Source organism: Medicago sativa, chromosome 5, assembly GCF_051527215.1.
Source record: "Medicago sativa cultivar Bolivia chromosome 5, Bolivia_mono, whole genome shotgun sequence".
NCBI classification, from domain to species: Eukaryota; Viridiplantae; Streptophyta; class Magnoliopsida; order Fabales; family Fabaceae; genus Medicago; species Medicago sativa.
In genome coordinates this window covers 17787182-17928450 of record NC_140753.1, presented here as the reverse complement: position 1 = coordinate 17928450, position 141269 = coordinate 17787182, and the positions used below count along the sequence as shown (strand labels likewise).

At 35.1% G+C, this 141269-nt stretch overlaps 8 protein-coding genes, 2 long non-coding RNA genes and 2 pseudogenes across 18 annotated transcripts; 6 read left to right on the top strand and 6 right to left on the bottom strand.

The window, feature by feature from the left end:
• Positions 1-39147: 39147 nt before the first annotated feature.
• LOC146920683 (uncharacterized) lies at positions 39148-45156 on the top strand. The gene is made up of 8 exons (XM_085714118.1): positions 39148-39440; positions 40580-40795; positions 41051-41533; positions 41648-41842; positions 42103-42282; positions 42379-42441; positions 42518-42951; positions 44401-45156. Exons 1-8 carry the CDS (start codon positions 39206-39208, stop codon positions 45001-45003), a joined length of 2409 nt encoding a protein of 802 aa, XP_085570244.1. The 5' UTR covers positions 39148-39205; the 3' UTR covers positions 45004-45156.
• Positions 45157-48192: 3036 nt separating this feature from the next.
• Positions 48193-56133, bottom strand: LOC146920682 (uncharacterized). The gene is made up of 3 exons (XM_085711194.1): positions 55585-56133; positions 52038-52239; positions 48193-48542 (listed from the first exon to the last, which is right to left on the bottom strand). The coding sequence occupies exons 1-3, from the start codon at positions 56131-56133 to the stop codon at positions 48193-48195; spliced, it is 1101 nt and encodes a 366-aa protein (XP_085567320.1).
• Positions 56134-59826: 3693 nt separating this feature from the next.
• Positions 59827-60939, top strand: LOC146920681 (small ribosomal subunit protein uS3x-like). The gene is made up of 4 exons (XM_085714115.1): positions 59827-59978; positions 60067-60214; positions 60294-60652; positions 60745-60939. The coding sequence occupies exons 1-4, from the start codon at positions 59949-59951 to the stop codon at positions 60925-60927; spliced, it is 720 nt and encodes a 239-aa protein (XP_085570241.1). The 5' UTR covers positions 59827-59948; the 3' UTR covers positions 60928-60939.
• A 1794-nt stretch (positions 60940-62733) lies between these two features.
• Positions 62734-63329, top strand: LOC146920680 (uncharacterized). Its single transcript, XR_015010730.1, has 2 exons — positions 62734-62868; positions 63106-63329. It is a non-coding gene; the product is annotated as an uncharacterized LOC146920680 (long non-coding RNA).
• A 2742-nt stretch (positions 63330-66071) lies between these two features.
• LOC146920679 (uncharacterized) lies at positions 66072-66854 on the bottom strand (annotated as a pseudogene).
• Positions 66855-73356: 6502 nt separating this feature from the next.
• On the top strand, positions 73357-80178 carry LOC146920678 (uncharacterized). The gene is made up of 7 exons (XM_085711192.1): positions 73357-73540; positions 75995-76210; positions 76470-76952; positions 77322-77516; positions 77610-77954; positions 78108-78541; positions 79579-80178. The coding sequence occupies exons 1-7, from the start codon at positions 73357-73359 to the stop codon at positions 80176-80178; spliced, it is 2457 nt and encodes an 818-aa protein (XP_085567318.1).
• A 2263-nt stretch (positions 80179-82441) lies between these two features.
• On the bottom strand, positions 82442-102139 carry LOC146920677 (uncharacterized). Its single transcript, XM_085714116.1, has 8 exons — positions 101757-102139; positions 91171-91383; positions 90575-91057; positions 89457-89642; positions 88380-88556; positions 88186-88248; positions 83434-83867; positions 82442-83302 (listed from the first exon to the last, which is right to left on the bottom strand). Exons 1-8 carry the CDS (start codon positions 101977-101979, stop codon positions 82700-82702), a joined length of 2382 nt encoding a protein of 793 aa, XP_085570242.1. The 5' UTR covers positions 101980-102139; the 3' UTR covers positions 82442-82699.
• Positions 102140-108354: 6215 nt separating this feature from the next.
• Positions 108355-109256, bottom strand: LOC146920676 (uncharacterized). Its single transcript, XM_085711191.1, has 2 exons — positions 108902-109256; positions 108355-108806 (listed from the first exon to the last, which is right to left on the bottom strand). The coding sequence occupies exons 1-2, from the start codon at positions 109254-109256 to the stop codon at positions 108355-108357; spliced, it is 807 nt and encodes a 268-aa protein (XP_085567317.1).
• A 2-nt stretch (positions 109257-109258) lies between these two features.
• LOC146920675 (uncharacterized) lies at positions 109259-122010 on the top strand (annotated as a pseudogene). Its single transcript, XR_015011102.1, has 7 exons — positions 109259-109270; positions 110593-110708; positions 118266-118477; positions 118777-119243; positions 119497-119655; positions 121598-121783; positions 121943-122010. The product of XR_015011102.1 is annotated as an uncharacterized LOC146920675 (transcript).
• A 2751-nt stretch (positions 122011-124761) lies between these two features.
• On the bottom strand, positions 124762-125499 carry LOC146920674 (F-box/kelch-repeat protein At3g23880-like). The gene has a single exon (XM_085711190.1). The coding sequence runs from the start codon at positions 125497-125499 to the stop codon at positions 124762-124764; it is 738 nt and encodes a 245-aa protein (XP_085567316.1).
• A 1744-nt stretch (positions 125500-127243) lies between these two features.
• On the top strand, positions 127244-128132 carry LOC146920673 (uncharacterized). The gene is made up of 2 exons (XM_085711189.1): positions 127244-127671; positions 128111-128132. Exons 1-2 carry the CDS (start codon positions 127244-127246, stop codon positions 128130-128132), a joined length of 450 nt encoding a protein of 149 aa, XP_085567315.1.
• A 3460-nt stretch (positions 128133-131592) lies between these two features.
• Positions 131593-137908, bottom strand: LOC146920672 (uncharacterized). Of its 8 annotated transcripts, none has more exons than XR_015011872.1 (8): positions 136660-137908; positions 135670-135737; positions 134656-135556; positions 133954-134464; positions 133746-133860; positions 133452-133631; positions 132312-132872; positions 131593-132122 (listed from the first exon to the last, which is right to left on the bottom strand). It is a non-coding gene; the product is annotated as an uncharacterized LOC146920672 (long non-coding RNA). The 8 variants fall into 8 exon arrangements; XR_015011876.1 differs by lacking the exon at positions 131593-132122 and having other exon boundaries at positions 132265-132710; positions 132802-132872; XR_015011877.1 differs by lacking the exon at positions 131593-132122 and having other exon boundaries at positions 132265-132872; positions 133954-134089; positions 134186-134464.
• Positions 137909-141269: the final 3361 nt, after the last annotated feature.

The window sequence follows — 141269 nt, the reverse complement described above, 5'->3', positions numbered from 1 at the left end:
TGTTGTCTTGTGTAAGATCCCATGTATCTGACTTGCTCCTCGAGGTCCAAATTTCAGCCTGTGAAAGTCTTTATGGACACGTCCAGACGTATGAACTTACCTTCCACGTCTTCCAACCCTTTCTTGGTAAGCTCAAGATTTTTATCCTTAAAGGGAAAAACATCCTCCAACTTCGCAACATCCAGCTCCAAAGTAGCCACTATAGCAACAACAGGACCCTCGTCAACCTGGTCCACTGAGAACACATATCCACTAAGAGCCCCAAGGCTAGCATTCTCCCCGACACCAGAATCATTGACCACGATCTCTATGGGAGGCAAAGTTCGAGCAAAGAAAGCACCAAGTTGGCAAGGTGGAGCGAGACCTTCCCTCAATTTGAGTCTCACCTCCCCGTGTAAACTCTCATTCTCTTTGACTAAGGTCTATAGGAACTTGTTTTATCTTGGTTTTCGGGTGTCAAACATTGATCACGTTTGAACCTTTTAAACCGGTGATATCTTATTTTTTCTTGGGAAGGGAAAAAGTAAGCAAAACCCTTGAGAATCGAGATCCGGGAGTTGTTTTCGCTACGGGAAGGTGTTAGGCACCCATAACGACTATAGTATCCTATAGGAACCGTCTTTAATTTCTACGCGCGCGCTTTATTTTTAAATGCTATTTTAAAAATGTTTATTAAACCTAAGAATATTCTAAGTGAAGAATTGAAGGGAGAAGAATGTTTTTGGATTTTTATTTTAGTTGAATTGAAGGAATTTTGTTCCTTGCCTACGTACCCGATTAAGGGATCAAATCCACCGTAGTTCTCTTCCAAAAAGGGTTTTTGTTTTGGTTGGTTGATTTTAAGTTTGAAGATGAATTTTGAAGAATGGAGATTGAGAGGCCTCAAGGCATGAGAATTAAGAAAAAGTGGGGTTTGATTAGTTATTTTGAGAAAGGAAGTCAAAGTTTGATTAAAGTTCATTGAAATTTTGATTAAGAAAACAAAAGGGAAAATTACAATGGGATTTTGATCCCAAGGTTTATTATGAAAAGGAGGTTGAGTGATGTTGTTCACATTTTTTTTGAAAGTTGATTTTTCTAAGTATAGAGCCTAAACATTCATCTAAACATACAATCCTAAACATACATCTAAACATGCATATTCTAGCTATATACCTAAAGTGGTGTGTGTGCATGTGTCGGTGCTTGTGTCGGTGTACATTATTAGAGTCCATTGTCCTTATTACATCACACCCTAGATACATTCTATGGTCTTGCAAGAATTAAAAATTGCATGAAGTAAAAATACTACAAAATTCCTAAGTGTTTACATTCTAAGCTTTGGTACAAATTCAAAGTGCAAGAAATTAAAGTGAAGAAGGAGATGAAGTATGCTTATGGGATGTATGAAACATGAAACAAAATGGGTTAGTGGCATAAGGAATAATAAGGATTGAAATAGATGCAAGTAAAATGATATAGGAAAGTAATGAAACTTGACAAAAAAAGCAAAAATCCTAGCACACAAAAGTGGTAAAATATGCCTAAACTTTGTCATAAAATTCCCACAAACATAAGGCCTATAATTTTCATGCCATGACAATCTTCAAAGAGTTTTATTTCAGCTATGACATAAAAATTATAAGACAATATTAAATCAAGAATTATGACACATTTCAAGCATATTTCACACTTTATTTCCACAAACAATTATTTACATGACTTGTAAAACAAGAAACTAACAAATCAAACTCCAAAACAGTAAAGAATAGCACCAAATTAGAGGCATACACATTGTAAATCCTCATATCAAGGGTCAATATACCATATCAAGATTTTGGGATCAAGAACATGCAAGAATTTCACAAGAAATTAACAAAAAGTAACATAAAATCACAAGAAAACTCCACATATATTTTTATCAATTTTAACATGCAACAATTATCACAAAAATACCACAAAACTATCAAGGAATGTGTATGAAAATTTTTGGAGTTTTTTAGAGAATTTTTAACCACAAAAAAGCATGTAAAATTTCACAAGATTTAACAAATATAATGAATAATTAACTAAAAAAATGCCACTTATTTTTTAATCCAAGTTCAACACATAACAGCATCACAAGAAAGTCAAGAATCTAATTAAGAACACATGAAAAAAATTAATTGGATTTTTTAACAAAGTTTTTGAGCATGAAGGTGCGCAAATAGCAAGAATAGTGACAAAAATAGCAAAAACAGGGGGAATTCACAGGAAAACCAAACCCAAACCCAAGCCCAAGGAGGAAATGGATCCTGGATCCTTCAGGAATCACAGAAGGCCGTTGGATTGATCCAACTGGATCAACCCCTAGATCTGATGGCCAGGACGTAAAGCCAGCGAACCAAGACTGAACCAGACCGGTTCAGTCACCTATACAAAGGCTGGTGGACCGGTCCAATTCATTATCACCATTCGTTTCTCTCTCTTCTCTCAGGTTTCTCTCGTCCTCTCTCATGTTTCCGTCGTCTTCTCCGGCGGGTTTCACCGCCGCCGGAGACCTAACCGTCACCCAAACTCACCAAAATCCTATGATCTAAAGCTTTTCACCGTTTATTCTTTGTTCTAAACATGAATCAATCAACAGAAATCACAAAAAAGACCTAGATCTATGTAGATCGGAACTATATCTTTACGGTTTTGCAAACTTTTTATGTTTTCTGAAACTTTTGAAAGGAACTTCATGAAAGTTTCCGATCTACATGGATTTAGACACAAAAGATGCTAGTAAACGGCAGAACACAGGACTTTGAAAGGAGAAGAAGGATCTGAGGGTTTACCTGCTGGAAATCGGAGATTTGAGCGACGGAACGGTTAGAAAACGTCCTGATGCTTTCTTCTTGTCTCTGGTAATCTTCTTGATTCGAACTTTGAAGATAAGTCGAAGTTTCTTCGTCTTCTCACCCTTCGTCTCTGTGATTTTGTCGAACTGGTTCTTTTTACTTCGGTTCCTCTTCTTCTCGCCTCTTCGTCTCTGTGATCACACTGATTCGTCCTTTGGATGATTCAGTGTTAGAATTGCAGAGGCTTTCGTTCGATGATGAAGATTCTCTTCGAATCTCTGAGAACTTCGAACTAAATTTTTTTTAATTCGAACAAATTTTGTTACGTAATTGTTGGATTGAATCTTGCGTGATGAAATTGATGAGAATCTGTGGTGAATTGGCGTGGATTTGTGTTCTGGAAATTCAGTTAGGGTTTGAATGGGGATGAACATTCATGGTGTTCATATGATTTTCTGGAATTTTCTGGTGTTTGATCTTTGATGATCAGAGAGAGAAATTGGGGATTGTTTTTGGTGATTTGGCGCGTGATCAATGGTTATGTGATGATTGGGCCTTTTATAGGCTGACACATATGTTAGTTGGACCAATGCCTTGCTGCCACGTGGGTTTGGACTTGTAACAAACTGTTGGGCCATTCTGCAATTTCCAGGACTTAAAGGACTGACCTGCAAAAATGTTAAGGACTAATCTGCAATTTATTGAAATTAGAGGACTGGACTGCAATTAACCCAAAGGACTTAAAAAAAAAAACTTAAAAGGACTAAAAGCTAAAAATAAAAACCTTAAAAGAAATAAAAATGACAAAACAGGACCAGAATGCAATTTCTAACAATTTAGGGGCTAAAATGAAAAATAATAACAAAATTGAATTAAAAAAATGTAATTTGGAATAAACGTAAAGTGAAACGACTAAAATTGACAAAACGGACTAAAATGAACCAATGGCCTAAATGAGGTACTTTAAAGTAACCTCTCTCTGCCGAAATTTCGTGTGAAATGACCAAAATGCCCCTGGGGCTAGAACGACTGAAAATGACTCAGATGCAAATAAAAAATGGATTTTTTAACAGGGAATTGAAACAAAAGTTTATTTAAACCAATTTGAAAGACTCAGAGACAATTTTTAAAATTTGAACAGAGTTTTGACACTTGAAAAGACTAAAATGCCCCTAGGGGCAAAACTGACTCAAAATGACTTCAAATGCAACTTTTGAGATAGATTTTGACATAGAATGAAACAGAGACTTATTCTAACCAAATGAAAAGACTCAAACAAGTTTTTTAAAAGACTGAAAGGAATTTTGACATAGGAAATGACTAAAATACCCTTATATGTGAATTTTGCAAACAATATTGAAATAAAATACAGAGAAAGATGCAATTGATCAGAGGCAGTTCAAATGGCTTGTAATGCAAGAAAAGAAGAATTGATCAAGTATTTTTAGGTCCAAAATTAGGGTATAACAGCTGCCCCTATTTAAGTTTCTTTGTCCGGAGAGTCAAGAGACGAAGTCTTAGAGTTTGACGGGACGAAGATACTTAAATATTAACATTTGCACTGCTTTTGGACATAAAAATACGTTTTCAGATTTTCAAAAATATGCATGTCATGCAATACTTTGATTATGAATGCAAGACAATCGACTGGAGTCTATGGAACATGTCATGTCACTGGGGATTCAGGTGAACATTGACAGGGTAGACAAACCAGGGAGTAGAAAAATAGGTACAAGTTGTTCTTTGGATCGAACTAGCCACTTGACCAGGGAATACAAAACAAGAGATAGGTGCAAGCTGCTCTTGGGATCGAACTTGGCACTTGACCGGAAACATAGACATATAGGCAGATACAAGCTGTTCTTTGGATCGAACTTGACACTTGATTGAAAACACAAACAGATAGGCAGACACAAACTGTTTTTTGAATTGAACTGGCCGTTTGGCTGGAGACATAGACAAGAGGGTAGATACAAACTGTTCTTTGGATCGAACTTGCTTGTTGGATTATCACCACGTCGTGTGGAAAGGTGCAAACTGTTCTTTTAGATCGAACTTACCGTTTGATCGATAACAAAGCATAAGCTGGGTACAAACTGTTCTTCGGATTGAACTTGTCGTTTGTCCGGAAGTATAGGTGTATAAGCAGGTACAAGTGGTTCTTTTTGGATCGAACCTGGCACTTGACCAGTAACAAGATTGAAGGTCTGGTTTAACAAGATACCGATTGAGGGTAAATTGTAATTGACTTGATTTGAAAGTAGACATGACCATTTTTGTTGGCCCAAGAGTAAATTGAGAGTAGATTGACATTGATTTGAATTGAAAGTTGACATTGAAAGAGAGATTGAGAATTGAGATTGAGCAGAGACATAGACATTGAATTGAGAGTTGAAATTGAAAGAGACATTGGAAATTGAAATTGGATTGAGACATAGACATTGACATTGAATTGGAGAGTTGCAATTGACATTGAGATTGGATTGAAAATTGAGATTGAATTGAATTTGAAATTGAGATTGCTTCGAATTTGAATTGAATTGAAATTGAAATTGGAAATTGCTTCGAATTGACATTGAATTGGAATTGAGATTGCTTCGAATTTGACCTTGAATTGAAAGTTGAAATTGGATTGAATTTGACAATTGAAATTGGAATTGAGGTTGCTTCGAATTGAGATTGAATTGAAATTGGAATTTGAGAGTTGAGATTGCATCGAATTGGACAGTTGAAATGATTTGAAATTGAAATTGGAGATTGCATTGAATTTGACAGTTGAATTTGAATTTGACAGTTGGAATTGAAATTGAAATTGAAGTTGAATTTGACAGTTGCAATTTGGATTGGAATTGATTTGAAATTGGAATTGGAAGTGGAAACTGATTTAGATTGGAAATTGAAATTGGAAATGCAGCATGTATGTATGGCATAACAAGATTATTGAATGTATGAGCACAGAAAATGCATGTATGAATGCTTGAAATGCATGATTGGCTTGTAACTTGACAAGGAAGTTTCACAAAGGCAGACAAGACATTGGAAGATTGGGCACGTAGTGGCTCGTGTTGCAACATATTCACAGGGGAAAACCTCTTTGGAGAGACCGTCGTTGAGACGTATCGAAACCATGGCTAAGGGCAATAAAACTTGTAAAGGAGGGACCCTTGGAAAGTTCTTGGATACAGGTCGCCGTTGCTAGACGTGTCAGTGCTGGGTAAACATTGGACGTTCGCATCTGTGGTCAATGCTTTTATATTCTTTTCATTTTTCATTTTTCAATCCCATTTTTGCCTGAACCGCCCTTTCGGGTTTTCGATTCACCGGGGAGTAAGATTCTTTTCAATGCCCCATTTTTGCCTGAATTGCCTTCATAGGTTGTCAATCAGCGGGGTGCTCTTTTTTGCCTAAGCCGCCCTTTCGGGTTTTCGACTTGTTTTATCTTGGTTTTCGGATGTCAAACATTGATTACGTTTGAACCTTTTAAACCGGTGATATCTTATTTTTTCTTGGGAAGGGAAAAAGTAAGCAAAACCCTTGAGAATCGAGGTCCGGGAGTTGTTTTCGCTACGGGAAGGTGTTAGGCACCCATAACGACTATAGTAACCTATAGGAACCGTCTTTAATTTCTACGCGCGCGCTCTATTTTTAAATGCTATTTGAAAAGTGTTTATTAAACCTAAAGGTATTCTAAATGAAGAATTGGAGGGAGAAGAATGTGTTTGAATTTTTATTTTTATTTGAATTGAAGGAATTTTGTTCCTTGCCTACGTACCCGATTAAGGGATCAAATCCACCGTAGTTCTCTTCCAAAAATATTTTTGTTTTTGTTGGTTGATTTTAAGTTTGAAAATGGGATTTTGAAGAATAGAAAGAGGCCTCAAGGGCATGAGATTGTAAAAAGTGGGGTTGAATTAGTCATTTGCAAAAGAAGTCAAATATGATTATTTTCATTGAATTTTTGATTAAGAAAATAAAAGGGAAAATTACAATGGGATTTTGATCCCAAGGTTTATTTAGAAAATGGTTTGAATGATGTTTGTTCACATTTTTTGGGAAATTGATTTTTCTAAGTATAAGGCCTAACCATTCATCTAAACATACAATCCTAAACATACATCTAAACATGAATATTCTAGCTATAGTGATGTGTGTGCATGTGTCGGTGCTTGTGTCGGTGTACATTATTAGAGTCCATTGTCCTTTACATCATTGGCCTAGATACATTCTATGGCCTCTTTGCCAAGAAATTAAAATCGCATAAAAGTAAAAGAATTACAAAGTCCTAACTTTACATTCTATTTGCTTACAAGTGAAATATAGAAAGAAAAAAAGGGAAATATGCAAGGTGAATATGCAAGATGCTATGGAATATGAGACATGAAACAAAAGGAGTTAGTAGCACAAATGAAATAGAAACAACACACTAAAGGCATAGTAAAGTAAAAGTAACTTGAAAATGAAGTAACAAGAGAAGTTAACTAAAAGTGATGAAAGATACTTGACATTCTTTTAAAAACATTCTAAGGTATAATTAAAGCCCAAATCCTCATGACATTAGAGAAGTTTTAAGTGATTTGGTTCAAGAAAAAAACATGAGAACTAAGATCATTAAATATACCAAAGAATACAAAAATTGCAAGTTTTTCTTTATCCCCTTCAATTCACAAGTATGCTTCACATTATTTAACAAACACAAAATTCACAATGGCTAACTCAAAGACAGCAAGTATACACCATATCTAAGAGTCAAATTCACTCCAAACATCTCATACTCAAGGCCTCATGTATGCATCAAAGTTTAAGAATAAAACCACATCACAATTTTTACAAAATATAACAAAGAATGCACAAATTAACAAAACATGAACACATATTTTTTTGAAGCAAGTTTCCATATGTAAAAACAAATATTTAATGCCAATAATTGATCACAACAACTTCACAAAAAAACTTTTAGAAATTTTACCAAGATTTGAAAAACAATTGACACAAAGTATCAATCAAGAACCAAATATTTTTTCACGTGTTGTGATCAAGATTTGGCACGTAAAATACATCAAAATTATCAAAAAAGCATCAAAGAAACTACTGGAATTTTTGTGGAATTTTCCAAGAATTTTTAGGCGTGGCAGGGGTGCAAAAGGCAACGCTGGGTGGTGCAAACAGCAACAGAAAAAACATAAGACAAGCAAATTGGGCTAGAAAACAAGGGTTTGAAGACTGGGCTTCAATCAGGACCACAAACACAAGATCAGAAGGTTAAAGAGTGAAGGCGCATGGTAAGAAACATGGTCTAGCGCGCGCGGGATAAAAATGAAATGAAAATATCAAAAGAAAGAAAACACGTGAGTAAAAGAAAACGCAGGTCCTTCTTCTTCTTTCTTGCGACACTTCTTCTTCTTCTTACAGTTCCGGTGAGCTTGTTCCTCCGGCGTGGTGGCCGGAAACGTCACCACTACGTCGGAGTTCAAGATCTCTACAGTTTTCAAAGCCTTTCACGTTTTAGAAATCAATTTCCACGAAAATCACCGATCCGGATCCGATTCGAAGAAGAAAGAATTAGGAAAGATGATTCTAATGTTCGAGAGTTTGAAAGAAGCACAGATAACGATGGACACGAAATTACCTCTCTTTCGACGGTGCCGCTCAATTTCCGCTTCGTCTTTCTTCTTGATTCTGGTTCGGCTCACCTTATTCTCCTTCTTGTTTGATTCTTTTGATTTCGGTTTGGTTCCTTGTTTGATCCTGTTATGATTCTGCAATTCGGAACTGGTGTTGTTATAGCTCCGATTTACTCCGTCGATTTGATACGTTGCTGCTCGTTTTGATACGGTTTCAAACCTTCGATTTTCACCTTCGATTTGATCGGAGTGGTGCTGGATTTTCATCTCTACTCGTGGAACAAACAGCCACGCCGTGAAACCTTCATCTCCGGCGAACTCAACCGCTCCGGCGTTGCTACCTTCTTGAGGTCCGATTTGATTGCTTTGATTTTGAAAATAGCACTTGAGATTGAAATGGTTTAAGCTTGCGGTTGAATCAATTTGTGGTATTCGAATGAATTGAATCCGTGTTTGATTCGAACGGATCCGTCGGAATTGTTTGAAAGTTGAATAGAGGGGAGGATTGTTGAAGAAAAAAGAAGAAGAAAAGTTGAATTAAGGATGAAGAAAGTGGTGGTTATGGAGGTTTTTTTTGTAGTGATTGAAGGTTGTTATGATGATTGAAGATGAAGATTGATGAAGATGGTGGTGGTTTGTGGTGGTGGAAATTAGTTAGAAGAAGTGGTTAGAGTTTGTTAGGGTGGTGATGGAGGTGGTTAGAGTGGTGGAGAAAGTTTGTTATGGTGGTGATGGAGGAGGTTAGTTAGAAGAGAGAAAGTGGGAGGGAAAATGATTTTATGAATTTTGTGGATTTGTGAGAAAATAATTAGTTGTGTAAAAAAAAATGATTGAATGATTAATTGTGTTGAAAATTGACCACAAGTTTGACTTATATAGGTGATGAAAGGGATGCTTGGACCAATGAGGAAATGCCACATGGACTTGACTTGTAACAAACTTAAAAAGGGATTAAAATGCAAATAACGAAAGTGCGCGGACTAAAACGAAAATTAACACTAAAATTGAATCGAAAAAGTAAATTGAAAATTAACGTAAAATGAGACGATTAAAAACAACAAAGCAGATTAAAATGAATCAGCAATTTTATGTGAAATGACCAAAATGCCCCTGGAGGCTTAAAACGACTAAAAATGACTCAGATGAAATTTTAAAATGGATTTTTAACAGGAAATTAAAGCAAGAACTTATACAAGACTCAGAGACAATTTTTTTAGAATTTAAACAGGGCTTTAACACATGAAAAGACTAAAATGCCCCTAGGGGCAAAACTGACTCAAAATGACTTCAAATGCAATTTTTGAAATGGATTTTGACATAGAATTGAAATGAAGACTTATTCACACTATTTGAAAAGACTCAAACAAATTTTTAAAGGACTGAGAGAAATTTTGACATAGGAAATGACTAAAATGCCCCTAGGGGCTAAACTGACTAAAAAATGACTCAACTGATTTTTTTGAAATGAATTTTGACATGAGATTGAAACAAAGACTTATACAAACCAATTTAAAAGACTCAAACAAATTTCAAGGATTAAAATGAGTTAAATGCAGGAAATGACTAAAATACCCTTTTTCATGAATTTTGCAAACAATATTGAAATAAAATGCAGAGAAAGATGCAATTGATCAGAGACATATCAAATGACTTGAAATGCAAGAAAAGAAGAATTGAGTTGGTATTTTTAGGTCCAAAATTAGGGTATAACAGCTGCCCCTATTTAAGTTTCTTTGTCCGGAGAGTCAAGAGACGAAGTCTTAGAATTGACGGGACGAAGATACTTAAATATTAACATTTGCACTGCTTTTGGACATAAAAATACGCTTTCAGATTTTCAAAAATGTGAATGCCATGCAATACTTTGATTATGAATGCAAAACAAACAAACTGGAGTCTATGGAACTTGTCATGTCACTGGGGATTCCGGTGGACATTGACAGGGTAGACAAACCAGGGAGTAAAAAATAAGGTACAAGTTGTTCTTTGGGTCGAACTAGCCACTTGACCAAGGAATACAAAACAAAGGATAGGTGCAAGCTGTTCTTGGGATCGAACTTGGCGCCTGACCGGAAACATAGACGTATAGGCAGATACAAGCTGTTCTTTGGATCGAACTTGACACTTGATTGAAAATACAAACAGATAGGCAGACACAAACTATTCTTGGGATTGAACTGGCCGTTTGGCTGGAGACATAGACAAAAGGGTTGATACAAGCTGTTCTTTGGATCGAACTTGCTTGTCAGATTATCACCACGTCATGTGGGAGGGTGCAAACTGTTCTTTTAGATCGAACTTGCCGTTTGACCGATAACAAAGCATGAGCTGGGTACAAACTGTTCTTTTTAGATCGAACTTGTCGTTTGACCGATAACAAAGCATAAGCTGGATACAAACTGTTCTTCAAATCGAACTTGCCGTTTGTCCGGAAGCATAGGTATATAAGCAGGTACAAGTGGTTCTTTTTTGGATCGAACCTGGCACTTGACCGTTACAAGATACAAATTGAAAGTCTGGTTTAACAAAATACCGATCGAGGGTAAATTGTCATTGACTTGATTTGAAAGTAGACATGACCATTTTTGTTGGCCCAAAAGCAAGTTGAGAGTAAGTTGACATTGATTTGAATTGAAAGTTGACATTGAAAGAGGGGTTGAGAATTGAGATTGAGCATAGACATAGACATAGACATTGGATTGAGAGTTGAAATTGGAAAGGACATTGGAAATTGGAATTGGATTGAGATATAGACATTGACATTGGATTGGAGAGTTGCAATTGACATTGAAATTGGATTGAAATTGAATTGAAAATTGACATTGACATTGACATTGGGTATTGACATTGAAATTGACATTGACATTGACATTGGATATTGACATTGGAGATTGGTAATTGCTTCGAATTGACATTGAATTGGAATTGGAATTGAGATTGCTTCGAATTTGACAGTTGAAATTGAATTGAATTTGACAGTTGGAATTGAAATAGAGATTGAAATTGAGCTTGACAGTTGCAATTTGGATTGAATTGAAATTGGGTTTTGAGTTGGATTGAAATTTGAAGTTGGAAATGCAGCATGTATGTATGGTATAGCAAGATTATTGGGTGTATGAGCACATAAAATGCATGATTATGCATGTATGAATGCTTGAAATGCATGATTGATTGGCAGTTGGACAGAGAAGTTTCACAAAGGCAGATGAGACATTGGAAGATTGGGGCACGTAGTGGCTTGCGCTGCAACATATTCACAGGGGAAAACCTCTTTGGAGAGACCGTCGTTGAGAGACGTATCGAAACCATGGCTGAGGGCAATAAAACTTGTAAAGGAGGACCCTTGGAAGGTTCTTGGACACAGTTCGCCGTTGCTAGGCGTGTCAGTGCTGGGTAAACATTGGATGTTCGCATCTGTGGTCAATGCTTTTTCAATATTTCATTCTTTCATTTTTCATTTTCAAACCCCATTTTTGCCTGAACCGCCCTTTCGGGTTTTCGATTCACCGGGGAGTAAATATTCTTTTCATTGCCCCATTTTTGCCTGAATTGCCTTCATAGGTTGTCAATCAGCGGGGAGCTCATTTTTGCCTAAGCCGCCCTTTCGGGTTTTCAACTTAGCGAGCTTTTCATTTGTATTTTTCATTTTTCCACTTTCATTTTCAATCTGTTTTTTCATTCTGTTTTTTCATTCTTGCCATTGACCACAGATCATCCTGGGGAGTAACCTGCTTGTAACATGTATTGAAATAGACATTGACATTCATTTATTCATGCATGTTTCATTGAAATGTACCCTGTTGCTCAGGTTTGCTTTCAAAATAGACAGAAAAAGATTTTTCGATTTTCAAAAAATGTTTGTTTCAGACATTGACATTATCAAATAGAGAGAGAATATTTTGTATATAAAGTATTGAAAGTAGAAAGGAAATGGAATTTCAAACAATAGAAAGGCTCAAATTGGTGTAGAAGAGTGAAAGTCAGCCAAAGGCATGACTTCACGAATTTGCAAAGCTTGGAAAATGGTAACTTTATTGGTTGGTGATACATTGAACACGATGACCGCTACATTTCATAGAAATTTTGAATTCACAAATACAGAAGTCTCTGATGAAGACGACCATTGACAGTTGCAGATGCCCCAAGGGGTGATGGTGATTTGCCAGATATAGTTACTTGTCTTTTGTCAACCTCATTTTTGCATGAACCGCCCTTTCGGGTTTTCGGCTCATCGAGGCGCTCATTCTTGCCTGAGTTGCGTACAATCTCAGCGAGCTTTTTCATATTCATTTTTTTTGTCCCTAACTTTTGCCTGGATCGCCCTTTCGGGTTTTCGATCCACCGGGAAGCGCATTTTTGCCTAGGCCGCCCTTTCGGGTTTTCGACCTACCACGCTGTTCTTTTCTTTTTAGACAAAGTATTTCTTGACTATATCGGCATTAACAGGATTTGGGAGTTCAACACCATCCATGTGTGTAAGAATCAAAGCACCACCAGAGAAAGCCTTCTTGACAACATAAGGGCCTTCATAGTTAGGCGTCCACTTGCCCCTTGGGTCGGGTTGCTGATTTATCCTTCTTTTCAATACAAGTTCACCTTCCTTGAATTCTCGAGGTCGGAATTTCTTGTCAAAAGCATTCTTCATTCGCACTTGATACAACTGTCCATGAGCCATAGCATCCATACGCTTCTCTTCAATCAAGTTCAATTGATCATACCGACTTTGACACCATTCAGCCTCAGTTAACTTTGCTTCCATGATTACTCGAAGAGATGGAATCTCCACTTCCAGAGGGAGAACTGCTTCCATACCATATACAAGAGAGAAGGGAGTTGCCCCGGTTGAACTGCGCACTGTAGTACGGTAACCATGCAAGGCAAATGGTAGCATCTCATGCCAGTCTTTGTAAGTAGTGACCATCTTCTGAACAATCTTCTTGATGTTCTTGTTAGCGGCCTCAACTGCACCGTTCATCTGAGGTCTATAAGGAGAAGAGTTGTGATGTTCAATCTTGAATTCTTCACATAAAGCTTGCATCATACTATTGTTCAGATTGGACCCATTGTCAGTGATGATCTTGTTGGGAACACCATATCGACAGATGATGTTATTCTTGATAAACTTGACAACCACTTGCTTGGTCACATTTGCATAGGAGGCAGCTTCGACCCACTTGGTGAAATAGTCAATTGCCACTAGAATGAAACGATGTCCATTGGATGCTTTTGGCTCAATTCTTCCGATCATGTCAATGCCCCACATAGAGAAAGGCCATGGGGAAGATATAACATTGAGAGCATGTGGAGGCACATGAATCTTGTCAGCATAAACTTGACATTTGTGGCATCTTTTGGCATGTTTGTGGCAATCACGCTCCATAGTTATCCAGTAATAGCCGGCTCTTAACAGTTTTCTTGACATAGTGTGACCCGAAGCATGGGTTCCGAAAGTACCATCATGTACATCATGCATCAATTTCTCAGCTTCATGTTTATCAACACATCTCAACAAGACCATGTCATAGTTCCTCTTGTATAGGATTTCTCCGTCCAGAAGGAATCTGCTAGCCCATCGTCTCAAGGTCTTTTTGTCTCTGTTGGAAGCACCAGGTGGATATTCACGATTCTGCAAGAATTGCTTGATATTATAATACCATGGCTTTTTATCATTCCCATCTTCATCAGCTTGTCCTGGCATATTTTCAATGGTAAACACATGAGCGGGTCTATCAAGACGCTGCACTTTGATTACGGGCACATCATTCCAGTGATTGACACGAAACATGGAAGACAGAGTTGCAAGAGCATCAGCCATCTGATTTTCATCCCGAGGGATATGGTGCAGCTCAACCTTGGTAAAATATGTCAACAGACGTCTTGCATAGTCACGGTAAGGGATCAGCTTCTCATGATGAGTCTCCCATTCACCTTTTATCTGATTGATGACAAGTGCAGAATCCCCATAGATGTCAAGGTGTTTGATTCTCAGGTCAAGGGCTTCTTCAATGCCCAAGATGCATGCTTCATACTCAGCTATGTTGTTTGTGCATTCAAAAGTTATTCGAGCGGTGAAAGGAATGTGGTGCCCCTGTGGAGTTACAATGATGGCTCCAATTCCTTTACCATAAGCATTAACAGCACTATCAAACACCAATCCCCACTTGCTATTGGGATCTGGCCCTTCATTGATCAGTGGCTCTTCACAATCTTTCGCTTTCAGATACATGATCTCTTCATCAGGGAAATCAAACTTAATTGGCTGGTAATCATCAAGAGGTTGACAAGCAAGATGCTCAGCAAGGACACTTCCTTTGATTGCTTTCTGAGCTTTGTACACAATATCATATTCAGACAACAGCATTTGCCAACGTGCAATCTTTCCAGTAACAGCAGGCTTTTCAAAGATGTACTTGATTGGATCCATTCGGGATATCAACCAAGTTGTATGATTCACCATATAATGACGCAGTCGTTTGGCAGCCCAAGCTAAAGCACAACAAGTCTTTTCAAGCATTGTATAGCGAGTCTCACAGTCGGTGAACTTCTTGCTCAGATAGTAGATAGCATGCTCTTTCTTACCAGTCTCATCTTGTTGACCGAGAACACATCCCACTGAATCATCTAACACTGACAGATACATAATCAAAGGCCTTCCTTCCACTGGTGTGACAAGGATAGGTGGTTCCAACAGGTATTCTTTAATGCTATCAAAAGCTTCCTGACATTCATCATTCCAAACAACAGGCTGATTCTTTCTAAGCAACTTGAAAATTAGGCCACAAGTAGTAGTCATGTGAGATATGAATCTTGAAATATAATTCAAACGTCCGAGGAAACCTCTGACTTGCTTTTCAGTTTGAGGGGCCGGCATCTCTCTGATGGCTCGGACTTTGTCAGGATCAACCTCAATGCCTCTTTGGCTGACAATGAAGCCTAGCAACTTTCCTGATCTTACACCAAATGTGCACTTGTTAGGATTCAACCGCAGCTTGTACTTTCTCAATCTTTCGAACATCTTTTTCAAGTACACCACATGCTGCTCTTCATCACTTGACTTCACAATCATGTCATCAACATATACTTCAATCTCTTTGTGAATCATATCATGAAACAGAGTGGTCATACCCCTTTGATAGGTAGCACCAGCTTTTATCAAGCCAAACGGCATCACTTTATAACAGAACGTTCCCCATGGAGTGATGAAGGACGTCTTTTCTCTATCTTCAGATGACATTCGTATCTGATTATAACCAGAGAAACCATCCATGAAAGAGAACACTTTGGATTGAGCCGTACTGTCAACAAGCACATCAATATGAGGCAATGGGAAATTGTCTTTTGGACTGGCTTTGTTCAGGTCTCTGTAATCAACACACATTCGAACTTTCCCATCTTTCTTTGGTACTGGTACAATGTTGGCAATCCACTCAGGATATTCAGCTGTCATAAGGAAACCCGCATCAATTTGCTTTTGCACCTCAGCCTTGATCTTAAGAGCCATGTCTGGACGAGACCTTCTCAATTTCTGTTTGACAGGAGGACATTCGGGCCTTGTCGGTATCCGATGTTCCACGATCTTGGGATCTAGACCCGGCATATCTTCATAGGACCATGCAAAGACATCTGGATAATCATGGAGGAGCTGAATAATCTTCTTTTTCACCTCTGGCTCAAGTTCAGCACCGATCTTGATCTCTCGCTTGTTTTCTTCAGTACCCAGGTTGATAAGCTCAATCTCTTCCTGGTGAGGCTGAATGGCTCTTCTTTCTTGCTCAAGCAGTCGAGTGATCTCATACGGTATCTCTTCATAATCATCATCCTCATCTTCAGCTTCATATACAGGGAATTCAAAATTTGGAGGAACCATAGGGTCACTGTGTTCAACGGGTTTATTGTGGTTCAATCTGCATAATATGATTGGGATGATTTTTTAGAAAAAGTTTTTCATGCAGATTTTTGAAATTAATAAGAAAATAACAAATGTTTTGGTTTTTTCTGGCATTACCATTATTTCCAAGAAAAAGGCACTAAAAAGTAAAAAAACAAAGAGTCGTGAGAAAGACGACAACCTTTATTGATAACGGCAATGCCGAAACAAACATGCCCTTACAATGATATCACTTTCGCCTTGGGCAGAGCGAAAGGATTTTTATTTTGAAAACAAAGAGAAACATGAGCAACAAGACACATTACATGGAAGCATGCATGACTAAAGGAACATCAATGGCCTCCCAATTTCTCACAGTGCCTCCTGGTACCATAAATGTAGGCACGTAACTACTTTCAGCAGCATCTTCAGCAATAGCATTGATAAACCCAGCACTGTAGAAAGTTCCTGTTGAAACACCTGAGGTCGGGGAGAATCCAAGGCCCTTTTTACGCTTGTTTTCCAGAATCTGAATCACTTTGCCCCAGCCAGCAGCCTATCCTTCTTGAACAGCCTTCTGGGCGTCTTTCAATGAAGCCATACTAGTACCAGCCCTCCGGGGTTCTGCACCCTCAACGGTCAAGCCTTGAAACAACGTCCCTTCAGCGGTTCCGTTCCTCACAAACTTGAGCTTCTGATGCAAAGTAGAAGTGACTGCTCCAGCGTCATGAATCCACGGTCTTCCGAGGAGACAGCTGTAAGAAGCATTGATGTCCATGACTTCGAAAGTGATCTGAAATGTCTCAGGACCAATGGTAATTGGCAAGTCTACTTCCCCAAGAACATCTTTGCGAGATCCGTCGAAAGCTTTAACCAAATAGCTGCTTCCCCTCAAAGAGATTCCATGATGGCTCAATTGTCTTAGTGTAGACTCGGGCATTACATTCAAGGAGGATCCAGTGTCCACCAGCACGTTGGATATCATGTTAGATCTGCAATGCACGGAGATATGCAGAGCCAAGTTGTGGTGTTTCCCTGCTTCGGGGAGCTCATCATCACCAAACCCCAAGTTGTTGCGAGCGGTAATGTTACCCACTATTCCATCGAACTGATCCACAGAGACTTCATAATCAACACTTTCTTGTGAACTTCTGAGCTCAAGAGCAGAGACAAGATGGATATTTTTGATGGAGTTTGCAGCAGCTGGTCAACAATTTTATAATCGCTCTTTTTGATAAGCCTCAGAATCTCGTCCAGATCAGACTCTTTAATGGGCTGGCCCGAGGGGCTGGCATTCTCTTCCTCAAGGTTAGCCATGTTTCTTCTCTTGTACAATCTTGTCTGATGAACTCTATCTGGTTGGTGAATCTTGCGAGCACGAGCCACCTTTCAGACTGCGACAGAAGAACCAGGAGACAATGAGCACGGGAAGCCATTTGTGACCGATGAATGATGCATATGATGCATGATATGCAAATGCGAAAAGACTCTTTTTTTGTCAGAAGACTTGTCAAAGTGGTTGTGAACATCACGGAGAAACACGATTTTATTTGAAAATCTTGATCAAAACTAAAAGTTTAGTTGAGATGGTATCACTTGGTGTTCACATCCGTGATGTTCAAAAGATGACTTGTCTAAGTCCTCTGATAATTGCATGGGAAAAAGTTTTATGCATGTATGCATGTATGCATGATTATGTTCAAGTTCGGAGAAAACATGGTGGGTTGAAGTTCAAAGTCGAGGAGTCATGGGTGGACACGGTGTCCGGTGAAACTAGGGCTTTAGGATAATAGTAACCGGGTTCTAAAAAGGTTCCCAAGTTGCAACCTCTCCGACGTATATCATGGTGCCACGAGACAACACTCGTTCCATGATTATACGTGGAAGGTCTAACTTGAGTGTAGTATCGCGTGACGACTAAAACTCGAGACAACACTCGGTTTAGCCTCCGCACTACGTCCTAGAAAATGGCCATGGATGGGTTTGGTTATCTACGGTTCATAGCGTCATAGAACAATTAGAAGTAAAGTGCCTAAACGCGACAACACGCGCCGACAACATCACCCCCAAAATGCCTCAGCTATGTGGGATTGATCGCATAATCCAAAACACGAGGCAACCCCCGGAATGAATTGTCGATTATATCCCTCCTAAATCCTAAGTTCACTCAGCCCGGGTGCAGGACTTTTGATATTCTCACCCCACACGTTTGCAAGAAATTAAACATTTATTCACATAGGAAAGCAAGTAAAAGAAACAAGTAAAAAGAGCGCAAGCGTGGAAATAAAGACTAGGCGTAACTCTCGAATCTCCCCAGTGGAGTCGCCAGCTGTTTTATCTTGGTTTTCGGATGTCAAACATTGATTACGTTTGAACCTTTTAAACCGGTGATATCTTATTTTTTCTTGGGAAGGGAAAAAGTAAGCAAAACCCTTGAGAATCGAGGTCCGGGAGTTGTTTTCGCTACGGGAAGGTGTTAGGCACCCATAACGACTATAGTAACCTATAGGAACCGTCTTTAATTTCTACGCGCGCGCTCTATTTTTAAATGCTATTTGAAAAGTGTTTATTAAACCTAAAGGTATTCTAAATGAAGAATTGGAGGGAGAAGAATGTGTTTGAATTTTTATTTTTATTTGAATTGAAGGAATTTTGTTCCTTGCCTACGTACCCGATTAAGGGATCAAATCCACCGTAGTTCTCTTCCAAAAATATTTTTGTTTTTGTTGGTTGATTTTAAGTTTGAAAATGGGATTTTGAAGAATAGAAAGAGGCCTCAAGAGCATGAGATTGTAAAAAGTGGGGTTGAATTAGTCATTTGCAAAAGAAGTCAAATATGATTATTTTCATTGAATTTTTGATTAAGAAAATAAAAGGGAAAATTACAATGGGATTTTGATCCCAAGGTTTATTTAGAAAATGGTTTGAATGATGTTTGTTCACATTTTTTGGGAAATTGATTTTTCTAAGTATAAGGCCTAACCATTCATCTAAACATACAATCCTAAACATACATCTAAACATGAATATTCTAGCTATAGTGATGTGTGTGCATGTGTCGGTGCTTGTGTCGGTGTACATTATTAGAGTCCATTGTCCTTTACATCATTGGCCTAGATACATTCTATGGCCTCTTTGCCAAGAAATTAAAATCGCATAAAAGTAAAAGAATTACAAAGTCCTAACTTTACATTCTATTTGCTTACAAGTGAAATATAGAAAGAAAAAAAGGGAAATATGCAAGGTGAATATGCAAGATGCTATGGAATATGAGACATGAAACAAAAGGAGTTAGTAGCACAAATGAAATAGAAACAACACACTAAAGGCATAGTAAAGTAAAAGTAACTTGAAAATGAAGTAACAAGAGAAGTTAACTAAAAGTGATGAAAGATACTTGACATTCTTTTAAAAACATTCTAAGGTATAATTAAAGCCCAAATCCTCATGACATTAGAGAAGTTTTAAGTGATTTGGTTCAAGAAAAAAACATGAGAACTAAGATCATTAAATATACCAAAGAATACAAAAATTGCAAGTTTTTCTTTATCCCCTTCAATTCACAAGTATGCTTCACATTATTTAACAAACACAAAATTCACAATGGCTAACTCAAAGACAGCAAGTATACACCATATCTAAGAGTCAAATTCACTCCAAACATCTCATACTCAAGGCCTCATGTATGCATCAAAGTTTAAGAATAAAACCACATCACAATTTTTACAAAATATAACAAAGAATGCACAAATTAACAAAACATGAACACATATTTTTTTGAAGCAAGTTTCCATATGTAAAAACAAATATTTAATGCCAATAATTGATCACAACAACTTCACAAAAAAACTTTTAGAAATTTTACCAAGATTTGAAAAACAATTGACACAAAGTATCAATCAAGAACCAAATATTTTTTCACGTGTTGTGATCAAGATTTGGCACGTAAAATACATCAAAATTATCAAAAAAGCATCAAAGAAACTACTGGAATTTTTGTGGAATTTTCCAAGAATTTTTAGGCGTGGCAGGGGTGCAAAAGGCAACGCTGGGTGGTGCAAACAGCAACAGAAAAAACATAAGACAAGCAAATTGGGCTAGAAAACAAGGGTTTGAAGACTGGGCTTCAATCAGGACCACAAACACAAGATCAGAAGGTTAAAGAGTGAAGGCGCATGGTAAGAAACATGGTCTAGCGCGCGCGGGATAAAAATGAAATGAAAATATCAAAAGAAAGAAAACACGTGAGTAAAAGAAAACGCAGGTCCTTCTTCTTCTTTCTTGCGACACTTCTTCTTCTTCTTACAGTTCCGGTGAGCTTGTTCCTCCGGCGTGGTGGCCGGAAACGTCACCACTACGTCGGAGTTCAAGATCTCTACAGTTTTCAAAGCCTTTCACGTTTTAGAAATCAATTTCCACGAAAATCACCGATCCGGATCCGATTCGAAGAAGAAAGAATTAGGAAAGATGATTCTAATGTTCGAGAGTTTGAAAGAAGCACAGATAACGATGGACACGAAATTACCTCTCTTTCGACGGTGCCGCTCAATTTCCGCTTCGTCTTTCTTCTTGATTCTGGTTCGGCTCACCTTATTCTCCTTCTTGTTTGATTCTTTTGATTTCGGTTTGGTTCCTTGTTTGATCCTGTTATGATTCTGCAATTCGGAACTGGTGTTGTTATAGCTCCGATTTACTCCGTCGATTTGATACGTTGCTGCTCGTTTTGATACGGTTTCAAACCTTCGATTTTCACCTTCGATTTGATCGGAGTGGTGCTGGATTTTCATCTCTACTCGTGGAACAAACAGCCACGCCGTGAAACCTTCATCTCCGGCGAACTCAACCGCTCCGGTGTTGCTACCTTCTTGAGGTCCGATTTGATTGCTTTGATTTTGAAAATAGCACTTGAGATTGAAATGGTTTAAGCTTGCGGTTGAATCAATTTGTGGTATTCGAATGAATTGAATCCGTGTTTGATTCGAACGGATCCGTCGGAATTGTTTGAAAGTTGAATAGAGGGGAGGATTGTTGAAGAAAAAAGAAGAAGAAAAGTTGAATTAAGGATGAAGAAAGTGGTGGTTATGGAGGTTTTTTTTGTAGTGATTGAAGGTTGTTATGATGATTGAAGATGAAGATTGATGAAGATGGTGGTGGTTTGTGGTGGTGGAAATTAGTTAGAAGAAGTGGTTAGAGTTTGTTAGGGTGGTGATGGAGGTGGTTAGAGTGGTGGAGAAAGTTTGTTATGGTGGTGATGGAGGAGGTTAGTTAGAAGAGAGAAAGTGGGAGGGAAAATGATTTTATGAATTTTGTGGATTTGTGAGAAAATAATTAGTTGTGTAAAAAAAAATGATTGAATGATTAATTGTGTTGAAAATTGACCACAAGTTTGACTTATATAGGTGATGAAAGGGATGCTTGGACCAATGAGGAAATGCCACATGGACTTGACTTGTAACAAACTTAAAAAGGGATTAAAATGCAAATAACGAAAGTGCGCGGACTAAAACGAAAATTAACACTAAAATTGAATCGAAAAAGTAAATTGAAAATTAACTTAAAATGAGACGATTAAAAACAACAAAGCAGATTAAAATGAATCAGCAATTTTATGTGAAATGACCAAAATGCCCCTGGAGGCTTAAAACGACTAAAAATGACTCAGATGAAATTTTAAAATGGATTTTTAACAGGAAATTAAAGCAAGAACTTATACAAGACTCAGAGACAATTTTTTTAGAATTTAAACAGGGCTTTAACACATGAAAAGACTAAAATGCCCCTAGGGGCAAAACTGACTCAAAATGACTTCAAATGCAATTTTTGAAATGGATTTTGACATAGAATTGAAATGAAGACTTATTCACACTATTTGAAAAGACTCAAACAAATTTTTAAAGGACTGAGAGAAATTTTGACATAGGAAATGACTAAAATGCCCCTAGGGGCTAAACTGACTAAAAAATGACTCAACTGATTTTTTTGAAATGAATTTTGACATGAGATTGAAACAAAGACTTATACAAACCAATTTAAAAGACTCAAACAAATTTCAAGGATTAAAATGAGTTAAATGCAGGAAATGACTAAAATACCCTTTTTCATGAATTTTGCAAACAATATTGAAATAAAATGCAGAGAAAGATGCAATTGATCAGAGACATATCAAATGACTTGAAATGCAAGAAAAGAAGAATTGAGTTGGTATTTTTAGGTCCAAAATTAGGGTATAACACGACTTAGCGAGCCTTTCATTTTCATTTTTTCAATTTTTTCATTTTCATTCTGTTTTTTCGTTCTTGCCATTGACCACAGATCATCCTGGGGAGTAATCTGCTTGTAACATGTATTGAAATAGACATTGACATTCATTTATTCATGCATGTTTCATTGAAATGTACCCTATTGCTCAGGTTTGCTTTCAAAATAGACAGAAAAAGATTTTTTTTTTAGTTTTCAAAAGATGTTTGTTTCAGACATTGACATTATCAAATAGAAAGAAAATGTTTTGTATATGGCATTGAAAATGGAAAGAAAAAGAAAATAGAGTTTCAAACAATAGCACATGCTCAAATTGATGTAGAAGAGTGAGAGTCAGCCAAAGGCATGACTTCACGGATTTACAAAGCTTGGAAAATGGTAATCTTATTGGTTGGTGATACATTGAACACGATGACCGCTACATTTCATAGAAATTTTGAATTCACGAGTACAGAAGCCTCTGATGAAGACGATCGCTGACAGTTGCAGATGTCCCAAGGGGTGATGGTGATTTGCCAGATATAGTTACTTGTCTTTTATTGACCTCATTTTTGCATGAACCGCCCTTTCGGGTTTTCGGCTCATCGAGGCGCTCATTCTTGCCTGAGTTGCGTGCAATCTCAGCGAGCTTTTCATATTCATTTTTTTGTCCCTAACTTTTGCCTGGATCGCCCTTCCGGGTTTTCGATCCACCGGGAAGCGCATTTTTGCCTAGGCCGCCCTCTCGGGTTTTCGACCTACCGTGCTGTTCTTTTCTTTCTAGACAAAGTATTTCTTGACTATATCGGCATTAACAGGATTTGGGAGTTCAACACCATCCATGTGTGTAAGAATCAAAGCACCACCAGAGAAAGCCTTCTTGACGACATAAGGACCTTCATAGTTAGGTGTTCACTTGCCCCTTGGGTCGGGTTGTTGGCTTATCCTTCTTTTCAATACAAGTTCGCCTTCCTTGAATTCCCGAGGTCGGACTTTCTTGTCAAAAGCATTCTTCATTCGCACTTGATACAACTGTCCATGAGTCATAGCATCCATACGTTTCTCTTCAATCAGATTCAATTGATCATACCGACTTTGACACCATTCAGCCTCAGTTAGTTTTGCTTCCATGATCACTCGAAGAGATGGAATCTCCACTTCCAGAGGGAGAACTGCTTCCATACCATATACCAGAGAGAAAGGAGTTGCCCCGATTGAGCTGCGCACTGTAGTATGGTAACCATGCAAGGCAAACGGTAGCATTTCATGCCAGTCTTTGTAAGTAGTGACCATCTTCTGAACAATCTTCTTGATGTTCTTGTTAGCGGCCTCGACTGCACCATTCATCTGAGGTCTATAAGGAGAAGAGTTGTGATGTTCGATCTTGTATTCTTCACATAAAGCCTGCATCATACTATTGTTCAGATTGGAACCATTGTCAGTGATGATCTTGTTGGGAACACCATATCGACAAATGATGTTATTCTTGATAAACTTGACAACCACTTGCTTGGTCACATTTGCATAGGAGGCAGCTTCAACCCACTTGGTGAAATAGTCAATTGCCACTAGGATGAAACGATGTCCGTTGGAAGCTTTTGGTTCGATTCTTCCGATCATGTCAATGCCCCACATAGAGAAAGGCCATGGGGAAGATATAACATTGAGAGCGTGTGGAGGCATATGAATCTTGTCAGCATAAATTTGACACTTGTGACATCTCTTAGCATGCTTGTGGCAATCACGTTCCATAGTTATCCAGTAATAGCCGGCTCTTAACAGTTTTCTTGACATGGTGTGACCCGAAGCATGGGTCCCAAAAGTGTCATCATGCACATCATGCATCAACTTCTCAGCTTCTTGTTTGTCGACACACCTCAACAAGACCATGTCATAGTTCCTCTTGTATAGGATTTCTCCGTCCAGAAGGAATTTACTAGCCCATCGTCTCAAAGTCTTTTTATCCCTGTTGGAAGCACCAGATGGATATTCACGATTCTGCAAGAATTGCTTGATGTTGTAATACCAAGGCTTTTTATCATTCACATCTCTATCAGCTTGATCTGGCATATTTTCAATAGTAAACACATGAGCGGGTCTATCAAGACGTTGCACTTTGATCACGGGCACGTCATTCCAGTGATTGACACGAAACATGGAAGACAAAGTAGCAAGAGCGTCAGCCATCTGATTTTCATCCCGAGGGATGTGATGCAATTCAACCTTGGTAAAGTATGTCAACAGACGTCTTGCATAGTCCCGGTAAGGGATCAGCTTCTCATGATGAGTCTCCCACTCACCCTTTATCTGATTAATGACAAGTGCAGAATCTCCATAGATGTCAAGGTGTTTGATTCTCAGGTCAAGGGCTTCTTCGATGCCCAAGATGCACGCTTCATACTCAGCTATGTTGTTTGTGCATTCAAAAGTTATTCGAGCGGTGAAAGGAATGTGGTGCCCCTGTGGAGTTACAATGATGGCTCAAATTCCTTTACCATAAGCATTAACAGCACCATCAAACACCAATCCCCATTTGCTATTGGGGTCCGGCCCTTCATTGATCAGTGATTCTTCACAGTCTTTTGCTTTCAGATACATAATCTCTTCATCAGGGAAATCAAACTTAATTGGCTGGTAATCATCAAGAGGCTGACAAGCAAGATGCTCAGCAAGGATACTTCCTTTGATTGCTTTCTGAGCTTTGTACACAATATCATATTCAGACAACAACATTTGCCAGCGTGCAATCCTTCCAGTAACAGCAGGCTTCTCAAAGATGTACTTGATTGGATCCATTCGGGATATCAACCAAGTTGTATGATTCACCATATAATGACGCAGGCGTTTGGCAGCCCAAGCTAAAGCACAACAAGTCTTTTCAAGCATTGTATACCGAGTCTCACAGTCAGTGAACTTCTTGCTCAGATAGTTGATGGCATGCTCTTTCTTACCAGTCACATCTTGCTGACCGAGAACACAACCCACTGAATCATCTAACACTGACAGATACATAATCAAAGGCCTTCCTTCCACTGGCGGGACAAGGATAGGTGGCTCTAACAGGTATTCTTTAATGCTATCAAAAGCTTCCTGACATTCATCATTCCATACAACAGGCTGATTCTTTCTAAGCAATTTGAAAATTGGTCCACAAGTGGTAGTCATGTGAGATATGAATCTTGAAATGTAATTCAGGCGTCCGAGGAAACCTCTGACTTGCTTCTCAGTTTGAGGGGCCGGCATCTCTCTGATGGCTCAGACTTTATCAGGATCAACTTCAATACCTCTTTGACTGACAATGAAGCCTAGCAACTTTCCAGATCTTACATCAAATGTGCATTTGTTAGGATTCAACCGCAGCTTGTACTTTCTCAGTCTTTCAAACATCTTTTTCAAATACACAACATGCTGCTCTTCATCACTTGACTTCACAATCATATCATCAACATATACTTCAATCTCTTTGTGAATCATATCATGAAACAGAGTTGTCATACCTCTTTGATAGGTAGCACCAGCATTTATCAAGCCAAACGGCATCACTTTATAACAGAATGTTCCCCATGGAGTAATAAAGGACGTCTTTTCTCTATCTTCGGGAGACATCCGTATCTGGTTATAGCCGGAGAAACCATCCATAAAGGAGAACACTTTGGATTGAGCAGTACTGTCAACAAGAACATCAATATGAGGCAATGGGAAGTTATCTTTTGGACTGGCCTTATTCAGATTTCTGTAATCTACACACATTCGAACTTTCCCATCTTTCTTTGGTACTGGTACAATGTTGGCAATCCACTCAGGATATTCAGCTGTCATGAGGAAACCCGCATCAATTTGCTTCTGCACCTCAGCCTTGATTTTAAGAGCCATGTCTGGACGAGACCTTCTCAATTTCTGTTTGACAGGAGGACATTCAGGCCTTGTCGGTATCCGATGTTCCACAATCTTGGGATCTAGACCCGGCATATCTTCATAGGACCATGCAAAGACATCTGGATAATCATGGAGAAGCTGAGTAATCTTCTTTTTCACTTCGGGCTCAAGTGCAGCACCAATCTTGATCTCTCGCTTGTTCTCTTCAGTACCCAGGTTGATAAGCTCAATCTCTTCCTGGTGAGGCTGAATGGCTCTTCTTTCTTGCTCAAGCAGTCGAGTGATCTCATACGGTATCTCTTCATCATCTTCCTCATCTTCAGCTTCATATACAGGGAATTCAAAATTTGGAGGAACTATAGGGTCACTGTGTTCAACGGGTTTATTATGGTTCAATCTGCATAATATGATTGGGATGATTTTAGAAAAAAGTTTTTTCATGCAGATTTTTGAAATTAATAAGAAAATACAGATATTTTGGTTTTTTTTCTGGCATTACCATTATTTCCAAGAAAAAGGCACTAAGAAGTAAAAAACAAGAGTCGTGAAAAAGACGACAACTTTTTATTGATAACGGCAATGCCGAAACAAACATGCCCTTACAATTGATATCACTTTCGCCTTGGGCAGAGCGAAAGGATTGTTATTTTGAAAACGAAGAAAACATGAGCAACAAGACACATTACATGGAAGCATGCATGACTAAAGGAACATCAATGGCCTCCCAATTTCTCACAGTGCCTCCTGGTACAACAAATGTAGGCACATGGCTTCTTTCAGCAGCATCTTCAGTAATAGCATTGATGAACCCAGCACTGTAGAAAGTTCCTGTTGAAACACCCGATGTTGGGGAGAATCCAAGGCCTTCTTTGCGCTTGTTTTCCAAGATCTGAATCACTTTGCCCCAGCCAGCAGCTTGCCCTTCTTGACCCGGAGAATCCTGAAGCACTGGCACAATCACACATACATCACTGACGGTCAAGTGTTTGTCATCCATCAGACTCTGGATATCATCTTGCACCACACGACAACCCATAGGATTTTGGAGACATCCTAAACAGGAAGCATGATCGTGATTAAACAAAGAAGCTTGACAAAGCTTGGTATGTAGTGGTACCAAGGGAGTAACGACATTGCGGACATCCAGCATGGTATCCTCTTGAGGAACATGAATCCTTTCAAAAGCCTCGATCATGTTAACTGCAGCATGGTTTGGAAGCGGATTGTCAAGAACATGAGGAGCACTATTCTCGAAAGTCAACCTTCCCTTTTCTATCTGATCTTTCACAATATATTTCAAAGCATAGCAACCTTCAGTATCATGGCCTTGAGCACCCTGATGGAATTCACATGTAAGATCATGCCGGAACCTGGGAGGCAATGGATTAGGCGGAGGCTTGCCTGGTCTAGTGACACAGTGTCCCTTAGCAAGTAAAGTTGGGAGCAGCTCAGCATACCGCATAGGTATTGGTGGAAAAGAGGGTCTGGGTCGGGGACCCTGTTGTTGCTGTTGTTGCTGTTGAGCAGGAGGCTGTTGTTGTACTTGCTGAGTGATGGCATTGACGGGCACTGGTGGTTGACCCGGTGGCAGAGGATACTGTTGATAGAATGGCGGGAAGAAAGGATGTTGAGAGTACTGCATGTATTGATAAGGCAGAGGTAATTGTGTAGCAGCTGCAGATGGGTTACCAGATACCATCCCTACGTCAGATTCCTTCCTCTTGTGGTGACCATTACCGTACTTCTTTGGTGCACTGGCTGAAGATTCACCTTTCTCAAGAACAATGATGCCCTCTCGGACGGCCTCCTCTAGACGAGTTCCCATTGTAACCATATCAGAGAAGTTGTTCGGAGCAGAGACTATCATTCTTTCCTTATATTCCTTCTTCAGAGTCTTCAGGAATGTCTGTGTTAACTCTTCCTCATCAAGTCGAGGAGAAACACGGGCAGCTGCCCCTCTCCACCTCTGGGCATATTCACGGAATGTTTCATCTGACTTCTGAGACAGAGCCTTAAGAGAGTCCCTATTTGGCTTCAGCCGAGTGTTGAACTCATAATGACTTTCAAAAGCAGCAGCGAGTTCCTCAAAAGTATGGATGTTGTCTTTGCTCAAACTAGTGTACCAATCTGCTGCATCATCTGTCAAGCTACTCTGGAAGCAATGGATCATCAGTGCATCATTATCTGCGTAATTAGCCATCTTTCGGACATACCGGATGACATGGTTGTGTGGACAAGAAGTTCCATTGTATTTGTCAAATTCTGGCTCTTTGAATTTCTTAGGAACCTCAAATCGGGATACCAAGCATAGGTCACGAGCTTTAGCAGGAGCACCATTGCTTCCCCGGCTAGCCTTGACCTCACGGAGTTCTCCAGCCAACTCCCTCAACTGTCTCTTCATAGCTTCCATTGCGGGATCTTGTCCACGCGGAGTGTCATCATCAATCACCTGTTGCACAGTGTGTACAATAGGGTCGGTAACCACGGTGGTTACTTGAGGCATAGCAGTGGATACAGGAATCTGTCCTTGACCAGCAAAACCAGAGACACCAGCAGCAGTATTAGGAGAGTAGTAAGCTGAGAGGCCATAAGGACGGCCGTTGGGCATAACAAAGCGAGCATCAGTAGCCACAGTAGACAGTGGGATAGAGGGAATCACCTCAGCAGTAACTGGAATAGAAGTGGCTGGCTGTTCTTGTGCAGCCATCATAGCGGACATAGCGTCATGAGCCTTAGCCAAGTCTTCTTTCATAGCAGCCAATTCGGCACGGAGCTGAGCATTTTCTTCTTCGAAGTTAGTCATCATCCTTCTCTTGTGAAATCTTGTTTGATGAATTCTATCTGGTTGGTAGACTTTGCGAACACGAGCCACTTTTCAGACTGCGGCGGACAAAACCAGGAGGCAATGAGCACGAGAGAAGTTTTTTGTGACCAATGAATGCATATGATGCATGAAATGTGTTAATGCATATGCAAAAAAGACTCTTTTTGTGTTATCGAAGGGTTTTTAGACAAACTAGAAACTTGTAAACATTACTAACAACAATTAACATGAATAGGGAAACAAACAACCAACATATAGTTTTACAAGACAATTTCAACATAAACAAATGGAAATAACAACAGGAAATGGAAATCCTCAAGCATAGGAAGTGGAAGCATCATCCTCAGACTCAGACTCATAGTCGCAGTATCGTGCATAGAAGTCACGGGCACTCCTAGCCCTCTTGGAGTCCCTCATAAGCAACCTATCTTTTTCTTCAATCTCTCTCCTAGCCTTAGCTAACTCTTTCTTCAGTGTCAGGACCTCATGAGTCTGCTGCTCGTCCTTTCCATCCAAAGTCATGATCAAGTTCTCAGCCTCATAGTATCTAGCCCTCCACTGATGCTTCTCCCTACTCTCCATAGCTAGATGCTCCTGATACATCTCCTGGGTAGGTGGGAGTAGAGGCAAAGGCATGGTAGGAACAGATGCAGACACATATCTCATAGAGGGGTAAGGCATACCAATCTCCTCAGCTTGGTTTATTACCCACTGTGTATATGCCTCATGAGCAACACCGGACCTTACACCCATGTGCTTCACCTCCTTCTTTCGAAGCTTGGACCAAGCATCCATGAAATCCTCTTTTATTCCCGTGGGAGCGTTGGAGTAGTGGAAGAAGTAAGGAGCTGTAGCAAGATTGATGGGCTTATCTTTCATCGGGAAACCAAATTGTCGCAAGGCGAGCTCAGGGTTATAGTTGATTCCACCCCGGGTACCAAGAAGAGGTACATTAAGAAATTTTCCTCCACCGAAGATGATTTCCTTGACTCTAGAAGCTGGAGTGAGCCAAACCACTTCATTAGGAGTGAGAGCCATAATCCTTTGTGAAATAGACCAATTCCCCGGATTGTCGTGGAAAGACTGCGGAAGGTGCGAAATAAACCACCTATAGAGGAGAGGCACACAACAAAGAATGTATCCACGACCTTTGTCGGAACGATCGTGAATAGCATGGTATGTGTCAGCTAGCAAAGTAGGAACCAGATTCTTGGAGTGGAAGACCATAATAGCATTCATGTCCACGAAGCCATCAAGATTCGGAAAGAGAATAAGCCCATAGATGAGAAGTGCAAGAATAGCTTCAAGAGTGTCCTGACAAGTGGTATTGAGGTTGGCTTTCCCAAGAAGATACTCTGAAGTGAACCCTCGGATGCGTGCCTTAGTAACAAGATTCTTGGAGACATCAGTGGTCTTGAGATAGAGATCTTTAGCAATAACCAATGGAGTAGGAGAATTTTCAGGTCCTGAGAAAGGTATCCCCTTAGCAATAGATAGACCCATCAAGGAAGAATAAGCCTCTAGAGTAGGCACCAACTGAAAGTCGGGGAAAGTGAAGCACCGATACTCCGGATCATAGAATTGCACTAAAGTGTGCACAAGCTTCTCATCCACATTAGTCTGGAGAATAGTAAGTAAAGCCCCGTAACGACGCGGAAACCAGTCGGATCCTCGATCTTGAGTGCCAAATCTCTCAAACTAGCCAAATCCACTTCCTTGAACTTGTAGGACTTAGTCATCTTCATTCCTACAATGTTTACAAATTCAATTTGTCTAAGCCCTTCGATAACAATGCATGGAAAAAGTTTATGCATGTATGCATGTATGCATGAATGCATGATTATGCTCAAGTTCGGAGAAAACATGGTGGGTTGAAGTTCAAAGTCAAGGAGTCATGGGTGGACACGGCGTCCGGTGAAACTAGGGCTTTAGGAAATAGTAACCGGGTTCTAAAAAAGGTTCCCAAGTTGCAACCTCTCCGACGTATATTATGGTGTCACGAGACAACAGTCGCTCCATGATTATCCGTGGAAGGTCTAACTTGAGTGTAGTATCGCGTGACGACTAAAACTCGAGACAACACTCGGTTTAGCCTCCGCACTACATCCTAAAAAATGGCCATGGATGGGTTTGGTTATCTACGGTCCATAGCGTCATAGAACAATTAGAAGTAAAGTGCCTAAACGCGACAACACGCGCCGACAACATCACCCCCAAAATGCCTCAGCTATGTGGGATTGATCGCATAATCCAAAACACGAGGCAACCCCCGGAATGAATTGTCGATTATATCCCTCCTAAATCCTAAGTTCACTCAGCCCGGGTGCAGGACTTTTGATATTCTCACCCCACACGTTTGCAAGAATTTAAACATTTATTCACATAGGAAAGCAAGTAAAAGAAACAAGTAAAAAGAGCGCAAGCGTGGAAATAAAGACTAGGCGTAACTCTCGAATCTCCCCAGTGAAGTCGCCAGCTGTTTTATCTTGGTTTTCGGGTGTCAAACATTGATCACGTTTGAACCTTTTAAACCGGTGATATCTTATTTTTTCTTGGGAAGGGAAAAAGTAAGCAAAACCCTTGAGAATCGAGGTCCGGGAGTTGTTTTCGCTACGGGAAGGTGTTAGGCACCCATAACGACTATAGTATCCTATAGGAACCGTCTTTAATTTCTACGCGCGCGCTTTATTTTTAAATGCTATTTTAAAAATGTTTATTAAACCTAAGAATATTCTAAGTGAAGAATTGAAGGGAGAAGAATGTTTTTGGATTTTTATTTTAGTTGAATTGAAGGAATTTTGTTCCTTGCCTACGTACCCGATTAAGGGATCAAATCCACCGTAGTTCTCTTCCAAAAAGGGTTTTTGTTTTGGTTGGTTGATTTTAAGTTTGAAGATGAATTTTGAAGAATGGAGATTGAGAGGCCTCAAGGCATGAGAATTAAGAAAAAGTGGGGTTTGATTAGTTATTTTGAGAAAGGAAGTCAAAGTTTGATTAAAGTTCATTGAAATTTTGATTAAGAAAACAAAAGGGAAAATTACAATGGGATTTTGATCCCAAGGTTTATTATGAAAAGGAGGTTGAGTGATGTTGTTCACATTTTTTTTGAAAGTTGATTTTTCTAAGTATAGAGCCTAAACATTCATCTAAACATACAATCCTAAACATACATCTAAACATGCATATTCTAGCTATATACCTAAAGTGGTGTGTGTGCATGTGTCGGTGCTTGTGTCGGTGTACATTATTAGAGTCCATTGTCCTTATTACATCACACCCTAGATACATTCTATGGTCTTGCAAGAATTAAAAATTGCATGAAGTAAAAATACTACAAAATTCCTAAGTGTTTACATTCTAAGCTTTGGTACAAATTCAAAGTGCAAGAAATTAAAGTGAAGAAGGAGATGAAGTATGCTTATGGGATGTATGAAACATGAAACAAAATGGGTTAGTGGCATAAGGAATAATAAGGATTGAAATAGATGCAAGTAAAATGATATAGGAAAGTAATGAAACTTGACAAAAAAAGCAAAAATCCTAGCACACAAAAGTGGTAAAATATGCCTAAACTTTGTCATAAAATTCCCACAAACATAAGGCCTATAATTTTCATGCCATGACAATCTTCAAAGAGTTTTATTTCAGCTATGACATAAAAATTATAAGACAATATTAAATCAAGAATTATGACACATTTCAAGCATATTTCACACTTTATTTCCACAAACAATTATTTACATGACTTGTAAAACAAGAAACTAACAAATCAAACTCCAAAACAGTAAAGAATAGCACCAAATCAGAGGCATACACATTGTAAATCCTCATATCAAGGGTCAATATACCATATCAAGATTTTGGGATCAAGAACATGCAAGAATTTCACAAGAAATTAACAAAAAGTAACATAAAATCACAAGAAAACTCCACATATATTTTTATCAATTTTAACATGCAACAATTATCACAAAAATACCACAAAACTATCAAGGAATGTGTATGAAAATTTTTGGAGTTTTTTAGAGAATTTTTAACCACAAAAAAGCATGTAAAATTTCACAAGATTTAACAAATATAATGAATAATTAACTAAAAAAATGCCACTTATTTTTTAATCCAAGTTCAACACATAACAGCATCACAAGAAAGTCAAGAATCTAATTAAGAACACATGAAAAAAATTAATTGGATTTTTTAACAAAGTTTTTGAGCATGAAGGTGCGCAAATAGCAAGAAGTAGTGACAAAAATAGCAAAAACAGGGGGAATTCACAGGAAAACCAAACCCAAACCCAAGCCCAAGGAGGAAATGGATCCTGGATCCTTCAGGAATCACAGAAGGCCGTTGGATTGATCCAACTGGATCAACCCCTAGATCTGATGGCCAGGACGTAAAGCCAGCGAACCAAGACTGAACCAGACCGGTTCAGTCACCTATACAAAGGCTGGTGGACCGGTCCAATTCATTATCACCATTCGTTTCTCTCTCTTCTCTCAGGTTTCTCTCGTCCTCTCTCATGTTTCCGTCGTCTTCTCCGGCGGGTTTCACCGCCGCCGGAGACCTAACCGTCACCCAAACTCACCAAAATCCTATGATCTAAAGCTTTTCACCGTTTATTCTTTGTTCTAAACATGAATCAATCAACAGAAATCACAAAAAAGACCTAGATCTATGTAGATCGGAACTATATCTTTACGGTTTTGCAAACTTTTTATGTTTTCTGAAACTTTTGAAAGGAACTTCATGAAAGTTTCCGATCTACATGGATTTAGACACAAAAGATGCTAGTAAACGGCAGAACACAGGACTTTGAAAGGAGAAGAAGGATCTGAGGGTTTACCTGCTGGAAATCGGAGATTTGAGCGACGGAACGGTTAGAAAACGTCCTGATGCTTTCTTCTTGTCTCTGGTAATCTTCTTGATTCGAACTTTGAAGATAAGTCGAAGTTTCTTCGTCTTCTCACCCTTCGTCTCTGTGATTTTGTCGAACTGGTTCTTTTTACTTCGGTTCCTCTTCTTCTCGCCTCTTCGTCTCTGTGATCACACTGATTCGTCCTTTGGATGATTCAGTGTTAGAATTGCAGAGGCTTTCGTTCGATGATGAAGATTCTCTTCGAATCTCTGAGAACTTCGAACTAAATTTTTTTTAATTCGAACAAATTTTGTTACGTAATTGTTGGATTGAATCTTGCGTGATGAAATTGATGAGAATCTGTGGTGAATTGGCGTGGATTTGTGTTCTGGAAATTCAGTTAGGGTTTGAATGGGGATGAACATTCATGGTGTTCATATGATTTTCTGGAATTTTCTGGTGTTTGATCTTTGATGATCAGAGAGAGAAATTGGGGATTGTTTTTGGTGATTTGGCGCGTGATCAATGGTTATGTGATGATTGGGCCTTTTATAGGCTGACACATGTGTTAGTTGGACCAATGCCTTGCTGCCACGTGGGTTTGGACTTGTAACAAACTGTTGGGCCATTCTGCAATTTCCAGGACTTAAAGGACTGACCTGCAAAAATGTTAAGGACTAATCTGCAATTTATTGAAATTAGAGGACTGGACTGCAATTAACCCAAAGGACTTAAAAAAAAAACTTAAAAGGACTAAAAGCTAAAAATAAAAACCTTAAAAGAAATAAAAATGACAAAACAGGACCAGAATGCAATTTCTAACAATTTAGGGGCTAAAATGAAAAATAATAACAAAATTGAATTAAAAAAATGTAATTTGGAATAAACGTAAAGTGAAACGACTAAAATTGACAAAACGGACTAAAATGAACCAATGGCCTAAATGAGGTACTTTAAAGTAACCTCTCTCTGCCGAAATTTCGTGTGAAATGACCAAAATGCCCCTGGGGCTAGAACGACTGAAAATGACTCAGATGCAAATAAAAAATGGATTTTTTAACAGGGAATTGAAACAAAAGTTTATTTAAACCAATTTGAAAGACTCAGAGACAATTTTTAAAATTTGAACAGAGTTTTGACACTTGAAAAGACTAAAATGCCCCTAGGGGCAAAACTGACTCAAAATGACTTCAAATGCAACTTTTGAGATAGATTTTGACATAGAATGAAACAGAGACTTATTCTAACCAAATGAAAAGACTCAAACAAGTTTTTTAAAAGACTGAAAGGAATTTTGACATAGGAAATGACTAAAATACCCTTATATGTGAATTTTGTAAACAATATTGAAATAAAATACAGAGAAAGATGCAATTGATCAGAGGCAGTTCAAATGGCTTGTAATGCAAGAAAAGAAGAATTGATCAAGTATTTTTAGGTCCAAAATTAGGGTATAACAGAACTCGAAGAATCTTGAGTTGTTTTCCCACCTTGCAAAAAGGAGTGGTCGGACCCGGTGAAGAGATCCACATGAGTGCTCCGGAACCAGACGGGCATGTGCCTTCCTGAACTTGCTGAGTTAGGCGAGACTTGACATTTTTCCTGCAAAAAGAAAGGGAAAGACATAACCCGTGGAAGAAGTAGGACTGTTCCCACCTCGGTTGGTGTTGTTCCAGTAAGGATGGTAATGTTTTTCTATTTTGTCAAAGTCCCATTTGCACTATGCTAATAGTGAAGTGCTTTAAATCTTTAACCCTCGAAGTCTAGTATGAAACTATTTCTAATATAATGAAAAGTAAGAGAACCTCAATTCATTATTTTACCACTCATTGTTTCTCATATCTCAATCTTCTTATTTATTTTATCTTATATGTTTAGTTTAATTTGATTATTCTCACTTGAATTTCACATTAATAAAAGTTAATTTGATTTCTTATGGAAATTGAATGTCTGAGAAATTTTGGAGTGACATGTTTGAAAGGAATTATAGGAATATGCTTTATGTGATAATGAATATTGTTGTTGTTTACGGATTAAAAACTTCTCCGTATCGTCAACCGATCAATTTTCTTTTTACAAATAAAATTTCTTTTCCATTTTTTAATAAAAAATATTTATTTATTCTACAAAGTCGTGATTTATAGATAATTTAAGACTGGTACAGTCAACATATTTAATCAAGTCATTGATTTATAAATATTTTAAGTTCTTCTTTTGAAAAAGCAAGTAATATATCTAACAACTACACTAAGCACAACTAGATAAAAAAGAAATACAACGAGTCAGTACAAATAATCAACTAGTGCTTCTTGTTAAAATTACTAGCAAAATATCTGTATGTTTTTATTGACTAAATAAGTGTTCACACCAATAACTTTTGCATTTTACTGTATGTGTAAATATCTGTATGTACATATCAAAAAATTTTTTTTTTATACTTCTTCATCAATGTATAGCTACTAATTTATACTAATAAAAAATATTGTAAAAGAAAATTTAGCTGAGTTAGATCCCAAAAACGCACAATTAGCAGGGTTGGTTCAAGGTTCAAAGAGTATCGAGAGAAATACTTATATCTTCACCGAACGGTCTTCATGTTTTGACAATAAGAGTTGAACTTGTGTTAACAATGAATAAGCATTGATTACTCTTCATTACTATATAATCATAAAAGTTACAATTTAAAAAAAATAACATGTGATCAAAATAAAAAATTTAAAGTTGGTTGATTAGTTAATCGAAAACATAATATTTAATTAGTTAATCGAAAATCAACTTTTAAATAAAAAATAAAAACAATTTTGTTTAATATTGGATGACTGAATCTCATCTTTTTCGTTACCATCATCCACCAAAAACATAATTTTTAATTAGTTAATCGAAAAATAGTTATACTAATTCATATCTTAAATTGAATCATATACATTTCCATTGAATTTTCACAACACATTCATGTTTTTACCCTTCATTTTTTCCAGGATACGTATCTGTAAAGTATATTATAAATATATGTGTGTATTTATCGAGTATCGTATAAGTATCCGATAAAATATATTTTTAAATTAAAATAATTGATTCCGATACTCCGTGGGTACGTATCCGCGAATATACACAAAATATCAATATCTGATACGTATCCGATACAAACACATCTCAATCTTTGAAATATCCGGATTTCATAGATCATTGCTGAATGTACATACAGTACCTCAAGTGTCTCTATTCATAAATAGGTTCACTTATATTTATAGATGATGGTTTAGTGCCCACACAAAATATTATCACAACCAACTATTAGATGTAACAACAAGGACATTGTTTACCTATACATTGAAGAGTACTTTATCTTTCTCTAATTTTTTAACCAGCATTAGTTCTTTGAATTTGTCACTTCCAAATCATTCTAAATCCACGACTTAAATACTTAAGAGTGCTTAGATGAGATGACGTAGATTTCTTTTATCTGAACCAAAATCCTGTGTTTGAATCTAGTCTTAAACATGCAACAATGTTAAAAAAAATTAGTCTTTGTAATTGAGTGCTGATGATACCTAGTTTACGCCAAAAAAAAATTGACAACTTAAATATGTGGTCATTTTTTATATCATATGATTCCTATCACATCACATCACATATTGTTAATAATGGGAATGTGAACACATTTTTTTTTTTTTGAAGGGAGGGAATGTGAACACATAACCTTCAACGGTTTAAGGTAAAACCGACTACTAAAAAATAATGCTTATTATGCATCGAGAGCTACAATTTTACTAGCATCCCTCGTTAATAATTTATTTCTTTCGAGGCAATACTCCATCCGTCCCAAATTGTATGACGTTTTGAGTATTTCACACATATTAAGAAATGCAATTAATATTGTGTGGAAAAGAGATATTATGAATTGTTTTACAAAATTGTCCTTAATAAATAATATGGGAAAAATAAATGAAAGAATTGAAAGAAGAGAGAGTAATAAATAGTTAAGGTTATAATAGGAAAAATATCATTAATGTTGCATTGGTATTGTAAAACGACATACAATTTGGGACAAATTTTTTTCTCTAAAGCAACATACAATTTGGGACGGAGGGAGTAATGGCTAATTTAAAGTGAACAATTCACTTTACAGTATAATAAAGTGAACAATGTCATTAGTTTTTTTTTGAAGCAATCATCATTCATTAATTAATAAGTTACATGTTGATAATATATAGTTATATCAACTAAAACAAATTTGATTGCTAGACAGGTGTTGTCGCCCGATATGTCCTTATGTGTTGCTGACTGCGGTCATCCAGAAACGGCACAACACCTCTTTTTACTGTGTAATACTTTCGGTTCGCTTTGGCATTTGGTGCATGGCTGGATTGGTTGCTATGGGGTGGATGCAGACAATATTTCCAACCATTTGTTACAGTTTACTTATATGTTAGGTGGTGGTCATGCTAGACGTTCTTTTTCGCAACTCATTTGGCTTCTGTGTGCCTGAGTTGTTTGGAAAGAACGAAACCATCGCTTGTTTAATAATGTTGTTACTCCCACCCCCTGTTTATTAGACAAGGTTAAGACGTTGTCTTTAGGTTGGCTGAAAGCTAGAAATGCTACCTTTGTTTTCGGTACTCAGCAATGGTGGTCTAGCCCTCTTGTTTGTTTGGGTATAGGCTAACGTTGTTTTTGCTGTGTTCGGTATGTAACTGTTGTAACTCTTGTTTCTGTGGTAGTCTCCAAGGCACACCTTGTGCCTTTGGGACTGCTCTGTTTTAGTAATATATTTCCATTTTGGCTTGATAAAAAAAAATATAGTTATATCATAACAAATACTAGTAATAGATTTATTAAAATATCAACTTTTAATTTTTACAATTTACATTTGCTCACGTTAGATGACCAAAGTCCAAAATTGAACTTTGAAGTCTTATTTCTTTGACTTTCATACTAGCTAGTGTCAGAAAGTTATCTTGTCATTAACATAAAATAATACTCTATAAAATTAAATTAATACATTACGTTGTTGTCATGCACATCAAGTGTCTTTATTTATAAATAGGTTAGTTGATTGGCATTCCTTATTAGATCTCAAGTTCATGTTTATCTAGAGTAACTTCACATTTGATTTAACGTAAAATGAAAGCCACGAGTGTTCCCTCCTCGGTTGGAATAGTTCCAGAAGTGCTCACCTTTGACAACTATGAAAGATGGAGTGTTCTTATGAAAAGTTACCTGATGGGGCAAGGTCTGTGGGATGTTATCAGTACTGGTGATTCTGCTGAGGCTTTCTTGGAAGAGAATTCTGAAACATGGAGGCATTTGAGCAACAAAAAAGGCAAAAAGTTTGAAGCTACCACAGATATTGAGCAAGGTTAGTATCTAGTCTAATCTAAAAGTGGTAAACCCTTACCCCAGAATTATGTGTGTCCTTAATTTGTTATTTTATTAATAGTGTCCTTAATTTTTTTTTTTTTTAGGGAAGTGTCCTTACATTATTCAAAAATTAGTCCTCACTTATGAAATTGCTCATTCCCTTATATCAGCGGCAGTTAACTGTCGCTCGACATTTTTTAACAGCCGTTAACTGCTGCTGACACTTTTAAAGTCGTTTAAACCGACTTAAAAAGTGATTGAACCGATCTTAAAAGTGTCAGCAACAGTTAATTACCGCTTAAAATTGCGAACGACAGTTAACTGCCGCTGATACAAGGAAATGATCAATATTAAAAGGGAGAAGAACAATTTTCAAATTATTCTTGTATGTGCTTCAGCCCATGCTCCAATGGGCCTCTGTTTTGTACTAAACTGTACGAAAATTGCTCTTCTCCCATCCAAAATTGCTTACTCCCTTGCAAATTGATGAAAATACCCCCTACGTGACTTAAGTCGAACTCCGTATTTTTAGCTTGAGTTAACTCATGCAGGTTATAACTCAGAGTGAGTTAACTCACGCAGGTTGTAGCCCAACGTGACTTAAGTTACGCTGGGTATAATGCCTACGTGACTTAAGTCACGTGGGAAGTATTTTCGTTAGTTAGTATGAGAATGAACAATTTTGGGTGGAAGAAGAACAATTTTTAAACTGAACTCCTCAATTTTTTTAAAAAAATGAAGACCAATTTTATTTTTTGAAAAAAATTGTGAAGCCTAATTTGATTTTTGACAAAAATAAAAATAACTTTTGCTATGAATCCCTATCTTTGTCTTACATGAACCCCTATCATAAAAAGGACAATCTACTCTCTCCCCCTCTCTATCACCTAATTAAAAACATATTTGTCATCAATAATTCAAAATCAAGTATATTATATGAACCCCTAACATATTTATCATCATTAGCCCTATGACATTGTTGATTTATCAAAAATGTTATAAATATTTAGATTCATTGCTAATCCAGAAACATAAAATTGTAAATGTCTCCAGAAATAATCATGTACACACATACTCTTTTTCCTGTAATATCTTTTGATTACAATGTAACGGATCGATATGGTAAATATTTCAAAGGACTCGTCGACGCTCACCAAAGTGTTTCTGAAGCTTATCAAAGAGAGGTTTCATTTAAGATGAAGAATGCAAAAGCTTTGCATATTATTCAACTATCATGTGGACGACAGATTCAGGATGAGCTTTGTCATTTTGAATTAGTCAGCTATGCATGGAGTCACTTGTCAGTGGTTTATGGCAAAACTTTAAAAATCAATCTAGATAAACTGCAGCACGGTATGTATTGAAATGTAAATATGTATCTGTTACTTCCTTCGATCTTATTTATAAGAAACAATTAATTTTTTAGATTCACTGTTTAATTGTTGTATCCAGTCGTAAATATAGGCCGGATACATCAACTAATTGATAAATCTAAAAAGTCGACTGTTTCTTATAAATAGGACTGAAAGGAGTATAATATAGAGAATATATATTGTACTGATTTTCCCTCCAATATAATATTTATGCATGTTTAAATGTAAATGGCAGATGATGATGATATAGTTAGTGTGAAACATAAAGAACTATTCAGGATGGTGGAGAGAGGTGATCCTATTGAAGATATCAAAATAGATCAGAATGTATATGATGATATAACCTCTACTTCAGCTAGGACGCTACTTCACATTGCAGTAAATGCTGGAAACCTGAAAAATGTGGAAATGTTGGTGAGAGAAGGGAGAGATGAGTTTGTAACAAAGCAAGATAGGCATGGTGACACAGCTCTTGCTCTTGCAGCTTATTATAATGCAAAAATAGATATAGTGAAGTGTCTGGTAGATAGCAAAATGGGGGAGATGTTCCTGATGACACATAATACAAACGGAGAACTCCCCGTTCATATGGCTGCTGGTAAAGGACACAAAAAAATGACTGGTTTTCTTTACTCAAAAACTCCCGGAGAAGTGTTCAAAAAAGATTCACGAAATCGAGTTTTGCTTCTTGACCGATGTATCACGGCCGAAGTATTTGGTAACCGAATTTAAAAGTTCCAATTGTGTTACAAGTTAAAGAACTAAATACAAAATTATGAAATACTAGCTTGAATTTCATTTTGACTTTTCAAATGTATGCTTGATATGCTAGAGGTGGCTTTGAGGTTACTCAAACTTTACCCGGATGATCTATTTCATGAAGCCTCATACGGTGAAATCAACAACGAAGAACGAAATGAGGAATCCAACAAATTCTCCACCTTAGTTTCATTGGCTAAATTTAAATTGCACCCTAATTTTCCAAACAGACGATTCCTCCAACCTGCAAAATACTTCATTTATAATCGTAAGTTTCCAAGCTAAGATTTACCTTTATTGTATGAAACGTCTAATATGGACCCGATTTAAAAGTGGATTTCACTATTACTAGTGGATTTTAATAAACTACTGTATTTTTCTTCATTTTTTGTTAATATAAAACTATTTTTCACTAAAATTGATATGGTTTAACCTTTGAATTATATTTTGAGAGGTTCATGTTAGAAACACAATTTATGTGTATCACATAATAATTCATCTATTCCTAAAACAATTTTATTATTACAGATTTAAGCCTAAAACAATTTGAAGACAACTATGGGATTCCCGAATCCGAAATTTTAGAGTATATACGATTGATTTATGTCGATAGAAGTGTACATGCGACATCATCTTCTGTAAAATGTTGGTCAGCACCTGGCTTCCTCATGGTTTCAAAGTTTCTGTTTCTTCCTATAAAACTACTTGGTATGTTTGTTTCCATTCCCCTTGCAAATGGATTTGTTTATTTCATTTTTCGATATTTGTGCTTATTTTTACTGGATGATTTGTTGATTTGTGCAGATCGACTAATTCATAAATTTGCATACTTGTTGGTTGAAGTTTTCAAGTATCTAGATATCTTTGGTAAGCAATATTACTCTCATTTAATTTGATTTTCGGCAATGATTCATGTACTTATAAGTTCCTTTCATTGTGTCAGGAACAAGGGAAATATATGCAAGAAAATATACCTTATATGAAGTTGTGGGAATAATGAAATACTTGATCCAAAATCTCAAAGGATTTAATGGTTTAGGGCTCAGACAAGCTTCAGCACATGAAGCCATGTTGTATGCTGCCCAGAATGGAACGATTACATTGATAAATGCTATGAGGAATGCTAATCCTTATCTACTTTCAGTCACTGATAACAGTGGTAGAGGCATACTTTGGTATGCAATTCTGAAACGCAGAAGATATGTTTTCAAACTCATATATTCTCTTAATGGATTGGAGAAGGAGATGATTAAATATCGCACAGACTCGGTTGACAATAATATGTTGCACATGGCAGCACTTTTAGTTCCTTCATCTATCCGCGGTGGCAGATGGGGTCCTGCTATGCAAGTACAAAGAGAAATTCAATGGTTTAAGGTCATTTCTCTCATCTCTATCTATGATCTGATCTATCTGTCTGTCTGTCTATCTATCTATAACGGGAACAAACTACAAAGCTAGTCGTGAGGTACAAACACCTCTGATGTCTTGAATTAAAAGTAGATCAAGCAAAAGAAATATTGAATTGACAGAACAATTAACAGGTTTAGAACAATACTCTTGTATGAAAGTGATTTGGTGAAGAAAGAAAGTAATGAGAACTTTGGAGATTAGGAGAGAATGGAGATGATAAGAAATCCAATTTTTTATTGAATAATCGATCACATATTGATTTTTATGCGATTAGGGACTATTTATGAAACATGGGAATCAACAACTAACTAAAACTAAGTTGTAACTTGTAGCTTAAGTTACCTAACTAATATTTAGTTATTCAACTAGCAACCTTACTAACTTTGAATTATATCAACTAAAATCCTCAAATCAAGTTAGTTGTAAATACCATTACCAATCTTCTTCTAAGGTGTTCCAATGTGCTAGTCTTCGAAGGCTTTGTTAGCAAATCTGCAAGTTTTAAATCTATCTTGCAATATTGCAGCTCCGATTTCTCCTTGCTTAATTGATCCCTTAGAAAATGAAACTTTGTTTCAATCTGTTTGCTCCGCCCATGAGCAACTTGGTGCTTTGCAAGATCAATTGATGACTTGCTATCTACTAGCAATACAAAGTCATCTTCTCAACTTCCTTCAAGTTCATCTCTTCCATTAGAATGCTTAACATGCAATTATTGAAGTTGCAATGTACTCTGCCTCACAAGAGGATATAGTTATTACTATTTCCTTCTTAGAACACCGTGACACTGGTGCATTCTCATACATCACATATGCACATTCCTTTTCCTATCATTTAAACTAACAACCTAACTAACTTTAAATTATATCAGCTAATACAAATATATAGTAATCACATTCAAAGGGGTAGAGACACCCTTATTAGCTAGTAAATATGCACACTTGTTGACTTCATGGAGAGGTTGACGGAAACGTATATGAGTCTTTTTAGAATTCACCATATCAACTACCACCTTAGAATCCATCTCAAAAATGATCTTAGAAAGTGATAATTCTTGAGCAACCACCACCTTAGAATCCATCTAAAAAAACGACATAAGAACGTGATAATTATTGGACTATTACTTTTCCTATCTTATGAGTTTCTCGCGCGCCCTATTAGACACATGGGGTACAAGTGGCAATAACACATGACAATTAAATGGTGGGAAGTACGCATTCATACACTATCTGTTGGAACAATATTTAAAATTAGGAGTGGTCCAATGGACGGAGAGATTGTAGAGGTTTTCAAGAAACATCATTATTTAAGATATTAGATTGCTTTATTGACACTTGCCAAAAATATTTTTTACAAGTGTTTTCTAATGTATAATATTAAGATTAAGATTAAGATTGTTTGAAATCAATGCAGGCGGTGGAGGAAGTTGTGCATCCGATGTGCAAGGAAGCCAAAAATGAGGATGGTAAGAAGCCTTATGATGTATTCATTGAAAGCCATGAAGAGCTAGTGAAAGCTGGAGAGAAATGGACAAAAGACACAGCTAGTTGTTATATAGCTGTGGCTTCTCTCGTCCTTACTGTCATGTTTGCAGCAGCCTTTACCATCCCGGGTGGAAACAATCAACAAACTGGTACACCCATCTCCTTGGATCAAAATACATTTAAAATGTTTCTCTTAGCCAATGCGGTATCTATCATCACTTCCGCCACTTCAGTCTTGTATTTCATTTCGATTCTCACATCGAGTTGCCATGCCATAGATTTTCTCAAGGCCTTGCCTGTGAAGTTAATAACTGGCCTTGCGCTCCTTCTTTTCTCTGTCTGTTCCATGATGGTTGCATTTTACGCTGCGCTTAATATGATCTTAAAGCAAAATCACACTGGCTCTAGGGGGGTTGTTCTAGGACCCATCTTGTCCCTTGGTGGTGTTCCAGTTTTCATTCTCTTAGCATCTCAGATACGCTTCATCTCGAGGATTTTATATTCTACAATGAAAAATCGCATTAAGGGATGACATATGCCAGAAATGGTATTTCAACAAAAGTCTAATGTGAGTGATTGACACTTTTGCAAGAGAATAATGTTTTTTTTTGAATATTTCCTTCTATCATAAACGTTATACGTATTCTTACTCTCTATCTATCTCATTTTATTTGTGTTTTAAAAATTGTATGTAAGGGTTGTGATTTGTCTCCAGAAACTGCAGTGTAGCAGAAAAAATAACAAACCTATTTTTTCTACACAAGCATCGATAATCACCAATAGAGGTGGCACTGTTTGTTCAAAATTTGCTGAAGATTGAGCATGTCATAGAGGATAATAAAACATATTCGAGAGCAAATGTATTTTGATTCTCATTGCATAATTCAAGCTAACATTCAATAACTAAAACTAGAATGGATGCCTTTAAATTTGGCAAGAGATATCATTGTCTTGCTTAGGATTTGAAATATACAGTATTTTCCACCCTCAAAACTGTGAATATATCTCAGGCTTAGAGGAACAAAGAATATATTTCTGTAAAAAAATTGAGACATTCTTCAAAAGAACGAAATAAGCGGATTACTTTTTCCATCTTGTGAATTTTTTGGAAGAATACTTTTTAAAATATTGAAAATGATTAATTTTTATAAATTAATCTTTTCTTCTTAAGATTCTAGTGGTAAAACTCACACACAATAAGTGTTTAAAAAGCAAAGAATTGCGGGTTGGAACTAGCACACCAGCATAACAAATGTCCCATCATATTTACCATAAGGAGCTGCACTTACTAGACAATCTTTGTAAATTTTAACAATATTAAAAAAATAATAGGACATTTGTTATGCTGAGGTGTGAGTTCCAACCAAATTCTTTTTCAATTTTCCATTTTATTTTCAAGAATGAAAGAGTTGTAACTATTACATTGTTTTTCAAATACTTTAAAATGCGAATAAAGATATGTTGACACTCTTAATGTGTACACTTTTTTGTATCACTTTGAAAAATTTCAGTTAACCAAATATATGGTCTGTGTGACCACATTTTTCAGTTGCATGACCGCTAATTTTTCAGAAAAAATGTGGTCACGGAACTAAAATGCACGTGACCACTATTTTTCCGCTTAGTTAACCAAATAAATTATGGACAAATAGTGGTCACGCAAATAAAGAAATGTGGTTACATAGACCATATATTTGGTTAACTTAAATTTTCTAGAGTGATACAAAGGGTGTACACATTAAGAGTGTCAACCTATCATTGTTGCTAAAATGCTATAGTCCAATCGATAAAAAAGAGAAGCAAAATATGTACCAAATACATTCCTTACAAGTAAGAGTTATAAAGAGTTGACAACCAACTGAACTTTGAAGATGCAAATGAACCAAGACAACACAAGTAATACCAAATTCAGTAGTGGAAGAGATCCAATTAATTGTCTAATATAAAAATAAGAGTTAAATATGTTTTTCTGCATATATGTCCTTCCAATAGTGTCTATATCTTTCAATTTTTTCCTTTATAAATTCCTACTTTCACCTTGTTTTCGAGAATGGTCCATGCTATCAATTTTCTTAATAGAATGGTGATGTGGTATATAGTCTTATATTTGGATCAGAGTGTGTACCGTAGACAAAATATACAGAAGTAAAAGCTCTAAATTTAATGAGAACACCAGAAATTTTTAACGTGGAAAACTTCTCTTAATGTGAGAATGAAAACCATGGGACTTAATCCATCACTATAAAAATGATGGTTATAATCATTGTTATTTGTCTTAAATCTCTAGGAACTGGCAAAACATCATATAATCACTAATTATGAATCTGACATGTATAGACGTGTACATAGGACTTCTTCTGTGAAATGTTGGTCAGCACCTAGCTTCCTCGTACTGGCTTCGAATTTTCTGTTTCTGCCTATAAAGCTACTGGGTATGTTGGTCTATTCCCCTTACAAATCATCAAATTTTTCATTGGGTACCGATGATTCATTTGTTTTCTCTACTTTTTTTGTTCAGGTCGACTACTTCGTGAATCTACTTGCTTGTTGGTTCAACTTTTCAAGTATCTAGATATCTTTGGTACGTAAAACCGGTCAGCAATACATAGCAAAATGTTTTGTGCGCATTCATATGAGTGTATATACTCTGAGAGAGATAAAAGATAATAATGTGATAGACGTAATTTAATTTGAACTGTGCAAATGTCTAGTATTTGGGTGTTAATGTTTGTTCCACTAACATTACTCTAATTTTTTTTTTTTGTAACGATTCAAGTACTTATACGTCCCTTCTATTGTTTCAGGAACAAGGGAAATATATGATATAAAATATATCACTACAAGAAAAACATTGATCAGGGACGGAATTTTCCGTCGCACAATAGTGTAAATATCCGTCCCAATTGAAATCTGGGACGGAATTTGCAACATTTTTCTTTCGTCGCAAATAGTGTCGTCGCAATCAGTTGGGTTCGGAATTATTTCTTCCGTCACATATTTGGGACGGAATGTGGGACATAATGTAATTATTTGTTTTTTAACACATCTTTGTTTCCGTCCCAAGGTTGCGACATAATACTTATATTCCGTCCCAACGCTGTGACGGAGTTCGGGACAATATGGAATTAATGTAAATCTGATTTATTTTTTAAAATATCTTTTGGGACAGAATTATATAAAATATTCTGTCACAAATAAATTATAAGCAATTTTTAATATTCTCCCAAAAATTTAATATATATTTATATTATGCACATTAACTTGTGTCTATCATCAAGTTCCATACTTGATACTACAAATCATTAGTAAACATAAATTGTTTCATCATTATCTTAGCACTTAACCATCCAAATAACAACAAATATCAAACTTTTTCTCAACACCCAAAATGGTTAAAGTTCTAATAACTAGAAAGTGCCTACAAAATATGAAACATTTTCCTTCATTCCTAAACCATCTGATAGGTGTGTGTGTGAATTGATGAATAAAACAGTGAAATATTATGAAAACTGATATGAGGAATAATCTGTAATTGTATTACTGGAAGAACAATTACAAGGCTAGTAATATGAATAAGACAAAATAACAAACTGATAGTGTTAGCTATCAGCCCCAAGCACGCAGTGCTCCCCAAGAAATCACTAAGAAATGACCCCACACAAATAACATAAATGATAGGATGATTATTCTCTCTGACATCTTCCCTTAAATAGGCACACTCTCATGCACCTCTTGTAGCCACGTCATCCTTCTTTCTTTTCCTTGTGTATACTTTCCAAGTCTTATGATTTAGAACATAATCAAGGCCCACAACTTCAGTAGTCTCATTGTTAGCACCTCTTCTATCAATACCTCCTTCCTTCAAAACATCCTTGTCCTCAAGGATAAATTCTGGAAACTGGCCATGCAAGACATCATCATCTTCCCAAGTCACATCATCTACAGACTTATGCTTCCACTGAATCAAACTTTGTGGAACTGTTACCCCTTCCCTCACAGTTACTCTAGAACCCAACACTCTTTCAGGATAGTGATCATCTTCTACAGCCAACTCTAATTCCTTAGGAAGATCTCCTTGCACATCAAAATCTCCTACAACCTTCTTGAGCAAAGATACGTGAAAAACTGGGTGTATCTTTGATTGATCAGGCAACTTCAATTTGTAGGCCACCTCTCCTACTTTTGCAATTATCTGAAAAGGACCATAGAAGCGAGCAGCAAGCTTCTGGTTGATTCTCTTAATCACAGAATGTTGTCTATGTGGTCTCAACTTGAGGAAAACCCATTCTTAAACTTCAAACTTAACATCCATTCTCTTCATGTCAGCATATTTCTTCATCTGTTGTTGAGCTCTTAACAAACGCGCTTTCAGTTGCGACAAAGCTTCGTCTCTTTCATTCAATTCTAAAGCAACAACTGCTACTTTAGTTTCATTGCTCAAAAACCTCCGCAGATTAGGAGCCTGTCGTCCATAGACCACCTCAAAAGGAGTTCTTCCAATAGAGATGTGATAGGTGGTATTATACCAGAATTCTGCCCAGGGTATCCAATGTGACCAAGACTTGGGCTGTTCAGAAGCAAAGCACCTCAAATAGCTCTCTAAACACCGATTGAGGACCTCAGTTTGTCCATCTGACTCCGAATGATAAGAAGAGCTCATATTCAGCTTAGTACCTTGTAGTTTGAACAGCTCTCTCCAAAAATGGCTGATAAAAATAGGGTCTCTATCACTGATGATAGATTGTGGAATTCCATGCAACCTCACAATTTCTTTGATGAATACTTCTGCAACTGACTTGGCAGTATAAGGGTGTTTCAATAAGATGAAATGGCCATATTTGGACAGCCTGTCCACTACTACCAACACAGCATCAAATCCTTTAGATTTAGGCAAACCAGTAATGAAGTCTAAGGACACATCTTCCCATACAACATTTGGAATGGGTAAAGGTTGTAAGAAGCCTCCAGGAGTAGTTGCTGCATACTTTTGTCTCTGACATACCTCACAAGCTCTCACAAAATCCCTGACCCTCTTCTGCATTCCTATCCAATAAACGTTCTCTGCTAGCCTCCTGTAGGTTCTTAAGAAGCCAGAGTGACCACCAGATGGTGTGTTGTGAAATTCTTCGAGCAGTAATGGAATGGAAGGTGAAGTAGGTGAAATAACCAATCTCCCTTGATAAAATAAGACACCTTGCTTTACTTCATATCCACCTTTAATTTCCTGCTGATTCTGCACCTCTGTCATTATTTTCTGAATAGCAGGATCTTTAGCCACTTCTTCCAACAACTGTTTCCCACCCAACCACGTAGGATATGAGATTAAGGATTTTAAATCCACATCACCATGACATCTAGATAAGGCATCCGCAGCTTTATTCTCTAACCCGGGTTTATACTTTACCTCAAATTGATATCCCAAAAGTTTAGCCAGCCAACATTGCTGGTCAGGTGATGTCACCCTTTGTTGCAGAAAATGCTTGAGACTTTTGTGATCAGTATGCACAGTAAAAGCTTTCCCCAACAGATAATGCCTCCAATGTTGGATACAAAGAACAAGAGCCATCAACTCTTTCTCATACACAGATTTTGACAGGTTCCCAGCAGATAAAGCCTTGCTAAAATAAGCCACCGGCTGTTTGTTTTGCATCAGCACTGCTCCAATACCCCTACCAGCTGCATCACACTCAATTTCAAAAGGTAAGGAAAAATTTGGTAGCATCAACACTGGGGGTGAGGTCATGATGTGTTTCAGTCTGTTAAAAGCTTCAGCAGCCGTAGAACTCCAAGAGAAACCATCGTTTTTTGTCAATTCAGTAAGAGGTTTGGCTATCTTTCCATAATCTTTTACAAATTTTCTATAATACCCAGTAAGGCCCAGGAAACCTCGAACCCCTTTCACATTCTTAGGTTCAGGCCAATCAAGAATACACTGTATTTTTTCGGGGTCTACTGCAACTCCCTTCCCCGAAATGACATGCCCCAAGTAATCAACTTCAGCACATCCAAACTTACACTTGGACAAATTTGCAACAAAACAATTGGAAAACAGTACAGTTAACACTTGATTCAGATGGCTTTGGTGTTCAGCTAAATCTTTACTATAAATTAAGATGTCATCAAAAAATACTAGAACAAATTTCCTTAGGAAGGGTCTAAAAATATCGTTCATGGTTGATTGAAAAGTGGCTGGTGCATTCATTAATCCAAAAGGCATAACAAGATACTCATAATGTCCATTGTGGGTTCTAAAAGCAGTTTTGTGTATATCATTTTCATGGACTCGAATCTGATGGTATCCAGATTTTAGGTCAATTTTAGAAAATATAGTAGCCCCATACAACTCATCAAGCAATTCATCAACAACAGGTATAGGATACTTATCTGGAATTGTAGCCTTATTTAAAGCTCTGTAGTCAACACACATCCTCCAGCTTTTGTCCTTCTTCTTGACCAAAATAACCGGGCTAGAGTAAGCACTCATACTAGGACGAATAACCCCTGTTGCTAAGAGTTCAACAACCTGCTTTTCAATTTCTTCTTTCTGGTGGTGAGGATACTTGTAAGGCTCACATTGATCGGTCCCTGGCCTGGAAATAGCTTAATTTGATGAACTTGTGTTCTCTCTGGTGGAAGTTGAATTTGATCTACAAAAACTTCTGGAAACTGTTCTAAGATTGAACTTAAATCTTCCTGAGCTACATCTTTATTCTTCTTAGCTCTTCCTCCCTGTGAACACCCCCAATCCAATCCTCTTCTATGTTGTTTATCTTCTAAGAAGGTATTGAGAAAGCTTTGTGGTTCCTGCTTCACCCCTTGACCTTGCAGTTTCACCATTTGACCTTCAACCCAAAATTGCATAGTCAGCAGCTTCCAATCCATTACAACTTCCCCCAATGTACTCAACCAGGACACCCCTAACACTACATCAATTCCTCCCAATTAAAATACCAACGCATCCACCGATACTTCAATCGATCCCAACCTCATTTGAATTCCTTTGCACGCTCCTTTTGTTGTGACTTTGTGTCCATCACCTAACTTTATTTTTCTGGATGCTATGGGAGTCACCGTAAGACCCAAAGCAGTGGTAATCTCCGTAGAAATAAAGTTATGGCTAGCCCCGCTGTCAATCAGAGCCAATACCCCAACATTTTTTTACCATGCCTTCAATTTTCATTGTTCTGTATTCCCCCATGGTACCCAGCACCCCCATGGAGTTGCATTCAATCTCTATTTCTTCATCGCTTCCAGCTCCTTCCATTTCCAGCGCTACAATCTCTCCTTCTTTGTTCAAGGTTTCTCCCTCTCCCAAGATCAACACTCTCATCACACGTTCAGCCATCTCTTTGTTGTGGATGCTTCGAATTCCCTTCCATTTCTCTGTAGATCCAGAATTTTCACCATTCTTTGCAGTAGAAGACAGAGAGGCCGTTGAATTTGAGTTAGATCCCGTCAAACCCGTTTTCTGAACCGGGTTGGTCCAACTCCTATTTCCAGATCGGGTCGTGTCCTGGTAACTTGACCCGCTCCGATTCCTCATTTGTGACCCGGCCCAATCATTACGGCCCACTCTCTCATTCGTTCCTTTCCTTCCATTGGGTTTGTCATCGTCGTCTTCCTGCTTCAACTCATCTTCAACGTCCTTCGCCATACGCATCATCTGCATCCTGCTCTGAGGATTTAGTGTACGCACCCTTCTCCGGATCTGGGGTTGCAACCCACTCATGAAGTATCCCAAATACTGTTCTTCAGGAAGCTTCCCCACCTGTAACATCCGAGTAATTTGTCTCATTTTTTTATTCGGGAAATCTACTTTTCTTAGTCAGTTTCGAGGACGAAACTATTTTAGGTGGGTAGAATGTAAGATCCCGGTATTTTATCATATTTTTTTTATTCTAAATTATTTTATCTTAATTTGATTTTAAAATAATTTACCTTTGTGATTCATTGAGTGATAATAATATTTTGTATTTTTCTTTCAAATTATATAGCCAAAATTCATTATACTAATTATTAAATAGTGTGATTAGTAACCCTAATATTATGGAGTATTATTCAAGGGATTTTGACTTGGTTTCATGGCACATGCACCACGTACAACTAGCAGGTTATACCACCTCTTAGATCACCGTCATTATAGAAATTCCCAAACCCACTCTTAGGTTTTTAATTTATTAAAGTATTAAATGTAGGAACCAAGTGAAACATAAGGCAATACATTATAGTGGTTGGCGTGAGAGAAAATAGGAAAATCAATTTCAACTTCTCTTCTTAGTTACTTGGTCAGTTCTACCTTCCACACTACATATTCGGTTCCATCTTTTTAGAAAGAAAGAAAACATTGTAACCTCCTTTCCTAGTACGTGATCAATTGCACTTCACATTCCTTAAGCCTAGTGCACTCTTTTAGGAAGGAAGTTAGTGGGAGGGTTATTTCACTATTAATAACAATCGGTTACCTCCTTTATTCCATTCATTCACCACTTTACTGAGAAAATAGAGAGAAATTTAGAGAGAGAGGGATAGAAACATAGAGACTTGAAGGAGAAAGAAAAGAGAACCAATTACTGACATTAAAAGAACATCCATTAGACTTCAAGTAAGCATATTTTTCCCTCTTACATTTTTTTGTCTCATTATTAATTATTGTTAGAAATCAATTGTCTTTTATGAAAATCCAAAAGTGGTTTACTCGTTGGAAACAATTTTTGAAGTATACCTTAAATTTTTTAACTACTGTAATTTAAGACAAATTCTATGTCATAGATCCTCATTCAGAATCGGTCTACTTTAAGCCATAGATTTATAGCCTGCTTGCAATTATTAGAGATATTAAGTTTCTAAAAATATGAAATTGGTTAGGACTTGAATTACCGCAACTATTTTGTTGAAATTAAATATGAAAATCTGAACAGTACTCAATTACCAAAGCTAGCATTTTGATTTTTAAATATTCTATTTATTGTTGTTTTCAAGTTTAAATCATAATGAAATGAATTTCAAGTGTTACCAGTATTTTCATTCTGATTTAATCATGTTATTCTAATTACTTAATAAATTTCATTGATAATTGATTATAAAGTTTTACTTCTGCAACTAGTCTCAGATATACCAGTTATGTTTACATCACGTAATCATGCTTATTTACTAGTTAAAAGGTACTGTTTTGGATAGGAAAATTATTAGGTGGGGGTTGTAAATTATACCTTAACCAAAGTCAAGCCTTCGGTAAGAATTAGGAGCAAGAGAAATTGGAAACTAAGTTAATCTCTCAAATTTTGGGTCGTTACAGTTGGTATCAGAGCAGTTCGATCTAGTTCGGACTGTGGGGTTGTAGGTAGTTGAGTGAGTCTTTTAGTGCTGGTCATGTCCTCGGAAGTCTTCAAGAGATGTTGTGTGTTTCTATACACCACTCGAACCTTGTTAGTATGTTTCTTGATTGAAACATATTGCTCTTTAAGCATAAATGCGTAAATCTCGATATCGTTGTTAATAAGTCTAGTCGATTCCCTGAGATAACAATATCTAGAATTTATCTTCAGTATCAGTTTCGAGGACGAAACTATTTTAGGTGGGTAGAATGTAACATCCGAGTAATTTGTCTCATTTTTTTATTCGGGAAATCTACTTTTCTTAGTCAGTTTCGAGGACGAAACTATTTTAGGTGGGTAGAATGTAAGATCCCGGTATTTTATCATATTTTTTTTATTCTAAATTATTTTATCTTAATTTGATTTTAAAATAATTTACCTTTGTGATTCATTGAGTGATAATAATATTTTGTATTTTTCTTTCAAATTATATAGCCAAAATTCATTATACTAATTATTAAATAGTGTGATTAGTAACCCTAATATTATGGAGTATTATTCAAGGGATTTTGACTTGGTTTCATGGCACATGCACCACGTACAACTAGCAGGTTATACCACCTCTTAGATCACCGTCATTATAGAAATTCCCAAACCCACTCTTAGGTTTTTAATTTATTAAAGTATTAAATGTAGGAACCAAGTGAAACATAAGGCAATACATTATAGTGGTTGGCGTGAGAGAAAATAGGAAAATCAATTTCAACTTCTCTTCTTAGTTACTTGGTCAGTTCTACCTTCCACACTACATATTCGGTTCCATCTTTTTAGAAAGAAAGAAAACATTGTAACCTCCTTTCCTAGTACGTGATCAATTGCACTTCACATTCCTTAAGCCTAGTGCACTCTTTTAGGAAGGAAGTTAGTGGGAGGGTTATTTCACTATTAATAACAATCGGTTACCTCCTTTATTCCATTCATTCACCACTTTACTGAGAAAATAGAGAGAAATTTAGAGAGAGAGGGATAGAAACATAGAGACTTGAAGGAGAAAGAAAAGAGAACCAATTACTGACATTAAAAGAACATCCATTAGACTTCAAGTAAGCATATTTTTCCCTCTTACATTTTTTTGTCTCATTATTAATTATTGTTAGAAATCAATTGTCTTTTATGAAAATCCAAAAGTGGTTTACTCGTTGGAAACAATTTTTGAAGTATACCTTAAATTTTTTAACTACTGTAATTTAAGACAAATTCTATGTCATAGATCCTCATTCAGAATCGGTCTACTTTAAGCCATAGATTTATAGCCTGCTTGCAATTATTAGAGATATTAAGTTTCTAAAAATATGAAATTGGTTAGGACTTGAATTACCGCAACTATTTTGTTGAAATTAAATATGAAAATCTGAACAGTACTCAATTACCAAAGCTAGCATTTTGATTTTTAAATATTCTATTTATTGTTGTTTTCAAGTTTAAATCATAATGAAATGAATTTCAAGTGTTACCAGTATTTTCATTCTGATTTAATCATGTTATTCTAATTACTTAATAAATTTCATTGATAATTGATTATAAAGTTTTACTTCTGCAACTAGTCTCAGATATACCAGTTATGTTTACATCACGTAATCATGCTTATTTACTAGTTAAAAGGTACTGTTTTGGATAGGAAAATTATTAGGTGGGGGTTGTAAATTATACCTTAACCAAAGTCAAGCCTTCGGTAAGAATTAGGAGCAAGAGAAATTGGAAACTAAGTTAATCTCTCAAATTTTGGGTCGTTACACCACCTGAGACGAGAGTAACTCAAACGCTTCCACATACTCTTCCACGCCTCTTTTCTGACGTAAGGTGGACAATTCTTCGAACGGATTCTCTAATCGACGACCGCCATAACGAGCGATCAGTGCTTTCTTTAATTTCTCCCAAGATAAGTCATCCTCTGTTTCCATCAACAGATTAAACCAATGAATTGTTGTTCCTTCCATGCTAAGACGTGCAAGTTTTACGCGCATCTCCTCCGACGTCTTCTGTACGTCAAAGTAGATCTCAACTCTAGTAATCCATCCTACAGGATCGTCTCCTTCAAACACCGGTAACTTAACCTTCTTTCCGGAAAGTCGCAATTCCTGAAATTGGTTGGCGGAAGATTCACTAGTCTGAGTAAACTCTGGTGATGGTCGCTTCTCTAGCTGCTTGCTTAATTCACTCAACACAACGCTTTGTTGTTGCATTGTAACACTCTGTAATTGATCTTCCAGTAATAAAGCTGACTTCATCTCACCCATCTCTGCTTCTAGGGCATCAACTCTTTCTCCCATCTTAGGCTTTGGTGGCATCTACAGCTCCGGTGCGGTAGTGATTTTGATCCGGTAGGTCAAACCAATTGATAGGTGTGTGTGTGAATTGATGAATAAAACAGTGAAATATTATGAAAACTAATATGAGGAATAATCTGTAATTGTATTACTGGAAGAACAATTACAAGGCTAGTAATATGAATAAGACAAAATAACAAACTGATAGTGTTAGCTATCAGCCCCAAGCACGCAGTGCTCCCTAAGAAATCGCTAAGAAATGACCCCACACAAATAACAGAAATGATAGGATGATTATTCTCTCTGACATCTTCCCTTAAACAGGCACACTCTCATGCACCTCTTGTAGCCACGCCATCCTTCTTTCTTTTCCTTGTGTATACTTTCCAAGTCTTATGATTTAGCCCATAATCAAGGCCCACAACTTCAGTAGTCTCATTGTTAGCACCTCTTCTATCACCATCAATATTACTGTTCCACATCAGCACCAACGTTTGCATTGCTTCCACGAGTAGCATTATCAGTAGAGTGATCATCTTCATCTAAATCCATTAAATCCAAATCTATATTTGCATGTTTAGCAAATGCGGCAATCATTTTGTTATGATGAGCCATAATGGAATTGATTGTTTGTAGTTGCTCTGCAATTGTTTTCCTTAATCGCACCTCAACCTCTCTATACCACGAGCAATATCAGTATAATTTGAATATTTATTGGATTTAGATGATGAGCCACAGGTATGCATGCTTCCATCCAAACCAAGCCCATATACTCCACCCTTTGCATTTCTTCCTCCAACAACTTCAATTATTAGTGTATCATAATCAATAGGCTTGGGTTAAGTGCCACTCTCATCATTACCAGCCTCTGAAGGATGAGGTTGAGAAAGAAAGGAAATTACAAACCTGAAATTGCAAAGAACTGTGAAGGAGAGAGCGATTTAGACCGATTGAACTGAGAAAGAGAAAGCAACTGGACTGAGAAGCAGAGAGCGACTGAACGAGAGAGAGTGAGAGATGGAATTTAGGGAGGGTTATGGGTCATCATCTTCAGATGGAAAGAGAGAGCTTTGTACTGAGAGAGAGCTTTGAGAGAGAGAGAGAGAGAGAGCGATTTAAGGATCATTTTTTTTGTTTTTTTTTTTGTTACAGATGGATTGGGTTTCTGGAGATGGATCATCTCCTGCTCACACCTTCTGTTGTTTGTCCTACCTCAAATCCAATGGTTGACCAACCATATAGAAAAATGTAATCTAGAAGAGAGAGAAACACAATATAAATCTAACGGATGAAGTTGGCGCTGAACATACTATTGGAGACAATTCTGATGATATATTTTTATTCATCTTTATCTTATTTTTGAGGAAAAATAATAAATAATATTAAAAATGATAAAAAATAACAATAATAGTGGCGCCAATTTACCCACCCACATTATTCACCAAAAAAATATTCCCTCCAACAATCCCAACTAAATTTTTGGATTAAAATAAACCAAGTTGTGACGGAAATAAGAATTCCGTCCCAAATTTGTGATAAAAATATTAGTTCCATCCCAAATTTGCGACATAAATATTAATCCGTCCCCAAAATATATATAAATTAAAAAAAATATTTGTAAAACAAAAGCGTCGCAAATTCCATCCCGATATAATTAATTTGGGACAAAAATAAAATTCTACCACGACTTTCCGTCTCAATTTGACTGTTTTCTTTTAGTGACCACTTATGAATTTATGGGAATATTGAAATACTTCATCCAAAATATTAAAGGATTTAATGGTTTAGGGCTCAGACAAACTTCAGCTCATGAAGGCATGCTGTATGCAGCCCAGAATGGAATAATTATGTTCATAAATGCTACGAGGGAGGCTAATCCTTATCTACTGTCAGTCACAGGCAACAGTGGTAGAAGCATATTTTGGTATGCAATTCTGAATAGCAAAAGATACATGTTCCAACTAATATATTTTCTCAATGGATTGGATAAGGAGATGATTGGATATCACACAAAATCGTTTGATAATAATCTGTTGCACATGTCAGCACTGTTAGTTCCTTCATCTAATCGCGTTGGCAGATGGGGTACTGCTAGTTGAAAGTATATTCTTAATTTCGATGGTTTAAGGTCACTCGTCTCATCTCTCTATTCTTCACAAACCTTCAAAAATATTGTTGAAAGTATATTCTTAATTTCGCTATTTCATGAACATATGTGTGGTGTGTGTCGTCTATAATCTCTCTATAATTTTACAATCCAACATTAATGTGAAATCAATGCAGGCGGTGGAGGAAGTTGTGCATCCCATGTGCAAGGAAGCCAAAAATGGGAATGACAAGAAGCCTTATGAGGTATTCGTTGAAAGCCACAGAGAAATTGATAAAAGACACGGCTAGTTGTTATATAGTTGTGGCTTCTTTGGTCCTTACTATCATGTTTGCCGCAACCTTTACTATCCCAGATGGAAACAATCAAACTGGGACACCCATCTCCCTGGCTGAAAATATATTTAAGATGTTTCTCTTAGCAGATGCAATATCTATCATGGCTTCCGCCATGTCAGTCTTGTTTTTCATTTCGATTCTCACATCACGTTGTGGTGCAATAGATTTCCTCAAGGTATTTCCTTTGAAGTTAGTAGTCGGCCTTGTTCTAGGACCGATCTTGTCCCGTGACAGTGTTCCAGTTATCATTTTCATAGTATCTCAGCTACTTTTCATCAATGATATTTTATATTTTCATAGTATCTCAGCTACGTTTCATCAATTATATTTTATATTTTACAATGAAAAATCCCATAAGTTCTATTTAATAAAGGGAAAATATATGTCAGAAAAAATATTTCAGCAAAAGAATAATATGAGTAATCATTGACACTATGGCCAGTGAATAATGTTTTGTAATATTTCCTTCTATTAGTTCCTAAACGATATATCATGTATAATAACCACGTGTTTCATATTTTCTCATATACTATTTGATGGCGTATTTCGCAAGTGTACGAAATCGTTCAAGTAGTAAATTTAAATCGGTAAGACCGAGTGTCGAACTCGACACTACTACAAAATATAGATTTTACATCACTGGTGTTTAAGTTTTCACATCAGCACAAAACAAATCTGAAGGGAAAGATACACACTATGAGTTTTTACATCAGTTGACATAAGCATCTGATGGGAATTCTTGATAGCATATAACATTTACATCAGTGGATAATTGAAATGAGGGGAAAAACACGCGGTGGCATTTTTGCAATTTTAATGAACTTTGTATTTTACATCAGTGAAGAGAAGCACCTGAGGGAAAAACAATTTGCCACTATTTTCCTTTTGCCTCTCTCACAAAACACACAAATCTCAGATCTGTTTTTTTCCTCTCCCCTCAAACACTCACTCACCGTTTCACAGCTCGTTTTCCCTATCACCTCTCACACTCGCCGTCGTTTTCCCTCTCACCTCTCAGACTCACCGTCTTTTCACCCCTCACCATTTTAACAGTGTCGTTGATTTCCTTCTTTCACAGAACTCTCGCCATCGTCGTTCTCGGCATCAACGGAAGTTAAACCGCGGTAAGATTTATCAGATTTTCTAGGTTTTGATTTTTCTCTCTTTAGTTAGGTTTTGATTCAAATCAAAACCTAGAAAAACCATTCTCAACACACCATCTATTTGCTTCAGATCTGAACTACACATGGATTCTATTTGTGTTCTACGATCTAAGTTTTGCTTGCCCCTAGAAAAACCATTTCTTCAAAACTAGGGTTTCAGTTTCAGTATTCATTCACTATCTGTGTGCGTGCGTGTGTTGTTGCCGCCCCATAGCTAAATCTGCAAACATGGCTACCCAAATGAGCAAAAAGCGAAAGGTTTGTTCTCAGATTCGTTAATCTTAATCCATTAGTAGTGATTTCTTAATTCTTAATTTGATATTTAATTTGATTTGTGGTGTTGCAGTTCGTCGCTGACGGAGTTTTCTTCGCTGAATTGAATGAGGTTTTGACCAGAGAGCTTGTTGAAGATGGATATTCCGGTGTTGAGGTTAGGGTTACTCCCATACGCACTGAAATCATCATCAGAGCTACTCGTACCCAAGCTATTCTCGGTTAGTGGTTTAATCAAATTATTTATTTATTTTTAATCTGATTTAAATGGTTGAATCTGATTTATGAATTTATGATTAGGTGAAAAGAGTAGGAGGATCAGAGAGCTAACCTCAGTAGTCCAGAAAAGATTTAAGTTTCCTGAGAACAGTGTTGAACTGTATGCCGAGAAAGTTAACAACAGGGGACTTTGTGCCATTGCACAAGCTGAGTCTTTTCGTTACAAGCTTCTCGGTGGTCTTGCTGTTCGCAGAGCCTGTTACGGTGTCTTAAGGTTTGTTATGGAAAGTGGTGCTAAGGGCTGTGAGGTTATTGTCAGTGTAAAATTGAGGGCTCAGAGAGCTAAATCAATGAAATTTAAGGACGGGTATATGATCTCGTCCGGACAACCTGTTAAGGATTACATTGACTCTGCTGTTAGACATGTTCTTCTTAGACAGGTTAGTTTATGATCCAACAGCCTTATTGGTCGTTCGTTCATATGGTTTGTTATGGATTTATGTTGCTAATGATTATGTCATTTATGTTGTAGGGTGTTCTTGGTATTAAGGTAAAGATTATGCTTGACTGGGATCCTAAAGGAAAGCAAGGTCCTAAAACTCCCCTACCTGATATTGTTACCATTCACACTCCAAAGGAGGAGGAAGAGTACATCAGGCCTGCTGCTGTTGTTGCAAATGATATCGAGGTCCCTGTCCTAGTCCCTGTTGTTTGAGAATGTTTTGAGTGTATGATTTGACATTTTTGTTACATTTAGTGTTCTCTGTCCGACTTTGTAGTTTTCGGTTCAATGTTTAAGTCCCTGTGGTGCTTTTTTGGGTATTGTTTTCCTGATCTTGTCTTTTATATGATTAATATCACTAATCTTCAATGTTCTTACTTTGATACCATTGAAGTGGATTTTAGTTGCAACATGATGTTTTACGATGAGTGTTTTTTATTGTCATTATGATATCTTCTTGTTATGGTTCTGTAATTGGTTTGAGTAATTGGCCAAGTAATTTTCTTAACTTTCATGATTGTCTAGTTCATCTGATTAAGGCATAATTGATTTAATTAAGGCATCATTTTTTGAGTAAACCGGGTGAGGATAGGGACTAAGAATTAAGAATTTGTGGTGACAAAAACTCCAACTCAAGTTGCTAGCCATGCCCAAAAATACTTTAACCACCAAAATGTGAAAGATATGGAAAAGAAGGAGAAAAAAAGAAAAAGTATTCACGACACAACCTTAAACAAGAATGACACATTGGTCACTAATGTATTTTAATCCAACAATTTCAACTCTACATTGTTGCTGGTATGAATCAGAACTTATTTATGTGAAATTTGATTATTGATTTTTGTAACTTTTATTTGGAACTGTTCACTAATGTATTTTATTTGGTATTTTTGGTTATGTTGATTTCTTTTTCTTCTCAATTAATTGCTTTGTTCGATGCTAGCTAAATGTATGTATCACACCTACTTAGTTAGTTGATGCAATACTTTTGCAAGCATGGCTAAGAATATTGTTGTGGCTAAGAATAAGTATGTAAGAATCTTTACTAAAAGTGATGGTAGTACGTAGTTCTGGTGTTGGTGCCGTAGTTATTTTTCAATTTTGTCATTGACTTTTTCCGGTTACCGTGTTAGTGGTACACAGTATCCATTGAATAGATATCTATCTGTGTTGGTTATTATGTTGAAATATACAAGTCCGTGGTTATTTTGTGTAATATTTTTATTAATTGATTGAAGGTTGATCTCCCGAACTCAATAGCTGCATCGATCTCCCTCAATCGGTCACTTGATCTTCCGAACTCTCTCTCAATCTCACTACTCTCAAAATCTCACTAACTCACTCAGGTATTAGCCTTAATTTTACCTTGTTTGTTTTTACTAAATGTGAATGGTTCGATTTATTTACTGTGATTTAGTGATGTAGTGAATTTATTTTTTGACTTATTAAGGAAATGGATAAAGAAAATGAGTTGTTATAGGTTTGACTTAGTTTTCTTCTTTTACTTTGACTTGTTTATACTATATGTATTTTCAAAGATAGTCATATCCTTGTTGTTATTAATTAATTATATTAACCTATTGTACTCATTGTAGGTATTCAATGATCCAACATCATTAATAGAAGAAGCGTTATATGATTTATATGGTATGTTTCAAAGCCAATTTGAGAATTTGACGTTTGTTGAGATATTAGAATTTTGAATGAACTTGTAGTTTGCTACTTAATGCCTAGTGGTTTGGGTGTATTCATGTTTTTCTTTCCTATATTGGGTATTATGATTTACTTATGTTGGACTTTGAAATGATTTTCATGAACTTATTTATGTAGTATTTGCGTTTGTGCACGTCTAAATATCTATAATCCATTTGGTCATTTTGGAAACTTGGTTGACTATCTCATAAAGCCAAGAGAAGGACAATTGAACATGTTAATTCACACCTTCTCTAGCATAACATCTTCCCTTTACTTTTTAGTATAGTGATGCTTATATCTTACATTTGCTCGTTGAGAGAGTTTTCTTCACTGAATTGAATCTGGAGTTGGTTTTTACAAGAGAGCTTGCCGAGGATGGTTATTCTGGTGTTGAGTTTATGGTTGCCCGAATGCACACTGAAATCATGATCAAGGCTACTCGCACCCAAGTTGCTGTTGGTAAGTGATTTCATCAATCTTTGAATTTTAACTATCGTTGGTGGAATCTAATTTGTGATTATGATTTTATTTATTTTTGTTTCATTTTGGGTTTTTTCTTTTATGATATATGAATTTTTTTTATATGGATATACGATTTTGATTTGTGATATACCAATTTTTTTATTTATTTTGAGTTTGATCATATTATATATTATAACTATTTTGTGTTGTATTTTGGGTTTTTGTGATGTATAGGTGTGATGGGAAGAAGGATTAGTGAGCTGATCTCTGTCATACAGAACCACAAATGAATGTAGTGTGTACTTCCCATTGTTTGATAAAAATGTTCCATGGCTTATGTATTCATATATGCATATGTACTTTTTTATATATAGAATTTTGATGTGGCTAGTTTTGAGTATTGATGATGTAAAAATATCAAATTAGAATGACTAATATAACTTCCTGGTTGGCATTAATATCCATATTTCTTTTCATATTTTTAATATTAAAGAAAAGAACACGGTTAGAAGCATAATATTTTTTTAAAAAAAATATATATATTTCACATCAGTGGGTTTTATGACTAATGTGAAATATAGATATTTAACTTCAGTGTCTATCTTATAACTGATGTGAAAACTCAATTTTTAAATTTCAAAGTCCGTCTATTCCAACAGTGGAAGAGGAACTGATGTAGAAATCAAGATTTTACATCAGTCGAAACCTGATGTGAAAGGATGTGGACTTACCACATCACGTCACTTTACATCGGTTGCAAACTGATGTGAAAAATAATTTCCAACTGATGTAAAAAATCATTTCTGTAGTAGTGCGAGGATCGCGTTATACTATTGAATTGTATTTATAACTTAATCGAACAAAAGGTTACGTGATTTGTTTTATCGCAATATTGAAAATTGAGCAAAGTAAATATGGTTCAAATTTAATAAGAGAAAAGTGTTGGGGATGAGTTTTACCGGATGACTATTTCATGTTAACAACCTAATTCACTATTGAATCGACTCATCTAATTGCTACCGAATCCTCTATAAAATTCGTGCCTAATTCCTTAGTGACAGAAACGTTAATTCTAAAATAAACACCTAATTCCTTAGTGAGTTTTAAGATCAGAATTAAGCATGAATGAACAAGGATTCTCGAATGATTCCAAGGGTTTGCATCTATTCCTAGATTACAAAGGCAAGGATTTCTTATCTCAAAGCGTTTATAAATTCCACTTCCGTTTCACAATATAAACCGTAAATCAATTTAAAGGTGATCAATCAATAAAAGCATTAAGAACAGAGATAAGAAAAGCAATTCAATGAGTTTTATCAATAATAAAAACTAGGTCATATGACAATCATGTTCATCTAGGTTACTCATCCCCAACAATGGAGGGTTTAGTTACACATAGCAATTAAACAAGAGAAAGGGATAAAAGAAAGATTACAAGAACAATTCAGGAATGATTCTTGCTCAAAATCTCCTCCAGTGTTGCTCTAGATCTCTCCTTATGTGTTTCTATGCCTTTTGATCTCCAAAAACGTGAACCCTTAATTCAGGAACGCACTTTTCTATAAATAGGCCACTCAAAATCGGCTCCCGAGCCAATAAAATCGGCCACCGATGTGAAAAAACGCGTCCTGCCGAATGTGAAATCGGCGCCCGATTTGCTAAATCGGTGGCCGATTTTATCAGAAGTATTTTGGCTCAAACTGCAGCAACAATCGGTGGCCGATTTGTCCAAATCGGTGGCCGATTTCCAGTTTTTGAAAACTTCAATTTCTTCTCCTTTTGTAGCTTGTAACTCCATGAATTGCAATGAATATGACCAAAATGATATAAAAATGCCTAAGAAAAACTAAGATGACAGAGTGTCATCACAACCCCAAACTTGCATCGTTACTTGTCCTCAAGGAACCAACTTAAAATGAAAAATGACAGAAAAGTAACACTTACCCCACCAAGGGTCATGTCAAAAGTTCACTCCTTTGTTAGCAATTGATGAGCTAACTTGCTTGGCAACACATCCAATCCACAACTTCTCGCAACAATATTGAAACAAGGTTCACACAGTCGACATGCAAACTACTATATTACCAAGACTTGAAAAGTTTCTAAGCATCAATCAAAGTCAGCATCATGCACACACTTGTAAGGACTTTTTCGGTTATAACGGGGCTTAGGTTCGAGGTGGGATAATTTGGAAAGTAGGCTTAAGAAAAATGACTTGGAGTTAAGCATCATCCTACGGTTCTAAAAATTGAAAAACAAAGTTTATACCACAACAATTTTCAGGGACTAGAGATCATCAACATTAAATAAAAACAACTGATCACTTGTTGCCATTATGCATTCATTCATTTTTTTTTGAGCTGAATTTTTGACGTTCCAGCTTATTTTCGACATGCTTTTTTGCAATTTTTTTTTTATAAGACAACACAAGATGATCTTCAATTCTCTAGTACCCCTACCCCAAACTTAGAGTGTTGCTAGTTCCATGAGCAACCCCAAACTTGAATTTTTTATAACATTGAAACACAAACTATGCCTAACTCAAACAAAATTATTGGGATAATCCTATGGTCTCTAGGCTTGTAATGTGGTTCGTCACCGAAACAAGGGGTCTAATCCTAATGGCTCAACTTGGCTTAAACAAAGGAATAATTCAATATAAACTCAGGTTGGCTTCAAAGGCTCAAGGTACAAGCAATTTGCCTTAGTGTGCACACAATATAACCAATCAATAGCAGAGAAAAATCGAAAGCCCTAGAAATAGCATTCACATGGAAACACTCATATTTGTAAAAATTGAAAAATAAAATTTGGCTATGACCTTACAAGTTGAGGTTTCTGGAAGTTGTGGCTACCTAAGCATTCCTTCCGGCCGTACACTTCCCATTGAAAGATCCAATCAAGCAACCACCTCCTTTGAACTTTTGACAAACCATTGGCGGAATCTTTGTTACTAAACTGGTACATTTCAAGAAAAGTGAATTCATTAATAATAAACAAACGCAGATGCATTACAAAATAGGGGAACAAATCCATAAGCACCAAGACACTACTCAAGTTTGACTCAAATACAACTGAAGCAAAGTACAGAAGCAAATAACTGACATAACAAAAAAAAATACTAGAAAATTGCTTACTGACGTGGGTTGCCTCCCACGAAGCGTTTTTTTAATGTCATTAGCTTGACGCATCAACCACTGTTAAGGTGGCATATATGATACATAGAACACATCATCCTTCTTCTTCCTTTTGTTGGGTAAGAACTCCATGAACGTGAGCAATAGATGATGTTGCTTCCATATCATTTTCAAGTGGAGAACAATGAACAAGGCATAAATGGCATCTAGGACTTCATCAATCTCTTCCTTTTTCCCTGCCTTGTTGCTAAAAAAAATTGGAGAAATGTTTTGTTGAGGAATTTTTGGTTGGACACCTAAATCTCTCCAAAGTTGGGACTTTTGAGTTTCCTTACCAACAAGACCATCCTTAATGTTTACCGACTCCCCCTCATCTTCTTTCTTTTCCACAACACTGAATTTATCTTCAATCTTCAGCTTCTCAAACTCAACGACTTGCTCAAATAACCTTTCACATTGACTCTCAAATCTTTCAATTGAACCTTGATTATTATTCATGAATTCAATCAAAATATTCTTGATGTGAAATTTCCTGTCATATGATTCGTTGGGAAGAATTTGAATAGGTAGCATTTGCTCCTAATTAATTTTTTCCATGAGAAACTCATCTTGTGCTTCCAAAACCAATAGATCTTCACCTTCTGGTGGTGGGACACAACAATCAAAAGTGTCACTCTTATGCCCTTCTATACAAAAATCAAATCTATGAGGTAAAAACCGAAGAAGGTCCTTTTCAAATGTATCTCTCAGGATCTGCCCCTCCAATATACGACATTGTGCAGTTAGAAGACAAGTTTCAGTTGCTTCCGAAAGTTGTAGAAGAAGATAATCATCAAATTCTTCCATACTATGCGGTGGTTAGTTATCTCAACGGAGAAGAAAAAAATCACTAGAACTCGACATTAGAAAACTTAACAAATAAAAATAAAATAAAAACAAAATTTATTGCAGAGCAAAAAATTTCAATTAAGCAAGAATAAAATTCAACAGTGATTTAGCACTCCCCGGCAACGGCGCCAAAAACTTGATGGCGTATTTCGCAAGTGTACGAAATCGTTCAAGTAGTAAATTTAAATCGGTAAGACCGAGTGTCGAACTCGAGGATCGCGTTATACTATTGAATTGTATTTATAACTTAATCGAACAAAAGGTTACGTGATTTGTTTTATCGCAATATTGAAAATTGAGCAAAGTAAATATGGTTCAAATTTAATAAGAGAAAAGTGTTGGGGATGAGTTTTACTGGATGACTATTTCATGCTAACAACCTAATTCGCTATTGAATCGACTCATCTAATTGCTACCGAATCCTCTATAAAATTCTGCCCTAATTCCTTAGTGACAGAAACGTTAATTCTAAAATAAACACCTAATTCCTTAATGAGTTTTAAGATCAGAATTAAGCATGAACGAACAAGGATTCTCGAATGATTCCAAGGGTTTGCATCTATTCCTAGATTACAAAGGCAAGGATTTCTTATCTCAAAGCGTTTATAAATTCCACTTCCGTTTCACAATATAAACCGTAAATCAATTTAAAGGTGATCAATCAATAAAAGCATTAAGAACAGAGATAAGAAAAGCAATTCAATGAGTTTCATCAATAATAAAAACTAGGTCATATGACAATCATGTTCATCTAGGTTACTCATCCCCAACATTGGAGGGTTTAGTTACACATAGCAATTAAACAAGAGAAAGGGATAAAAGAAAGATTACAAGAACAATTCAGGAATGATTCTTGCTCAAAATCTCCTCCAGTGTTGCTCTAGATCTCTCCTTATGTGTTTCTATGCCTTTTGATCTCCAAAAACGTGAACCCTTAATTCAGAAACGCACTTTTCTATAAATAGGCCACTCAAAATCGGCTCCTGAGCCCATAAAATCGGCCACCAATGTGAAAAAACGCGTCCTGCCGAATGTGAAATCGGCGCCCGATTTGCTAAATCGGTGGCCGATTTTATCAAAAGTATTTTGGCTCAAACTGCAGCAAAAATCGGTGGCCGATTTGTCCAAATCGGTGGCCGATTTTCAGTTTTTGAAAACTTCAATTTCTTCTCCTTTTGTAGCTTGTAACTCCATGAATTGCAATGAATATGACCAAAATGATATAAAAATGCCTAAGAAAAACTAAGATTACAGAGTGTCATCACTATTATGACTCTATCTCATTTTATTTGTGTTTAAAATTATGTGCAAGGGTTGTGAGTTGTGATCATTATGCCATAAATAAGATGAGTACAATATGACCGAATGAATCTTTGCAATTTAATTTAATGAAGCAGCACATATAGAACCTTACAAGTATTATGGAATCAATTCATATGAAGGAACATAAAAGGTAGCTAGTACGAAAGGTCTAGTTATTATTCATCCTTCTTGTTTATAGCGATTTTTTGTTAGTTATCTTCCCTTAATTATTGAATCAACAGACACATGCATATTCCATTTCTCTAACCATTTTAGTGACTCTCCTTTGATGACATAATTTTTCTTTTATTGGTACCATAACATTACCACCACCATTAAAATCAACCTTATCGTTAAGGTTGAAGCTAATACAACGTTGTTGGCAAATAATCAAATAATCATATCTATCGAATATAGGTCTTAAAGTCATGCAAATGCAATCCTTCCCAATGAACAAGAGAACATCCACCAGCATCCCATTGGTTGAATTGAAAGGGTCCTTTGAGATAGAAAAAGTAGCTATTTGGAGTTTCCCTCTTAGTCTGAATTAAAATCAATGTGAGAAATGCTATATATGTCCATGCAATTTCTAAACTGTAAGTTTCTCATGAGTTAAGATTAATTTGATGTTTGCTACTGCTGTAATTGTCGACTGTTGTGTTCTTTCACATGATTTCCTGCATGTTCTGCTGCCTTGCTCTATCCTATAGATAGGCTCAAAGTTTACAATTATTTTTCTAATGTATTCATCTATGCTTCCTAAGAATTTACATGTATTTAATTCCTTATGTGGGGACTTACTGACTTCAACCATTTTCGTTGTTGTTCTTATAGCTTGTTCACCAGAGAGCGGGGTGTTACTGGCCATGATTTTTTCACATGAGTGGTAAAGTTCAATAAGGATCTTGTATGACAATTACATTTATTAACTAAAAACAGGATAGTGATTCTACCTAAGCATTAACATGATTTCTTTTTCTAACTTTGCATTGTTTGAATCGGGAAGTTTGGTTATTATTGCTAACTAGGAGTGCGTATACATATGTATTTTACATTTGTAATCTCTCTCTCTCTCTCACACACACACACACACACACACACTCTCTCTCGTAGAGCTCTAATGAAACGTATCTACTTGAGAAAACCTGTTCTTTTGGGTAGAAACATGACAGAACCTTAAAAGGTGATGAATAAGCAGAGAATTACCTAAAATAATACTTTAAATTTTAGCCATAGATTTGCTACGGAATGACTGTGATATACCCAAGCTATGTAGCTAGAAAAGACAATTTAAATCGACTTTTCACTGTAGAAAAGCTGCAGAATAGCTAGGAAATATAAAAAATTAGTTTCTATAAATCTATGAATACTTTGAGAAGCTAACTTGCATCCCAATTCATGCTACAACCAGTTCTGTAGTCATGCCATTAATCAATGGCTCTATATTCATGCCACCATGATGGATAAATGTATCCATAAAACCATGTCATCCGTCACCTTCAATGATTCACAACAAAGCTTTCTTGTTATTGTTTGTCCTTTAGGTTTGGTGACTTATTAAGGATATTGCCATTATGAGACGTGTTTTGCATAATTATCTGTTGCCTATCTATTAGCTAAAGTTGTTTTAAAAATAAAGCAATTGTCTTTTTTGTCAAGTGGGAGTAGGTTAATTTCCTATACTTATTTCTTCATGTTATTGGGAGTAAGTTAGCATGTGTGTGTTTGAGTGTGTGTATATATATAGTGTTATTTCGTTATCTTTGTGCAATTGTGTGACTTTTTTGTTTTCTTGTCTTGTTAAAGTGCAATATTCCTAATACATATTTAGAATATGATAAGAATCTATAATTAGCCGTGACAAGTATGTTGCGAGATCCACATATTTTATTTTTATAAAATTTATTTTGTATCGATGTACGCCGTCAATTTAAATAAATAAAAATATCAATTATATTTATTTATATTTTCCTTCAAAAATTTATTTATATTTAGTATAAAATATATGTTAAAATAACTATTTATTTGTTTATTCGACAAATTCATGATTTATAAATAATTTAAGATTGGTACAGTCAACATATTTAATCAAGTCTTTTATTTATAAATAATTTATGACTGGTACAATCAACATATTTACTTAAGTCATTGATTTATAAATATTTTAAGTATTTGTTTTGAAAAAGCAAATAATATATCTAACAACTACAAAAAGCACGACTTGTACCAAGTGTAGATAAAACAGAAATACAATGATTCATATATAATTTAAGACCGGTATAGCTAATGCTACGTTTTAGACACAAATGCTACTTTTTATACAGAAAATACAACTAATGCTTCATGTAATTACTAGGAAAGCTCCTTCAAAAAGAATTACTAGGAAAGCATCCGTATGTTCACACGAATTACTTGTTTTTTTTTTTGTTTTTTTACTATGTCTTGTTCATATTAAATTAATACTTTATCAAATAATTAAATTAATTAATAAGTTATGTACTAAGTCTATACAGACTTCATCAATGTATGTAGCTGTTAATTTATACTCCTTCCGTCTTATATTAAGTGATACAGTTGACCTTGTCACACATAACAATGTCCAATTTTGATCTTAAATAACTTTATTAGAAAAAATTATAAAATTTTGACATTTTAAAAATATTCATCGAGACGAATCCAACGACATCCTATATGATATTATTTATTTTTGCATATTAGTAGAAAAATATGGTCAAAGTATGTTAGGTCAATAATGCATATTTTCAAATAAGCCATCTATTATAGGACGGAGGGAGTATTCTTCTAAACAAATTACTACACCCGTCCCTAAATGTAAGACCCTTTTGGCAAAATCCCATAAATTAAGAAAGTTGATATTTGTATTAAAGTTGTTTGTAATCACAATTGTTTTTACAATTTTATCCTTTAAGAGAGAGAATTAGTTTATGTTTTTAACATGTTATTTATTGCTCATTGAAGAAAAAAATGTATAATAAATAGAGGTATGTAGGTAAAGAAATAATTAATGTAGTTAGAAATGATAAAAGAGTCTGTAAAAAGGACAAAAAATTCTCAAAAAGATCTTATAATTAAAGATGAAAGTAATATAAAAGAAAATTTACGTTATTGGATCTGAAATAACATCATGATTAGAGTTATCATCAATGATCAAAGAGTGTTGATAGAAATACTTATACATCACCACTAAAAAGGTCATCTATGACAATAAAAACTAAACTCAAGTTTTTAAACGGTATGAGTTAACTCTTTAATAATGGGATGAATTTTCATTGGTACGATAATAATCTAGATATCTATGGGTCCATCATTGTTTACATTTTGCAATAAACATGTAGTATGAAACAAGTGACTCAAATTATGATGATCTATGGTCCTCGGCCTCTGACAATAAGAGTTGAACTCATCTTTACATGGTATATATGACTTAACTCTTTACTAACTTGATATATCTTCATTGGCAAGGGCTGTTTTACCCCAGCAAGCCTGGGCACATGCCTGGGCTCAAACCATACTTTCTTTATATCAATACAAGAAACTTGACATGCAGTGACAGCCAAACTCTATCACTATAGGGTTAATTTCAGTAGCTAATAGTGTGCCCGTTTGTCATTAGAAAATGGTTGTCACTGCGTGTTTTCCACCTTTACGTACGGATAAAACCGTATGTAATTCTAAGGATACCATTTTAAAAACATTAAGGATCTCTACCTACGACTGCAGCTGTCAATAAAACTTGTCATTGTTTTATTTTTATTATTTATATTTTCTATTCTACTATAAATTCTAAAAATAAATAATTCATAAAATTATAACTAAAATTAGTTTAATCAATATAGTAAAATATTATAATCAATATCATTGGAATTTGAAATTGATTACTCTAATAAATTTTTAGAATAAATTTTTGAAGTGACTTAACTAGAATAATTCTCCCTAACTATGAACTATTATACCATTCACCCAAACCAATACTCAATAATCACAGAAATACTCAAAATTTATAGGGTTTTGCTAGAAGACACCTTTTATGAAGGTTTGTCTTTTAACAAGTTATTCTATGAGCATTTGTTAAAAGACACAAACTAATTTTTATGAAGGTGTCTTTTAGCAAAGTTATGACTAAAAAGTGGAAATCACACCTTGAGGTGTGGATTGCTAAAAGACACCTTCATATGTGGTTTCTAGCAAAACCCAAATTTATATATACTCCATTGCTCGTTTAATTTATGGTAACAAAATTTAAATCAATATTCATAATAGCTTATCAGAAATGCAGAAATGAACAATATATATAAAAGCAGAAATGCGCTCAAATCACTCTTCTCATTGTTAACCAGCGTTATTCATTAATGAAGTTATCTTCAACAATAGCGGGTGTACCAAAGCTATTACCAACATCAACAAAAGTTGGAAGTCCACCAGTTGTCAAGTCCTGCCAATAAGCCCGTGAGAAAGAATTGTTACCAACAAGATCAACGATGTGTGGTTGAATGACTTAATGATATGTTACACAGAGCAGGAGATATTCAAGTCACTTGATGATGTTGATATTATTCGAACATTCATCGCAAAGAGGTGTCGGAAAGGGCATTTACCTCCTAATTTTATATAGTACACTATTGATAGATTATGTTTCATCTCTCTTATTTCAAATTGTATTTTTGTTGAAAAAATCACGAACCTCTTTTATTTTGATTTATGACTATTTATATATTACGTCACATGTGAATTTGTGGTTAAATTTTTGCACAGACTGTATAAAATTTTCTAACTCCGCCACCGTTCATCGGTACAATCACAACCTAAATATGTATGAGTCAGTCATTGTTTTTCTTTTTTACAATAAACATGTAGTATGAAACAAGAGACTCAAACCAAATTATGATAATCGATGGCATCACATTTTTATACCCCAAAACAAAAGGGCATCAACTTTTTGATCCAACCACCCCTACATTCAAAGTCTCCGGCAAGCCCCGCCCGTGACTGTTTTCACACTAGAAAGTTACTTTAATAAAAATAAAGTCTCTTGCGTTATTGTATGTAGTGTATAAATAGGTTACTTGATTGGTATTCCTTATTAGATCCCAAGTTCAAGTTGATATTTAGATTAACTTCACATTTGATTTAACGTAAAATGAAAGCCACAAGTGTTGCCTCCTCCGTCGGAATAGTTCCTGAAGTACTCAACTTTGATAACTACGAGAGATGGAGTGCTATTATGAAAAATTATCTGATAGGGCAAGGTCTGTGGGATGTTGTCAGTGGTGATTCTGCCGAGGCTTTCTTGGAAGAGAACTCTGAAGCATGGAAGCATTTGAGCAACTAAAAAGGCAAAAAGATAGAAACCACCATAGATATTGAGCAAGGTTCGTATCTAATCTAATCTAATCTAATCTAATCTAAAAGTGATAAACCCTTACCCCATAATTATGTGTCTCCTTTATTTTTATTTTTTTGAGGGAAGTGTCCTTAATTTATACTAAACTGAACTCCTCAATCTAAGCAAATAAAGAAAAAGAAAAAGAAAGTGAAGACCAATTTTATTTTTTGAAAAAAAATTGTGAAACTGAAACCTAATTTGATTTTTGACAAAAATAAAAACAACTTAGCCCTACATGAACCACTGTTATAAAAAGGACAATCTAATCTCTCGATCACCTAAATAGAAACATATTTCTCATCATTGATTCATAATCAAGCATTCCCTTTTTAGGAATGGAGAAAAGAGGGTTTTGGACAGCAGAAAATATATAAAAAAAAAGGATAAATCTTTCTCATGTTTTGAAAGAGAAATTTTTTAGAGAATGATAAACATGTTTAAGATTAATATATTTTGAATTTTAAGAATATTATAATAATATAGATTGAATTTGAAGAATTCATACAAACCATCCAAAACCCTTCAAAACACTCCCCCATACAATTTTTTAGTTCCCCCAAGAGATTTTGTATTATAAATAAAAAAATTAACCTCCAAAGCCCTCTCATCTCAATGACTTCCATTTCTTCCACTTATTCCTTTTTTTTTCTTTCTAAAACCCTCTCATCCCTCTCCCCTCCAAACTCCCAAACAAAGCCTAGAGGGGTTGGCTATGGCAGTTAGAAAGGTCCCCTGTTTTGTTCTCGATGTGATTGCAATTTGGATTTGGTGTGAAGGGCTACACCATAACATTTGGTGTTGTCCCCCATGCAACAATTCATACCACTCGTGTATAGAGGCGTCACGATCAAATCGGAGGCCCTGCTATAATATTAAAAATGAGGACCTAATAAAAAAAAACTACAATATTTTTTTAAATTTAAAACCAAGTATGTTATATAAAGTAGCGGTTGGCGGACATGAATATGTTCTTTTTATTACGCTAACACGTGTAAATCTTCTATACTACTCCCTCAATTTTTTTTTCTTTTGATGTTTTAGGACTTCAACTATATTCCAAAACATTTGATGTTTTAGTATTATTTAGGCCTATTATTTAATATTCTTTTCTCAAGTTTACTATTGTCGAAAAACACACCATAAAATTATTAAAGTAGTTGTGACCTTTGACTTACCACATGCGAATTAATTATAAATAAGGACATTTTAGTCCATAACATACAAATATTTATACACTTTATTTACTCCTTAAGACTTGTGTCAAGAGCTAAAACAACAAAAGATAAAAAACGGAGGGAGTATATATAAAGAAAATAGGTTTAAAATACATGAGTTTGTGCTGACTTTTTTATCACCTATTTTACCCTTCATTTAAACTATATTATTTACTATTTTATTCTTTAAAAATATTTTTTAAAATTATAATTAAAAAATTAAATCCCATTAAAATAGGAAATACCCACTACAATAAAAAAAAAATTATCAATATTATATACGAATAGGGTATATATTTTGGTCTGAATTTTTTATCATTTCATTTATACCCTTAAACGAATTTTCTTATATTAATGATATTGTTGGTCGAGTCCAAAATCTCACCCCACCCTGTTTAGTTGCGGACAGGTCTGTCAAACAAAAACTTTTATTTTTTTACAACATAATTGTTACAAATTATGTTGCTTTTATCATCATAAAAAATATAAAAGAATAGGCATAAAATAAATTTGTGGTAAAAGATAGTTAACAAATTCTCGAATTGAACATCATAATTAACAACAAAATAAGGAAAATCCACCAATATAAAACAAATGTGCAACATAAAATAAACCCAAAAAGAAATCCAAGAATAAATAAATGATATCCATTATAATTAACCGCCTACAATAACTTTGATGAAACACAATTAATAATCAATTTAATCAATAAAACAATCCGCAAGGAATATTTATGTACAAGATAATGCTCAAGTAAAACAACTTGAGAAGCCACCAATACATGAAGAGATACATTATGATTTGTAGATTATGGATGAGACAAAGTATAAGCAAGTATTGTATCAAAGAAAATGCTAATATGTCTTTGTCCTATACACTTAAGCAACTCAAATAATAATTGATGATTACATACTTGAACTAGTAAAAAAAATTGAAAAATGGGTTAAGCGGGCCGACCAGTCCCCTTTTTTCAATGAGTTAAGCGGGACGAACCAACTATAGGTAGCGGGTTCAAAATTTCGATTTAACCCACCAAAAATAGCGGGCTAAACGAGCCGGTCCTCTGGGTTAGACTTGTTTTACCACCCATACTCTTTAGAAATAATCATTAGACACACTCTTTTTTCTCTAATATCTTTGATTACAATGTAACTATCAATATGGTAAATATTTCAAAGGAATCGTCGACATTCACCAAAGTGTCTCTGAAGCCAGTCAAAGAGAGGTTTCATTTAAGATGAAGAATGCAAAAGCTTTGCATATTATTCAACTATCATGTGGACGACAGATTCAGGATGAGCTTTGTCATTTTGAATTAGCCAAAGATGCATGGAGTCACTTGTCAGTGGTTTATGGCAAAACTTTAAAAATCAATCTAGATAAACTCGAGCAAGGTATGTATTGAAATGTAATTGCTACTTCCTCATGTCCTATTTATAAGAAACAACTAATTTTTTAAATCATTGTTTAATTGTTGTATCCGGTCTACAATATAGACCAAATACATCAACTATTTAATAAATCTAAAACGTTAATTGTTTCGTATAAATAGGTCCGAAGGGAGTATAATATAGAAGGAACATATAAATAATGCGAGTTGTATTGATTTTCCCTCCAAGATAATATTTTTGCATGTTTAAACATAAATGGCAGATGATGATGATATAGTTGGTGTGAAACATAAAGAGCTATTCAGGATGGTGGGGAGAGGTGATCCTATAGAAAATATCAAAATAGATGAGGATGTATACGATGATATAACCTCTATTTCAGCTAGGACGCTACTTCATGTTGCAGTAAATGCTGGAAACCTGAAAAATGTGGAAAGGTTGGTGAGAGATGGGAGAGATGAGTTTGTAACAAAGCAAGATAGGCATGGGGACACAGCTCTGGCTCTTGCAGCTTATTATAATGCAAAAATAGATATAGTGAATTGTCTGGTAGATAGCAAAATGGGGGAGATGTTGCTGATGACACATAATACAAACGGAGAACTCCCCGTTCATATGGCTGCCGGTAAAGGACACAAAAAAATGACTGGTTTTCTTTACTCAAAAACTCCTGGAGAAGTGTTCAAAAAAGATTCACGAAATCGAGTTTTGCTTCTTGACCGATGTATCACGGCCGAACTATTTGGTAAGCGAATTTAAAAGTTCCGATTGTGTTACAAGTTAAAGAACTATATAAAGAATTAAAAAAATAATATTTGTATTGAAAAGATAAATTTCGTAACAGTTTAAAAAAAAACTTTTAAAACATTAATTTCATAATTTTCAAAAAAATATTTCCATCTTTAGCCGTGCCTTAAGGACACATTCTAACATTTCTCTTAAATAATTTTAAGTGCACTTATTATTTTGTGTGTAGTGTGTGTTTCCTCCGTTAATTTTTGTTAAATATTTTGTTTTAATTTTGAAAACATTTGTTTCAACTAATTTATCTGTTTCCCTCCAAAATTTCAAGGTATTAACTACTCTCTCTTCAAATGTATGCTTGATATGCTAGAGGTGGCTTTGAGGTTACTCAAACTTTACCCAGATGATCTATTTCATGAAGCCTCGTATGGTGAAATCAACAACGAAGAACGAAATGAGGAAGCCAACAAATTCTCCACCTTAGTTTCATTGGCTAAATTTAAATTGCGCTCTAATTTCCCAAAGAGGCGATTCTTCCAACCTACAGATTACTTAATTTATAGCCGTAAGTTTCCAAGATTTTGCTTAGTTTCATTAGATGTACAATTTACATATATCACACAATAATTGATCTATTTCTAAAACAATTTTATTACAGATTTAAGCCTAAAACAATTTGAAGACAACTATGGGATTCCTGAATCCGATATTGCGGAGTATTTACGGTTGGTTTATGCAGATAGAAGTGTACATGCAATATCATCTTCTGTGAAATGTTGGTCAGTACCTGGCTTCCTCATGGCTTCGAAATTTCTGTTCCTGCCTATAAAACTACTGCGTAAGTTGATTCCATTCCCCTTACAAATCATTAAATTTTCTATTGGGTATACCACTACTTCACCACTAATCAACTTACCGGATGATTTGTTGATTTGTTCAGATCAACTACTTCATAAATTTGCATGCTTGTTGGTTCAAGTTTTCAAGTATCTAGATATCTTTGGTAAGTAAAACCAATAACCAATATATTATAATTCTTGTATTATAATATTTTCCCAAAAAAAAAAGGTGAACAATACAATTTGTCAAGTATTTGTGTCCAAATTTGATTTTTGGCAATGATTCAAGCACTTATACGTTCCTTTGATTGTGTCAGGAACAAGGGAAATATATGCAAAAAAATATACCCTTTATGAAGTTGTGGGAGTAATAAAATACTTGATCCAAAATCTTAAAGGATTTAATGGTTTAGGGCTCAGACAAGCTTCAGCACATGAAGCCATGTTGTATGCAGCCCAGAATGGAATAATTACATTGATAAATGCTATGAGGAATGCTAATCCTTATCTACTTTCAGTCACTGATAACCGTGGTAGAGGCATACTTTGGTATGCAATTCTGAATCGCAGAAGATCTGTTTTCCAACTCATATATTCTCTCAATGGATTGGAGAAGGAGATGATTAAATATCGCACAGACTCGGTTGACAATAATCTATTGCACATGGCAGCTCTTTTAGTTCCTTCATCTATCCGTAGTGGTAGATTGGGTCCTGCTATGCAAGTACAAAAAGAAATTCAATGGTTTAAGGTCATTTCTCTCATCTCTATCTATCTGTCTATCTATAACGGGAACAAACTACAATGCTAGTGGTGAGGTACAAACACCTCTGACGTCATGAATTAAAAGTAGATCAAGCAAAAGAAATATTGAATGATAGAACAATTAACAGGTTTAGAACAAAACTCGTGAATGGTAGTGATTTGGTGAACAAAGAAAGTAATGACAATTTTGGAGATAAGGAGAGAATGGAAATGATAAGCAATCTAATTTTTTATTCAATGATAGATCACATATTAATTTTTAAGCTATTAGGGACTATTTATGAAACATGGGAATCAACAACTAACTAAAACTAAGTTGTAACTTGTAGCTCAAGTTACCTAACTAATATTTAGTTATTCAACTAGCATCCTAACTAACTTTGAATTATATCAACTAAGGTCCTCAATTTAAGTTAGTTGTAAATACCATTACCAATCTTCATCTAAGGTCTTTAAATGTGCTAATCTTCGAAGGCTTTGTTAGCAAATTTGCAAGTTTCAAATCTGTTTTGCAATATTGCAGCTCCAATTTCTCCTTGTTTAATTGATCCCTTAGAAAACGAGACCTTGCTTCAATGTGCTTGCTCCACCCATAAGCAACTTCTAAGGTCAAATAATTGGAGCTACCACCTTAGAATCCATCTCAAAACTGATCATAGAAAGTGAGAATTCTAGAGCAACCACCACCTTAGAATCCATCTAAAAAAACGACATAAGAAAGTGATAATTATTGGACTATTACTTTTTCCATCTTATGAGCTTCACGCACGCCCTATTAGACACATGGGATACAAGTGGCAATACACGACAGTTAAATGGTGGCAAGTACGCATATGTATACACTATCAGTTGGAACAATATTTAAAATTAGGAGTGGTCAAATGGGCGGAGAGATTATAGAGGTGTTCAAGAAACATTATTGTTTAAGATAATAGATTGATTTATTGACGTTTGCCAAAAACAATTTTTAAAGTGTTTTCTTGTGTATAATATTAAGATTAAGATTGTTTGAAATCAGTGCAGGCGGTGGAGGAAGTTGTGCATCCCATGTGCAAGGAAGCCAAAAATGAGGATGGTAAGAAACCTTATGATGTATTCATCGAAAGCCACGAGGAGCTAGTGAAAGCTGGAGAAAAATGGACAAAAGACACAGCTACTTGTTATATAGCTGTGGCTTCTCTCATCCTTACTATCATGTTTGCTGCAGCCTTTACTATTCCGGGTGGAAACAACCAAACTGGGCCACCCATCTCCTTGGATCAAAATACATTTAAAATGTTTCTCTTAGCTGATTCGGTATCGATCATCACTTCCGCCACTTCAGTCTTGTTTTTCATTTCGATTCTCACATCACGTTGCCATGCAATAGATTTCCTCAAGGTCTTGCCTATGAAGTTAATAACCGGCCTTGCGCTCCTTCTTTTCTCTGTCTGTTCCATGATGGTTGCATTTTATGCTGCACTTAATATGATCTTAAAGCAAAATCACATTGGCTCTAGGGGGGTTGTTCTAGGACCCATCTTGTCCCTTGGTAGTGTTCCAGTTTTCATTCTCCTAGCATCTCAGATACGCTTCATCTTGAGGATTTTATGTTGTACAATGAAAAATCGCATTAAGGGATGATAAGATGATATATGGCAGAAAAGGTATTTCAACATAAGACTAATGTTAATGATTGACACTTTTGCAAGAGAATAATGTATTTTTTTTAATATTTCCTTCTATCACAATTTGTAAACGTTATATGTATCATTACTCTATTTATCTCATTTTATTTGTGTTTTTAAAATTGTATGTAAGGTTTTGATTTTCATGCAGTAAATTTCTAGCTGAAAAGATGAGTATAATATGTCGGAATGAATCTTTGCAATTTAATTTAACAAATCAGTAGCAACTTACAAGTATTATGGAATCAATTCATATTTAGGAATAGAAAAGGTATAGTGCGCTAGTACAAAAGGTCGAGAGATAATTTCAGGGGGAGAGTATAGAGTTTCTAAGATTTCTTCATGCCTCGCACATCATTCATCCTTCCTCTTTAATGTCTCTAAAATTAAATTTGCTAGAAGCATTTGTATCCAGATACTACAATGTGGCAAAAAAACAACAAACGCTATTTTTTCCTACAGAAGCATCGATAATCACCAATAGAGGTGGCACTGTTTGTTCGAAATATTTGCTGAAGATCGAGCATGTTCACAGAGGATAACAAACCATTTTCGATTGTGCACACATGGAGACAATATTGATGAAAATAGTTATCAGCTTACTGGTTGATTCACGTCGCACAATTCAAGCTTACAATTAATAACTAAAACTAGAATGGATGCCTTTAATTGGTAAAGATTTTTTTGAAAGCCAAATTTTAGTTAGATATTCAAGTGATGTAGTACTAATAGCTATCAACTTATAAACATCAACTGAGCTATCAAATATGACTTAACTTTAGCGATAAAAGTTTAGACCTTTTTAAGACGTATCCAGAAATTTTGACTTGCGGGAGCAAGATTTTATATGATAAATATTTATACAAAACTTTTAGCAATGCAAAAGTGATAAAATAATATCATTACCATTGAGCAAAATACTTGAGATTATAAACATTATACTATTATATATTAGAAAAATTAAGTACTCCTTAACATCTACAAATTAAAATTATTCTTTATGTGTCTTTATATTTAAATATGGTAGAAATCATTCAAAATTTCATCTCAAATACATTTTTATGGTATAGATTTCCATTTAGTGGAGGCCATCTATCTTTTTAAGAGGGGACAATAAGTAAAATATCAAAAACTTAACAAATCTAATATGAACTTTGGTGGGGGCAGTTCGCCCCCTATCTACTATAAGTAGATCCGTCTCTGCTTGCCACCCTCAAAACTGTGAATTGACCTCAGGCTTAAAGGAACTAAGCATCCTGCGTATATTCCTGTAAAAAAAAACAATTGAGACATTCTTCAAAAGAACGAAATAAGTGTTGGGACAAAGGTTGATTTGATTATGATTTTGGGAGAGATGACAGAGAAGATAATATAGTGAATGTGGGAGAATAAAACTTTGATTGTATATTGATAATCTCTAATGCAAGCACATGCATGGGCAAATTTATTTATAGTATATACATTGCTTGAGTTACAAGTTAACTCTATAACAAACTCTACAACAAACTATTAACCACCTAACAAGCTTGAATTAACTACTTTAACACTCTTTCTTAGTTCATGTTTGCTGAATTCCCCATACCCATCATACAATCTTTCAAATGTATCAATCTTTAAGGACTTTGTCATGACATTGATGACTAAACTTGTCAAGTGCATCAAACCGTTTCAAGTAACAAAGTAGTAAGTAAAATCATCTCCTCAAGGATTGTCGTTTCAGCTAGGCAACTAGCTAAACTTATTAAAACAGAAAATAGAAAGCAAATAAATTAAACAAAAGCGAGTAAATTGGGGGGAGTTTGCATATTTGATTTGATTGCGCAAAACAGTTGAGTTTGATTGAGGAAAAGTAAATGGTTTTTATTGCAAAACTTAGAGATGGTTAGTATTCTTCGAATTCCCTCTAATACCTTGTTGGATTAAAGACAAGTAATTATCAGTTATAAGATACAAATGCTTGTGTAGGAAAAGTAGCATATTTTGTTTTTTCTGCCACAGTGCAGTTCCTGGATACAAATGCTTCAAGCAAATTTTAATTTTAGAGACATTAAAGAGGAAGGATGAATGATGTCTGAGGCATGAAAGAAATTTTGGAAACTCTATACTCTCCTTTCTATCTCTAGACCTTTTTTACTAGCTATACCTTTTCTATTCCTTCATATGAATTGATTCCATAATAGTTGTAAGTTTCTACTTTTCGTCAAATGAAATTGCAAAGATTCATTCAATCATATTGTATTCTTCTTATTTACTGCATAAAAATCACAACCCTTACACATAATTTTAAACACAAATAAAATGAGATAGAGTCATAATAGAATACGAGAAAATATGAAATACGAAGTTGTAATACATACAAAGTTTACGAACTTATAGAAGAAACTATTAAAAAAAACATTACTCACTTTTTAATGTGTCAATGATCACTCACATTAGACTTTTGTTGAAAATCTTTTCTGGCAGGTATCATCACATTTTCAAATAGAACTAATGCGATTTTTTATTGTACAATATAAAATCCTCCAGATGAAGCGTATCTGAGATGCTAGGAGAATGAAAACTGGAACACTACCAAGGGACAAGATGGGTCCGAGAACGAATCCCTTAGAGCGGATGTGATTCGCTTTTAAGATCATGTTAAGCGCAGCATAAAAAGCAACCATCATGGAGCAGACCGAGAGAAGAAGGAGCACAAGGCCGAGTACTAATTTGTAAGGCAAGACCTTGAGGAAATCTATTGCATAGCAACGCGATGTGAGAATGCTAATGAAAAACAAGACTGAAGTAGCGGAAGTGATTATAGACACCGCATCTGCTAAGAGAAACATGTTAAATATATTTTGATCCAAGTAGATGGGTGTCCCAGTTTGGTTGTTTCCACCCGGAATAGTAAAGGCTGCTGCAAACATGATAGTAAGGACGAGAGAAGCCACAGCTATGTAACAGCTAGATGTGTCTTTTATCCATTTCTCAGCGGCTTTCACCAGCTCTTCATGGCTTTCAATGAATACCTCATATGGCTTCTTACCATCCTCATTTTTTGCATCCTTGCACATGGGATGCACAACTTCCTCCACTGCCTACATTGATTTCAAACAATCTTAATCTTAAAAATAATACTATTCACGAAGAAAACAATTTGTTATCTTAAAATATAGTAGATAGAGAGAAAGATGTAGATAGATAGATAGAGAAAGATGAGCCAAATGACCTTAAACCATTGAATTTCTCTTTGTATTTGCATAACAGGACCCCATCTGCCAACGCGATTAGAGGAAGGAACTGAAAGTGCAGCCATGTGCAACAGGTTATTATCAAACGTTTCTGTGCGATATCCAATCATCTCCTTCTCTAATCCATTGAGAAAATATATGAGTTGGAACACATATGCGTTCCGATTCAGAACTGCATACCAAAATATTCCTCTACCACTGTTGTCGGTGACTGACAGTAGATGAGGATTAGCTTCAGTCATAGCATTTATGAATGAAGTTTTTCCATTCTGGGCTGCATACAGCATGGCTTCATGTGCTGAGGCTTGTCTAAGCCCAAAACCATTAAACCCTTTAATGTTTTGGATTAAGTATTTCAATATTCCCATAAGTTCATAAGTGGTATATTTTATATCATAAATTTCCCTTGTTCCTGACACAATGAAAGGACATATAAGTACATGAATCGTTGCAGAAAATCAAATTAAATTAGCAGAAAAGTTATGTGGAAATGAATATTTGACTCTGGCGGCCAAAAAATGAAGGTGACAACAACATTATTCATCAACAAAATGTGCTAGATTTACTATGTTAAGTTGACATTAATTAAAATCATTTATTTGTTGTTACTTTTTAAGTGTCATTTGAATACAAATTTTGTGTTTCTATTTAACTATCGTTTTCATAGTTTAATGATACAATTTGTTAATTATATCATTTCTCAATCTTACTCTTTTTCAATAAAACAAATTAATGTAATACATTTGTAAAATTTAAGTTTTTTTTTTAAACACAAAGTTTTTTTTGTTATGCGCAAATCTAACTTCAATGAAACAAAATATTGTTACCTATAAAATGGTTCATGAAGAGTTTAAATTTTTTAAATAAGATCATTGGTATTATCAAAAATTTCAAGTGCAAAATAGAAAAATAATTCTTATGGAAAAAAATAGAGAACTTCTTGCATATTTAAAAAGAAAAAGAGTGAAAGACTCATTGGAATAAAAAGAATGAGGAGAAAGATAGAGTGTAAAAAAATAGGAATTTTCTTTAAAAAAAAAAGAAATAGAAATTTGTTGGAGGGAGAGAGTAACTAACAATACTTTTTGATAAAAAAAATATAACAATTGATGTTTTTAATTTTGAAGGAACTAACAATTGTTTGTTATAAGATAAACTGTTTTTGAATAAAAAAATTCTTTCCTAGGGTTTTGGTGTGTGCTTCCTTCCTGGGTTTTTGGGCCGCCGCCAATTTGGGTTGTTGTATACCAACCCTTATGAGTGTTTTGCAATCATATGGTGTACTAAAACAACCTAGATACATCCTTTCGAGCCTATATAAATCATCCTTCATGGTAACTTTTCACAACAACCACAAACCTTAACCTTGCTAGTATACTTTCATGTGATACAATTTGCTTTTCTCCCTCACCATACTATTTATGTCCAACCTGATCATCATCATCGCATCCATGGTTGCTTTTGATATGAACCTCGAAAGCTTAACACTGTCAGATGAGGGGCTAACCCTAGATATGGAAACTGCTTCTGCTGATATCCAAATCCTTGACCATTGTCTTATTGGTTGCAAGATAACATACAAACAAATTAAGGCTGCTTACTTCCAGGAGAGATTAAGTCATATATGGAAGCAAGGAAAGAAAGTCTCCTTCCTTTAGGTTTAGGAAGGTTGATTTATGTTTCAATTTCACCATCGTCTCGTTGCTGCCAAAGTTGTTGACGAAGGCCCATGGTTACACGATAACGACAATCTTAGGGTGGAGCATATTGCTCCTGGTATTGTTCCTACAAGTGTGGATTTGAATCATCTTGACATATTGGTTCAAGTCCATCATTTGCCTTTTGCCTTCATTCAACCAAGGGTATGGCATGTAATTGAATAGTTACTTGACGATTTGAAGGAACACGATCATAGAAACATGGTGCACATTCTTATATGAGGCTGAAGGTCCGCATTGATATTACAGCTCCTTTAGAAAAAGAATAACAGATAAGAAAAAATGATGGCAGCTTTGTTACAATTGTTAGTTTATGTACGAAAGGATAGGTGTGTTTTGCTATATGTGTGGATTGCTAGGTAATATGATAAAGGTTGTTCAAAACTTTGAGCTTGAGAATGATGATGGTACTAGAGAATGGGAGAAGACACTACACCATATTTTTCGCCGCATTGGAACGGCTCCTACTAACATATATCTACATGATCTTATTCCTTCTAGATAATAGTATCATAATGTTGGTAGTGGTATGGGTAAGTTCTCACAACAGGCTACAAGATCGAATTCTGAAAAGCCCTAAATGGTCTCACTCGATGGGGATCTTAAAATTTTGGGTACCCCACGTGCAGTTGAAGAAATACTTGATAGGAATATAGCAAATAAGGTGTTGTGATTTCGATGAAAAATCACACCAATAAAATACTTGATGTGTGGAGTAAGTAATAATCAAGCAACCAAACAAAGTGTATGGAAGTTATAAACACAAGCCAAAAGTAGAAAAACAGCGAGAGAAAAGAAAGAGAGAACACACGAAATTTGTTTACCCAGTTCGGTCCAATACTGAGCTAGTATGGGGGAGAGAGCAGCTCTCCGTTCCACTATAATGATAAGTAACTTTACAAAAGAGATATCAATGGGTTACAAGAATAAGTCTCATGCCTAATTCTACCCAAAGTCTCAATCTTTTCACGTGACCAAGAGACTCAATCCTAATAGTGTTTCCGAAGGCGAATCAACGCCAACCCTAATGTTTGTTGCCAAGAGCAAACTCTATACAAACCCTAGTTTGTTGTTTGTTTCTAAACCCTTGTTTTCAGCCCCCTATATCTCAAGGTTTACTCTGATACAAAGTCTATATTTATAGTTAAAGTATCTCTCATAAAATTGAAACAAATCTCAGGCCAAAAATATGATTTTGTTATATTTTCTGCTGGCAAATTCGGTCCCCGAATTCCTCCATTCGGCCACCGAATTTTCACGTACCAACAGGCTGAAAAACAACAGCCAAATTCGGGCCCCGTATAGCACCATTCGGGCTCCGATTTTAACAGATTCAAAACTCCAATTTTGAGTCACTTTCACAACATAACGCTTGGTTCAATATTTTTCCTAGTGCAACTCTTGATAATCTAATTTCCCCAGCTTCGAATCTTTACCAGAACTTGCTTAATAGTCACCTAGTTTTTAGGAAACAGTGTACCCATCGTAGCTTCAGTGTCCAAAATGCATGGAAATTTGAACCAAGCTTTAACGAACTAATGCACGATAGTTGGCATATGTATAATGAAGACCTAGCTCTTAATCGTCTTCATTGTTTTGCGCCACCTCCTCTTTGGGTGTTGTCAGCTCTTTGATGTTGTGCTAGTGTTGTTTGTGATGTTTATGTTATTCGTGTTGTTAGTGTTGCTCATATTCATTTTCTTTTTATTTATTTATTTACTTTTCTTCAAATTGGTTGTGTTGTGCGTCTAGTAGGAGCTCACGGTCAAGGAAACCAAGTTGCTCAAGGAATAAAACCAGGTTGTAGCAACTTCCTTTTGAGCTTTGCAATAGGAGTTCTACATGGATGATAAGCTTCCGGTGCAAGTTTAGTGTTTGGTGGTGGCTTTTGGTGGGTGTTTTGCTTCCGATGTATTTCGCGGTCTCCATACAAAGTGATCTTGCTTTAGGGTAGCATAAGGGTGAAGATTGGGGTTGAGGGAGTGACTTTAATTACTGGGTGGTTGAAGGGTGCTAAAAGATATGAGTCTATCTTCGATGCCGCTAATTTGCTCCGATTTTTGGTCTTCAATTGGCTTTTTTTCCGATCTCCTTTGTTTGTGCTACTACTCCACATATCGACTGCTTTAGGGATTTGTTTCTTGGATTCTAGTAGGCAGATTGCTTTTGATTTGAGATCGGGAGTTAGTGTCTAGTTCCTAATTTTCTAACTTGTTTTGGTGTTTTCTTTGGTGGATCGGGTTGAGGGGTGACTTAGTGATTTGTTTCTGGAGTCTAGTGGACCATTACTTTTGATTTGAGATCATAAGTCAGTTCTCTTGACTCAAGTTTTTGGGCGTGTTATTGGTGTCTTCTCCTACGTATCGGGAGTCGAGGTGTGGTGGAATCCGAAGAAGTGTTGGAATAAGTAATTCTTTGGGTGTTTAATTGAGCTCAGTCGTGGTGATGAGAAGTTGAATTGTTGTTTTCAGGGGGTTTAATCGATTGAAGGGATTATAGCGAGCAAGATGTAGGCGATAGGTGATTGAATTTTGTTTGTGTGGTCACTCGAGGGGAAGTGTGGAGGTTAAACTTTGAGTTAGGTGTCGAGTTTGATTTTGGTAGTGAGATTTCTTATTGGTGTTGGTGGTTTTGTTATGGTTTTCTTTTGGGTGTTCCGCCTATATTGACACTTATTTATAGTTTATGTCTTCCGATCTCTATTCGTCTTATGCAGAAATTTGATTATTGATAAATTTTGCCGTTAAAAAACAAAAAGAATTGCAATAAAATTAAGAAGGATATTGTTGAGTTCAAAAAATAAATATATTGCATAATAGTCACCTACTTCAAGGCACGATTCAGCTTGGGTGCTTGCACCTCTTCCAATTATGTGTTTAGTGGTTATTGAAATGTTTTCCTCCCCCGCAAGTTCAATGTTGTTATTCAACTTAATTAGCGACACCCATTAGACCCACATGAATACAAACTTAAATTTAAACTAAATATATTGTAGACTGGTTTTATACTTACCCAAGATATTTAGATACTTGAAAAGTTGAACTAACAAGCATGCAAGTTCACGACGCAGTCGACCTGAAGAAATCAACAAATCATCGAAAAGGTAAGGAAAATAAATGAATCATCAGTATAGTACTGTGACTCTCTGTAAGGCTAGTAACTAATAGGAAATTCGATAATTTGTAAAGGGAATGGAACCAACATACCTAGTAGCTTTATAGGCAGAATCAGAAAATTCGAAGCAAGTATGAGGAAGGTAGGTGTTGACCAACGTTTCACAGGAGTCATATGTACATGTCTATAGGCAAAAACCGATTGCATATACTTCGCAATGTCGGATTCAGGAATCCCATAGTCGTCTTCAAATTCTTTTAGGCTTAAACCTAAAAAAAACAGTTTTCGTAATTTCATATATCAGTACTATTTTTTTCATTCTTCTCACAAATCCACGGTAATTAGGATCATAGTTCCCATTCGCCAATAGGTGTTAAAGTATTCTTGGGGTTTAGATGAGTTAGATCCTCGAGTCTGCCATAGAATTAATTCTCGAGCAGGCAACATAATTTTTAAATAATTTTTTATTTTAGCTGCGCTACCTAGGTCAAGATTGTGTGTTGAAATAGTCAAGCCAATTAAAAGAAGACACACAAAGAACCAAAGGGCTACCACAGAAAGAAATTGAAAAAATATAAAATAAATAATAGCTATGGGACTCACTTAGTGGTATGACCTACTCCGTCTGTTTCAAAATGAGTGTCGTTTTAGTCAATTGCACACATATTAAGGAATGAAATAAAGTAATCAAATGTCATAGCAATTTTACCAAATTATCCTAATCAACTATCAGTTTGTTTTACATTAAAGAAAAAATAATACTTTGGAAGTAGTGTAACATAGTATTAATTGAAGGGTACAATTGAAAAAAAAAAGTTATTATTGTATTGGAAACTGAAAGCGACATTCATTTTGAAACAATTTTTTTTGGCTAAAACGACACTCATTTTGAAACGGATGGAGTATTATCTAGTACACCATCCGGTCACAATTATAAGCAAAAATCCATTATTTAGGTTCATTCAATAAATAATGCAAGTAGTCATTATAAAGACTACATACATCATTTATTGAATGAACCTAAAAAGTTGATTTTTGCTTATAATAGTGATCGGAGGATGTATTTTGTTTCTATCTTTTTTTAAATGACATCCTTTATTTATTTTGGGAAATGGAGAGGATCATTAGTATGGTTATTATATCGATTAAGTCAAATTTGGGAAACTTACAGTCGTAAATGAAGCATTCTACACGTCCGAATTTTATGCTAGGGAAAGTGGGTTGCAATTTAACCAATGAAACTAAGACAGAGAATTTGCTGGAGTCCTCAAATCGATCTTCGTTGTTGATTTTACCGTATGCGGCTTCATTAAATAGATCATCTGGGTAAAGCATGAGTAACCTCAAAGCCACACCTAGCATATCAACCACATATTTGAAAAGTTAAAAATTAATTTAATCTTATATTCTTACACATTAGCCAAAAAGGATTTAATCAACTCCCTCCGGTCCTATTTACAAGAGAAAGTTAACTTTTTAGATACATTGAATAATGTATGTATTTAGTCAAGAATCTAAACCAAATACATAAATTATTTAATGTATCTAAAAAGTAAATTGTCTCTTGTAAATAGGATCAGAGGGAGTATATATTTTTCTAGGGAAATGTTAACTTGTGCGCACAAGTTAATGATTCAAATATAGAAAAAATTTATTGAAATGTGTGCATTGCATTTAATATTTAACTTTTTAATCATTTAAATGCACAAAGTTTTAGACAATATTTCTTTTAGGTTTCTTAACATGTGCCCTAAGGACACAAGTTAACACTACCCATTTTTCTATTACTTGTTTTTTAATGATTGTTTTACCCATTCTAATAAAAAAAAATCATTTTAATTAAAAAGTAATTTTCTCTATATAAGAAATTGTTTAATATTATTTTCAAATATAAGAACAAATTGTAAATATTTAGATGCATTTATTATTTAAATGACTTCACGGCCTTTTAATTTATTTATTTTTGTGTTAAGTAGCCTGATTCACACACTTTAAGTGTTGAGAAGTGAAAAAAACCGAAGTTTTAACTCCAATCCCTGCATATCATTGTCTTTGCACTTTATAGTTACCAAATTGGCATATTTTTAAAAGCCAACCCCTTTTAATTTCATTACACTTATTTTTTCTTTTTGCAATAAATAGTTAGATATAATCTTATTTGTCATTAGGGGTAAATTACTTCTTATTCATCAAAAGGTAAGGTAGACCTCACCCTTAAATCTTGGGCTTAATTAAGCTTAGGCCCTCTGTGTAATTAATAAAAAACATAACTCTTAAATACGCTTACCAAATACTCCAGCCGCCATACATCGGTCAAGAAGCAAGACTCGTTTTTGTGAGTTTTTCTTGAACACTTCTCCAGAAGTTTTGGAGTAAAGATAACTAGTCATTTCTTTATGTCCTTTACCGGCAGCCAAATGAACGGGGAGTTCTCCATTTGTGTTCTGCGTCATCAGCAGCATCTCCCCCATTTTACTTTCCACCATACACTTTACTATATCTATTTTTGCGTTATAACAAGCTGCAAGAGCAAGAGCTGTGTCACCATGCCTATCTTTCTTTGTTATAAACTCGTCGCTCGCTTCTCTCACCAACATTTCCACATTTTGCAGGTTTCCAGCATTTACTGCAATGTGAAGCAGCGTCCTAGCTGAAGTGGAGGTTATATCATCATATACATCCTGATATATTTTGACATCTTCAATAGAATCACCTCTCTCCACCATCTTGAATAGCTCGTTATGTTTCACACTAACTAGATCATCATCATCTGCCATTTAAGTTTATACATGCATCCATAAATATTATCTTGGAGGGAAAATCATTGCAGCTCGCAGTGTTTATGTTCTCTCTAGATTATAGCAATTACATTTCAATACGTACCTTGTTGCACTTGATCAAAGTTGATTTCAAAATTTTTGCCGTATATTGTTGACAAGTGACTCCATGCATCTTTGGCTAATTCAAAATGACAAAGCTCATCCTGAATCTGTCGTCCGCATGATAGTTGAATAATATGCAAAGCTTTTGCATTCTTCATCTTAAATGAAACCTCTCGATTTACTTCAAAAACACTCTGGTGACCGTCGCCGAGTCCTATCAAATATTTTCAACTTGATCCGTTACTTTCTAAGCAAAGATATTGAAGGAAAAAATAGCACGTGTGTACATGATGATTTCTAAGAGAGGCATTTACCATTTATATATGTTTCATGATTAGTATTGAATCTAATTAGTATTTCTAATATCTCTGATTAATCAACAATGTAAAATCTGTGATGAGAGCGGTTCCAATTTGTTTTTGTTTCCCAATTCTCCTGGTGGAACTTGTATGTAGCACTTATACGAAGGTGCATGCATAAAAGTATGGAACTTTTTTCTTATCTGAATCTTTAAGACGGGACCCTACGCTATTATCGAACCCTCAACCGCGAGCTTAAGCATGTCCTCAATTCCTTTTTTTTTAGGGGGCCAAAGAATCAACCAATTTAAATAGTATTACGTAGTAATGAAAAAATAAATTTTCAAATGCTTGACTAATAAAAGAAATGTAAGAAATTGTAAGATATACCAAAGTTAATATTGTCAAACAAATATCAAAACAACAAACATTTTCTTCTAATAAATTAATCTACATGTTTGCTATATTTTACTTGGTTAAAAGGCTTTTATGAAACATTTACCATGGTGTTTTGATAGCCAGACAACATAGATTGCATTAAGTCATTCTAGAGGAGGATATTTTCTAGACCATTAAAATAATTGAAGTTTGTGTGAGATTTTGAAATGTTTTTCATCATTTGTTGTTTCATATTAAGTCGATAGAGGAATGCTAGCTACACTCTTTTTTAATCACTCTCTCTAGTACACACTCTTTTATTGGTTTAAATTAATGTGGGACCTACACATTGGAAATAGAACTCACATAAAGTAGTGGGACATGCATAAATTTTACATAATAAAATAGTGAGTGTTAGAGAGAGTTCTCAAAAGAGAGTGTTGCTAACATTCCTCTGTTGTATATATGTTATTCATTGACAACATATCTATCATGAAGTTAATCAAGTGGCTAGCCTTTACAAGTATGGTCTTAGTCAATGTGTTCCTTCAAATATGTTTAATTTAGTTCTTGATATCCTACCTTAGTTTTGTAGTTTGCTCTTTATAGAGGGTTGTGTTTGCTTTTAGCCTTGAAATTTGGTCTTCACCTTTCCAAAATTTCTCATTCTATTATATTGGTGGCAGTTAACTGTCGCTCGACACTTTCAGTGGATGTTAACTGCCGCTGGCACTTTTAAGATCGGTTCAATCACTTTTTAAGTCGGTTCACCCGATCTTAAAAGTGCCAGTAGCAGTTAACTGCCCCTGTAAGGGAATTAGCAATTTCATAAGTGAGAAATGTAATTTTCTTTAGCCTTTGGTTCCTTTTGTTCACAAAAAAGTTGTCTAAAAGGCTCAATAGATAATATTTATTATAGGTCACAAAAAATATAGACTAAAAGAATATAATAGCATGCTAGTATAAAAATAAAAATAAAAATCATTCGGGAGATCGTGACCTCTATTGGTCCCCCTTCAAGCTCCGTTTCTGTGTGTGTGTGTGTGTGTGTGTAGGGTTGTTAACTTAGAATAACCTAAAAAAAAGGTTAGACAAACCTAAAAACATTAAGGTGTTAGCAAAGTGTGCACATTTTTATTTAGACAAAAATATTAGAAGTTTAATAATTTAGTTAGTTAGAGTTTATCAAGCTAGTTAGTTAGAGTTTAGCATACTAGAGTTAACTTGCAATGCAAGTAACTCAAGTTAACTAGTTTCTTTTAGAGTTTGTTACACTTTTGTATAAATACTTTATGCCTTAGTTATTGTTGTGCGCAAGAATTATATTCACAATTCAATAAGATTTTTATGTTATTCTCTCAAAATCTCTCAAATCCCATACTTCCAAATTTTTATATTCTTCTATTTTGTTCAATCAAATTGGCATGAAGAGCCTGGTTGAATCACCATTGTTGGAGGATCTGTGAAAGATGAAAACTCATAACAATGGAAACTTTCTGCATTTACCATTTTTCGATGGAAATAATTATGACCAATGGATCGTGAAGATGAAGGTTATCTTCATATACCAAGACGTTCTTGATGTTGTTAATGATGGCATACCAGCATTACCAATGAACACAACAATAGCTCAACAAACTGCACACAATAATGCAAAGAAGAAAGATGTGAAAGCCATGTTCATCATTCTCCAGTGTGTGAATGGTGATATTATTTAGAAGATCTTGCATTTTGAAAATGTGATTGATACATGGAAGACACTTGAGAGGTTGTATGATGGAGATGAAAAATTGAATAAAGTGAGGCTTCAAGTACTGAGAAAGGAATATGAGATGATCACTATGGAGGAAAGTGAATCTATAAGTTAGTACTTTGACAAATTGGTGAATCTGGTAAATCAGATGATAAGGAATGATGATACAATCACTTATTTGATGAAGATAAAGAAGGTTCTCATAACCTTGACACCAAGGCTCATCATATTGTTGTGGCATTAGAAGAATCCAAGGATTTGGATACAATTAAGATTGAAGAACTGCAAGCAAGCCTTAAAGATCAAGAATTGAGGTTAACTAATATCAAGGATTAGGATCAAGCTCTCAAGAATGGTGAAGTTTCCAGTAAGAAGCAAGAAAGCTTCAAGAAAGATGAAGCAAAGCATGTCTCATGTCAGAAGAAGACAGTTGATAAAAAAGGATATTCGATGTTACAACTATCGAAAATGGGGACACTATGCATCTGAATACAAATCCAAGAAGGTTCCAAGAAATAGAGGTGATGAAACACAGTTTGTTCATACTAAAAGCTTTGATTCAGATTAAGTGTTTTTGATGGTCACAATCAAAAGTGATAAGAGCTGAATGATGAATGGTACTTGGATACTGGTTGTTTAAATCACATGACAGGTAAAAAATTCTTGGTTCTCTGAATTAGATGGTTCAATCAATAGAAAAATAAGATTTGCAAATAATAGTATAGTTTGTGCTTAAGGAATCGGTAAGGTGTTGATTCATAGAAAACATGGCAAGAAATCATGTAACACTGATGTGTTATATGTGCCAAATATGAGAAGTAATCTCATTAGTATAGGTCAATTACTGCAAAAAGGCTATAATATGAAGATGAAAGCACAAATTATGAGGGTTTTTAATTCTAAGGATGGGTTTATCATGAAAGTGTTGTTGTCAAAGCATAGAACTTTCAAGATTAACATTAATGTGATTGAGGGTCAGTGTTTGCTATCAGAAATTGATGATGAAAACATGATATGGCACCAGAGATATGGAAAATTCAATTTCAGATATTTGAGCATTTTGAGTGAGAAGAAAATGATGCAAGGATTACCACAGAACAAGCAACCAAGTCAAGTTTGTGATATGTTGCACTAGAAAACAACCAAGAAGTTCATACAAACCTGAATACCAGTCAAGGAAACAAGGAAACTTGAAGTTATTCACTCTAATGTTTGTGGACCATTTAAGGTAAAACCATGGGGAGGTCATTAGCTATTGTGTATCATTCATAGATGAATTCACTAGAAAGTTGTGGATTTACTTGATAACTAAGAAAAATGATGTGGTTGAAGTGGTAAAAAAATTTAGAATGTAACCTCATAATGAAAGTGGTGAGGTAATTAGAAGATTAAGAACAGAGGGTGATGTGAGTATACATCTAGTGAGTTTAAGGGTTTTTGTTTATCAAATGGCATAAATAATGAAGTAATTGCACCTTATACTCACAACACAATGTCATATCAAAAAGAAAGAATGGAACCATAGTCAACATGATAAGAAGCATGTTGGAGCAGAAGCATGTATCTCATTACTTGTGGGGGAGAAGCAGCTGCTACTGCAGGTCTGCAGCCTACCTAAAAAACAAGTATCCTAGAAAGAAGTTGCGGTTGCGGGATAAAACACCTAAAGAAGCATGTTAGAATTAAACCAAGTGTTCAACACCTAAGAGTGTTTGGTTCCATATGTTTCAGGCATATTCCTGATCAAATTAGAAGAAAGTTAGATGGCAAAGCTGAAACAATGGTTTTAGTTAGCTATCACTCAAGTGGTGCTTTTAAGTTGTATGATCCAAAGAATAAGAAAAAGGTGTTCAACAAAGATTTAAAGTTTGATGATTCAATAAGATGGTACTAGAAAGGGAAAGTAACAGATAAAACTGACAAACAGTTTTATTTCTCTGAACTTGACGAAAATGAGAAGAAATGAGACTAAAGCGATAATGGTACTTAATTTGAGTTTATTGGTTAGTTATTTGAGTAAGCGTTTAAAGTATTTAAATTTTATAATTTATCTGAAGTGCTCTTTCATGTAAAGCGATGTCTTGTCTAAATGGGTAATTCGACTTCGACTTCTTTGAGCAAAAAATTGGAGGACTCAAATGATTGTGATTTGATCAAAATTTAACATTTTAATATGAATAAGTGAAGAATTTTAAGCTCAAACTTAAACCTTACATCTTGTAATATCCCTTATCAACTCTATTATGTTCATGGGATAAAAATATATAAATATTTTAACAATTAATTACTGACATATTTTATAAAAAAATATATTAAAAAAATTACACGATAATATTTAAAGTTACAAAAAAATATTATTATTGAAGCAAACACTTGACTATCTTCCCTTAGCCACCTTAGTGCAGTAGTGTACTGTTATTTTCTCAAAAGAGTATACTAGCCGGAGTAAGGATCCTCTCCATTTATCAAATTAAATGGAGTATATAATTTAAAGAGAAATAGACACAAAAAATAGTAAATGTTTTCAATAAATGGGTTCCGCCATCATTAATTATTCTATACTCTTTTTAAAAAAATTGTGTCTATATCTTTCCAAATGGAGAGGATCTCAACCCATTTTTTTTTAACATCAAAATTTATTAATGATCAAATCTATGCACAAGACAAACAGAGACTGGCAACACAAAAAGTACATCAAAAGACGTCGTATATAGGCGAAATACCTAAAGGAAAAAATAAATCTCGTACAGCATAAACACCAATACAGACACAAATCCACCAAAGGCTAACATCAACCCCAAAAAGACAAAACTCCAAATCCAAAGGCAAAGGCAACACCAAAACACCTAGCGAAAAATCATCAACATCATCATACATGCCAAAACCAATAACAATCATCACCAACATAATTCAATTAAGCACCCGATAATTATTTGTTGCTTCAAACATTCAAATTCGACCACCAATCAACTCCCGGTCTGTCAAACAAAACACCAAAAAAGCCTAAAAAGACATAAGTCAAAAAACTGGCTCCCGATATCGAATCAAAAGTGATTGGCCTACCAGACTCTCGACACAAATCACTAAGGCACCCTTCAACTCTCTAACCACTAAAGTAGACACCTTAACCTGTCCAAAAACTTGAAAGCTAAACTCTGACTTCCGATCTCAAAGCAAAAGCGATCATCCCACCATTATCCAAATGCCAAATTCCTGCATCACCACCACTTGAACATCACCGAAGACAGCATCACGATGACACCACTCCCTACCAACATCTCCCAAATAGCCTCCAAAATGCATAAGATTCAAACTCAAAACACCCATAACCACCACCACAAGCACCAACACGAGCACCAATCTAGTGCCACCCTTTGAACCACCACACAACACCACAACAACAACATCAAAGATCCACATAAACGAAAAAGTACACGTGAAGACCCAAAGCACATAGAACTCGAACGAACAGCAAACTACTTACGGTACCGTCATTCGACGTGAAGTTAAGATACTCCCAACCATCCAGAGACTGGATCCACCACAACTGCACGACCCTTTGCAAACATGAAGAAACGACGTCGGCCAAAACCGACGATGAGGGGGAGGTTGGGAAAGCGCATAAAAGCTTGGAAAACCAGAAAGAAGGAATAGTAACCAAAACTAGCACAAAGGTTACCAAATCTCGCCTCTCTCATCAAATGAAACACAGATCAAAAGCACAAGGCCCAAATAAACAAACAACACGACAACGGCGACCAACCACCCTCAAACACCACCAATGACATAGCCAAACCAAACCACCAACACCAGGACCACAAAAACACGACAATCTCAAAAAAAGCAAACACACAAAGACCTCAGAGATAGTCTGCCACCCAAACAAGCAAAAAGCCAAAACAAAATCTGAATAGACCGTCGCACGCTAGGGGTATTCGCGGTCCGATTTGGATCGGTTTTGAGGCAAAAACTCATCCGATCCAAAAATAAAGTTATATACGGTTCGGTTCGGTTTTGGATGATTAATTTTAAAAAACCGATCTGATCCAATTTAATGCGGTTTAATTTGGATCGGTTTTTGGATTTCCAAATTACAAATTGTAACTTTTTTTATTAATAATAATCTTATAAAAATATGATTAAATAATAGGTTTGATATGGAATATAACATGATTTATAAAAATAATTAATCGTACAAAATAAAAATGATTCATTATCTTTGAAACATATGAAATAGAAACTAAATTGATTAAATTAAACTCATATGTAGTATTAAAAGAATTAAAAAGAAAATAAATTTTAGCTTAATATAATATATTATACCTATAAAAATGGAAATATATATTAAAATATATGTATGCGGTTTGGTTTGGTTTGGTTTGGTTTTGAAAATTCAATCCAAAATCTAATCCAATCCGAGCAGTTTCATAAAATGTCATCCAAACACATCCAATATTATTCGGTTTTGTGCGGTTTTCGGTTTTTTTGGATTGGTTTGCGGTTTTAATTTGGATCGGTTTGGATTTGAACACCCCTAGCGCACACCAAAACCAATGGCAAGACAACCACAAACCAGCATGATCCTTATGATGATGAACGATCCAGAAGTTGCGAAGAATGAGGATTAATCGTGAAGGGCCTGCAGCCGCCAGTAACTGAGTGGTCGTGACCGAGCACCACCAACAAATCTGGCTGCACACGATCTTCGATTTGGACAGAAGAACCCCAACGAGGAAAGGGGCAGTGTGGAGTATAAAGCCACCCAACGCACCACCACTACAACTAGGTAAAAATGTTAGGAACGGAAGGGATGAAGGAAGGCGAAACCGTTAAGAGTTTAGTGAGAGGTCAGAGAGGCGGCGGGAACACACCACCGTGACTAAGAGAGAATAATAACCACCCCCAATCGCTGATCAAAAAGAGCACAAAAGTACCAAAACACTACCATGAAAAAAACCACAACCAAGATTGACGAAGAACAAAACACCGCTAACCATAACGAATCCAAAACAAACAACCCAACGATTCAGCCGCCACAAACAAACAATAGAAAACAGAAAGAAAGAGTTCGACCACCAAAACAGAAGGTGGTGCAAACCAACAAACCCCAAATTCCGGCGATGACAACCTGAAGAAAACTCAGATCGTTAACAGCAACCCAAAGACGGCGAACGAAGAGATCTATACGACGAACAAACAAACGAAGACGAGATCTAGTGACGAACGACAACGAGAACTGTTGAAAAATGACAAGGAGGCCAAATTGGACGTCGAAGGAATGAGGTAGCGACGATGGTGGGGAGAACAACTCTCGTCGCACCACCATCTTGTGGATCTACATTGTTGATGGAAGATTTGGAACTGGGGAGGAGTTACGACAGAGAAGGTGTTTTTTTAGCCTCGCTACCAGATCATTTGAGTTGTGTAAGTTCTTAAGAAAATGGATAGTTGTGTTGATATGTTTTTTTAATGACAAATGTTAGTTCGCTAATTGTTATGTTAGTTTTTCTTATTGTTAAGACTTAATTTATAGACTTTTAACTCCTTAACTCTTAACTCAAACCAGTTAAGTTATCTAACTCTCAATAGTTCTGATAATTATAATGATAAATAAGTTTAATTTACTACAAGTCTCTTATTAATTTCAGTTAGTTGAGTAATATAAGTGAATTGATATACAATAATAAAAGTATATTAATGGACTAAAATAATTAATGTTCTGTTGATATTCTAAAATGACAAATAATTTAAAATAGATTAAATAGATCATGGGGTCATTTAAGTTTAACGTTTGTACCAAATTAAATTATTTAGTTTTGTTAGTTTTAAACTGATCATTTATGTTAACAAAAGTGAACACTTAATTTTTTATTAATTATAAAATATGGTCATGCTAACTTTTTTTGACAAAATGGTCATGCTAACTTGTGCCCTAGGGCACAAGTTAAGAAGCTAAAAAAGGAATTTTGACCTAACGTACTTTGGCCGTATTTTTCTACTAATATACAAAGATAAATAATATCATTTAAGATGTCGTTAGATTCGTTTCGATGAGTATTTTCAAAATATCAATTTTTCATAATTTTTTCCAATATATTATTCAAGATATTTAAGCTCAAAGTTATGCATTGGCATGCGTAATAAGGTCAACTGTGTCAAGAATTATGGGACGGAGGGAATAATGAATAAATGCACAAGTTAAAAAGATAACATTTAAAACTTTTATAATTAAAAATAAACAATTTTCAAGATATTATTTCTACTTTTAGTTTCTGATCTCGTGCCCTGGGCACAAGTTAGCACTGCTATAAAAAAAATTATGGTTCATATGTGTATTATTCAATTTTGGTTTAAAACAAAATCGATTGATTGCTTAATTTATAATGTTGTTGATAAAATATTTATATGTAAAATTAGTATCATAAACACATTGTTGATAAAATATTTATATGTAAAATTAGTATCATAAACACATTTTGAATCTTTCACCTCAATGTTAAACAATCATGTAGGTACTTTTTAGCTAAGTTGGATGATAAAAGGGACCAAATTGTTACAAAAATATATTAAAAAAATTAAATTTCACTTTTACCGACACAAAACATAAATTTGAAACTAAAATGACATATGATACATACATTAAACTCAAAGGATTTCATAATGCATATGACTTTTAAAATATAATATTGCAAATAAAACACTTTATAACACGAAGAGAGCGTCTATTTTGTACTCCTTATTATCTGAGACTAAATTATTATTTTTATGAGAGTGGTTCACATAGGACCCAGTTGTTCCAATCTTTCTAAAGAAATCAAATTTGTTTTTTACGAGAGTCATCACTATTTTTTTAATGTAATTGAGGAGTTGAGCTAGATGCATTTAATGAACGCTACGATTTAGAGAGATAAACATAATGAATAATAGTATAATAAAGATCTTGCTGACAAATGTGTGTTTAGGACATTAGTTTTTTTTGAAGGTGTTTAGGAGATTAGTTAAAAAGTCAAATCAAGAAATAATTGATAAATTTTATATAAAAAAGTTGTTTTTTGTGTTTGATATACAAATATACTCATTTGAAGTTGATCTAGTGGTTGACCGGAGATCTTGGAATTTGCTCCTTTCGAGGTCTGGGTCCGATTCCCTCTAGTGTCAATTTGCTCCTTTCGAGGTCTGGGTCCGATTCCCTCTTGTTCTGACTTTGAATGGAGTCCCCGTAAGTGGGCGGTAGGATTGCTCCATTCGGATTAGACGGTCTTTGGATCAGATATCAAGTTTTTTTAAAAATAAATAATATGGAAATCTCAAGATAAAATTTATACTTTAAACATTTTAACAAATGTCCTTAAGTTATTTTGTTAACATTTCTCATATAATAATAATTATTTGAAAATATTATTATTTTTAATATCCTGATCGAAGTTAAGTTTAATATAAAATTGAGGCCCACTTTATTAGGTTGAACGTCTTCATCCAGATTCAAACTCGGAACTTTGTAGTGTGTATGAGTTTTAGTGGTGTTTTCCACTTTGTCAACCTACCAAACAAAAATACCGAGGCCCACTTGGGCTTTCTGCTAAAACTGATTTTTTTTTTTTTGCCCTAAAATGAAACCAAAACTGCAAATCTACCTATGAAACAAAAATTCCAAAACTACCACACTTTTGGAAAGTTGACCCCTATGTCACAAGTTTGACTTGCGACCTACTTTATGTCACAATACCAACTTGCAACATACCTCCTTTCTCAAAGTTTGCATTTTTTTTGTCTTTATTATATGTCACAAGTGGGACTTGTGACATGTTTTTTTTTTCGTTTTTATTTATATTAATTTAATAGAATTAGTTTTAAAAATTAAAAGAAAAAAATAGAATTATACTAATTCTATTAAATTAATATAAATAAAAACGAAAAAAAAATGTCACGAGTCCCACTTGTGACATATAATAAAGATAAAAAAAAATACAGACTTTGGTTTCATTTTAGGTCATAGGGGTCAACTTTCCAAAAGTATGGTAGTTTTGAAATTTTATTTTCAACTAGGTAGATTTACAATTTTGGTTTCATTTTAGGGGCAAAAAAAAAAAAAATTCTGAAACTGATACAATAACAAATCAAGGACACTAGATTAGATTGATTAAATCAGATACTAACCTTGCTCAATATCTGGGGTGGCTTCCAACTTTTTGCCGTTTTTGTTGCTCAAGTGCTTCCATGCTTCAGAATTCTCAGAAGAATCACCACTGATAATGTCCCACAGACCTTGCCCCATCAGATAATTTTTCATAATAGCACTCCATCTCTCGTAGTTGTCAAAGGTGAGCAGTTCAGGAACTATTCCAACGGAGGAGGAAACACTCGTGGTCGTGGCTTTCATTTTACGTTAAATCGAAATAAACCTATCCACGGGAATTTATCATTGCACTTTAAAAGCGAATATAAAGCTACACTGAGTGAACTTGGGATCTAGTAAGAAATACGAATCAAGTAACCTATTTATAAATAGGTTAAACTTATTAACATAACATGTGTAATAAATTTACATATGATACAAAAATTCTTATAAATAAAGACACTTGGTGCACAAACAATAATGTAATGTATTATTTTAACATTTGATTTTACCAAATAACTTTCAAGTGTGAAAACACTCACGTAAAAGTCAAATAAAAAGGACAAATCTTATGTCTTTTTTTTGGTTAAGAGACATATCTTATGTTATATATATATGCCGAATACAAATCTTATGTTTTAAAATCTTATCTTTTTCTTCTGCTCGAAAAAATATTTTATAGTTTTTCATTGACCCAATATTTTTTTATTGACAGACGTAGACCCAAAGTAATTACTATTTCTTTAGGTAAAATTATTATTAACTCGCTTGACCAAAAAAAAATTATTATTAACTCTATGGATATAAACGTAATTACGAATCCATAGTGTCATTTTTTCTCTCATAATTAATCGATATGAAAAAGAAGACACCAGCTTAAGTTTAGCTTCATTCTCCCTCTTCCTCTCGACAACATCCTTCTCATTCTAATTTCGAAGATTTTGTTTAGTAAAAGATTAGTGGAAAGTTTATAAGTTATCTTATACACATCATTATACAACGGATACATGATAAACGAGCAGATAATTTGAAGCATATATTTGCCAAAATTAATGTTTGAACTAATTTATAGATATGAAATAATGACATAAATGTTTAATTTATATTTAACTTTTTTAAAATAAGATAACATACGTAAAATTGGATGGATTCTATGGTGAGGGATTAATTAAATCCCTCACCGATGGGCCAGAACATAAATGCCATTAAATTGAATTAATGGTTCAGATTTATCAAGAATAAAAATGAGAATATTCATAAAATGTCACACACAATTTTTTCCCAACAATAATTGAACCCAGAAACGGTTTTTCTTTTAGTTGAAATCATCATCTTCAACATCCATTCCAAATGTTGTAAAAGAGAATCTGCCGGGAAAATTAAGTATTGCTTTTAAAAGTTTATGGGTTTTGCTAAGAACATAGTTTCTAGGTTCAATTAGTAATGGTGACCTTTTAATACATGATGGTCGGATTAGGCAAGTGTATCAAATCGTTTACCAAGTAATAAAGTGATAAGTAGAGTATCGTATTTACATGATTGTCGTTTCATCCAAACAATTCGCGTTACTTATTTTTAAGTTGACGATATAATAAAAGAGTTAAGGGTTAGAAGCTTGCAATTTTTATCTGTTTGCAACAGAGCAAGTTTACTTGTTTTGGTTGCAGAAAAGTAAGCAACGGTTAGGATTCTTTGAATCCCCCCTATTTATATTGTTGGATATTAAATAACAATAATGTTGTCGTTTATTTATCTTAAGTAGACTATACAAGTGCTCGATGAGGCCGTTGGGACGTAACTAACCTAATAGGTTGGAATTTTGAAACCAACAGTATCTACTTGGTTAAGTGTGGGTATCACATTAGTTTGCAACAACATTTACATATCAATGCTCACCAAGTTGAAGGTAATTCGGATCGAATATGGAAAATTCAAGCTCCACCAAAAGTCAAGAATCTATTATCGAGAATTTGTCAAAACTGTTTACCAACAAGGGTAAGAATCCATGACCGTGGTGTTATCTGTCTGAATAATTGTATTATGTGATGACGGGACGGAAGAAAATATGCATATATTCTTCCACTGGTCAAATAGCAAATTCCCCAGCTGGTAACACATTGATCTTTAGAGTAAAATTCTGTTATTTTCGAATTTAAAAATATACCGAACGAAATTACTGGGTGAGTCACGACCAGGTCGCTTTCTTTAAGATGTTTCGCGACACTACCCAAGTTGTGCAAGGTAGACTAACAACCACGCCGTCTCTAGGATAAAACAGCCCAGATCACTGTTACGAGTATATACTGCACAATATATAGTCGCTCAAGAATTACACCTCAGAATATGGTTCAATCATAAGCCACTCGATACGGTACGTAACCGCTCTATTCGAAATCGACGGGACAGAAAGGAGTAGAAGAAGAAGAACGATTCGTTAACACAAATCGAAGGGAGAAGAGAGAAACCGCACAGGAAGCATCAACTGTGAGATTTGGTGTGTCAAATGAATGGGGCGAGCTCTCCTTTTATAGGCAGAGTTCGTAACAAAAAACGAGTGACTTGTGGATTAAGTCTGCTTAATCCTTAAGCAAACGTGTTTTACGCGTGACTTGGGGATTAAGTCTGCTTAATCCTTAAGCAAACGCGTTTTTGTTTCTTAATTGGATATATCCGGAAGTTTCTGGATACGCGTTTTGGATCGGGTCGGATCGTAACACACTCATTTGTTACGCGTAACGCTTTCGTATAATGAAAAATTAATTAATTAATTAATTTAACATTTTCAAGTGACAAAAAAATATATATCATTTTTTTAATCCACGACCCACGACCCAAGCCCAAGCCCGACCCGACCCGGCCGGTCGGTCGGACGGACGGCGGCATCGTCGTCGCGCGCGTGATATATATATTTTGTAGGTGTTCACCCGTTCACAAAATTGGGTACTCCAAGGGCACACCCTTAGAGGTCCCTTTACCCATATATAAACACTTACTAGTTGGGGTGACTCTCCAATGTCGGACATTTTTAAGTCACACCCACACACTAGTTCTTTCATAGTGTTTTCTTTCCAATTTTTCGCACTAGAATTAACTAGTGTTTCAACAATAAGCCACTTGACTTCAAAATGGTTTCGTAAATCGTTTCCATAAGATTTGCTAATATACAAAGGTGTCGCCAACAACTTGAACCTTTGCATAGTGGAAGGTATTCTGATTTAACAAGAGTTGCTTACAGCATTGAACTCTATCTCAGACATAGAATCCACACACAAACCTTTTCATAGCTGTATTCTAAAAGCCCGTGCGTTTTAAGGCCCTGCACGTGTATCCCGGTTTTAACGAATGTCTAGGAATTCTGCCTCGAAATTCCATAGGACCAGCCTAAGTTCCACATTCGTATAGGAGAGTCTATCAAGGGTACTCCTGTAGCTGTGTACCCCACTCAACATAGAGTATAGATCTCATTAAGAGTTACTATTACCTCATCCTTCTTTTGCTGCAGGATCATGCTTTCTATATTCTTTCTCTCATAGCATGTTCTACGACTTCATGACTTGTTTTTACCCATTGAACCTAAGTCTTGGGATCTCCAGTCATATAGGTTGGGTTACCATCATTCAGTGGGCTATAGACATTAGTCCCATCCTAATGGATGTTTCTCGGACTTTCTCTCTATTAAGTCCTTTCGTCAAAGGATCAGCTAAGTTTTCATTCGTACGTACAAAATCAACTCTAACCGCTCCATTAGAGATACACTCTCTAATCGTGCTGTGTTTTCGCCTTATCTGTCGTCTCTTACCATTGTAATAACGATTCTTAACCTTTGCAATAGTCGCGGTACTATCACAATGAATTAACACAGCAGGTAACGGTTTTTCCATAGAGGGATCTCAGCTAGCAAGGATCTTAGCCAACTTGCTTCTTCACTAGCAGTAGCTAGTGCTATCATCTCAGATTCCATTGTGGACTGAGCCAGAATGGCCTGCTTCTTAGACTTCCAAGTAATAGCTCCTCCAGCTATGCTAAATATATAGCCGCTGGTTGCTTTGGAATCATCCGACAAGGTGTTCCAATCTGCATCACTGTACCCTTCAAGTACAGCAGGATATTTTTAATAGTGCAGTCCTAATGTCATAGTCCCTTTCAGGTACCTCATGACTCTCTCAATAGCATGCCAATGCTCCTTGCTTGGCCTACTTGTAAATTTGCATAAGAGTCCCACGACATAGGCAATGTCGGGTCTAGTACAATCAGTGGCATATCTGAGACTGCCAATGATGCTCGCATATTCAGTTTGTCTAACACCATCTGCAGTGTTCTTATAAAGTTTTACACTTGGATCATAGGGTGTGCTTGCAGGTTTACAATCAAAGTAATTGTATTTCCTTAATATCTTCTCAACGTAGTGAGACTGATCCAAGGAAATTCCTTTATCTGATCTAGTAATCTTGATGCCAAGAATTACGTCAGCTTCTCCTAGGTCCTTCATATCAAAGTTGTTACTCAACAGTGATTTCACAGAGTTTATGGCAGGAATGTTTGACCCAAATATGAGTAGATCATCTACATATAGACATATGATAGTGCAAATGTTTTTATCATACTTGTAGTAGATACATTTGTCACTTTCATTCACTTTGAACTCATTCGAAATCATTAAGTTGTCAAACTTTTAATGCCATTGCTTAGGGGCTTGTTTTAGACCATACAAAGATTTTTCCAACTTACAGACTTTGCTTTCCTGTCCATGGACTACAAAACCATCAGGTTGTTCCATATATATTTCTTCTTCCAACTCACCATTCAAAAAAGCAGTTTTCACATCCATTTGGTGTACAATCAAATTATAAACAGCAGCCAATGAAATTAGTATCCTTATGGATGTGATTCGAGTAACTGGTGAGTAGGTATCGAAAAAATCTATATTTTCTCTTTGTCTGAAACCTTTGGCTACAAGGCGTGCCTTGTATTTATCAACAGTTCCATCAGGTTTCAGTTTCTTTTTCAAAATCCATTTACAACCTATTGGTTTGCAGCCTGGAGGCAGTTCAGTCAAGTGCCAAGTTTCGTTAGACTGTAGAGAATCCATTTCATCATTTATGGCTTCTTGCCATAAGTCTGCATCCAAGGAAGACAAGGCTTCCTTGAGATTTGATGGATCCTCTTCTAATGTATTGACCACATACTCAGGTTCATACTCTTTAGCAGTTCTTGCTCTCTTACTTCTTCGAAGTTCTGTAACATCAGTCATTATGTTTTCTTCACTATTTTTGATTACTGGATTGTGATCAGGTATAGTGTTCATACTTGCGCCCCCACTATTACCCCCACTATCTCTCGATAGAAAGGGAAATTTCGTTTCATAGAAATCGGCGTCATTTGATTCTATGATCACTTTAGCCTTTAGGTCATAAAACCTATATGCTTTACTGTTCAAGGCATACCCAATGAATACACATTCATAGGCTCTACTTGCTAGTTTGACTCTCTTGGGATTAGGAATCCTTACATAGGCTAGACAGCCCCATGTTCGAATGTAAGACAATTTTGGTTGTCTTTTCTTCAAAATTTCATAAGGAGAAATTTTATTCTTAGTTTTAGGTACTCTATTTAGCACGTAGCTAACAGTTAATAAAATTTCCCCCCACCAATGAGGCGCTACACCAGAATTAAGCATGATGGCAACTACTAACTCGGTAAAGGTTCTATTTTTTTCTTTCTGCTTTACCGTTCATCTCAGGAGAGTAAGGTGCAGTTGTTTCATGAATGATTTCGTGTTCTTTATAATACTCATTGGATGTGTGTGATAAATATTTAGTGCCCCTGTCACTACGATAGCGCTTGATTCTTTTATTGAATTGAGTTTCAATTTCTTTGACAAATATTTTAAACATATCAAGCGCATCACTTTTGTTTTTCATTAAATACACATAAGTGTAATCAGAGCAATCATCGATAAAAGTTATAAAGTATCTTTGCCCGTTTCTAGTCAAGTTGCCATCAAGTTCGCATATATCAGAATGTACTAACTCAAATGGTTCGGTTTCTCTTATTACAGATTTATGCGATCCTTTTGTTATTTTTGCTTGACTACAAAACTGACATTTTTCAAATTCATTCAAAGATAACTTAGGAATTAAATTGAGATTGCTCATATTAGAAATGATTCGTTTATTAACGTGACAGAGTCGTGCATGCCAAATATTAAAATCACACAACATATAAGCAGAAGGAGAAATTTTATTCATAATATTCAACTTAAACATACCATCAGTAGCATACCTTTTCCCAACAAAAACCACATCCTTAGTAATAGAGTACATATCAGATGCTATGATCTGTTCAAAACCAGCCTTATTCAATAAAAAAACCAGAAACTAAATTCTTCCTAATTCTAGGAGTGTGCATCACATCCTTCAATATGAGAGTCTTCCCGGAGGTGAATTTCAACTCCACATCTCCGATTCCAGCAACTTCAGTGGTGTGGGAATCTCCCAGCAACACCTTCTGATCTTCAGCAGCAGTGTATGTCTTGATCATAGCACATTCATAACAGACATGGCGAGAGGCGCCAGTGTCTATCCACCAACCATCAGATCCACCCACCATGTTGATTTCAGTTATCATTGCCATATACGGCTACTCCTCATTTGTTGTCAAGTGAGCCTGAGCTTGAGCTGGTCTAGTGGATGGGTTTCTACACTTTCGTGCCATATGACCTGGTTGTCCGCAATTGTAGCAATTAAACGGTTGAGCAGGGTCCTTCTTTGGTGGTTGAGCTCTTGGGACCTTTTGTGGGTTCCCATTCTTATACCAATTGGAATTCTTATTTGCAGGGCGGTTCTGATTCTTAAATTTTTTGCCAGTAGGCTTCAGAACAACACCCACAGATTTCTTTATAGCGTTGTTGTTTGAGACAGCAAACACCTCTTCATTATGTTCTTGTTTTCTTGCCTCTTCTTCAATACGAAGTCGAGTAATCAGACTTTCAAGAGAAAACTCCTTAGTCTTATGCCTAAGGGCTTTCTTGAAGTCCTTCCAAGCAGGGGGCAGTTTATCAATTATCACAGCAATGTCAGGTAATTGAATCCCTTCAACAAAAATCTCATATGAGCAATATTCTGAAGCTCCTGAGATTGTTCTTCGACAGATTTCTCGTCGTTCATCTTATAGTTCAGGTACTGGCTCACAGCAAATTTCTTTGAGCCAGCCTCTTTAGTATTATATAGGTACCGGCTCACAACAAATTTCTTTGAGCCAACCTCTTTAGTATTATATTTATTCTGAAGAGCATCCCAAACATCCTTAGCTGTCTTATGAATAAGATGCAGATCATATAGATGATCCGCAAGACAGTTCAAAATGTTATTCTTGCACAGGTAATCATCATCTTGCCAGAGGAGTATATCCTTTTCAGCCTGTTTCACCTTTTCAGCATGTTCGGCATTAAGCCTTTCCAACTCAGCATTTGTATCAGAAACAGAAGCATCTGTACCCGCTGCTATCTTACCGTTACTAGTCGTTTCCATAGGAACCGACATCGATGGTATCACAGGTATGTTGTCCTTCAAGACGTGGGCAACCTTTTTAGTAGTTAGAAAAAACATCATCTTTGTTTGCCAACGCTTGAAGTTACTACTGTGAAACTAAAACAGTTTGTTGAAATCGATAGTTGTTCCAGATACAGTAATTTCGTTGTTGGTACTCATGTTTTCAGAAACGTCTTAAAATTGTTATTTTCGAATTTAAAAATATACCGAACGAAATTACTGGGTGAGTCACGACCAGGTCGCTTTCTTTAAGATGTTTCGCGGCACTACCCAAGTTGTGCATGGTAGAATAACAACCACGCCGTCTCCAGGATAAAATAGCCCAGATCACTGTTACGAGTATATACTGCACAGTATATACTCGCTCGAGAATTACACCTCAGAATATGGTTCAATCGTTTGATCAAAGCCACTCGATACGGTACGTAACCGCTCTATTCGAAATCGACGGGACAGAAAGGAGTAGAAGAAGAAGAACGATTCGTTAACACAAATCGAAGGGAGAAGAGAGAAACCGCACAGGAAGCATCAACTGTGAGATTTGGTGTGTCGAATGAGTGGGACGAGCTCTCCTTTTATAGGCAGAGTTCGTAACAAAAAACGAGTGACTTGGGGATTAAGTCTGCTTAATAATTAAGCAAACGTGTTTTACGCGTGACTTGGGGATTAAGTCTGCTTAATCCTTAAGCAAACGTGTTTTACACGTGGCTTGGGGATTAAGTCTTCTTAATCCTTAAGCAAACATGTTTTTGTTTCTTAATTGGATATATCCGGAAGTTTCTGGATACGCGTTTTGGATCGGGTCGGATCGTAACACACTCATTTGTTACGCGTAACGATTTCGTATAATGAAAAATTAATTTAACATTTTCAAGTGACAAAAAAATATATATCATATATCATTTTTTTAGTCCACAACCCAAGCCCGACCCGGCCGGACGGCGTCGTCGTCGTCGCGCGATATATATATTTTGTAAGCGTTCACCCGTTCACAAAATTGGGTACCCCAAGGGCACACCCTTGGAGGTCCCTTTACCCATATATAAACACTTACTAGTTGGGGTGACTCTCCAATGTGGGACATTTTTAAGTCACACCCACACACTAGTTCTTTCATAGTGCTTTCTTTCCAATTTTTCTCACTAGAATTAACTAGTGTTCCAACAAATTCAGCCACCGTTAACATTCAGACCAGAATGTTAGCTCTCTTATTTTTAATGTTTTACAAAATACAAGTCAAAATTCTTGAGCAGTTTTCGCCTGCAATCTTTGGCCAATCTTGAAGCAAAGGAATGATCTAACATGGAGGACTGATACATTGTCACAGGTAGCAGCCTGTGAGAGGGGTATGAATCTTTTCTCGAGTTGGCAAAATGCGCAGACATGCAGCAATAGCACGGTGGTACAACCACAAGAAGTTGTCAACCATAGGTGGAAGAAACTGTACTCAGGGAGATACAAATGTAACATTGATGCAACTTTCTCAAATGCAATCAATACATTGGGGGATAGGCATGTGTATTAGGGACGGCCAATGAAGTTTCGTCTTAGCAAAAACTGAATGGATATCACCCATTCTTAAAGTTGATGAAGGACAAGCTTTAGTCTTACTCTTTGCAATTATATTGATAAAGGATTTGGATATTAATAATGTGAATTTTGAGTTAGATTCTAAGAGAGTAGTTGATATAGCTTCCATAACAATTGCACATATGAATCTAAACTAGGAGCTATTATAAGATAGTGTAGAAATTCATTCTCGTCTTTTTTCACAAACTTGGAGGTTGAGTTTATTAGAAGATAGACAAATGAGATTGTTCATAGTCTTTAGGGCGACCACATCCTTAGCTAATTTCCATTTGTTTATTGACATATGTGATTGTATTCAAACTATTATTGTTAATGAAATGAGATGGTTATTTCTTGTAAAAAAACATAAAAATGTACACAATTTAACATCAGGACCAAGGTTTTAAAAAACGGTAACGGTCGCGATCGCGGTCGCGTTAAGGTTTACACGGTTTCGGACTATTACAGATGTTGCGTTACTGACGCGGTCGTCGCGGTGTGAATTAATCACGATGTTGCACAAAGGCACAAATCTTATTATGCATACTAGTATTATATAATGAGTCAATGGGATACATCCCAAAAAGTCAGTAAGCTGGTGAAATTAATTAGTATGGGATTCCACCACCTAACCCAACTACGCCAACTTCCTCTCACTCACCTCACCTTGTTCTTTCTAGGTTTTTCTTCTCTGTTCTTTCTAACAAAACAGAAGCAAGCAACCATGGATTCACAAACCAAAAATCTTATCTCTAAATTCCAAACTGACACAGATTTACACACAGACACAATCAACAAAATTTAAAGTCCAATCTTTCCCCTCTAAAATATCATCTCATCTCTTCTCTGTTACAAATCTACAAAACAACACCCAAATTAAGAGTGAGAGTGAAATTACTTAGAGGAGGCAATGAAGATTGAAGAGGAATCAATGTAGATTGAACAACGAAGCTGAAAAGAAGAAACATATATGAAGTTCTTGTGTAATTAACAACGTTTCGCGGCCATAACGGAGGGTTTCACGGCCGTAACGACAGGTTTCGCGGCCGTAACGGTGTTTTGCGGCTGTAACGGCGATACGTAACGGTGTTTCAGTGTGAATTTTCCTCTCAACATTAAAACGGCAAATAACGGTATCGATGGCTGCCTATACCGTTTTGTAACGGCCGATATCGCGATATCGTTCCTGTATTTAAAACCTTGATCAGGACAGCTAATGCACCCTTCAGCGTAATAAGTCAACAAAATTATATATTTTACAAAGTCTTTTTGTATATAAGGAATTTATTTTACAAAGTCAACAAACTTAATTAAGTCCCCCAAAAAAAAAACTTAATTTAAGATCGGTACAGCTAATGTTACTTTTTTATATAGAAAAGTCCTCGCTATAGAAAAGTCCTCGCTACATGTTAAAATTACTGGCAAGATCCCCTAAAAAATAATATACAAGCAAGATGCTCCATGTACGTCGGCATCTTGTAAAAAAAAAATAGATGATGTTCGTATGATTTTTTTGTTAGAAAATGTTCGCATGGTCTTGTTTATTTACGAGAAATGTTAGGGATACACCTTTGAACATTCTCTTCAATATTCACTCTTTTATTAGATGAAATTAGGGCTACCAACAACTTGCACCTTTTTTTATGTAAAAATATCAATTTTACTTTGGTTTGTGTATGTAATTTGTCCCCGTAAATATACATCATTTGAGTTTTCTTCCATGAACTTACTAATCATTTTAAATATCCATTGTAGATATTAATCATTTGAGTTTTGGTCATAATCTCATTTGATTACTGATGTGGCATGTGATTAGTGACATGGCAATAGCGTGACACAAACTGGCAAGTTAAAGACCATGATGTGTCATCAAATAACACATGAATTGAACTTTTTGCCCTTAATGTTTCCAAACACGTGCAAAAAGACCATTCTACCCCTTTCTTCTTCTTCACTACCCTTTAACCCAAGTTCACCTGCAACAATAACGATGGTAGCCATATCCTAAAAAATTTCATGCTCCACAACTCCAACAATATTCAAAATAGCATCACTTGTAACCTTCAAATCTCCAATACTCTTCTCAAAATACAAATCCATAATATAATTCTCATTATCAGTAACATAAGGTTTTTCCTTTTCACCAAAAGTTATCAATAACAAGGGTAGGGGTATGGTTTTAAGATGGGTAGAAGAGAAGGGATAGGGAAGAAGAAGAAGAAGAACAAGGTAAAATGGAATTTTTTTTTCTTATGGGTCTGAAGTTATTAAGGGTAAAATGGTCATTTCGGATGACTTTTGTTGAGTCATCAAGGTCCTTATCCAATCAGCTTGTGCCACATCACTGTCACGTCACTAAACACATGTCAAATCAGTAATCAAATGGAATTAGAACCCAAACTTAAATGATTAAAATTTGCAGTAGTTGTTTGAAATGATTAGTATGTTCAAGGACGAAAACTCAAATGACATCTTTTTGCAGGGACATACAGTTTTTTGGTAACCCTTTTGTTTTTTGCTTTGTAAAAGTCAAAACTAAAGGACAAACTTGTAGTTTATGTTTAGATGTTTTATTTTAATTTTAATTTTCCTTGATTTTGACTGTCTTTATCCTATGTTAATATTTTTTTTTTGTTGTTCTCCACCCTTGACGTTTCCTTAGCCTTTGTTTGCGAGTTGGGTTTTGGAGGGGAGGAGAGGGAAAGGAAAGGCTTATGGAGAGGTAAACCCTTGTTTGGGAGTTTTAAAAAAACAAGGGAAAGGTTTTGAGGGGTTTTGAAGGGCTTCATTTGTCCGATTTTAAAGTTCCCCCAAATTGGAGGGTTTTGGGGGGTTAAACATACAAATTGACAATTTTTTCCTCATAATAATTCAAAATTCCAATTATAATTTACAAGATAAATTGCAAAGTATAACATAATGTATTGATTTTAAGAGAAAAAAATGGTAAAATAGTAAAATTATCACATAAGCCCTCCATCTCCTTTCCTTGTTGGTTTCTTTAACTCCCAAACAAGAGGAAGGTTTTCCCTCCTTTCTCCCTTCCCTCCCTTTCCTTCCCTTCCCCTCCTTAGCCTTTCCTTTCCTTCCCCTCAAAACTCGCAAACAAAGCCTTAGTATCTGTTTAGATTGAGGTTTTTGAAGGGGAACATACAGTTTTTTTGGTTTGGTTTAATTTTTATGTGCGGAGGGAAAGGGATGGGAGCCAAATTCCTTATAACACCAGTTTTTGCTCCCTCGAGATTTAAGTTTTTTTTTATGGAAAGGTGAGTTATTACAATATTAGTTATATTTACATAATTACCTTCATATTTATTTTAAAATTCCAAATTTATCCTTGATGAAAATTTTAAAATTACTTACTAACTTATTTGTTGCTAAAAGATTTTAAGTTTGTAAAAAAAAAAGTCTTTATGTTTCTAACTTATATACATTATTAAATCACATTTCTATTGTTGATTTTAGGTCTGCTCTGTGTTTATATTATTTCCTTCTTCAAGGCACTCATATGTATCATTTCTTTATTTGAATCTCTTTTTAAATCTTTTCTTTTGTGGTAGTGGGGGGAGTTTGCTCACAAAATTAATTGGATCCATTGGTGAAAGGTGTGTTCTAAAGAGTTAGGAGGGTTAAGGTTCAGAAGATTAAGGAATTTAATACAACATTGTTGGACAAGTGGTGTTAGCGTTTACTTGTTGACAAAGGTGGCTTATGGTATAAAGTTTTGGGGGCCAAAAATGGGGTAGATTGTGGGTGAATTAGGGGGATTTTTTAAGATGTCTTAGTGGTGGAAAAATTTATTCATTGTGCGAGAGGGAGTTGGGGGAGTTAGAAGGTGACTGGTTTGAGGAGGGCGCGGGGGGACGAGTTGGTAATGGTGAAAGTTCTTCCTTTTCGAACGAATGGTTAGATGGTGGGCTTTTATGTTTACGGTTCAGCAAGTTGTTTGATATTCATTTCAATAAAAATATTTCTATTAGGATGAGGGATATGGAGGTGGAGGATGGGATTTTTCGCTTGGGAGCAGGATCTTTTAGTGAAGTGTTGTTCATTATTTGATAATATTGTTTTGCAAGATTCTGTAGCACACACTTGATTTTGGAAAAATGATCCAAAAATGGTTATACTTTCAAAGGTGTACCTTTATATATAATATGTTAATTTACGAAGAGTAGCTCATTCATTCTCCCTTCACGGACATCATTTGAAATAAAGAGGTTAATCTCAAAATATCTCTCTTCGTGTGGCAGTTGTTGAATATAAAGGATATCAACCAAAGATAACTTGGTTTGACGTGGAGCTCTTCATTTATGGTCTTTGGTCTGTTCAGCGGATTGTGGGAAACAAGAAACGGTTAATCATTTGTTTTTGGAGTGCGATCTATTTGGGTATCTGGTCGACTATTTTGCAGTGTGATAAGTAGATTTATTACGTATTTTAATTAAGTTATTTAGTTTAATTCTATTTAGATTTAATTAGATTCTATGTGTTTTTATTTATATTTAAGAGCTTTTTACTTCAAAGAATCCAATATTATATTTCAGGATCAAATATATGATTTGCAAGGCTTGGAGCTAAAGAAAAGGGATTTGGAGCACAAAAATAGGAGATTTCCAAGATTTGGGACCGAAATATGCACTTGAAGAAATCAGAATTCGCTCCCCCAAGTCCGTGAAGGGCGCACGGCCCACGCCTGCAAGGCGCACGGCCGTGCGCGATTGCCAGCATCCCTTTTAGCTGCTTTTTGCTCCGAACAGCGGTTTTCTACGCAGCCTGCTTTGACGATAAAGCCCATGGATCTTCAGAGAATATTCCTTCAGTTATTTCTTAGGGCTTAAGTCATTAGTAGGCTATAAATAGAGAGCTTGTTCTCCTTGTTTTATCATCTTGAATTCTGAATATTGTATTGTGACAGAATACTATTTCTCAATAAAAGTTCTCGTTTTTATTCAATTGTTCTTATTGTTTTCTTCTTATTCATTCATGGCAACACCAACCATGAGTGAGTAATTCCCTTAGACCTTGGGATTGTTGGGAGAGTCCTATGGCTTGATCCAACAATCCTAATCCGAAACTCTAGTTTATGTAACCCTACTTTTCTTATCTAAATTCACCGTTCTTCACAACGATATTAACAAGTACCAAACTTTGGATGCGAACGCGGAGGGTTAGTACTTGTTAATTCGTTACCCTAGTTATTAAGGTGATGAATCGAACGAAGAAGTCTTAATAACCGAACAAGTGAATTTAGACAAGGATTGCGAAGCATGAGAATAGCCTAGTGAACCTTGGGACTTATAGAATCTCGTACAATCAAGGATCTTAATATAGGAGTTAGCCATGAGAATAGGTCTAACACCTTGAGAGACACACTCCCCGGATATCGAACGAAGAAGGGGATAGGCTTTAGAGAGATTCGTCCTTAGAAACTAGGATTTACATAAACAAGGATTAGGATTAGGATGTTAGGTCAACCATAGGATGAACCAATAATCCCTAGGTTGCCTTTAGCTATTGTTTTCAACCGTCGTTTAGATTACCTTGAAACCCTAATTATCGATTTCTCCCTAACCTTTACTACTTTTGATTGGAATTTAAATAACTCCCTGTGGATCGATACTCTCTCTTTATTACTACTACGGTAAACCCGTGCACTTGCGGATTTACGGTAACACAGTGGTTGAGAACTTTTAGCATGACTCTATCTGACATTGGTATGCATGCCATTCAGTTTGTAGGTGCCATCTTTTCAGGAAGGAAATTTGTCATAATTTCAATGTTATCTGGTTAAATTATATTGGGATCATTTGGAAGAAGTGTAAAATGCAGATTTTTCAAACTAAATTGTCATCCATTGCTCATATGTATGATATGGTGAAACCACATTTCTTGGTGGTGGTTGAAAGCTCATCGATTTAATTTTTGTTTAGATTTTCGTGCTTGGTGGACGAATCCCTCTACTTGTTTACGATTCTTTACTTTGTAATGTTTAGATTTTCATGCATGGTGGACGAATCCCTCTACTTGTTTACGATTCTTTACTTTGTAATGTTGTTGTCTTGGCCTTTTGTTCTTTTGCTTTTTTGTTTTTGTTTTGAGCCATTTCCAAGCACATCTTGTGCTTAACTAGGTCTCATGTACTGTTTATTAATATTAACACTTAGACGTTCACTATGTGTCCATCTGTCGAGTCTTTTTATTGCGTTAATGTGTATGCTAGCGTATGCGCTCTTTTTATTGCGCTAATGTGTATAAATTATGAACAAAAGATTTTATGAAATTTTGATTTTGATTAAAATTATAAGTATAAATATTTTACACTTTCATATTCTAACAAACTATACCGATTTTTTCAATGACACCAAAAATATAGTCACGAACACCTATAATTTTAATCAAAATAAAAATAAAAAAAAGGTTTATAATTTACACATGTTAGGGTAATAAAAGAGAGAATGGGTGTGTGTGGTCAGGAGAGAAATAGTAATGTAATAGATATAATAGAAAGAAATAAAGAAATAGAGTTAAAATGATTTGTTGAATGAATGTATTAGAGTTTGAGTTAGTTAATAAAAAAATAAGGGTAAAAGTCATTTTGGTCCATGAATGTGTAACGAGTAGTCACAATAGTCCTTCAATGTATCAAAATTTTAAAATAGTTTCTGGTTGTGCATTTTGTTAGTAAAAATAGTCTCGGACGTTAAAAAAATCCTTCAGCATTGATATTAACGTTTTTCATATAAGGACTGATATGACAGTTAGTAAGTAATTGTAGAGAATGATATAACAATAAGTAAGTATATAGCGGGACTAATATGCAATATCAACGAAACATTTTAATTTAAGAGATTATTTTGATTAACATAGTGCACAATCAGAAAGTATTTTGAAGTTTCTATACATTAAGATACTATCTACTTGCTAAATGTTCAGGAACATGACTAATACAATGAAATCCATTACTTTCAAAAAAATAAATAAATTGAAATACATTACATTATTGTCCGTACATCAAGTGTCTTTAATTATTTCTTTAAAAAAAAAAGTGTATTTATTTATCCTCTAAAAAAAAGTGTTTTTATTTATAAATAGGTTACTTGATTCCAACTCAAATACAAATCAACTCTAAATTAAGTATATTGTTGATATTCAACTAGAGAGGGAATGAAATAAGATCACCAAACATGAAAATGACCATGCATGCCATTTTTTAACTTTAGATTTTAGGATCTACACACCATTGTTATTTTATTTTATGAAAGATATTAGAAATATTTTGATTCATTTCTATCCTGAAACATAAAACGGTAATTGGTAAATGTATGATCTCTTTAGCAATCATCATGTATATCTGCATATGCTCTTTTTTTTTTCCTTCCCTCCAATATCTCTGCTTATATGTTATGGATCGATTTGGAAAATATTTGAAAGGATTGGCGTAGCTTATCTGCGTGTTTATGTAGTTGAAAGAGAGGTTTCAGGGAAGGCGAAGAATGCAAAAGCATTGCATATCATTCAACTATCATGTGGACAACAGATTCAGGGTGAGCTTTCTGGTTTTCAATTAGCTAGAGAAGCATGGGATTACTTGTCAACAACATACGGAAAAAATTTAAATATCAAGCTAGATAGAGTGCACCAAGGTACGTATTAATCTGCTATAAATTAAACACTGCCAGTCGTTTTAATTTTCCTGCAAAATAATATTAAGGAAAATGTTTGCCGAACACCTCATTGGATGTACACCCCTTGATAGAGAAAAAGATAAGAGAGTTATATGATATATATATACATATATATATACATATATATATATATATGGGATAGGTTTGTGATACGATAGAACGAGAGAAATTAAGGCGTTGAATGGATATTTAGGGGAATATGAGATGTACAAATATCATTATTGTAATATTTATGCATATTTAAACGTAAATGGCAGATGATAACCATCTTAGTGTGCGACATAAAATGCTATTGAGGATGGTGAAGGCCGGTGATTCTATTGAAGCTATCCAAGGAATAAATTGGGGTGATATAACATCTGATTCAGGTGAGACGCTGCTTCACATTGCAGTAATCGCTGGGAATGTAAAAAATGTGGAAATATTGGTAAGCCAAGGGAACGAAGAGTTTGTAACAAAGAAAGATACGCGTGGTCATACAGCTCTTGCTCTTGCAGCTTGTTATAACGAAAAAAGTGATATATGGTAGATGATACTGAGAGTGAACTAGGGAAGACACTGCTGATGACAAGGAACTCAGATGAAGAAATCCCTGTTCTTTCGGCTGCCGCTAATGGACACAAAGAAATGACTACTTATCTTTACTCCAAAACTCCTGTAGAAGTCTTTAACAATGTATCACGAATTTTGCTTCTAGAGCGATGTATCACGGCTAAAATATTTGGTAAGCAGATTTTGTTTCTTTCTAAATTTGTTAAGCAATTTTTTTTAGAAGATTTGGTAAGTAAATTTAGTGTTCCGATTGGTTTGAAAATAAATTAGTAGTTATTCAAATTTCGTTAAATGCTAGTCACACTATTTAGTATTGTTCTTTAAAATTTACGTATTATTTAATTTTTTATTATTATAAAACAATAAAAGAATATATGGATTAAGTTTGTTTGTTGACTTTTGAAATGTGTGGCTTGATATGATAGATGTGGCTTTGAGGTTACTCATACTTTACCCAAATCTGCTTATTGAATATCTACATGAGGAATCCAACAAATTCTCCGGCTTAATTGCGTTGGCAAAATTGTGTTACTCTTTCCCAAGTAGAAACCGATTCAGCAATGCACAACAATTCATTTACGATAGTAAGTTTTCAAGATTTGCCTTTTGTCTCCTATAAAAAACAGAGATTTGTCTTTCATGGACAACTATAATTCATCTAATTTGAAAAAGAATTGTCCACAATTACTTTCAGTTTTCCTGATAATGCTCACCCGCCACCAAAAATTGTTGTACACTACGGTCTAATTGATATCTAGTAACAATAATTGTTACTAAAAAAATTGTTACTAATTAAATTTAGTAACATTTAAATAATTGTTAGGTAAAGTTTATGTTACTAAAGAGCTTTTGTAATATTTATGGTATTATATCAGTAACATTAAAAAGGTGTTACTTACATATATTTTGGCAACACTTTTTGTATCACACTGAACATTAAAAATGTGTCACATATTTATAATTTTTGAGAAATTGTAAAATGTTTCGTAAAGTTGTTTAAACTGTAAAATTATGAATCAACCAAAAATTGTTACTAATTGAAATAGATCAGAAAAAGTGGATGGATTATATATAAGTAGTTTTTTAGTCAATCCACCATATTGAATCTAGAAATCATATAACAAGTATTTTTACACAATCCAAACAAATCACAATACTACATTTGGATCAACAATTAGATCAACAAAACAATGAAATAAGATATTCTAACTAAACATACTAATCACTTTTTTCGCCAAAATTTTCAAAAAAAATAATAATACTAGCCATGAGGATCTAAGCAAGCTAATGCAAAAAAAAAAAAAAAACTTGGTTGCACTTTCAATTGTTTTACAAACTTGCAACACCATCTTTAATAGCTTCACTTGAAACAGCTAAAATCTTTTAGCTACAAGTATTTAGAAGGAATGGGAGAACACAAACAAAAGAAAAGCAAATTTGAGGTATAAATGATTGAACCAAAATCAATAATTACTAAAAAAATTGCGATATAAAATTCTAGAATCTACCTTTACTAAAGATGAAGCAAACAACAAAATCCTATTGATTTAAGTGTTGTTGCTTTCTGAGTAGAGGAAGGGGATCTGATGTTGTTATAATAATCAGTAATATTAATCAATAAATATTTTTTAATTTGTTACAAATATTAATCAATCAAATTTATTATCAACAAACAAAAACATAGAATTATGATTGTTCATCTGAATAATTCTTAATGCATATTGTGCTAGCAATGTGTTTGGTGGTGTAAACTAAATGCACCCCGACCAAGATTTGTTAAAAGTAAAACCAATCCTGCCATATCCTAAGCACAGGCTACTCAACAGAACATACAAGCCACTCAAATAGTGATCAAATATAAAAACCACCTGAAAAGGAAAGGAAAAAAACCATGAAATCCTCATTTCCCAATGTAAGCAAGCCTATGTAGTTTGCAAGAAAAGGGTCCTTAAATAAACGGTCCTTCCATAAAAATCGAGAATAAACACACATTAAATCAAAATGCACTTAAACAACAAGAACTCCAATTTTAGAAACAAAAACACGTCAAATATATTGTAATAGAGCATTGCTATTTATCTAGAGAGTTTTTATCAAGCATTGATCAAGAAAAGGTTTAAACCAATTAAATTTCATGCTTGCCGGAAATCAAGGGAGGTAATAGGGTGTAATAAAGGAAAGGTGTGGAGCAACTACACTGTCTAGATGTTTTCTTGGAACTTTCTTTCGCTGTCTATCATTTTCCATTGTAATAAGCATGAGATTTGAGAGAAAGATCAAAGACATTGCTCAATAATAGAAACTCCAACCAGATTACAAATACAGATCGGACAAAATATAATCCAACATCTCACACGATAGTTTCTAACATTTTTTTTACCATAGTTGGCATTAACCCCTTACCCTATGTCTTTTTCACACAGTTGGCAATTGACCATCTAACTCTTGCAACTCTCTCATCAATATAGACCACACCATCCATGTTGTTGATAAGAATACTTAAAAGTCTTTGTGTTTTATTTACAGGTTTAAGCGTAGAAAAGCAGTTTAAAGGCAACTATAATATTCCCGATTCCGACATTGCAAATTTTGTAGTGTCGGTCACACGTGGTGCCGATAGAAATCTACATAACACTTCTGCGAAAAGTTTGTCAGTACGTGGCTTCCTCACACTAGCTTGGACTTTAATGACTCTTCCTCAAAAGCTATTGGGTATGTTATGCTGGTCCAATTCCCCTGTACTACTTGCACTTGATTTACCATCATCCATATTGATACGCTTGTAAAATTATGGATGAGGATTCTTTATTTTCTTTACTTTTTTTGATGATGTCTTGATCTGTGTTTATTTTTACTGGTTGATTTGTTCAGGTCGACTCCTTTCAACAATTGCATACTTGTTGGTTCAAATTTTCAAGTGTCTAAATATCCACTACTAGAAAAAGGACATTTAACATCAGAGATTTCACATCAGTGGACCATTTACTTGATGGGAAAAGCAACGCGGTGGCATTTTTGTAATTAAAGTGAACTCTGCAAAGGGTTTTCCCATCAGGTGAGAAATACCTGAAGGGGAAAATAATTATTAAAGAATTTTGACATCAGCAGATATAACACCTGAAGGGAAAAGTCCATCACACTTTTAATTTAACTTTCCCTTTTCCCTTTTCATCGTTCATATCGATCGTCCTTCACTTTTCTCTTCCAGTTTCCATGTTCATATCGCCTTTCACTATACTAACCCTAAATGATCTCACTCACTAAATCAACAAATCAATCCGAACCCTAACTCCTCAATCTCATTCTTGAACCCTAACCCCTCAATCTCAAAGCCAAATATTAAAACCCAATCTTGAACCCTAATTCGATCTGTTCACTGTACTTCTCGATATACAAATGGATTGGCCACCGTGATTCTGCAATTCAACATTCACTGTAAGTTATTGAACCCTAATTTGAACTCGTTTTGGTCCCAATTCGTTTTAACACTAAGTTCTCATTCACGTGCATCTTTTCCACTGTCATTCTCAGTTGAAAGTTGTTATTCACGCACATCTCCGATTCGTGAACCCATAGCTTTGAAGATATCAGAATTGGTGTTCTCAGTTGGAAATTGTCGTTCTCACTCGCCGTTGTTCTTGTGGTACTGCACGCCGTAAGTTCTCACCACGTTGGTTTTAGTTTTGTTTTGCTTTGAGGGAATTTCAATTTGTCTGTGTTCTTTGTTGACGTTTTCGTTGAATGGGTTTTGTGACTGTATTTTGTTTTTGTTGAAGAATTATGTTTGCTTGATTTCTTGGATAATTATGAAATTGGATAATTATGAAATTGAATTATGAATTGTTGGAGAATTATGAAATTGAATTATCAAACCACATCTCAAATGCTGATAGCGTGCCTCTAGCTTAAATGGGTGATGCAATTTGTATCAAACTTAATAAGCTAGGTTCTTATGTCTATCCATAACATTCTTATGTTTTTTTACATTGAAACTCATCCATTTAAAGGTGAATTTTACATTGTTGTGCTCTATATGGGAAATGGGACCTAGTTAGTAAGTTGATAGAGGTAACCACTAACCAGCTCCTGAAGAATTGGACAATGTACTGCTCTAGTTGTTATTGGTCAAAATTCTATATTATGAGCCCACAATTCGTAAACATGCTTCTGGGAATGGGTAATACCAGCTTTCACAAGGCCCACTTTTGGACCATGGTGGTTCCTACCATTGCTTAGTGGGCATGTTGAGTAGTAATGGCAAAATGGGACTGTAGGTGTGGGTTAGAACCGACACAGATAAGGACAAGACATGTCTTTTGGCAAATGGAGCTCAATAAGGTGAGCTTCAGTAGGGAGGGAGGGATCCATCAACATCTTTGGTCCACTAAGTCACGCCTACTCTACTCTGCAGCAGGTAACAAAGCTTTGTAGATATGAGTATTCGCAAGTGAAGCGTGTCCAGTGTATCACGTGTCAGTGTCTAACACCGATACATGTAGTTACACCCACTTATTATATTTTCTGTAATTATTATTATCAATCTCAACATGTCATTATCAAACTGTGATTATTATTACCAGTATCGACGTGTCATTATCAAACTGTGTTCTGCTTAAGAGTCCCATTGCATAAAACTACTACCATAAAATAAAAATCATTTAGTGACTTGTGTGGACCAATCAGTCATGTAGGAAGTTATTGGTATTCAGTTATTCACATGTCAATGATAAGTCAAATTTGTGGAGCATGTAAAGACTGATGATGGATAGGTTTGCCACATTTACTTATACATATACTACATCTTTGGATATTACTAGCCATATGATAACAGAAGATGAGCTGTATGCTTTGCGAAACGATTGGGCAACTTGTTTTCTTGAATTGTATGAAACTTAGGATTTATTAGGAGGATATATGCTTCAATGTTTAATCAGTACTGTTGGTTTGTTGTTATTTCTAGCTGGGAGATATGTTGGCACTTGAAGAGAAAGACCTTTTTTTTTTTAGTTTTGGTACTGTTGGGAGATCTGTTATTTCTAGCATGACACTTCTAATTGTTTTGTTTTGTGTGTATGAACCTTCTTGTTTGTTGTGGATGCATGTACCCTTCTTGTTTTTTGGTTGCTGTTGACATATAGACATTTTGAAGGTTTTGTTTGATTTAGAAGTATGGTTGAAGTTATAAGTACTAAATCTTGTGAAAATTTGTCCATCCAAAGAAAAAAAGACAGATTTAATTTGGTACTGTACCAGGCTAGTAAGCAGAAAATTCAAAAAAGAAAAAAAAAACGTGGTAATTCACATCGGTGCGAATTCACCTGATGTAAAAGGTGTTTTAGCACACTAAAACTCACATCGGTGCAGATTATTGCCGATGTGAATAATACCTATATGACATCGGCTACCATTGTACAGCCGATGTGAAATCCTATTTTTTCACACTATTGCATCTCATATCAAATCAGTGGCTGTCCGCCCGATGTGGTTTAAGACATATCACATCGGTTCACTGCCCGATGTGAAAAGTTAATGACATACCACCTCACCTTTAGTTACATCGGTTGGTACCCGATGTGAAATGTCAATTTCAACCGATGTGAAATGTCATTTCTGTAGTAGTGATCTTAGGTAAGGTTTGTTTTTTTGGTAGAAATATTTCGGTACGTAAGACCAGCTATTAGAGATATAGATTAGTGGCATATTAGTCCTAGTAAAGAGTAGTATAAATAACTTGTAACCACCCCATTAGAGAGCGACTCCACTAAGTTTAGAACACTAGTCTGCGAATAAGGCAAAAGGTTACCACCCTCAATTTCGCTCCGCACATTAGCTCTCAATGAGAAAATTCCCAAGTGAGATAGCATAACATTTGCGCTCGGATCATAGGACATTGAAAGCACTAAGTAATCATCTGCTGACTTGTCATACCCAAAACCATAAAAATAATTTGCATCTGGATTGGAATCAATTGTTGTAAAAGGTACTCGTTTGTGTAATCCGGTGGATGGATTCCATACACGAAGGCTTGAATAACAGTTCAAAAGTATAAAGCCTCTACACGAACCTTTGAAATCAATTTTGAAAAAAGCTTTGGGAGGCAACAAATCATCCATGTCCGACGAAGAAGAACTGTAATCATCGTCAATCAAAAAACTAATGTCTGGTGAATAAGAAGCACTATCATCGTTAAGCGATGCTTCAAGATCTATAGATAGAGATTCAAGATCTGGAGTTATCAACAAAATTCTATGGGTGTGAGCCGCGGCCGTAAGTTGAAAATGTGAATTTGCAAAGTGAGGTTGAGAGATAAGAGAAAACCAAGACTTACAAACGCATTTGAAACAACTAAGAGACTTGACTGGTAACCTTAGAAGGATTTGAATGATTAACTCAATAGGTAGATAAATACAGGTCTTCTCCGTCTCCATCCATACGTCTTCTTCCTCTACTCCCCTGTGACTTGTGACTGTTGTTTCTCCATTTTGATTGATTTAGGGTTAGGTTCCCAACTCTGTTTTATTTGTTTTAAGGAAACACTATATTCATTTGAGTATTCTAGAAAAAAAAAATATTTCCTTCGAGTATTATAAAAGTATAGCATTTAATGTTTCTTTAAAAGACAATTTTTTTAAAAGGCCAAAATAAAATCTATTAGAAACAAGACTAAGTAATTAATCCAGCACAAGATGTATCAAAATCACTTATTAAGATAACAATGTTACATTACAAAGAGTTTCAAAGCAACAAAAGAGAAAAACAAGCTAAGTTACAACAACTATACTATGCAAGGAATATGGTTAAGTCTTCAAAGATATAGTCAAAATCAAAAGTAGCATATTTTGACATTATTCACCAAAAGGTACGAAGCTTAACCTATTCACATAAATATTGTAAATGTTCCTCCTTGGGCTGAAAAATGTGCTTATTTCGATCTTTTCAAATAATCCAAAGCACTGATATCCAAATAATATTAAGAACCAAATGAACACATTTTGAATGACCCCCTAACCCAACAAACTGTACTAACTGATCCAATAAATTCCCATGAGTTGTCGTTGAGAAGCCTAGCCAACTTGAAACTAGAGGCCAATTTCTAACACAAAAAATCACATTTAACAGATAAGTGATCCATGTCTTCTAACAAACCACACCCTGCTGAGCAAAGTTGATTATTTTGATCAAGAATCCGCCACCTCATCAAGTTCTCCTTAGTTGGATCGCGGTTAAGAAACAACCGTCAAACAAAAATATCAATTTAAGCGGAACCGTTTTTAACCACAAAACTTGATTTTTGATCGAATTATTGTTGTCCTCCATTGCAGTGAAGTTAATCTAAGCACTTTTGACATTATAAAATTGAGATAAGTGTAAATTCCAAACCCAACGACCTCCACCCCCCCACTTGCAAAACAATTGTAATTAAACGGTCGACACACTTCCCCGTCAACTTCTCCTCCCAAGTAAATGACCGCCTCCGCCTTTTTCACACCTCTCCATTCACACCCCGACCTAGAGAATTCATTTAGACTACAATTGCCAAATTATTTTCTGCCAACTCATAAAACCGACTAAATTTAACATGAAATTGAGAACCATTAAGCCAATGATCCCTCCAAAACAGGGTAGAGGATCCGTCACCCACCTCACGACCAATATTATCTAACAACCACCCTCCATCTACCAAACAAGCTCCCTCTCTAATCTTAATCACAATCTCCCACCAAACCGATCCCATACCTCTCCCAAAACACAACTTCCCTCCTTCCTCTCTATATCGAGCTCTCATCACCTTATACCATAAACTCTCCATCTCCTTCAACAATATTTGTGGAAAAGGATATAATTCGATCACCTCAAAAAATTATTGGGAGAGCGAGGGTGCAGAGAGCTTTAACGTGCAACCTAAACACTCGAGATTAATCTTAGTTGGAAAAGGATACAATTCGATCACTCGAGCTTTAATATGAAAGTTGATAAATACACTATATTTAAATTTTATTTAACTATTGAATAGGAACTATTTTGAATTAAATAGTATGACTATAATCAATTTTCAAAATAAATAATTATTTTTAACTGGAGGGTGTGTTATTTACTCTGCTTAATTTAGTTTGATTTTCTGCAACGATTCAAGCACTTATAAGTCTCTTCCATTGTGTCAGGAACTAGGAGATGTACGATAAAAAATATACCCATTATGAAGTTCTGGGAATATTGAAATACTTCAGCCAAACTATCAAAGAATTTAATGATTTACAGCTCAGACAAGCTTCAGCACATGAAGCCATGTTGTATGCAGCCCAAAATGGAATAGTTGAGTTCATAAATGCTATGAGGGAGGCTAATCCTGATCTTCTATCAGTCGTCGACAACAGTGATAGAGGCATATTTTGGTATGCAATTCAGAATCGCAGACAAAATGTGTTCCAACTCATATACTTTCTGAATGGATTGGAGAAGGAGAGGTTTAGATATCTTACTGACGCGTTTGGAAATAACATGTTGCATATGGCAGCACTTTTCAATCCTTCATTGAATTACAATGACAGGTTAATTCCTACTAGGCAACTGCAGAGAGAACTTCAATGGTTTCAGGTCAGGTCACTCATCTCATCTATAAAAATACATAGGACAGTTCTTCATTTTAAAATAGAATTTCTTGGTTAAAGATATTTCTTCTAATATATAAATTTAGCCGTGCAAAGTATGGCATAGTCAAAATACATAGGACAGTTCTTCATTTTAAAAAGTCTTTCAGGTCTCAAAACAAACCGATTGCGCTTTTTTTGAGTTGTTAGAAAAGTCTCATGTGGCTATAATGTGAAAAATCTAAAAAGGTGTTGAAGAGTTGATGTTGTTGGTCCTTACTCCTTTCTACTTTCCATCTATGCACTTTCATTAGAATCAAACAGTACCTTAATCTTTGTCTATCAAATTACGTGGACATGGCATCTTTTAATTTAACTGAAAAGTAAATATTTTCGAGGGAAGTGTTATTAGTGAAGTATGAACATGAGATTGGTAACAATTCTAATGTAGGTGGGTTAGGGCTCTCGATTAATCTTTGATGTGATGAAAAGATTTTTTTGTTTCGTCTGTAGAATGGTTCTCTAGATATGTTTGTTTTCGTCACTTATGTTTTGAGCTCGACGTTTTAAGAGTTTGTTTAGGAGGAGGATTTTGGAGGGGATAAAAGATGCTTATTTGTTTTTCTTTTTTAAATTTAGGAAGCTATAAATCTTTCTGAAAACAAATAAAGTGTGATTGTACTGTTATTTTTCATTTTGCAAAAGCAAAGAGAAGTGTTATTAAACTATCATATATCATGATATTCTTTAATTTTGTTTTCAATCTCAAATATGTTTTCTTCTTCTCTCCAAAATTCTCCTCCTAATATTCGTCATAAACAGAAGTTTTGGAAAACATTATGTATGCCCTCAAATTCCTTTAAATTCTTGTAATTTAACTTTAATGCAATTTACCGTTTCGTCAACATTTCCATTCAAATTCAGTTTTTTAAATCATTTACTAAGTTGCAATTTAACTTTAAAGTCATTTACATTTCAGCCTTTTAAACTCTGTCTTTTTACAGTCAAGTCATTTGTATTGACGATTCTTTAAATTCAAGTCGGTTGTTTTGGTAACAATTAGACTTTGACATTTTTTAAAACCAATTTCTACTTTAAAACCCAAATCTAATTCGGAGAAATTTCAAAACAAATCTTATACAAACTCGAGTCTAAATATTAATTAGTTAGGACTTGCGGAGTCCCACTAAGTAAATATTTATTTATTTTTCGGATGATAGAGAGTCTTGCTCCTCCAATGGCAAGGACTTTCACTTGCAAATTAAACTTCCCAATTGATAAAGGTCAGAAATCGTATAGGGATAAAAAGTAAAATAAAAATATGGATTTGGGGAAAGGAATGGTAAAGAAGGCGTCACACTCACTTCTAATCCAAGAAGGAATGCTAAGCCAGGAGGAATCGCCACAATGGTAAGGAAGCCATTGATAAGATTCGATAGACAAGTTCTAATCCAAGAACTCAAAGAGGAGAAAACTCTCACTCAAAACACACATAGTGTAATTTTTATCAAAATTCTACATATTTACATATCATTTTCGTGCTCTATTTATATGAGCTTATTACATGATGATTTTGGCTCTAAAACTCTTAGAAAATGAAAGGAAATGCTGCCACTAATTACAATAATGTTTTGGTGGCTGATTAATGCAAATAAAAGGTTACAAAATGACTCTCTAAATTGGTGGCTAATCAATGCATGAGGAGGTTCCATATTCATTTGCACATTGATTTGTGAAGGCTTATTATTTCTAGACGTTACAATTCCACAAACACCACCTTTAATTCTTTAGCTTACACAGTTTAACCACGTTTCCAACTTACAACTCATTTTACACCATTAAATATACCGAATTTGCTCTTGAGTAAAACAGATAAAATGTAGAGAATTTTGTAAGCTTTCCAACGAGTTAAAGATCACCTCAAACGGACATCCAGAGCTCCAGATATAGCCAAAACAAGACAGACATATCATGACCTACGAAAATAAAACTTTGAACCCAAAATTAATTTGGTTCTTTTATTCCACAATGACTTTATTATTCTTTTCAAGAGAGAGAATTTTAAGATCACATCACCAATACATATGCTGACTGGAAAATATATTTCAAGAAAAGTTTAATGTGTTAGTGACTAAAACTGAGAATAAATCCTTCAAAGAAAAAAAAACTGAGAATAATGTTTTGTAATACTTCCTTCTTCTTTTAGTTCGTAAATTTATTTGTATAAGAACCTTGTGTTTTGTACTTTCTCTTACCTATGTTATTACTCTCTCTAGCTTATTTTATTTGCCCTTCAGTTTTTTAGATATGTAATGTTCAATAAATCATTCAATGTCAAACCATGTTTTCATATTATTTTATTTTAAAATAAATTTAAATTTCAAATGAATTTTGTCTAGCAAATACCGATATTCAACTGAACTCTAAGATTTTCTCCAAAAAAAAAAAAAAAAAAAACTTTACTCTAAGATAATTAAGAACTATACAAAAATATGTGTTAGGTATGAATTTTTGAAAGACGTATTTTAGATTTTTTATAGGTTCTCTAAACCGTTGGTAATCTTATTCAAAATGTTGCATGAACTCACAAGTCTTTAAGTCTGTTTATTTTAAAGAGATTTTGTCCCTTATAAATTGTTTTTTCATGCATAAGCAGACATATATAGCCAAATATGAGTATTTTCTTAACTATTTGAGATTTATTACAATTAATTACTTAATTATTAAAGTTTTTTTTCATAATGTGAGAGATACTGTAAATTATGGTATTGTATGAAAAATTATGATAATTGAATTAAATAAAATGAGAATAAATCTCGAAGTGAATTTATATAATCCTCATTTGAAAATGATGTCGCATATTACAAATCTAAATTGATTTGGATAAGTTGTTACGTTGGTCGAGTTTATGAGTTTAAACTAGACAATTGGTGGTTAAATATCTCATCTGATTTGAACAAAAGAAAAAGAAGTCGAAGGTTTTGAATTTAATCCTGAACAAAGAAGTAAATATTAACTAGCAAACTATTACTAACATTTGCTATTGAAGAGTTTAATCTTGACAATACTTGAGATGTTGAGAAAAAGACATCCTATTCAATAGTATTTAATGATGGAAGAATCGAGGGTTTGGAGCTGGAGAAAAGCTTTGGTTTGAAAAACAGAAATAAGAAGAGGGGGTTCGTGAACGTTATAAAAGCATGTATCATAAGGCTGCTTTCGGAAAAAAAAAAAAAAAAAAAAAAGGCTTCAGGAAGGACCCTTCAGGAAAGGGTCAAAATTGAAAGGAAAAAATGGGTTGAGAGCATACAGGGGCATATAGGAGGGCACATTGAGAAATTTTCGATCACAAAACTATTGGGTTGAAGTTGGCATAGGGATGACAATGAGTATCTTTTGAATAAGGTACTATAGTGTGTATCCTCATACTTACGCGTGTGTATATGTGTGTATGTGTGTGTATATATATATATATATATATATATATATATATATATATATATATATATATATATATATATATATATATATGGGGTTTGCTAGAACACACCCACTAGTTTTTATGTGGGAGTGTTTTAGCAAGTAAATAACTAAAAAGTGGTTAAATACACCCTAAGGTGTATGTTGCTATAACACACCTTCTAACAATAACAAGTGGGTGTGTTCTAACAAATCCTATAGGCATTTGCTAGAACACACCCACTAGTTTTTATGTGGGAGTGTTTTAGCAAATAAATAACTAAAAAGTGGTTAATTACACCCTAAGGTGTAGCTTTGCTAAAACACTCCCACATAAAAATTAGTGGGTGTGTTCTAGCAAAACCCTATATGGGGTTATATATATATATATACTAGACCAACGACCCGTGCGACGCACGGGTCATGTTGACGGTAATATATAAAAATAAAGTATATCATATAAAATTTTAATGTTAAATAAACCGTATATTACTTGTATTAACATTAATATATTTGACCATATTTGAAGTTATAGTAGCATTGTCACTATCTTCATTGGTTATAGATATCCTCATCCCTTCTTTTAAAGTATTAGAGATAACCTCAAAATCTTTCCTCCCACCAATGATATCACATTTCCTTCAAGCATATGATTTCCTATCTTTTTTTATTAACTTTAGCATTCAGAACTCAACTCGATCGCACACCCGTCCATCATGGGTGAGTTACATCACATGTAAAATGTATTTTTATTACTAATTGATATGAATAGCATAGAATATCCTTAAAAAAAAAAATAATAGCATAGAATAGACAACTTTATTGTCATTGGTTTCATATAATCTTAATCCACTCGCACTCCTAAATAAGACATTTGAACACATTATATCATATTTGATCAAAGCAAACCTAGACTAATTCCTTCAAAAAAGAGGTAAGTTACTCCACATATGCACAATGCTTAAACTTTATCTTTCATAATATTGGGATTGGGATGACTTCACCTGCATTATTTTATTCATTCTAACTAAATTCAGCAGAAAGTTTTGAATTTGAAAATTCGTTTATCAACAACTATCAAGGAAATACCAAATATACAATGAAACATTACAAATATCCATCTTTCATTAAATTTCATGCGACCAATTGATGTCCAATCTTAGTAACATGTATAAATAACTCATATCACTTACAATGCTTCAACTAAATTTAATTAAAGATAGTTGGATTGCTTGGCTTGCCGGTCAACAACACATTATAATCAATTTCTTCTTGCAAGCTGCAATCAAGTTAATCAAAAAGGTCAATGATCCTATGCAAGCTATACAAAGAGGTCAATTGATAAATACAAATGCAAACAGAAATTACACTATTTCGGATTCCACAATTGACTTTGACATTAAAAAAACTACACTACTAATATAACATAACTAAATAACACTTATACTTCTTTGAAAAGAACGCAACATAAGTATTCTACAACACTTGTAGGCTCATTTTCGTATTATTAAAACCTCATCATCTAAATCTATGATTCCTTCCCTCTATTGGTGCTTGATTCTTGGAACATATTCAAATATGAAAGCTTTTACCTGTAAATTATTGCAAGATAAATAAATTAGCAAACTTTGTTATGCAAATAAATCAATGCATAATAAACACTTTGAAAGATCAAAAACTGACCTTCCTCTCAAACAACCAAGCTATACTAACCCATCTCATATGTAATAAGAATCACCATTGTGAAATCACAGCTAAAACAAATATCAACAATGTAATTGAATATTGTTGTCAAAGTTAAATTTTTCATACTAACATAATTAACTGGTTAGAAAATTTTATCATTAAAAATTAAACTTATACCATTTTTTTTCATAAGACTCATTATGCGTTTCTCTTAGTGTTCTAATTAAGGCATGTTATCCAAGCAAAAATCATAATTACCATCAGATACTATCATGCACATCTAAACTACAAAAAATGAACTAAGCAAAGAAAAAATAAGCAAGGGACATTAGGCTTGACAATTAGCAAGTATTATCATATAGTTATGGCAGACCACAAAAAACATATTCAGACCACATTGCATTGCATGCCAACAAAACATGTTCTTCATATACCATTTAAATTCTACCGAGCACACCAAGTGGAAGGAAATTGTATAGTTATGGCAGCAAACATTACATCCAAACAAAATGTCATTGTTCATGACACTACAATTCAATACATGCACTGAAAACATCACACAGAAGAAGAAGAAAACTGCTTGAACAAATTGTTCTAGCAACTTAAATCCAATCTTAAAATTACAATGTAAAATGGAATGAAAGTACCTTAAAACCACAAATTAACCAACGATGATAATGATAGACCATAGATGCTATCAGTAATAAACTGTCAATAATAGACCATAGATGAAATTCTTAAACAATTAGGAGCATATATTAGCAAAGATAATAATGGTGAAACAATGATAATGATTCCAAAAATGCAATGGCTTAATTGTGCTCAACCTGCGAAGAAAAACAAAGATAGCATAAAATTGAAGCATTAGTTGCTGCAATCCTTATTATAAGTTATTTATAATATGAGAAGAACTGATTTATGCGAAATTTTAATCAACATACCTGTATACATCAAGCCTTTCATATAGACAGAAGGATTGATCATTGAGTATACTATAAACATGAATTTATGCGTTTCAGATATGATGGCAAATGCAACAGTCAGGTCAAACAAAACCTGTAAAAACAAATTAAGCAACACACTGATGAGTTAGGTTTGACGACCATGATTCAGACATTTATTTAAGATTAATATCAATACAGTACATACTTGTATTGATGGCAGACAAATGTATCAACAAAACGGCAACACCTATATTTCATCAGCACCGAACAATTCATAAATTGCAAAAAAACTTCTTTATACACCACGTTTGATGTAGTATTGATGCAATTGTTGTCCTCATCTGTCAATAAAATTTTCAGACCGTTTCGATAGGTTACTCTTGATACCGCAACGTATAGTTGACCGTGCGAAAATACAGGTTGAGGTAGATATATACCAACTTTTTTCAGTGATTGTCCTTGGCTTTTAATCATGGTCATAGCGAACGACACAAAAATAGGAAACTGTCTACGTTGAAGAAATAGGAAACGGTCAAGAAGGCCGCACCACTTGATTATCAACACACCAAAAGGCATGACTCAAGACAACCTTTCGTGCAGAACTAAAAGTTGCAAATTCCCACAATAACTCAATTAGTAGTCACCAAGCACTCTATCTAAAATCCATATCAAACTTACTCCATCTTTTCCTTTGAAATACCCAACGGTCACAAAACCTACATTATAATAAAAATTGATACAAAATCACGATGGCCACAAAGATGAATTTCACAAAAAAAGTGAGTCAATCATTAAACTACATGGCATTGTTCATCTCCAATCTCGAATATATAACAGCGAAAAACAAATTATAAGGACAACAAAATCATATTAATAGACTCATATCAGGCCAAGGAATGCTTCTCACCTAGATAATTAAAAGGCATACCACATGCACATCTAAGTATTGCATAAAAAACTAAACTGAAAAAGGGATACAAAAGAGTCAACTGAAAAAAGCGTTGCATTCACATTGAAAGGAAAAAAACTGACAATAAGCCAAAGTCATGGGGGGTAAAACAACAGTATCAAAACATATATATGAAAATATGTGATATATCCTAGCCATTAAAGTATTAAAAGTTCAGTTTCCACTATTACACAATCATATCTCCCATTTGATGGTTTTGGTTATATCATTTCTACATTGCCAATTGAATAACCCCTCAAGAAAGGAAAAAAAATAACTGAGATGTCAAAATAAGTTAAACAATAATAGGAATGATAGTAGAGATTGTCAAAAACAGAGCAAGAAGACTCAAGTGGAATATGAATATGAGAAGATAAAAAATATTATTAGCAAATTGTACATGGCTACATATGAACTATTTGTCGAAATGATTAGTAAATTCATGACCACAGTTCATATCTTCAATTAAATCTATCAATTCAAAAGGAGAGTTCTAATACCAAATTGTACATAGCTACATATGAACTATTTGTTGAAATGAGTAGTAAATTCATGACCACAGTTCATATCTTCAATTAAATCTATCAATTCAAAAGGAGAGTTCTAATACCATAATATAAAATCACTTTGATTAACTACCTAAATGATTGTTTTGAAAAGTATATTTGATTGCAATAGATTCTCCATTTAGTTTGCTGCTATTGAATGACATATGGCAGCATGACAAAACAATGGTTCTAGACAACCTTAAGGCAAAGGATATTTATTATTTTAGCAACTTCTTCATCACTATAACTTAATCTGTTAATCCATTATTCCGTTGTCAACAATGTTAAGGCACATGTTACCTACATTAATACTGAAATAAGTTATATTAGTGTATGTAAGGGAACATAGAGGAAAACTAATACATCCGCAGAAATATAAAAGAAGCAATTTTTTGTTGAGGATATGGATTATTTCAAGGCTTACTTGAAAGGAGGGTTTGATTTTGCTCAATAGGCAGCATCATAAGAGACAATAGAAGAATCAGAAGTCACCTAAAGCAAAAGCAACCAAAAGCAAAAGTCATCTTAAGCCATGAATGGAAATCAGATATAAAGAATCAGTTGAAAGCAAAATAGATATATACAAAGACATATAAACATATTTATCCTAAACCATAAATACGAAGAAAAAAGCTTCCAAGCAATCAAAGTGTAAAATTCGGACGATTATTTATGTGGACAATTACATTTATTTGTGAAATCACCAATATGCAAATCTAAATTGAAAAACAAACAAACCAAGGTCCAGAAATTATTTGAAGAGGAACGTCCAAATTCTGCATTGTTTTTGATGTCGGGTATGCAGATTAAAGCAATTTTCTTTTGTACTTATATATGGTTTTCTAGGCATTTTTGCCTGCAGTTGGTATGTTTAGTTTTAGTGCAAATTTTATGTGTTTTCAGCAAGCTTTTACTTTTTTTTTCCTATTTTCCTACATCAGTATAATTGGTTGATTGAAAAAGAAAAAGAAAAACAGAAACAATCTAATCTAAAATAACACTAAAATTGTAGTTAAAAAAGGCAATCATGAAGGCATCACCGGACTTGGGATAGAAATTACAGCAACTCTGCACTAACAGGAAAGGATACACAGTTGAAAATAGATTACATTAGCAACAGCCGGCCAAAACGACAAACCTTAACAGCCATATACTGAAAAAACAGCAGGACTCAATGGGAAAATAACATAATAGACATTAGCAAAACACCAAGACACAAAACCAACAAACCATCAATTTATAACTCTCTAGCAGCAGATACAAAAGCAAGCACAAAACATACAAAAATTACTTCTTTCCTGACCGAAACACCATCAGTTTGAAAAATATGAATACCACACCAAGTTTGAAAATACCAATTTTACATTATACTACACACTCAAAATCTACTATTTTATCCAAAGTTAGAGCAAACCTTGTTAAAAGTTTTCAAAAGCTGCAACACGAATATGAGCATTGCTTCCAGCAGCATCAAACTTTGCACTGAATTTGTCCACCTAAAAGAATTACTTGGCAAAATCAGTTCTTTTGAGGATCGAAACTAAAATTGGCATATTCAAAAGATGTTCAAATAAAAAATGTCTATTTTTGTAAAGTCAACGGAAATTGTGAGTTCCGATTAAAGGAAGCAAAATTAAGAGAATCCGATTGAAGTTAACGGAAATTGTGAGTTGCAAATATATAGCATAATTAATCCATACTCACAAAGATCTATGAATCCCTAGAATTGTTTCTTCAAAAATTCAAAAAAATCAAATAAAAAATTCAGCAGACGAAAGAGAAGGTTAAAGATGAATTTTTTCTTGAAAATTGATCAAAGAAAATAGTAGTAGAGCCGCACACCACATTTCATTCTTAACAACAGCAACGCTTACCCATTACACAGAAAAGATGAAAATTTATGTTGTTTAATGTTAACTCATGAAACTGGAACAGAACCAAACTCAATTATTTTTGTTTATTTTGAAATTGAAAAAGAAGCATACAATAAAAAATAAAACAAACTAACTGCCATGGATTGAAACCAGCAAATGAAAATGCCGTGAATTTCGAGATTTTGATGTGATATGGGATTTTCTTCTCGGTCTGCACACTCTACCTCTCAACCAAATTTACTTACCCATAAACAAACACTAAAACACAATTCAACCAAATTAAAACAGAGCCAATCCACTAAAACACAATTCAACCAAATTGGAACAGAGCCAATCTGTTGAGGCTGAGGCAAACAACGACAGTATGTTTAGGCTGAGGCGGTAGAGGACGGACGGCGGCGATCGAGTCGACGACGGCGAGGGATGAGAGGAGAAATACGACTATGATGGAGGATAGATATGGTAGAAAGTTTTGCTATTGATATGTTGTGGGAGAGGTTTGGTGGTCGCCGTCGATGGATGGGGGAGAGGGTTGGCGGTGGTGATGATAAGAGGAAGAAGAAGAAGAAACGCGTGACCTTGTTTTGGGAAATAGGAGATTCAAATAAAGAGAGAGAAAGAAGAAGAATTAACCCGTGCTTTTTTGCTCTTCTTTTGTTACAGCTGTTTCTAAATTAAGGGTTAGGTTAGGGGTAAAATAGGAATTTTAGTCATTAGGGTTTAGGAAAAATTAGGGCTTCAAAGTTTGCTTGGGGCAACTTTTATATATAGATTGATATATATATATATATATATATATATATGGGTTATGATAGAAGACACCCTTTGGTGGTGTCTTTTATCAAGTCACACCTCAAGGTGTGATTTTCACTTTTTAGTTATAACTTTGATAAAAGACACCTTCATAAAAAGTAGTTGGTGTCTTTTAACAAATGTTCATAGAGTAACTTGATAAAAGACACCTTCATAAAAGGAGGTGTGATTTTCACTTTTTAGTTATAACTTTGATAAAAGACACCTTCATAAAAAGTAGTTGGTGTCTTCTATCATAACCCTATATATATATATATATATATATATATATATATATATATATATAAAATCTCACATCCGAGCTCATACCTTCGTGGGTAACAAATTTCGTGTCCGTCTTAATACCATATGGGTATCTAAGCATTCGTACCCGCACCCATTATACCCACACTTTAACAACAAAAAGATAATAAATAACAAAAAACTATCACTAAATAATTAAAATATGATTTGAAATCTCTTAAATCAACATATAGAATATTACGCATCATGTTATTTAGCCATATAAAAAAAACATTTAAATATAAAAAAACAAGTGCATATTACGATAAATATCAAAGACTTGGGATTAATTAACTAACTTTAACATTACATCAAATTATTGGTATAATCTATATAATGTGCGGGCATGGGGTGAGCTGGACACTAGAGTTCATGTACCCGCGCCCATACCCGTTCAAATTTGCGGGTAATTACCCGAGCCCAAACTCATACCCAACAATGCGGGTATTTACTCGCCCAATATGGGTATTTTTGTGAGTATGCATTTCATTGTAATGAGCTTCACGGCTTCAAGTACATGCATGACTTTGTAATGAGCTTCACGACTTCAAGTACATGCATGACTTTGTTAGAGATGTATGCATTTCATTGTAATGAGCTTCACGGCTTCAAGTACATGCATGACTTTGTTAGAGATGTCCTTTTTAATGTATTCAGGCGGGCGGGAGTATTCATGAATAAAGAGGCACCTGTGAACTTCTTGTCTGACCCACTTGAAGGAAGATCCACACTTAGGCTAGAAGATGTTATGGTGTACGTGAGTAGGAGGAAAACATGCATGTGTGAATTTGAATGGGGTTTCATCACTTGTGGAATTGGAATCCGGGGCTTTTTTGGCAGGACAGACAACCCTCAAAGCTGCTTCAAGCAAAGTGCCCAAACATGAGAGAGTGTGTTCTGACAATCAACACGTTTTTATACCATTTTCGTTTGACACTTTCGGCTTCTTAGCACCAAATGTTGCTGCTGTTCTACATAAAATTCAAAGGGTCATGCATAACAATATTATGCCTCCTACGTCAATGAATGTTGTGTTTACGAGGATTAATTTTGTCATTCAAAAACGTTCAGCGACACATCATTTTGCTTGGTTGCTTCCATTCATGTGTAATTTTTTTTTTATATATAAAAAACAATTTGGATCCAAACTATTCAAATAACATATTTGATTTAAATAACTTTTTCTATAAAAGTAATTAAATATAAATCATTTTACACTCAACTAATTATTAAGGTGCATTTTATTTCAGTTTTAAAAAATAGAGTTTGAGTTAAAAAATTCTAGAGATTTAAAAAAATTGAAGATATTTATGTTTGTTTACTGTACATAAATCATTTAAAAAAATAATTTTTAACTTCTTCTTGCCTTACCTCTTTGTTTTTGAAAAAAAAAAATAGATTTTAGAAAGAAAAAAAACTAATCCTAATCGCATTTTATTTTAGAGTCAAAAATGATTTTATTTTTTGAAGGATAGGTATTTTATAAAAATCCTAAAAAAACATTTAAAAAATAATAAAAAAGTGATTTTCTTGAAAAAAAAATTAAAAACAAACGCCCTCTTAATTATAAAATCAACTGATTTAATAATTTAGATTCGGATTTTGTGGCGGATTTTGTGGCAGCTTGTGATGATGTTTGAGGGATTTGGTACAACTTTTGTTTATGTTGTTGTGCATAGGGTTGTCTTTGATTTTGGTGTTAGCTTTGTTGGTGGTGTTTCCTTTTATTGATTTCGAAGATAGCCCTTTTGTTAGGTGGTGTTTCATGTGGGTTTTTTAGATTTTGTCTTTGATGCACATGTGTATGTGTTTACAATTGGGTGCTCCCCATCTATCCTTTGTATGTCGCTACTTTACGACTCCTAGCTTAGCAATGCTTGTGTTGGTCAGGATTCATTGTGATTTTAATTGTGATTTTAATAAATTTCACTTTGCCTTCTTCAAAAAAAAAAAAAATCAATTTTGTCTCCCTACAACCTAACACACAATAATTCTCTCGGAAAAAAACCTAACCCACAATAAAAGTTTTAGGTTTCACCTTGGAAATATTCAACTTTTTTTTAAGTGAAATATGTTTTTTCTTACAATATGTTTTTTCCTCTTTGATTGAAAAAATTTGCACTAGACAATCAAGGTTGACTCTGTTCAGGGTCGAAGCTATTTGTAAAGAAAGGTAGCTTTGGCTACTCCAATTTTTTTTTCCTTTAACTAAATTAGTAGTATATTTTGTAATTAGTTACCCCAATAATATATATTTAGTTACCTCAAAAGAGTTTATCGTAGGAAACGCAAAATATATCCACTTGTTTAATAGAGAGCTTAGATAACAATAAAAATTGTCAAAACACAATTAAATTACATTTTATTTCATTTATTTAGATTTGCCCCCTGGTCGAAACATAGCTAGCTTCGCCGCTGACTCGGTTATAATTAAAGGAGTTTACTCGTCTACAATGGGTTAGTAACTTCCACGGTTAATATGGAGACAAATTTGAGAGATAATTTATACGGACTTGACATACGATTTTTGACATTGTATTTTGACATCATTAAATAGATACGAGAAAGGTTTTCTCCCTAAGTGGAATCAGTAGAGTGCCCTGCTTCCGACTAAGTATACAGAGTCGTGTCTACCGTTCGTTCAACCATTACCTTGCTTCCTTGTCTTGGAGTTCTATCTCGTCATTCCTTTGGCTTGCCTTGAAGCCTTGTTACAACAATACATTTAAAATACCTGTTAATGCAGGAAAATACTAAATCAAACGAGTTCTTTACGACATACAATTGCAACTGTTATGCTTGTTGGGAGGTCCTACTCTTTATTTGAGGAGTATGGGTCCATTTTGGTTGTTTCAAAGTGTTATGATCATGAGAGCAAAAAGATTTATAACACAAATTTTGAAAGCTCAAATTTTAAGTTTTTGGTGTTTCATTTGATAAAAATATAATATTTTAAAATAATTCTTAAAGTTCAAAAAAACTTTCTTTTTACTAAAAGCCCAATTTTAATTTAAGATTAAAATGAAACCTGCGAGATGTTTATGATGATATATGA

What these genes read in the sequence shown, in the direction of transcription:
- LOC146920676 (XM_085711191.1), bottom strand. Translation starts at nt 109,256, where the DNA reads ATGTCGGTTCCTATGGAAACGACTAGTAACGGTAAGATAGCAGCGGGT. An exon ending in CTCAAAGAAATTTGCTGTGA is followed by an intron (nt 108,807 to 108,901) that starts GCCAGTACCTGA and finishes TTTTTGTTGAAG; the next exon opens with GGATTCAATTACCTGACATT.
- LOC146920674 (XM_085711190.1), bottom strand. Translation starts at nt 125,499, where the DNA reads ATGGAGACGGAGAAGACCTGTATTTATCTACCTATTGAGTTAATCATT.
- LOC146920673 (XM_085711189.1), top strand. Translation starts at nt 127,244, where the DNA reads ATGTACGATAAAAAATATACCCATTATGAAGTTCTGGGAATATTGAAA. An exon ending in CTTCAATGGTTTCAGGTCAG is followed by an intron (nt 127,672 to 128,110) that starts GTCACTCATCTC and finishes ATTCTAATGTAG; the next exon opens with GTGGGTTAGGGCTCTCGATT.
- LOC146920678 (XM_085711192.1), top strand. Translation starts at nt 73,357, where the DNA reads ATGAAAGCCACAAGTGTTGCCTCCTCCGTCGGAATAGTTCCTGAAGTA. An exon ending in AGATTACTTAATTTATAGCC is followed by an intron (nt 77,517 to 77,609) that starts GTAAGTTTCCAA and finishes ATTTTATTACAG; the next exon opens with ATTTAAGCCTAAAACAATTT. An exon ending in CAAGTATCTAGATATCTTTG is followed by an intron (nt 77,955 to 78,107) that starts GTAAGTAAAACC and finishes TGATTGTGTCAG; the next exon opens with GAACAAGGGAAATATATGCA.
- LOC146920681 (XM_085714115.1), top strand. Translation starts at nt 59,949, where the DNA reads ATGGCTACCCAAATGAGCAAAAAGCGAAAG. An exon ending in AAATGAGCAAAAAGCGAAAG is followed by an intron (nt 59,979 to 60,066) that starts GTTTGTTCTCAG and finishes GTGGTGTTGCAG; the next exon opens with TTCGTCGCTGACGGAGTTTT. An exon ending in TCGTACCCAAGCTATTCTCG is followed by an intron (nt 60,215 to 60,293) that starts GTTAGTGGTTTA and finishes ATTTATGATTAG; the next exon opens with GTGAAAAGAGTAGGAGGATC.
- LOC146920683 (XM_085714118.1), top strand. Translation starts at nt 39,206, where the DNA reads ATGAAAGCCACGAGTGTTCCCTCCTCGGTTGGAATAGTTCCAGAAGTG. An exon ending in TCTAGATAAACTGCAGCACG is followed by an intron (nt 40,796 to 41,050) that starts GTATGTATTGAA and finishes TGTAAATGGCAG; the next exon opens with ATGATGATGATATAGTTAGT. An exon ending in TATCACGGCCGAAGTATTTG is followed by an intron (nt 41,534 to 41,647) that starts GTAACCGAATTT and finishes TTGATATGCTAG; the next exon opens with AGGTGGCTTTGAGGTTACTC.
- LOC146920682 (XM_085711194.1), bottom strand. Translation starts at nt 56,133, where the DNA reads ATGCCACCAAAGCCTAAGATGGGAGAAAGAGTTGATGCCCTAGAAGCA. An exon ending in TTGAGTTACTCTCGTCTCAG is followed by an intron (nt 52,240 to 55,584) that starts GTGGTGTAACGA and finishes CGGATGTTACAG; the next exon opens with GTGGGGAAGCTTCCTGAAGA. An exon ending in AACGAATGAGAGAGTGGGCC is followed by an intron (nt 48,543 to 52,037) that starts GTAATGATTGGG and finishes ATGTGCAAGGAG; the next exon opens with ATCTTCCTAAGGAATTAGAG.
- LOC146920677 (XM_085714116.1), bottom strand. Translation starts at nt 101,979, where the DNA reads ATGAAAGCCACGACCACGAGTGTTTCCTCCTCCGTTGGAATAGTTCCT. An exon ending in CAAGTATCTAAATATCTTGG is followed by an intron (nt 83,868 to 88,185) that starts GTAAGTATAAAA and finishes TCATTGTGTCAG; the next exon opens with GAACAAGGGAAATTTATGAT. An exon ending in GAGAAATTCAATGGTTTAAG is followed by an intron (nt 83,303 to 83,433) that starts GTCATTTGGCTC and finishes AAATCAATGTAG; the next exon opens with GCAGTGGAGGAAGTTGTGCA.